General features: G+C 43.6%; 6 protein-coding genes across 10 annotated transcripts; 1 reads left to right on the top strand and 5 right to left on the bottom strand.

Moving 5' to 3' along the window:
• Positions 1-10,845: 10,845 nt before the first annotated feature.
• Positions 10,846-21,261, bottom strand: LOC138789024 (pancreatic alpha-amylase-like). Its single transcript, XM_069967530.1, has 10 exons — positions 21,057-21,261; positions 17,844-17,990; positions 17,261-17,458; positions 16,592-16,822; positions 13,132-13,265; positions 12,473-12,595; positions 12,291-12,390; positions 12,090-12,211; positions 11,777-11,902; positions 10,846-11,062 (listed from the first exon to the last, which is right to left on the bottom strand). The coding sequence occupies exons 1-10, from the start codon at positions 21,237-21,239 to the stop codon at positions 10,873-10,875; spliced, it is 1,554 nt and encodes a 517-aa protein (XP_069823631.1). The 5' UTR covers positions 21,240-21,261; the 3' UTR covers positions 10,846-10,872.
• Positions 21,262-23,166: 1,905 nt separating this feature from the next.
• On the bottom strand, positions 23,167-32,267 carry LOC138789025 (pancreatic alpha-amylase-like). Its single transcript, XM_069967531.1, has 10 exons — positions 32,076-32,267; positions 29,142-29,288; positions 27,546-27,743; positions 27,221-27,451; positions 26,030-26,163; positions 25,241-25,363; positions 25,038-25,137; positions 24,828-24,949; positions 24,337-24,462; positions 23,167-23,552 (listed from the first exon to the last, which is right to left on the bottom strand). Exons 1-10 carry the CDS (start codon positions 32,241-32,243, stop codon positions 23,363-23,365), a joined length of 1,539 nt encoding a protein of 512 aa, XP_069823632.1. The 5' UTR covers positions 32,244-32,267; the 3' UTR covers positions 23,167-23,362.
• A 4,012-nt stretch (positions 32,268-36,279) lies between these two features.
• Positions 36,280-59,064, bottom strand: LOC138789023 (pancreatic alpha-amylase-like). Its single transcript, XM_069967529.1, has 10 exons — positions 58,704-59,064; positions 55,569-55,715; positions 46,745-46,942; positions 45,634-45,864; positions 44,082-44,215; positions 43,892-44,014; positions 43,710-43,809; positions 42,233-42,354; positions 41,929-42,054; positions 36,280-38,806 (listed from the first exon to the last, which is right to left on the bottom strand). The coding sequence occupies exons 1-10, from the start codon at positions 58,872-58,874 to the stop codon at positions 38,617-38,619; spliced, it is 1,542 nt and encodes a 513-aa protein (XP_069823630.1). The 5' UTR covers positions 58,875-59,064; the 3' UTR covers positions 36,280-38,616.
• Positions 59,065-67,614: 8,550 nt separating this feature from the next.
• LOC138790077 (pancreatic alpha-amylase-like) lies at positions 67,615-81,280 on the bottom strand. Its single transcript, XM_069969012.1, has 10 exons — positions 81,105-81,280; positions 79,388-79,534; positions 78,182-78,373; positions 74,693-74,923; positions 73,447-73,580; positions 72,978-73,100; positions 72,791-72,890; positions 70,280-70,401; positions 69,999-70,124; positions 67,615-67,898 (listed from the first exon to the last, which is right to left on the bottom strand). The coding sequence occupies exons 1-10, from the start codon at positions 81,270-81,272 to the stop codon at positions 67,709-67,711; spliced, it is 1,533 nt and encodes a 510-aa protein (XP_069825113.1). The 5' UTR covers positions 81,273-81,280; the 3' UTR covers positions 67,615-67,708.
• An 8,400-nt stretch (positions 81,281-89,680) lies between these two features.
• LOC138790076 (pancreatic alpha-amylase-like) lies at positions 89,681-96,786 on the top strand. Its single transcript, XM_069969011.1, has 10 exons — positions 89,681-89,878; positions 90,001-90,147; positions 90,883-91,080; positions 91,395-91,625; positions 93,252-93,385; positions 93,479-93,601; positions 93,690-93,789; positions 94,325-94,446; positions 94,559-94,684; positions 96,552-96,786. Exons 1-10 carry the CDS (start codon positions 89,711-89,713, stop codon positions 96,739-96,741), a joined length of 1,539 nt encoding a protein of 512 aa, XP_069825112.1. The 5' UTR covers positions 89,681-89,710; the 3' UTR covers positions 96,742-96,786.
• A 1,188-nt stretch (positions 96,787-97,974) lies between these two features.
• Positions 97,975-120,031, bottom strand: RNPC3 (RNA binding region (RNP1, RRM) containing 3). 5 transcript variants are annotated; one of them, XM_069969005.1, is made up of 15 exons: positions 119,844-120,031; positions 119,702-119,749; positions 118,951-119,066; positions 118,300-118,383; positions 116,181-116,292; positions 111,858-111,926; positions 109,023-109,180; positions 107,778-107,900; positions 107,276-107,385; positions 106,555-106,719; positions 105,970-106,064; positions 105,823-105,881; positions 105,192-105,324; positions 103,647-103,713; positions 97,975-98,114 (listed from the first exon to the last, which is right to left on the bottom strand). In XM_069969005.1, the coding sequence occupies exons 1-14, from the start codon at positions 119,979-119,981 to the stop codon at positions 103,654-103,656; spliced, it is 1,470 nt and encodes a 489-aa protein (XP_069825106.1). In that variant the 5' UTR covers positions 119,982-120,031; the 3' UTR covers positions 97,975-98,114; positions 103,647-103,653. The 5 variants fall into 5 exon arrangements, with proteins under 5 accessions (XP_069825106.1, XP_069825110.1, XP_069825108.1 ...); XM_069969009.1 differs by having other exon boundaries at positions 118,300-118,380; XM_069969007.1 differs by having other exon boundaries at positions 97,983-98,071.
• Between the last annotated feature and the right edge of the window lie 6,709 nt (positions 120,032-126,740).

Raw genomic sequence — 126,740 nt, 5'->3', positions numbered from 1 at the left:
TACAGTGGCCCTGTCATTTCAATAAACTTTGACCCATATACTGTCTTTTATTCAAAATTTATTTAGCATGAAATATTTATTTTTCCTTTTTTCAGTTGTTTAAAAGAGAAGTCTGGCCCTGGCTAATATTTATTCTTAATTACCTCTCCCCACGCCTGCGATCGGCCATGTGACTGTCCCTGGGAAGCCCGCGAGTTGTGATGACATCACTATGATGCTCGGGGGAGAATGCCTGTCCCTGTTGATGGACAGCCCACTGAGCCAATCAGTGACGGGAGCAGCCAGTCTATCAGGAGAGGTTTTGTATGGGGATTTACTACTGCTCCGATGGGTACCCCGTAGAATTTTTATTTCTTGAAAATCCTTTGGTGTCAAAGTGATAAAGATTTGTATATATATATATATATATTGTGGACTCATATCGAGGCAGACCCTACACTGTATGTACACTATGGCCTCTCCATGGCGTATAATACGCCTATGCTCTGGGCATGCAAGATCCGTCTAATACCTACAAAAATAATTGCATCACCTGGGTGAGACAGGTGGAGAGCACGACCAAATAGAGGCAGCCACTCCCCCAACTGTTTTCTCCACCTGTCTCACCCAGGTGATGCAATTATTTTTGCAGGTATTAGACGGATCTTGCATGCCCAGAGCATAGGCGTATTATACGCCATGGAGAGGCCATAGTGTACATACAGTGTAGGGTCTGCCTCGATATCGAGTCCACCTTATCGTGGTGAGGCAGTTTACGCTGTTTGCAAATAGTAACCAAGAGACTCATTATATTTGTGGGAATTTTTTGGGCAGTTGGGGGGGCTGCTTTTAATTATTTTCATGTCTATGGTGGGTCTGTATCTTGCTATTGCGGTGAGCTGTTGCATTTTTCTGTGTTTTTGTGTATATATATATTGTATATATATATATATATATATATATATATATATATTCTTCCGGTACTTATCAGCTGCTGCATGTCCTGCAGGAAGTGGTGTATTCTCTCCAGTCTGACACAGTGCTCTCTGCTGCCACCTCTGTCCATGTCCGGAACTATCCAGAGCAGCAGCAAATCCATAGAGAAGACCTATCCTGCTCTCCAGACTGAAAGAATACACCACTTCCTGTAGGACATACAGCAGCTGATAAGTACTGGAAGACTTGATATTTTGTAATAGAAGTAAATTACAAATCACTGGCACTTTCTGGCACCAGTTTGATTATTATTATTATTATTATTATTTTTTTTTTTATTTATTTTTTTTTATTTTAATTTGGTGAACAGTGCTGTATACAGTACAGCAAAAAAAATACAGTAACTTATTTTCGTCTAATTATTAGTATTATTACATATGGCGCAGGGCCGTTCGGAGACATTTGGTATAGTCACCTGTCTAGTATATATAGAATTCCTAAGGATATAGCCATAGTATATTCCAGGAAGATGTTACCGACTCTTTCTAAGTCATTCGGCTTTGCAGGTTTCAGACTCCACTTTGGCCATAATTCATCATCGAGTACATTGGAGTCACAAGGTTAAGTAGCGTGTAAAATGTGGTGTTTTGGAAAGCCGCACATAAGTAAAACCAATCCAATTTTTCATAACTTGTTGAGTCTCCACACACTGTGCAATGCTCTGGGTATCATGATTTATAGATGTTGAAATATATAATATTAGCTATCAGAACAAGCCACTCTCTCCACTGCCAAAAGGTAATTTGAAAGGTTATAGTTAGTGTAATTGAATGTATTCTCGGTAGAACTGCAAATCTCTTGAAGTCTTAAGAAGACAAGCAAGCCGGCTCCTCTACTGACAGGCAGCTGGGCATACAAATAGTCTCCCCAGCCCGGCTATCTAGTTTAATTTTGAGGCTTCAGAGTTAAGAAATGTGGGAATAAGCCATGGCGAACGGAATATAGCGAAAGCTAACGAAAACCAGGAGCTCGCCTCGTACAGATGTTATTGGCGTATTCCAAGCAAACGTGGGTGGAAGGAATGAAGGAGAGGTTACATTGCAAAGATAATTAAAAATAAATATATATATATATATATATATATATATATATATACACTCTCTCATAATATACTTTATTAAAGGTCAGGGCTTTACTAACTGACCATAGCAAAATAAATAGCGCTAAGGCTACAATGTCACTTAACGGGGTACTCTGACATTTTTTTTTTTTTTCTTAAATTGAGAAAGTTATTTCGATTTGTTAAAAAAAAAATCTCGAGTCTTCCAGTACTTATCAGCTGCTGTATGTCCTGCAGGAAGTGGTGTATTCTTTCCAGTCTGACACAGTCCGTGTCAGTAACTGTCCAGAGCAGCAGCAAATCCCCATAGAAAACCTGTCCTGCTCTGGACAGTTCCTGACATGGACAGAGGTGGCAGCAGAGAGCACTGTGTCATAATGAAAAGAATACACCACTTCCTGTAGGACATACAGCAGCTGATACATACTGGAAGACTGGAGATTTTTCAATATAAGTAATTTATACTACACTTGATCTTAGCCGAAAGGCAGAGAAGCGATTATTTATAAATCTACATAACTTTCTGAAGTGACCTTCAAGGGACAAAATATACAAAAAAAAAATGAAAGAAAAATCTAATAGGTTTCTGCAAGACACATTAGAACTCTGCCAACTTTTTCTTGCAGTAACCAATTCCATTATTTTTCCTTTAATTTTTGTATATTTCATTTAAACATCACTTCAAGGGTCAAAATATACAAAAATTAGAAAAGAAAAGATAGGTTATTGGCGTGATGTCACAGCCTTTTACTAGACCTCTGCTGGAATACTATTAGTTGTGCTGCTCTTTGCACTCTCACACTATACCTCATTGTCAACATTGCAAGGGGTCCGTTTGTGACTTTCCTATGAGACCATTAGATACAGCGGCTCCCTCTGAAGTAGTCCTGACAATGTGCAGTCGGTTACAGTAACTCGTAGCCCATAGGCGGTGAGAACACAGGACTCTTTCATTCTCCTAAGTAAATACACACATTTGGCGGATGATCGGCCTTCTCCGGGAATTGGAGCGCAGAGCGGTTGTTTTGAAACCTTGACTGTTTTGTAACTCTGTTAGATGATTCACAAATCCAAGGACAGACCGGAGAGCGCAACCTGCTCGGTTTCACATTGCAGACTTTATGATACTTGGCCTATCTAGTACAAGAATAACCTGGCCAGTGGCTCTCCAGTTTGCATAACAACAACCACCATCATGTGCTGTTGTCAGTCCAGGATGTGAGTTGTAGTATTGCAACAGCTGGAGAGCCACAGATTGTGAAACAGTGGTGCAGTGCATTCGAGGAGACAGTAGTACAGCACATTAGAGGACAGTGGTACAGTACATTAGAGAGGACAGTGGTACAGTACATTAGAGGGGACAGTAGTACACTACATTAGAGAGGGCAGTGGTACAGTACATTAGAGAGGACAGTGGTACAGTACAATAGAGAGGACAGTGGTACAGTACATTAGAGAGGACAGTAGTACAGTACAATAGAGAGGACAGTGGTACAGTACATTAGAGAGGACAGTAGTACAGTACATTAGAGAGGACAGTGGTACAGTACATTAGAGGACAGTGGTACAGTACATTAGAGAGGACAGTGGTACAGTACATTAGAGGACAGTGGTACAGTACATTAGAGAGGACAGTGGTACAGTACAATAGAGGACAGTGGCACAGTACATTAGAGAGGACAGTGGTACAGTACAATAGAGGACAGTGGTACAGTACATAAGAGGGGACAGTGGTACAGTACATTAGATCACAGTGGTACAGTACATTAGAGGGGACAGTGGTACAGTACATTAGAGGGCAGTGGTACAGTACATAAGAGGGGACAGTGGTACAGTACATTAGAGGACAGTGGTACAGTACATTAGAGGACAGTGGTAGAGTACATAAGAGGGGACAGTGGTACAGTACATTAGAGGGGACAGTGGTACAGTACATTAGAGAGGACAGTGGTACAGTACATTAGAGGGCAGTGGTACAGTACATTAGAGGGGGCAGTGGTACAGTACATTAGAGGGAGCAGTGGTACAGTACATTAGAGAGGACAGTGGTACAGTACATTAGAGGGCAGTGGTACAGTACATTAGAGGGGGCAGTGGTACAGTACATTAGAGGGAGCAGTGGTACAGTACATTCGAGGAGACAGTAGTACAGCACATTAGAGGACAGCGGTACAGTACATTAGAGGACAGTGGTACAGTACATTAGAGGGGACAGTGGTAGAGTACATAAGAGGGGACAGTGGTACAGTATATTAGTAGACAGGGGTACAGTACATTAGAGAGGACAGTGGTGCAGTACATTAGAGGGCAGTGGTACAGTACATTAGAGGGGGCAGTGGTACAGTACATTAGAGGGAGCAGTGGTACAGTACATTCGAGGAGACAGTAGTACAGCACATTAGAGGACAGCGGTACAGTACATTAGAGGACAGTGGTACAGTACATTAGAGGGGACAGTGGTACAGTACATTACAGGACAGTGGTACAGTATATTAGTAGACAGGGGTACAGTACATTAGAGAGGACAGTGGTGCAGTACATTAGAGGACAGTGGTACAGTACATTAGAAGACAGTAGTACAGTACATTAGAGAGGAAAGTGGTACAGTACATTAGAGGACACTGGTACAGTACATTAGAAGACAGTAGTACAGTACATTAGAGAGGACAGTGGTGCAGTACATTAGAGGACAGTGGTACAGTACATTAGAAGACAGTAGTACAGTACATTAGAGAGGACAGTGGTACAGTACATTAGAGGACAGTGGTACAGTACATTAGAGAGGACAGTGGTACAGTACATTAGAGGACAGTGGTGCAGTACATTAGAGGGGACAGTGGTACAGTACATTAGAGGGGACAGGGGTACAGTACATTAGAAGACAGTAGTACAGTACATTAGAGGGGACAGTGGTAGAGTACATTAGAGGACAGTGGTACAGTACATTAGAGGACAGTGGTACAATACATTAGAGGACAGTGGTACAGTACATTAGAGGACAGTGTTACAATACATTAGAGGACAGTGGTACAGTACATTAGTGGACAGTGGTACAGTACATTAGAAGACAGTGTCACAGAACATTGGAGAGGACAGTGGTGCAGTACATTAGAGGGGACAGTGGTACAGTACATTAGAGGACAGTGGCACAGTACATTAGAGGACAGTGGTACAGTACATTACAGGACAGTGGTACAATACATTAGAAGACAGTGTCACAGTACATTAGAGAGGACAGTGGTACAGTACATTAGAGAGGACAGTGGTACAGTACATTAGAGGGGACAGTGGTACAATACATTAGAGGACAGTGGTACAGTACATTAGAGGACAATGGTACAGTACATTATAGGACAGTGGTACAGTACATTAGAGGGGACAGTGGTACAATACATTAGAGGACAGTGGTACAGTACATTAGAAGACAGTGTCACAGTACATTAGAGAGGACAGTGGTGCAGTACATTAGAGGACAGTGGTACAGTACATTAGAGGACAGTGGCACAGTACATTAGAGGGGACAGTGGTACAGTACATTAGAGGACAGTGGCACAGTACATTAGAGGACAGTGGTACAGTACATTAGAGGACAGTGGCACAGTACATTAGAGAGGACAGTGGTACAGTACATTAGTGGGGACAGTGGTACAGTACATTAGAGGACAGTGGCACAGTACATTAGAGGACAGTGGCACAGTACATTAGAGGGGACAGTGGCACAGTACATTAGAGGACAGTGGCACAGTACATTAGAGGACAGTGGTACAGTACATTAGAGGACAGTGGCACAGTACATTAGAGGACAGTGGCACAGTACATTAGAGGGGACAGTGGTACATTACATTAGAGGACAGTGGTACAGTACATTAGAGGACAATGGTACAGTACATTATAGGACAGTGGTACAGTACATTAGAGGGGACAGTGGTACAATACATTAGAGGACAGTGGTACAGTACATTAGAAGACAGTGTCACAGTACATTAGAGAGGACAGTGGTGCAGTACATTAGAGGACAGTGGTACAGTACATTAGAGGACAGTGGCACAGTACATTAGAGGGGACAGTGGTATAGTACATTAGAGGACAGTGGCACAGTACATTAGAGAGGACAGTGGTACAGGACATTAGAGAGGACAGTAGTACAGTACAATAGAGGACAGTGGTACAGTACATTAGAGAGGACAGTAGTACAGTACATTAGAGGACAGTGGTACAGTACATTAGAGGACAGTGGTACAGTACATTAGAGAGGACAGTGGTACAGTACATTAGTGGGGACAGTGGCACAGTACATTAGAGGACAGTGGTACAGTACATTAGAGGACAGTGGCACAGTACATTAGAGGACAGTGGCACAGTTCATTAGTGGACAGTGGTACAGTACATTAGAGGACAGTCGCACAGTACATTAGAGGACAGTGGCACAGTACATTAGAGGGGACAGTGGTACAGTACATTAGAGGACAGTGGCACAGTACATTAGAGGACAGTGGTACAGTACATTAGAGGACAGTGGTACAGTACATTAGAAGACAGTGGTATAGTACAATAGAGAGGACAGTGGTACAGTACATTAGAAGACAGTGTCACAGTACATTAGAGGGGACAGTGGTACAATACATTAGAGGACAGTGGCACAGTACATTAGAGGGGACAGTGGTACAGTACATTAGAGGACAGTGGCACAGTACATTAGAGGGGACAGTGGTACAATACATTAGAGGACAGTGGTACAGTACATTAGAGGACAGTGGTACAGTACATTAGAAAACAGTGTCACAGTATCATAGGGGGATGAAGTGCCACAGTACAATGAAAGGGGACAGCAGCACAGTACATTAAAGGACAGTGGTACAGTACATTACAGGACAGTGGCACAAAACATTAGAGGGGACAGTTGCACAATATATTATAGGACAGTGGCACAGTACATTAGAGGACAGTGGCACATTACAGAGGACAGTTGTACAGTACATTAGAGAGGACAGTGGCACAGTAAATTAGAGGACAGTGGTACAGTACATTAGAGGGGATAGTGTCACAGTACGTTGAATAATTGTGGCACAGTATTTTAGAGGACACCGTGGCACAGTACATTAGAGGGAACAGTGGCACAATACATTAGAGGGAACATTGATCTAGTACATTGGAGGGGACTGGGCACAGTACATTGGGGGACAGTGGCAAAGTTCATTTTTGGGTCATGTACGGCGGTCAGTGATCGACTACAGGGTATATGGGCGTATCATCTCTGCAGGAGAGAAAACACAGAGGGGGTGAGGAGGTGCTGCAGCCCTGAACACAGTGAAGACAAAACAGGTAACAATACCATATTTTTTATTTTATTTTTCTGATAATAAAGTTTATTTAACATTTTGAATAATCTTTACAGGAATTGTGGTAAGGTAAGTTAATACTTTATTATTTTACACTTAAAGCAAGGGCTGCACGGACATCGCTAACTAACGATGTCCGTGCAGCCTATGCTGCCCGATAGTCGGCCTGTGGAATCGCTAACAGATCGCCTACACTCCATTGTCCATTGTTTGATTATGATGATCATTTATAATAGTGGGAACATAGCCTAAAGCCCCTATTACACGGGGCGAACAGCGGGAGCAAGCGAGCACCAACCTGTCAGGTCAGCGCTGGCTTGCTCCTTTTTCCCCGCTCACTGCCGGCGCTATTACACTTGGCGACAGCGAGCAGGTAAGTGCGGGGGGGGGGGGGGGGGGGGCAGGGAACTGCGGAAGGGCATCGTCCGGACAGCCCATAGGAGATAGCAGTGGTCTGAAGCTGCCACTCCTATTACACACAGCTACAGCAGCGTTGCTATCCTAGTCTTTAGTGTTTCAACATGTTGAAAGACGTTGGAAGAAAGTGATTAGCCGACATCGTCCATGTTGGCTGTTCCTTGCCTTTTATTACAAGAAACGATTATTGGCCTTAATGGCTGATAATCGACTGATAATCGCTTTATGTAGTAGGGCCTTAATACTTAATATGTAGTAGGGCCTTAATACTACAGCGGTCCCGCACACATCAGTGTGTCAGGAACCGGAGGTAATGAGAGGTAGCTGCAATCATGCTAATTAACACCTTTAAGGTACTCAGTGACAGAACAAGCTTCTGTCACTGAGTGATCCGTGGATGCGGGAGTCCCAATTGCTTGTACCTACAGGCGGGGGTAAGTCACTTACCTTCGTCCTGTCGGTTCGGCAATGCATGTATAGAGTCTGCTCTCAGGCAGGCTCTATACATAGATCGCCGATAACACTGACCTATGTTATCCTATTGCATAGCATAGACCAGTACATGCAATCTAATGACTGCATGTTTTACAGTGAAAAAAAAAAGTGTCATAAAAAAGTTTTTAAAAGTAATAAAAAAAAACTTATAAACCCCCCTCCTAAAAAAAGTTTAAAATACCCCCTTGCCCATTATAAAAATTAAAATAAATAAATAAATAAACATATTACATATGGTAGCGGGAAAAAAAAACACACATCAGGATTGCTGATTTTAATGAATTATATATAAGAAAAAAATTTATAAAAAGCGATCAAAATTTTTCTGTTACACCAATATGATATTATTGAAAACTAGAGATCATGGCGCAAAAAAAATGACACCCCCAACCAGCCCTGTAGGTGGAAAAATAAAAGCGCTCTGGCTCTTAGAGGCGGGGAGGAACATTGCATTATTTTGACCCGGACTTTTGTGCATCAAAGGGCTCTGTCTTGAAGGGGTTAACAATCATTATTAGTGACCATCCATATTACTAGATTACCTTCTTTCCCCGCTCCCCCCCCCCCCCTTTTTTTATTTTAAAGTTTAACTTTGGATGAGATGGCAGCTTGAATTTGAAAACAGCAGCAAATCCATAAAAACAAAAGAGAAATCCAACCGTCATCAACGAAGAGTTCTTGGAACGTTTGTAAAGTCGCTGGATACCTCAGAGGAATCAAGCTTCCATGGCCGGTATGGAACATACTGTGCATTCAGTCATAGCTAAGGTGTTTCAGCACTCGCAGAATTTTCTGACAGTGCCAAAGAGAAAGCCGTGATAAAAAGAATGACACAACATCTCAGCTACAATCAGGTGAAGACATAAAAAAAAAAAAAGAGGGTGAAAAGCATCTCCAAATGTCTCCAAATTCATGCTACAAATGCCACCAATCCACTGTTGGTAACTACTGACTTGGGTTTAGGGACTATGCATTGGATAACTTTGTGATTTGTATAACTTTTGCATCATTTTTTTTTTCTTCTCAAAAGTCACAAGTATTTTACATTTTGCATATTAAAAGGGTTTTCAAAGCTTATAAATATGCAGAAAAGCACCTACAGTATATGTGTCTGAATACTCACCAAATGATGGCGGTATAGCTGAGAAGTAATTATGTTTTATTTTTAATATCTTGACTATTTCTGTGCAGCTCTGTTGTTTTTATGCCACCAGTGCTTACCTGTGTACTGCATTGCCAGTGTAAAGGTTTAAGGTAGTGCTGTAATCATTCTCTATCTTCACAGACAATGAAGATCTGCTTCGCTGTTGACAGATACTGTCTAATTTGCTGCCCAGCATGTATAACATGATCACTAGATATGAGAGAACCAAATTTTACGAACCTAGCAAACTTTTCAAAAGTTCGGGTTTATGCAAACAAAACGCAGACTTTGCGTAAAGTTTTGCCAAATCTGTCAAAACGCACATTTGAAAAATTTGCTCATCTCTAATGATCTCTCTAGAGACAGATAAAGAGTTGGAGGCTGGGGTGAGTATGACAGAGGACATAGTAGTAAGAGAAAAGGCATTTGAGGTGTGACCTTCTTGAAGTAGAATAGGAAGCTGAGGGCACTCACCGATCAGTTGCAATGTGTTTTATTCCAAAATGCAGTTAAAATTTCAGTGATGCATATCACTCTTTAGCAGACACCAGACCATTTCACAGTACACACATCGACATGATGGCCATTTCACGCGCATGTGCGCTTTATCAGATGAAGCGCGCATGCGCGTGAAATGGCCATCATGCCGGTGTCTGTACTGTGAAGTGGTCTGGCGTCTGCTTAAGAGTGATATTTATTACTGAAATTTTAATTGCCTTTTGGAATAAAGCACATTGCAAATGATCGGTGAGTGCCCTCAGCTTCCTATTCTACTTGTTGTTTAGATAAAAAGACTTTGCTGTGAGGAGCACCTCTGCTGCAACACTGCATAGTCCACACTATTTGTCCAGCTGATTGCACGCAAGCCCACGAAGGGAGAAGTGTCGGTGACCTCTTGAACAACTTTGTGAATATACCACTAGGTACAACACTTTGTGGTTTCTTACATGAATAGACTGGCGCTGGTTCCCACGCACAAGGCTGATTTATTCCCTAGCACCGGTCGGGCATGAAGCACTGGGGGGCTGGCCTGCCGGCCCCCAGTGTGACAATCTACCCTTCCCTCTGTGACGCAGCTCCATTGATTGAAATAGAGCCGCGTCACAGAGGGGAGAGGATTTCTTCACATTGGGGTCCGGTAGGCCAGCCCCCAGTGCTTAATGTCGGGTCGGTGCTTGGGAAAAAAGGACTGCGGCCATGGCATACCCCCACCGGCGCCAGTCTATTCGTATAAAAAGAACCCACAAAGGGATATTTAAAGCGGTACATTCACTTTAAATTAATAAACACTAGAAGCATTGTATGTGACTATAAGTGAAATTGGTGGGAATAGTGTAAAGCAATGTACTGAAAACATCAGCTATGTAAATGTTACCACAATTTTCTCCATTGAGGTCGCTTCTCAACACATGATATAGAAGATCTATTATTTTATTGTAAAATTACAATTTGGCATCAATATGAATGGCAGCGAAGGGATCTTCATCGTTGTTGCTGATCTGGAAGCGACCATAGCCATAGCCGTCTACATTGATCTGTCTACCGGTGCAGCGACCGCCCTCTTTTTGTCCAGAGATCACATCACAATAGGATCCAGATGGGAGACCGGTGTACAAAGTGAGATCCATGTTCCTAAGATGGACAAGATAAGTTAATGTGGAAAGTATGTATTATATGTTATATTAATATAGTATTCGGCCATGTTTCCACTGCGTAAGTTCCGTGATTACTACGGTACTTACGTAGTTCTGCACCTGAGGGAATCCCGGCTGGAGTGTATACACACAGTATACACTCTGGCCGGGATCCCTAGGGGCGCCACAAGAAACCGAGATGTCAGTTTTCTGTGGCCGCTATTCATACCAGCCGCAGAAAAGCCTGTCAGTTCATTCAATGGAGCATGCGGCTCCGGCCGCACGCCCCATTGTGTGCAGTGTGGAATTCTGAGGCAGGGCCGCCCTCATGCGCCCGCATCCAATTTCAGTAGCGGTAAAGATCATCCGGCCGGTACTGCAGTACCGGCTGGGATGATCTTTCCTGACATGGCCGGGTCACAGAACGTCCGGTCTCTTACAGAGTGGGAACATAGCTTTAGGCTGTGTTCATGGTCATAATTTTCAGGTCAAAATACAGCCGTATTTTCAAAATAATAATGAACTTCATTGGGAAATTGTCCGACGGTGTACACACAGTATAAAATAACAGCTGTAATTGATAATGACCATCCTAATAATCAACATGTATGTGTATGAACACAGCCTTAGAGGGGATTGATACTTTCACCTAAAAGAAAGTTTTTGACCATTTTGAATTACATTTCATGTAGAAGTGAATAAGACTCTTTACCAGTCATCATTGTTAAAGACGATGAATCCTCGATCTCCACGACCAAATGCAACTTGGTTGCTTCCATTGTCCCACCAATTGGAGAAGGGCTGTCCATCTACCACGTTACGGAAAATGACCATGTTCCTGGATAGAGAGTGATCAGAATCCTTATACTAAGCAAGATGTGGATATAATGTCTTCTTTATATAACTACATTATAATAGTCGTTACTTTAAACAATTTTTTTATGCTATTCCATATACACAATATTGCCATAAGATTTTGTAAGCAAAAAACATAAGATTGATGAAAACAACACAACACGAGTTACTTAATCTGGCGCCATCTGTGCTCACAGACCCAGCCATCCCCGCAGGTGGTATCAGGATTGATAGGGACAGGCTTTGTGGTACCATCAGAGTAGCTTGGTGGTCCGATCCAGTCATTGACATCCTATGGTAGAAGCCGTTTTTAAGTATTTTCTGAATGGGCCAATTTGGTCCTACATATAGCGCGCCGCGAGTAATCTTACCTTGCCATCGACCCAGTACCTATCCCAACTGAAACTAGACATGACCCGGGTAAATCCATAAGGATGAGCCAACATGAAGCCAATTCCCATCTTGTAGAGACTGTAGAGCCAGAAAGTGGGTATTAATAAATATTATTATTGTATATATTATTATATTTTTGTTTTATTAGCTTTTAAAGTACCGAGAGTCATAGAAGGTGAGGATAGAGGCTCCGCCCGCACCGTGTCCTCTCTGGTTATCGTGGTTGTCTACAAAGACCAAGGCTCTATCATTGGGCATGAAACCCCATCCTTCTCCCCAGTTCCTAGAGGGAAGATTTGGATATAATATTGTATTAAAATTATAACTTTTCAAATCAAATGTTTTATGCTCAAACAATTATATACAGTACCTATATCTATACTATCTATATTGTTAAAGGGGTAGTTCACCCAAAAATTATTTCAAATGAACCGGTGCCAGAAAGTGCCAGAGATTTGTAATTTACTTCTATTAAAAAAAAATGTCAAGTTTTCAGTACTTATCAGCTGCTATGTGTCCTGCAGGAAGTGGTATTCTATCAGTCTGGAGAGCAGGAGAGGTTTTCTATGGTGATTTTCTACTTCTCTGGTCAGTTTCTGACATGAACAGAGGTGGCAGCAGAGAGCACCGTGTCAGACTGTAGAAAATACACCACTTCCTGCAGGACATACAGCAGCTGATAAGTACTGGAAGACTGGAGATTTTTTTTTATAGAAGTAAATTACAAATCTCTGGCACTTTCTGGCATCAGTTGATTTAAAAGATTTTTTTGGGGGGTGAACTACCCCTTTAATTAATTCCGTTAATGTTACAACTTACTTCAAATAGGCCATCTTCTCGCCATTCCACTTACGGATAACTGTTCCCAGCTTGGCTCCATACTTAAATTCGGTGACTCTTCCAATTCCATAGTATTCACTGGTAGAAATACCTTCACCTCCAAGATCAATGACCTAAACCATAAGGATTTGATCGGCAAATTGAAATATTTGTACGTTTTAAGGCTTCCAAAAAGTAATAATAGTTAATGATATTAAGTGCAAAACAAAGTTTTGTTTTTTCTATTTTTCATTTTCAATTTTTTTTTTTGTTATTACATGTAAACTCAATCATGTATACAGTGTTGCATTTATAGTACATGGAAAACCTGTTATTGGGTCTAACGTTTTTACTAACATCATAACAAAATAGGGAAAAAATGGAGATAAAAGCTAGATAAACAGATAACTAATACAGATAAAATAAGTTCTTGTATATGAAAGTTTGAAAGTACAGCTGGAAGCTGTATATCCCTTTATATGTTGAGAAGAGGAGCTTCTTCAGGGTTTTGTACAGTACACAATGTTACGGGAAAAGAACCACCCTAATCCAGTGTGCCGTATGCCGGGATAGTTTGTGCAGTGTTGTTGCAGCTCTGAGGGTGTCGGGTCACTTGAGCACTTGTCACAATGGCCAGGAGTGGAGTTGTAACCCACCCCCGGACAAACAGGCACTGCACTCGTGGTTTGGAGAACCCAAGTGTAGATAGGTGTTTGGGTGCTGGTGCCAATATCATAGACTAGAGTCCAACGACTTAACCAGAATAACTTGGTTTTCTTGTAGGAACTTTGGTGCAATACAGTATAATAAGCTTTTGGTAACTGCAGGTGCAGGCAGGAGGTTGTAAGAGGCCTTATGCCCTATAGTGTCCAGTTACCCATCCTGGTAGGATAGCACGATAGTCCCTGCGCTGGGCTGAGCAGACTTTTCAAGACTTCTTAGAATAGCCATGCATTGCAGTAGGATACATAGGCTTTAACTGTAGCTTTGTCCTCCTAAGGTCAGTACCTAGCTTCAGGTGACTGCCTTGTGTAGAAGGTATTCCTGGCGTGGACAAGGTTTGCCTCAGAGGATGTCCTTCCTCTTGAGGGGTCTAGGACTGCATGCTAGCAGTAGTTAACAGCAGGAAATCTCTCTCTGTCTGTTTCTTGCTTTCTCCAAAACTCCTGACTAGAAAGACTAAGACCAAGAGCCTCCCACCAGGAACTATCTCCTTTTTATAGGGTTTCCTTAGCTAGTGTAGAATTGGTCGGGCTGTGTCTGCAGGAGAGGTGATAGGGTAAAAAAAGAGGGAAACAGACCTGCACCTGCGACAGGAGAAGAACAAACCTGTGACATAAAACCAGTTAACCTAATACTTCCTTCAGCTGTGTTTCACATAATATATACAAAGAATACAACAGTGACACCTAGTGGGGAAAAACAAACAACGCACCCACTCCATCTCACTGTGAGAACCTGAGTGAGTGACTTTGCCCAGGTGCATATGAAACTTAGCGGCACACCTGTGCCGGGAAACTAAAAGTGTCCAAAGGAACAGCTAAGCCTGGCATCGGTGAGAGCAGCGTAGAACATATACTACCATATCCTGCAGTAGAGAAGAGCCACTAGACAGCCAATCAGTGCGTGCACATCAATAATACAGGGGCTTTACCAGTGAAATGCCAAATATTATCAGCATTTTCACATATCACATTGTTCTCATATCCTTCACCAGACATTTGAAAATTTTAATTTTATGTTTTTTATTTTAAATAATATCTGGTAACAACTGGTTAAAAATCAATTTAAAAAAGTGCTTAGTTATTGACAGCCAAGATTGCCCGATTATTAAAATTTGGTCATAAATCTGCCTATTTTTCTTTTTATCAAAATTAGAAAATTTTTTGTATATATAATTGTTTTAAATTGTAAATGACAGAGGCAGTAGAAAAGAAACTGATGTAAACATTTCTAGCTACTGTGTAGAAAGGAAATGCAAAATAGCTCTCACACCTCTTGAGCAAAGAGATGTCTCTTCAAGTCACGTCTCGCTCAGTCAGTCAAGGAGCCTTAGAACATTGACTGGGGATTTTATGCCAAACAATCTCTCCAAAAGGAAAGATTTCCCAACTGAAGACATCTGTTTCAGTGTTTTTGCCCCTCCTCAGCGCAGAGCAGGGTGTTGGCTGGCTAGTGATAAGTCTATCGACTTGGGTCAAAGGGGTAGTGACTCTCATTAAGGAGAGCTCATCGTAAAGACGTGTGGAGACTTACAGACCATTGCTGCTCCACTAAGAATTCTGGGAAGAAAGGAAATGCAAAATAGCTCTCTTACCTCTTGAGAGCTTGAAGGGACATCTATTTGCTCAAGAGGTGTGAGGGCTATTTTGCATTTCCTTTCTTCCCAGAATTTTCAGTGGAGCAGCAATGGTCTGTAAGTTTCCACATGTCTTTATGACGAGTTCCCCTTAAGGAGAGTCACTACCGCTTTTAGCTACTGTGTAGTAATGTTTTTTTACAAGGAGAACGCCAGCAAAAATCTGGTTTCAGAAATAGGTTACAATTAGGTTTGCAATTTACTTCTATTTAGAAATCTCCAGTCTTTCAGTACTTTTCAGCTGCCGTATGTCCTGCAGGAAGTGGTGTATTCTTTCCAGTCTGACACAGTGTTCTCTGCTGTCACCTCTGTCCATGTCAGGAACTGTCCAGATCAGTAGCAAATCCCCATAGAAAACTCCTCCTGCTCTGGACAGTTCCTGACATGGACAGAGGTGGCAGCAGAGAGCACTGTGTCAGACTGGAAAGAATACACCCCTTCCTGCAGGGTACACAGCAGCTGATAAGTATGAGAAGACTTGAGATTTTTAAGTAGACGTAAATTACAGATTTATATAATTTTCTGAAACCAGTTGATTAGAAAGGAAAATACTTTTGCTAGTTAACCCCTTTAATGATATTATGAGTAGAGCTATGTTCACACAATGTTTTTCATCGGCCATTATTTAAAACTATAAATCCCCATAGTTATTTTGAGTATGAAATTTCAATGATGGCCACTGGTACATTTTTCAAGTTAAGGTTCGCCATGGCCACCTTTTCACACCCTTTTGGGTGTGGCTATTTTAAAGTCCCAGTCGATATAGTGGAAATTACGGTGAAAGGATGGTGAAAAAATCTGTGTGTCAACAACGTAAAATAACGGCCACTGTTTGCTCAAAAACGCACACAAATTAATGACACAAACATAAATTTTGATGAGCACCGCGAATGACGGACGTTACTTTATTCATTGTATGAACCAACAACCTTTGTTTCCATAGACTTCAATGGAAATAACTAATGTATGAAAACAGAGGCCGTTATTTTCGATTCAAATTTACTGCGTGTGAACATGGCCATATATTATCTTGTTTCTACTAGAAACTGAAAGTTGAAGGGTAACATTTGGTAAAATTCATCTGTGGCGTGAAGACATTACCTCCTGGAAGATAAAGGGTCTGGCTCCACTCGGAAACCATTGGGTGTTGAGATTGTGCAGTTGGTCGGTGATAACCTTGAGGTCTCCGGGCCACATGTGTTTGGCAGCATCAAATCGAAAGCCGGCTACACCAATATCGATCATAGTGTTCAAAAATTCGGCAACCTTTCCACGGACGTAGTCCTTCTCCAAGGCAAGATCCAGAAGACTAACAAGACGGCAATCTCTGACCTAGGAAGGAAATTATACACAGTATTATCGGCTGGTTTAGGATGCCCATACACTTCAAAAGCTGATGGTTGAGTGCCGACATCTTTTCTTCTCAACAATCCATGTAAATGCAAAGTCGGTCAAATACAAGATACCTCTAGCAGTGGCTTACTTCTAGGTAGAGAGAAAAGATAAGACATGGAAATTCCAAATGGTCGATATCTTCATCGGTATGGGAATAGTTCGGAGACTTCTATACACATAGGATAGTCAGCTGGTCTTGTCGAAATCAACAAGTTTGGCTAACTTTTCTTTAATGTGTATGGAGAACCTAATGTGCATATTTGATTGTTTTTCCAGACTCTCCAGCGGTAATTATATACCGAACCGTCAGACTCAAGCATGCTTATCTCTAGTTTTATATATACACTTGGGATCAGGTAAGTAAGTATGCAGTACCTGGTAAGCATCACTATAGTTTTCAATTTCTCCACTTCCAGTTCTGCATTTGCCGTCATTAAAATCCCAAGCAGAATAGGGCACAGCAGGAAAATTTCTTGCTCCAGCGTCGAAATGGCTGCCACAAGACGAATGGGTACCAGAACCACCTCCAGCACCACACATGTGATTGATGACAGCATCCACGTAGATATATACCTAAAAACAAGGAGTGAGAAGACAATACTTTTTTACGAAATACTATCAAAAGCAAAGGGGATGAAAGGTATAGCCAAAAAGACATCCATCATAATTTATACCAGGCATGAGGAACCTTCGTCCATCCAGCTGTTGCAAAACTACAATTCCCATCATGCCTGGACAACCAAAGCTTTAGCTTTGGCTGTCCAGGCATGATGGGAATTGTAGTTTCGCAACAGTTGGAGGGCCAAAGTTTCCCCATCCTTAATTTATACTCTAGATGGGGAGAAGTTTCTAGGGTTGAGCCCAATTAGTTATATGTAAGATGCCGGGAAAATGGTACTGTAATATTACACGTTGATCATCGTATGGCCTTTGGCTACTGCTCCATACTCCTACTTACCCCAACATTGTTACACCTGGTCACCATGTCTCGGAATTGTTGTTCGTTACCAGAGCGAGAGCAGAGCCTGTAGCTTATGGGCTGGTATCTCTCCCACCATGGTCTCCATGGACTGGTAACAGTGATGTGCTCATTTGGTGGAGAAACCTACAAAATGCACAAACAAACATATAAACCGTAAATTTCACTGAGATTTCTGCCGTCCAAAACAAAGTTATGTTTGTAATGCAAATGATAAAAAAAAGTCACACATTTTTGCACAATGCTCAAATTTTTGGTCCCCAAACATGAGAACCTCAAATTTTACACAAATAGCAATTGCCTAAAAATGTACACTATGGGGACATTTATGGTCTTAAAGGGCTACAAAAACATGGCCACTTTCTTTCAGAGACAACACGACTCTTGTCTCCACTTCAGGTGCGTTTTGCAATTAAGCTCCATTCACTTCAAAGGAACTGACCAGCAAAACCCCGCCCAAGCTAGAGACAAGAGTGGGGCTGTCTCTGGGAGAAAGTGGCCATGATTTTGTAGCGCTGGATAACCCCTTTAAATAAAGCCTTCCCCCTTTTTCCTGGCGCACATCTCTTAGTAAACCCAGCCAGCAACAAATCTACATCTGATTCCAGCAGGTGTAGATTTGTATCATGATTTACCTGGTCGGCACCGCCATGAAGATCCCAGGACCACAGTCCCTTTTCAAAATGCAGCCTGGTTCTCGTGCTTGGCGCAGTTTTGTTTTTGTTCACCGACCCGGCTCTATGCACTAGAGGTGAGCCTGGCACCCCCAGTGTGGTATCCCCTCCCCTCTGTGACGTGCCTCCATTAAAATCAATAGGGCTGTGTCACCGAGGGGAGGGGATATGGTCACTCTGAGGGTGCCTCCAGTGTACAGAGCCGAGCTGGTGCACAAGAACAAGAGGGCACCAAGCACGGGAACTAGGTGGCGATTTGAAAAATTTACCTCGCCACCTGATAATGTAAAAAATAAAAAGCCTTCCCTGGTACATTTGCTTTAAAGGGAACCAATCAGCCCAATTGGGCTGATTTGGTTCCCGGGGGCACTGTATAAAGCTCCTGTGCAGCTCGTGGCATGTATTGGCGTGGCTGGAGTAGCAGCTTTAGGCTACATTCACACATTTTTTGTTCTGTCCCACCATTGCGGACAGAACATAGAACCAATGGTTACTTGCAACTCCAGCATACCGGAAAACTATGCCTGGTACAATTGTTTGTCTAGTGTGGTTACACCCAATAGACCACCAAGGTGGTATCTGACTACTTTATGACCACCTAATTCAGTCAAGTATAATATTGATAATGTTTACATAAAGTATAATGGTTATTTTGTAATTTCCAGTTTTTTTGTATTTAACAACAGTATGGTGGTGTCATACAGTCATGATACGCTATCTAGTGTGTTATCTAGTTACTGTATGCTTGGATGTGTACAGGTTTTATCTATTCATAGTATGGTAATATTACCCAGACACTGCATGATGTGTGCTATTTAGTCAAGGTATGGGATATCATCAAGTTACTATATGTTAGTATTATTTAGTGGCAGTATGGCGGCATTATTATCCAGTCACAGTATGGTGGTGCTATCCAGACATGGTACTGTATGTGGGTTTTTAGTCATGGTATAGTGGTGTTATTCAGTGACAGTACTGTGGTGTTATTCAGTGACAGTACTGTGGTGTTATTCAGTCACGGTATAGTGGTGTTATCCAGTCACGGTATGGTGGTGTTATTCAGTCACGGTATAGTGGTGTTATCCAGTCACGGTGTGGTGGTGTTATCCAGTCACGGTATGGTGGTGTTATCCAGTCACGGTATGGTGGTGTTATCCAGTCTAGGTATAGTGGTGTTATCCAGTCACTGTATGGTGGTGTTATCCAGTCATGGTATGGTGGTGTTATCCAGTCTAGGTATAGTGGTGTTATCCAGTCACGGTATGGTGGTGTTATCCATTACGGTATAGTGGTGTTATCCAGTCACGGTATGGTGGTGTTATCCAGTCACGGTATGGTGGTGTTATCCAGTCACGGTATGGTGGTGTTATCCAGTCACGGTATGGTGGTCTTATCCAGTCATGGTATGGTGGTGTTATCCAGTCATGGTATGGTGGTGTTATCCAGTCACGGTATGGTGGTGTTATTCAGTCACGGTATGGTGGTGTTATCCAGTCACGGTATGGTGGTGTTATCCAGTCACGGTATGGTGGTCTTATCCAGTCATGGTATGGTGGTGTTATCCAGTCACGGTATGGTGGTGTTATTCAGTCACGGTATGGTGGTGTTATCCAGTCACGGTATGGTGGTGTTATCCAGTCATGGTATGGTGGTGTTATCCAGTCTAGGTATAGTGGTGTTATCCAGTCACGGTATGGTAGTGTTTTCCAGTCACGGTATGGTGGTGTTATCCAGTCACAGTATGGTGCTGTTATCCAGTCATGGTATGGTAGTATGATTCAGTGATAGTATTGGGGTGTTATCCAGTTACAGTATGGTAGTGTTTTCCAGTCATGTTATGATGGTGTTATCCAGTTATGATATTGGGATATTATCCAGTCACAGTATGTCATGTTATGGTGATGTTATCCCTTCATGCTACAGGAGTATTATTTAGTCATGGTATTGGGGTTTTATCTGGTCACAGTATGGCAGTGATATCCAGTCATGCTATGGGGGTATTATTCAGTAATGTTATAGTGGTGTTAGCCAGTTACAGTATGGTGGTGTTATCCAGTCATGGTATTGGGGCACTATCCAGTCACAGTACAGTGGTGATATCCATTCATGCTACAGGAGTATTATTCAGTCATAGTATGGTAGTGATATCCAGTCATGTTATGGTGGTGATATCCAGTCATGTTATAGTAGTATGATTCAGTCATAGTATTGGGGTGTTATCCAGTCATGTTATTGGGGTATTATCATGTCATGTTATGGTGGTGATATCCATTACAGGAATACATTCAGGAATTATTATTTAGTCACAGTATGGTGGTGATATTCAGTCACTCTATTTTATAAAAAGTTGTACATATGGCTTTTAGCATAGTGCTGCCAATACGGCAATCCATCAGTCTGCAGTCCTGCTTTAACAACATGTTACATTTCACATTATGAGGAAACTGTGAGAAAGATCTGAAATCTCCTACAATATAACATTTTACACTGATCCATATTACAAGTGTCATTTACCTACCTGGACTCCTCCAAATCCATTGGGTCCCAAGTACCGTTCACACTCTGCCGCAATGTCATCCCATCTCCACTCAAATAAGTGGACGATCGTTGTCCGTCCTGACCTGGTGTTGGGATTGTACTGAGCTGAGCATAGCCCCAGGGCCACCAACAGAAGAAGGAGCTTCATCCTGCCTGCTACCATTCGTGACAACGGCAATCCTCCATTTAGCTCTTTTTTATACCGCAAGTTACGTAACTTTTTTTTTTATCCCTAAATGACCACCTGGGACTCTTCTCTTTGATATATGAAGCCAGCTGACCGTGTTCTGGAAATTCTCACGAGTCAAGATGTTTTATCAAATTTGTAGCATAGCCATATCACCTGAACACGATTAACAGAATACACTGAAACAAAAACAACTTAAAGGAAACAAGGGTAACAAAAAAGAAAAGAAAAAAAAGCCCATTCTCTTCCGGTTCTGTGGCATGGGACCAGGACGGACTCTTAATGTAAGTCTATGGCCATGTCTTGGTTTCATAGATATAGGCCATAATTAAAGGGATATTTAAAGGAGAATTTGTTATGGCATACAGTAGTATCCTGTCTGTGATGATAGTGAGGAGACTGCTGAGAAGTGATGTCTACAGAACAGGAGGGGTTAACTTCTTAAAGTAAATCTGTTAGTAGATTTATGCTGCCCGAAAATGAACAAGTTATACTCATCACTGACAAGTTATATTAAAGAGGAACTGAGCCATGGACAAGGGAAGTGTCTAGGAGGCGGTCTCTCTGGTCTTTCCCCACCCATTTCATCTTGATTGACAGATAGCTCTAAAGAATCTAGAAATTCTCTTGAGCAAAGCTGTTTACATTTGCATAATTTTTATTGCGTTCCTATAATATTTTACATGAATGGTCTTTGTTCTGTGTCCTTATTGAGGAGTTGAGCTACTGTCACAGTTTTCCTTCACAGTGACTAACACGGCTGTAAATAAAGCATGTGCTAAAAGATGAAGCCAACCTTACAGGATGTTATTTTAGTTTGTTGTGTTGTGTGGGCAGCGACGCGTTTCATGCCTTAATCATTAACACTCCTGATATTGGCTCAATAGTCAAGGTTACTGACAGATTTCTGGATTCACTGGAAAAAGTTTATTTTTGGCAAATTAGTTAAATAACTCCAGATAAGGATCCATGTATAAGGGTATGTGTTATACTGAGGCTTTTTGGATTTCTTACATGCCTTTACATATATTAAAGGGAACCTGCCACCATAACAATGTTATCTTATCTATCACCAACATGTTATAGAGCAAGAAGAGCTCAGCAGATTGATATATAACTTAGTGGAAAAAGATTTGGTGTAACTTGTAACTTCTTGATTAATCCCTTAACAACGGATGATGTATATTTATGTCATCGCGCTAGTAGGGGAGTTCAGAGGGGAGCCCCCTCTCTGAACCGCTGCAATCCTGACTGTTATCTGCACCTCGGGACCGCGGCTATTACTGAGTGCGGCCAACTAATTAGGACCGTTAATTGCAGCTGTCAAACAGGACAACTGCATTTAAATGTCCTCTATAGGCCTCTCCCTGGGGTCTAGTTGATAGATCCCCCACGCACACACGATGCGACCAACCCAGGATTTAGCATCGGAATGATGCTGTTCCCGCCTCGGTATTCTATTGATCTGGACTGCTGCAGACCAGACCAATGGAGCACCGATCGAGCACAGATTGATCAGTGCTGTTTAATGCATAATCTATGAGAGATCAGTGTAGTTATATCAGAAATCCCCTCCCCTAATAAAAGTTTGAATCACCCCACATATTTGGTACCGCCGCGTGCGTAATCGCCTGAACTATTAAATGATCACATTCCTGATCACGCACAGTAAACGGAGTAAGCGCAAAAAAAAATTCCAAAGTGCAAAATTGTGCATTTCTAGTTGCATCAAATCTAGAAAAATTGTAAGAAAGAAAAAGCGATCAAAAAGTTTCATATATGCAAACAAGCGTTATAAGGATGGGAATAGAGCAATTTTAAGGAACCTTTATTTTCTTTAAAAGGATTTAATTTAAAAGACGTCAAATAAAAAATGTTAAAGAAAAAAAAGTGCTGCCTCCTCTATTATATATTTATTGCTTTATTGGAGGATGAAAATATAAACAACAATGCAGAGTGAGAAGACCTCCGACTCCACACGGCGTGAATCAATGTTCTAAAGAGCGTTATTTATCTTATTATAGACACACGTTTCTCCAGGACATGGAGGTCACTTCACGACATGAGAAGTAGAAGGTTTTTTGTTTTTGTTTTAAAGATTACAATTTGGCATCAACATGAATGGCTGCGAAGGGATCTTCATCGTTGTTGCTGATCTGGAAGCGACCATATCCATTGCCGTCTATGTTGATCTGTCTACCAGTGCAGCGACCGCCATCTTTTTGTCCAGAGATCACATCACAATAGGATCCCGATGGAAGCCCAGTGTACAGTGTGACATCCATGTGCCTGAAATGGACAGAATTAGTTAACATGTGAAGTATGTAATTCTTATTGGATATTCTTATCAGGTTCTTAGGTTTCTTTGCACTTATTATTTTTAATATTCTATATATTTCATAATTGAAAGAAGATTATCAGCGGCTTCGTATATTTGATGCATATATTGATACACTGGGGGTGTTCCTTGGCCCTTTAGTGCACCACCCTTCTGCCCGTCCACCACTTCATATGTCCTCCTTCTTATTCATATTCATATCTTAAAATATGCATAAGTAGTAGTGACGTCCCTCTGTTCTCTCCAGATCTCGTGCATGCCGAGCATCAGCCCCATGTATAGCACTGGGCTGCTGTGCAACATCTGGAGAGAGCAGAGAGACGTCACCACTAGAGATGAGCGAACCTGGAGCATGCTCGAGTCCATCCGAACCCGATCGTTCGGCATTTGATTAGTAGTGGTTGCTAAAGTTGCATAAAGCCCTAAGGCTATCTAAAAAACATGGATATAGTCATTGGCTGTATCCATGTTTTCCAGACAACCTTGGAGCTTTATCCAACTTTATCCAGCTAATCAAATGCCGAACGATCGGGTTCGGATGGACACGAGCATGCTTGAGGTTCGCTCATCTCTAGTCATCACTTATGCATAGGATATACGATATACAAGGTGGTGGATGGGCAGGAAAGGTGGTAAAATTCATGTTATCAAACAGCATTGACTTTTGAACTTACTGAAATGTTGTGCACCATACGTGACAATGTAAAAGGCTGTAAAGGCAAATAAGACTCTTACCAGTCATCGTTGTTAAAGACAATGAATCCTCTGTTTCCACGGCCAAAGGCGACTTGGTTGCTTCCATTGTCCCACCAGTTGGAGAAGGGCTGTCCATCTACCACGTTACGGAAAATCACCATGTTTCTAGATAAAGATCAAAATACTTAGACTGAGAAAGGTCTTGAAATAGTGGCGCCTTTTCTGCTGTACAATAACTTAAAAGGGTCATCTCAAGGAAACAAAAAGAATAATCTATCTATAGTATAGTTAATAACTAACTGATCAGTCCCCTCATCAATGACAAATACTCCCAAGTGAATGGAGTGGTGAGGCACATGCTTGATTTCCAATCCATTCACTCTTTATGGGACTTCTAAAGATAGCTTAATGCTGCACTATGGTTGTCAACCACCCCTGACTCGGCGGGAGAGGGCATTGTGATTGGGACTTTAAAGAGAAGGAAGGTGCCTTTACACGTTCCATAACTATCTACCTTTTTTACAACTCACCTAATCTGGCGCCATCTGTGCTCACAGACCCAGTCATTACCACAAGTGGAATCGGCATTGATAGTGACAGACTTTGTGGAACCATCAGAATTGCTTGGTGGCCCAATCCAGTCATTGGTATCCTATGAACATAGTAGCAATATAGAGTTGTATTCTAATTAGGGTTAGCCAGAGCGTACACATAGTGTACCACAAGTTATGATCTCTTACTTTGCCGTTGACCCAGTTTCTTGGCCATCTAAAACTAGACATGACACGGGTGAATCCATAGGGATGAGCCAACATGAAGCCAACTCCCATCTTGTAGATACTGTGGATCCAGAATAAAATGATATATATATTATTTATAATAATTAGTAAAAATATTTATTTTCTTGCTTTGTTCTATTTTTTTTATTTTTATAAAACATTACCGAGCGTCAAAGAAGGTGAGAATAGAGGCTCCGCCTGCACCGTGTCCTCTCTGGTTATCGTGGTTGTCTACAAAGACCAAGGCTCTATCATTGGGCATGAAGCCCCATCCTTCTCCCCAGTTCCTATAGAAAAAATGGTCATGATTAGAGATGAGCAAATTTAGAGTACAATCGAAGCGAATCGGTTCATTAGCTCGGCAATCGGCTTATCAGCCTGCTCTTTTTGAAGTCCATGCCGCTCTGTGCCGCTCCACCCAAGGTGCCTGGAAAATCTGGATCGGGTACTTCCTGGGAAACTGACTTCAAAGGCCGATTGTTGATAAGCCGATTGCCAAGCTACAAATACTACCTTCAAAAGTTCAATTTAAAGGGGTTCTCTAGTGTTTGAAATGGCCCTTTCTTTCAAAGAAAACATGACTCTTATCTCCAGTTTGGGGGCAGGTTTTGCAACTTAGTTCTATTGAAGTGAATGGATCTTAATTGCAAACCTGGAGTCTAATTAAAAAAAAAATTCCATGAAAACCCCCTCACCTGTCCCCCAGCGCTCCATCTGTTATATCTACCTGTCCACGCTCCTGTGTTGTTCTTCTCATGGCATCCCAGTTCCCATTTAGCCAATTACAGAACAGAGCTGGGAAGAATGATGTCATGAAAAAAAGAAAGATATCACAGCTGCAACGTGGGGGGAACAGGTGATGTGAGTATGTGGACGTTTCTTGTTTTATGGCAAGAGGACTCATAGGTTGATGATTTATTACCCATTCTTTTTAGTGCTGCGTTGCTACTTACTTCAAATAAGACATCTTCTCTCCATTCCACTTACGGATAACCGCTCCCAGCTTGGCTCCATACTTAAATTCTGTGACTCTTCCAATTCCAAAGTATTGATTGGCTGAAATGGCTTCACCTCCAAGATCAATTACCTAAATCATAAGGAAATGAAGGGAGAGGTTTATATACTCTGAGAATAAACTCAGATTTCTAACATCTTTACCTTCTTCTCCACATCTGACATACATGAACATCTCGTAAACTGTTGTATGGATTAAGACCTAAGCCTGGTCCATACACATGCAGCTGGATGCTAGCTGACCTGAGGGAGATCAACCAGAACATTGCAGAGACACCATCACTTGTCTCGACATCAGTGTATTCTAGAACATTGCCTGCTGGGAAATCAAATATGCAAACGAACACTACATAGACTCCATCACATGTCTCCACATCAGTGAACTAGCCAGACCTTCCTCCAGGAAGGAACAACCAAGCCAAGGAATGTCTCCAATCAAGGAAACCACCCAAGCAAGGTATCCATCCACAGACAGCTGTTTCTGGGTATTTGCCCCTCATCAGTGTGGAGTAAGACTGTGGCTAGTGGGAGCCTAGTCCACACTGAACAGCTGTCTGTGGATGAATACCTTGCTTGGGTGGTTTCCTTGATTGGAGACATTCCTTGGCCTGGTTGTTCTTTCCCGGAGGAAGGTCTAGCTAGTTCATTAACGTCGAGACATGTAATGGTGTCTCTGCAGTGTTCTTTTGCACATTTGATTTCCCAGGGGGCAATGTTCTAGAATTCATTGACGTCGAGACACGTGATGGTGTCTCTGCAGTGTTTTGTCAACCAGCGTCCTTTTGCATGGACTTACTAGGCAATTAGCCACTAGCCAAAGCCCTACTCCACACTGATGAGGGGCAAATACCCCGAAACAACTGTCTGTGGATGGACACCTTGCTTGGGTGGTTTCCTTGATTGGAGACATTCCTTGGCTTGGTGTTTCTTCCCGGAGGTCTGGCTAGTTTACTGATGTCAAGACGTGATGGTGTCTCTGCAGTGTTCTTTTGCATACACATGCAGCTGACACCCACCATAAAAGATAACACTGATTCCAGCCTTTGAACCCTCTAGATGCCATGATCAATGAAGGTTGTGGCATCTAGGAGGTTGAATGTTTCATCATGTTTCAAGAAGAGAAACTTTACCTCCTGGAAGATAAAGGGTCTGGTTCCACCTGGAAACCATCTTGTGTTGAGATTGTTTAGTCGGTCAGTGATAGCCTTGAGGTCTCCGGGCCACATATGTTTAGCAGCATCAAATCTAAAGCCGGCTACACCAATGTTAATAAGATTGTTCAAGTATTCTGCAACCTTTCCTCGAACGTAGTCCTTCTCCAAGGCAAGATCCAGAAGACCAACAAGACGGCAGTCTCTGACCTAGGAGGGAGAAATTATATCAAGATAATTAAATATGGAACAAACAATTGTTTCTTATTATACTATCTATGAATGTAAGAATGAATATATATACCTGGTTGGCGTCACCATAGTTCTCAATTTCTCCACTACCAGTTCGGCACTTGCCGTCATTAAAGTCCCAGCTAGAATAAGGCACGGCAGGGAAATCTCTTGATCCAGCATTGAAGGAGCTGCCACACGTTGAATGAGTGCCGGAGCCTCCTCCAGAGCCACACATGTGATTGATGATGGCATCCACATAGATATATACCTAAGAACAGATCATTCAGAGATGGTATTGCATTATGGAAAAGGCTCTTGATTTATTTAAGCTGCTATCAAACATTAGTCTCTCAATCGTGTACAGTTTCAAGAGTTGCAGATATTGTAATATAACTAGAGATGAGTGAACCGGGTTCGGGTTCGAGTCCATCCGAACCCGAACGTTCGGCATTTGATTAGCTGCGGCTGCTGAACTTGGATAAAGCTCTAAGGTTGTCTGGAAAACATGGACACAGCCAATGACTATATCCATGTTTTCCACATAGCCTTAGGGCTTTATCCAACTTCAGCAGCCACCGCTAATCAAATGCCGTAAGTTCGGGTTCGGATGGACTCGAGCATGCTCCAGGTTCGCTCATCTCTAAATATAACATGATTTTTGTTTCTGTTTTCGTGTCTGGGGAAGTTGCAATGGAACTTTGTTAGCTGATCTTTAGCTCTGGGATCAGCTTATCTTGACTGCCAACCATGGATAGTGCAGAATTCCATTAGTTAGCCTCTCTTTAAAAATCCCCGATTTAGGCAGTTCTGTACGGATTATAGTGCAACCTCTGTTTGTTTGTTTGTTTCCGTGTGTCGAGTCGTCTCTACACTTCAATGCCTTTGTCTTTGGGTCCTAGGGCTTGCTTTTTGTTGAAAATACTCCAAATTTTTTTATATGGATATGTGCAGGGACAGGTGAGACTTAGGGCCCTATTTCACGGGACGATTATCGTTCAGATTATCGTTAAATCATTCGAAACTAAACTATAATTGTTTGTTTGAATAGCAGTTAACGATTAACGACCGAACGAGAAATCGTTGATCGTTTAATAAGACCTGGACCAATTTATATTGTTGCTCATTCGCAAATCGTTCGCATTGAATAAGATGTTGTTCGGTCGTTCGCAGTTGTGACGAACGCAATAGCGACAACAAGACGACTGCAAGAACAATCATAAGTAACGATTATTTTTCCATGTAAATGGGTAAACCATTTCAGGTCTTTCGCGAAAGCGGTCGTTTGGATTGTTTATCGTTAACCATTACGTGAACGATAATCGTCCCGTGGAATAGGGCCCTTAGTGGAGTCTGGTGTTAGGATAAAGTTCAGGGTAGAGGTCTGGGGAAAGATTAGGAACAATTCTGCTTAATTCCTGACTGCTATCACCATCATTTGTTTGTTGAGTTATTATTCTTGTTCTTGTTACCTTATTATGTGTTGTATGGTTTATTTTTGTGAGTATTTTGCTCCACTGTAAGTCCTGGGGGTATCAGAGTACTGGGGCTCTTATTTAGGACCCATAATTGGCAATTGCTAAAGGTGAAGACCAGTTCTGCCATGTAATGAAACATTGGTGTGAATCTATTGTATTGTCATTGGCTACTGCACCATATTCATACTTACCCCAACATTGTTACATCTGGTCACCATGTCTTTGAATTGTTGCTCATTACCAGAACGAGAGCAGAGCCTGTAGCTGATGGGCTGGTATCTCTCCCACCATGGTCTCCATGGATTGTTAACAATGATATTCTCATTTGGTGGAGAAATCTACAAAATGGAAAAAAAAAATATTAGATTTTGCAATCTGTTTGCAATCTGTTATTGTAGATTTATCTACCACATCTGCTGGAAGTTGGTTTCAAGCATCTACTACTCTTTTAGTAAAGTAATATTTTCTCATGTTGTTTCGGATTTTTCTCCCAGCTAACCTCAGACTGTGCCCTTGTTCTTGTGTTTAGTTTTTTTTTTTTTTAATTTCCCTCTTGAACCATATTTAATGTCCTTTAACATATTTTAAGGTTTCCATCGTTTCTCCTGTTCCCTAATTTCCTCCACACTATACAAATTTAGATCCTTAAAGGGGTACTCGGGTGAAAAAAAAAAAAGTTTTTAAATGCACTGGTGCCAGAAATTTATACAGATTTGTAAATAAATTCTATTTATAAATCTGAAGTCTGTATCTCCTGCAGAAAGTGGTGTTTTCTTTTCAGTCTGACACATTGCTCTCTGCTGCCACCTCTGTCCATGTCAGGAACTGTCCAGAGCCGGAGATGATTTTCTATGGGGATTTGCTATTGCTCTGGACAGTTCCTGACATGGACAGAGGTGGCAGCAGGGAGCACCAGATTACACCCCTTCCCGCAGGATATACAGCAGCTGACAAGTACTGGAAGTACTTTGACGACCGATGTAGTCGTGTGGGTGATCCAGAGCTCATAAATAGTCATGGATGGTGGGAAATCTTGCCAGCAATGATGCCTCCCAGGGATGACCCCTCTGTGGCGCTGCCAACTCCTATACACCAACGCTTCCAGGGAGGCATGATTGCCAGCAAGATTCCCCACCAGCTGTGACTACTTAGGAGCTCCGGACCACCCACATACCCAGATGAGTGAGTTTTTTTAAAGTATTTTTTGGGACATATAAGTCATGTTCATACTTATATGCCTGGAAACAGTGCTAGGATGCATATAGAAGCTTATTTATAGCTGTAACAGAGATTTTTGCATAATTGTTTCCCTTTAAAATTCCAGTGCAGGGGTAGGGGTTTCGTTGAGACCGGTGTATGTGTATACCAGTCCGATCTAAATCCTGGCCCCTTTGTCCAGTGCACCTCTCAATAAATATATAGATCAATCCCCCAATGTCTTCACTCATTGTGATACAATAGGGGTATTCTGCTCAAACATAAATTTTCATAAGTTGCTGTCCATGATGAGACTGACAATTCCTTCCATACTTGTTATTATCTATTCAATCTCCTTCCCCCAGTTCTAAACTGCTACTGCTTTCTGCTGAAGCAACAGAAAACTGTGTGTGAGCTGTTCTCTCTGTCTCCCCCTCCTCCTCCCTCCCTTCTGAGACGGCTGATATAAACAAGTCCCTATCTGCAACTTTGTAATGTGGGGAGGATTAACCACAGAGAGATCATCGACAACTTGACCACAGATTACCCTTCCCAGCGTTACAAAGCACTTACAAAGTAGCAGATACAGCCTGCCAGAGACTTGTTTACATCAGCCATCTGAGAAGGGAGGGGGAAATGGAGAGAAAAGCGTGAACACAGATTTTTTGTATCTTCAGCAGAAAGCAGCAGGATGGGAAGGAAACTGAAAAGGAATGTTTAGTCTCACTATGAGCTGCAAAATATCAAAAGTTATGTTTGATCGGAATACCCCTTTTCAGAATGTTCCAGGCCAATGACGAGTTTAGTCTTAGGACCTCCCTTTTCCATAGTGAAAAAGAAAGTTTGTTGAGAGAGGAGGGAGAGGATGTGCTGGCCGTGTGTGCTGCTCTTCAGCAAGGAGATTAGGCCTACCAACAGCTAACCCCGGGATTGCTTAGGGCTAAGATGGCTCCTGCAGAAAAGGAAATATCGTGGTTCTTTAAAGGTTACTCCTGGCTGGGTTTTTTTTTTAGTGTACGGCTGGGGAGGGGGTGGATATAGAAGCTGCCAGTCACCTCCCCAGTTCAAGGTCGGGTCTCGTATCCCCCGGCCCTGTTCTCCCGTCTGGCTGCCGCTTCCTGGTCTGGGCTGCGGCTTAAGACGTGACGTCTCTAGGCAGCTCAGCCATTCAGCAGTTGTAGCAGAGTCCTGCCTTGGCCGTTGAATGGCTGAGCTGCCTTGAGACGTCACGTCTCAAGCCACAGCTCAGACCAGGAAGTGGCGGCCAGACGGGAGTACGGGGCGGCGCGATCTGGAACCCAACGCTGGAACCGGGGAGGTAAGTGACCAGCGGCTTCTATATCCACCCCCTCCCCGGCCGTACACTGAAAAGAACCACAGCCCGGAGTACCTCTTTAACCTCACCCTAAGTCCTTAGCAGAGAGAGAAAAAGAAAGGTTAGCTTTCTATGGTCTATGGTCAGGCGGATTCCACCATCCGCCCACAATTGACATGCCAATTCTTTAGGCGGGCGGCGGACTCTGCCCGAGCACAGAATGGAGTCTATGGCACTGGCGGAGATGGGAGTGAGCAGCAGAATCTGCAGGAACTTTGCGTGGATTCCTCAGTGTGCACGCACCCTCAATTCTTTGGGCGGATGATGGAATCTGCCTGACCATAGAATGGAGTCTGTGTTACAGAAGGAGATGCGTGCAGGAGCGTGCGGGGGCAAGTGGAGGAATCTGCAAGAACTTCTACTCGCTGATTCCTCAATGTGAACGCACCCTAAAGGGCGATCACATGACCCAACTGTCATAAATAAAGTAATTACACGTATAGAATATTCCCGTTCAAAAGTCCAAAACTATTTTGACATAGTAGAACATAGCAGGAGCGAGTAATATAACATTTATATTAAAAAATTCATGTTACAGGTGTGGTCTACCTACCTGGACTCCTCCGAATCCATTGGGTCCCAAGTATTGTTCACACTCTGCCGCAATGTCATCCCATCTCCACTCGAATAAGTGGACGATCGATGTCCGTCCTGATCTGGTGTTGGGATTGTACTGAGCTGAGCATAGCCCGAGGGCCACCAACAGAAGAAGGAGCTTCATCCTGGCCTAATACTGTGACACCAAGAATTCTCGCTTTAGCTCTTTTATACTGGGAGTTATGTAATGCTCTGTGTTCCTAAGTGACCACATGTGACTTTTTTTCTTGTGATATATGAAGCCAGGTGGTGACATTTTGGAAATTCTCACAAGTCAACATGTTTTATCATATTTGGAGTATGTTTATATCACCTGACCAAGATAAAATGAACATAGAGAAACAAGGACAACCTAAAGGATAACATAATATCAAAGTACAATGGAAACACAGGCTTAACTTACTTTAACTAGCTTACTGTATCTCGGGGTCCAAGGCATTGTCTGGCCAGGACCCTTTCTGTGCTATGTCCAGGGAGCGAGTAAGTAAAAAAAAATACGGTACACTTACCTCCCTGGCACCAATTCTGCCACCCGTACTTGGCTGCTCCAGTCCCCGTTGTGCGGACATCTGTTTTCCTTGACGTAGTTGGGACCTTTATGTCCCCGAACCCGGAGGCAGGCACACAATGAGGACCAGAGCGGCCAAGTAAGGGTGGCAGCGCAGAAGACAGGAAGGTAAGTAAACCTTATTTTTTGTTTACTTACCCCCTCCCCAGGCAAAGGCAAAAAAAGGTTCTGGCCACGCAACCCCTTTAAAGCGAATGAACCACTTCAAGCAACAAGTAAATATTTTTGCACCAATGTCTCCTCTCCTGGGTGACGTGCATCTTCTGTATTCTTGTCTCGCCTTCTGTATGACCCAGTAGCAGTATCGATACGGACAGCTCATAGGGTAGATCTGGCGCAGAGCCAGCCCAGACTTCATACAGAAGGTGGTACAGAGAGAATACGGAAGATGCGTGTCACCCAGGGGAGGTGGCATCAGTATAAGACTACAAGAAAGGGGGCTTATTAATTTTTAAAGTTTAATACACAATGCAATGCAATACAAAAATAATTGGCAGATAAAAAACAAAAAAATAACAAAATAATACATACATATATACAAACATACAAGGCAGACAGTTATAAATGAAAAGGCATAAACAGAATAATGTGGAGCGTGATATGGATCCCCCAAAGACTGACACAGATCCCTGTTTGTGCAGGGATTTTAAGCACAATTTTTCCCTCTAAAATTTTGACCGATGATGTCACTGAGAGGAGGCCGGTCACATGGTAATGAGGGGCACTAATCTTTTTGTGGATTTACCCTGTGGTATAGCGATCCTACACAATCCCCAGTTTAGAAGATAGGGACCGCCTATAAATATGACATACCTGTCAATCATCCGGGCATATCCCAACCAATCATTTGATACCAAACACAGCTGCATACGGTCCACGTTATCAGACAATATCTAACATCACCTGGTTGCTGTGGGCATATCACCGTGATTTCGACATATGAATGGAGGTAAGTTTCTCCAACCATAAATACCGAGTTTGGTAGCTCCAACTATAAATAATGATGAGGTTTCCTTTAAATAGAATATTTTCACTTTGAACTTTCTCTGTTCTGTCTTAATCTATTCATAGTGGGCTCAGAAATGTGGGTGAGGGTCAGAGGTGGGAATCTTTGTCCCTAGTGTAGGTGCGAATAGTATCTCTGTGTCACACAGTGTTACCAGGATTTGGGAGTTAGGTCTAACACCTTGGCAGAGGACAAATGTTTCTCCTGCAAGGGTTAGAAATAGGTCAATAGTAAAGCCCTTTGCCACTAGGCTGCCTGTAATATCACACCTCCCCCCTTTCCAAAGTGGCAGAATTAAAGTGTCATTGTCATTACAAAAAACTTATGGAGAAAAGTCAAAATTTTTCATTGTTCGGGATCTGAGTGTTCAGACCTGTACCGATCAGGAGAACTAGCACAGAGAGGACACAAATAGAGATGAGCGAACCTCGAGCATGCTATGGGGAAAACATGGATATAGTCATTGGCTGTATCTATGTTTTCCAGACAACCTTAGAGTTTTATCCAAGTTCAGCAGCCACCGCTTATCAAATGGCAAACCTTCAGGTTCGGATCGACTCGAGCATGCTCGAGGTTCGCTCATCTCTAGACACAACTGCAGCACGTCCACTCTCCGCTCTGAGTTAGAAAAAAAAAACAGGCTCCATATAGCTCCATTATGAGTCTGACTCTTCTTTCTAATTCAGAGCGGAGAGTGGACATACTGCAGCGCGTCTTCTCCCCGTTCCTTCTCAGACCCGGACCAATCAAAACTTTTGGCATGTCTCTATGACACTGACCTCCAAGAATTGACATGTCCATTCTTTAAGCGGAGAGTGGCGGAGGCGCGCGACCCGTCCCATTGACTCACTTAGGCAGGCATCGGGGAGTTCCACTGTGGAATTCCACCTGATTTGCTCAGTGTGAACATACTGTACCCTTAAAATCATAATTTATTCTGTTATTTTTTTTATGTATAGTGACTATGTGTGTTAGCAACATCTATTTTGTAGGGTTTATTTTGCTTATACACAGTAATCCTGTTAAAGGGGTATTCCGGGCTGGGGTCCTTTTTTTGGGTATGGCCAGGGAAGGGGTGGAAACAGAGGCCGCTGGTCACTTACCTCCCCGGTTCCAGCAGCGGGTCCTGAATCACACCGCTCCGTTCTTCCGTCCCGCGGCCGCTTCCTGGTCTGAGCTGCGGCTTGAGACGTGACATCTCAAGGCAGCCGAGGCGGGACCCTGCTATGACCACTGAATGTCTGAGCTGCCTTGAGATGTTACGTCTCAAGCCACAGCTTAAACCAGGAAGAGGCCATGGGACGGAAGAACGGGGCGGTGCTATCCAGGACCCAGCGCTGGAACCTGGGAGGTAAGTGATCAACGGTTTCTATTTCCACCCCTTTCCCGGCCATACCCTTAAAAAAAAAAACGAGCTCGGAGTACCCCTTTATTTAATGCTGCTGACAGAGTCCTGTAAGGGCCTCTACATAGAATAGATCCATTGGTGTGACCCAGGACAACCCATATTTAGAGGAGAAGGCCCATTGAAGTATCAAACGACAGGCAAGGGGGTCCAGGAACATAGCAAACAAGTTATGCTTAGCAGTCCCTGTACCCCATAGCTCTTCCTTATTGATATCCGACAGCCGCCGGTGTCCTGCAGCTCCTCCAGCTAGGACATCAGCCGGGTGGCTGATGGATTGCCCGCTTAACCAAACAGTGACTGGGGCGGGACACTGCTGTAGTCACTGACTAGCTGAGCAAGCAATACATCAGCTGGTCTGTAATGTTGCAGTTGGAGGAGCCGAGGCCATGACGTACACAGAACCCTGATGAAAATGAGTTGCAATGGCTGTTGGAGAGACCTGAGAGTGGCGCAATGGGTGCAACATTGTTTATTCTCCTTTAACAGGACAAAGGAGGCTGGAAAGCACTGGTGTGGAGTTCTGGTGTGGAGCACTAGTGTGGAGTTCTGCTGTGAAGCACTGATGTGGAGTTCTGCTGTGAAGCACTGATGTGGAGTTCTGCTGTGGAGCACTAGTGTGGAGTTCTGCTGTTGAGCACTAGTGTGGAGTTCTGCTGTGGAGCACTGGTGTGGAGTTCTGCTGTGGAGCACTGGTGTGGAGTTTTGTTGTGAAGAACTAATGTGGAGTTCTGCTGTGGAGCACTAGTGTTGAGTTCTGCTGTGGAGCACTGGTGTGGAGTTCTGTTGTGGAGCACTAGTGTGGAGTTCTGTTGTGGAGCACTAGTGTTGAGTTCTGCTGTAGAGCACTAGTGTGGAGTTCTGCTGTTGAGCACTAGTGTGGAGTTCTGCTGTGGGGCACTGGTGTGGAGTTCTACTGTGGAGCACTGGTGTGGAGTTCTGTTGTGGAGCACTGGTGTGGAGTTCTGCTGTGGAGCACTGGTGTGGAGTTTTGTTGTGAAGCACTAATGTGGAGTTCTGCTGTGGAGCACTAGTGTTGAGTTCTGCTGTGGAGCACTAGTGTGGAGTTCTGTTGTGAAGCACTAGTGTTGAGTTCTGCTGTGGAGCACTAGTGTGGAGTTCTGCTGAGGAGCACTGGTGTGGAGTTCTGCTGTGGAGCACTGGTGTGGAGTTCTGCTGTGGAGCACTGATGTAGCATCTCCATCACTGTTACCTGTTCCAATAAAAAAAAGTAAAATCGGACATAATTTTTGTTACATATTCTTTACTTATAAAAATGTTTAATTAGTGAAAACAAGATAACAATGTCTTATATAAAGTCAATGTGTTATATAAAGTCTCACAGGCAGACACCCAGGTAAAAGCAAAATAAATACACCTGTCATTTAAGGATAAGCTGTCATGTGTGCAAGAAGGATAGAGCTATTTCTGGGCATTATATAACTTCTCTGTTATATAACCAGTTTCCCTCTCTCCAGGTTCCATATCTTATTACCAGTTGTCCTTGAGCTAGTGAGTAGAGTCTAGTTGCTATAATATCACTGTATATACAGAAGAGATGATCCTGCTTTATCTGTATGTCTTTAGAACACCCTCAGAAAGAGCAGCCGAATAGAAGACATTATAGAACAGTACTGAGCAGAGTAAGATGAATCAGCTCCATCTACATAGATTTTTATGAGAAGCTTTAACCTGGTATGTGAGTGTGCTGATCCAGGGAGGTGTGCAATTTTGGAGAATCATTGATAAGTTTAGAAGGGTCTGGGGAGGAGGAAAGAAGCCTGATATGTGGAAAAGGGGCATTTTTCTCTGATAAGATATCTTACGCACAACTCTAGCACTCTTGTGCTATTAAAGCAAGGTTTGCTGAACGTGTGTGGTATCCCATCACGGGTGTTGCTAGTTTGGACACCCCTCGCAAAAGCCTGTACTACAAGTAAATGTGGTAATGAAGTTGTACCTAAGTTTAACCACTAGATGTCACTATTATTTAGATATGCACTTGGATATGGCACAGCTGTCGTGAACAAAGGGTTATTGGTTGTTTGTCTGCGCACCAATCTGCGCACCAATAAGAGCTTCTTTTCTTTTCTCCACCTGTCCCTATTCTCCTTTTTTCAATTTGCACTTTCTTCTCCACCACTCACAGGACAAATCCTGTAGGAAGTAGTCACATGTGTAGAGGAAGTACACGCCTACACTTAGTCAGTCCAGTGTAGTCTAATCTAGTGTGTGGTGGTGGACAGACATATGGGAAACACAGAGACTGTTTTCTTCTCTAAAGCTACCCGTATTCTAACTATGCAGTGCTAAGCCACTCAGGACAGTACAAGTCAGAGATCACCCCAACCCACGCTGTGAACATCTCTAACAGTGCAGGACAGTATCCTGACCCAAGAGGAACTGATCGGGATAGAACAAAGTTGCTACAAGCCTACGTACTCTATCCCGCAGAGCTGGTATAACCAGGTAATTTGGCCACCCTGCTCAACTCAGGTAACAAGGTCTGGTGCTTGTGTCACCCTAGGAGGACGGGTCACCTGACACTGTAGGGCAACAGGTGGTACAGCAACAACAAAGGTCGAAACACGGACACGAGTAGTCTTCTAAGTATTCTTCAGTATTCTACTTCTTCTTCCGGCAGAGCACACTTCTACCATGGGTTGAGACTCTCAGCACAAACTCCTCTCTACTACTCTGAACTCTCAACACAAACTCCTCTCTACTGCTCTAAATCCACTCTATTACTCAGCACAGTCAGCTTAAGTCAGCACAGCTCTTCTGCTCCAAAAGCTCTTAACGCAGATTGTGTCTAGTCAAGTCAGAAGTCTATTATCTGCTACTGTACAAAGTAAAGAATATTTTATTTATGGTAACAGGACTCAGTGATTATTGTTTCAGCACCTACACAGTAGTTACACCATCCTTGGGTCATCTCCCCTTTCTGTGGGTGGCGGTACTGATAGTCCTGGTGGGTCGCAACTCCACTCCGGACCACCGTGATAAGTACCCAAGGGACCCCCTCACAGCCCGGCAGGTCACCGACCACAGGGGAAAGGATATAGCTCGCCACCAGAAAATAAAAGCAGATGTGCCACCATACCTGTGTGACCAATTAGTACTGGCATCACAACAGTATACCATCTGTCTGAGCTATATTCAAACCAACCACCACAGCAGTGGCATCACACAACAAATACCATCTGGCAAGTGACCGGTCGAGAAGACAAAAAAAAAAGGGGGATGGGGGAACATGGGAAAGGGAATTGATGGAGGGTGCACAGTAAGTAGATGGAATTAGTCAGGCAGATTGTGTGTTCTCTCCCTGATCCAGTGGAACCAGGCTGTATCGATCCTGACTTGTGCACTGGGCAATGTTGATGTGAGGTCCTCCATCCTCCTTACAGTTCATACTGTAGAATGATCAGACAAGCAATAAAGTGGTGCGTGTTAGTCCTCTTGTCCTCCCTTTCCGTATCAGGAAGGTCTTCTTCATCTGTATCAGACGGGGTATAGTTTTACAGTTTAGCATTGATATGAATGGCAATAAAGGGGTCTTCAGCTGAACTGCTGATAGTGAAGTGAGCGGAGCCATCGCTGCTCACATTGATCTTGGTACCAGTACAGCAAGCACCTTCCTTCTGACCAGAGATGACATCACAGTAGGTGCCGGCTGGAAGTCCAGTCTTCAAGGTGACATCCATGTCCCTGAAAGAATAGGGGGAATATATGGTGCAAATTTGTCAAAATGGGCCATGTAGCATAATAGATGAATGGGTAGACCTACCCAAAAAAATCTTACGTTTTCCAGTACTTATCAGCTGCTGTATGTCATGCAGAAAGTGGTGTATTCTTTCCAGTTTTACACAGTGCTCTCTGCTGCCATCTCTGTTAATGTCAGGAACTGTCCAGAGCAGTAGAGGTTTTCTATGGGGATTTGCTGCTGATGTTGCTGACATGGACAGAGGTGGCAGAAGAGAGCACTGTGTCAGACTGTAGAAAATAGACCCCTTCCAGCAGGGCATACAGCAGCTGATATGTACTAGAAGACTAGATATTGTTTAATAGAAATAAACTACGGATCTACATAACATTCTGACACCAGCTGAAGTGGCATGGAAGCAAAAAAAGTCACTCCACAGTGAAGGTGCCCATACATATTATAATCATTTCATAGCAGGGGGGTCAAACTAACGGCTCCCAGCTGTTGCAAAACTACAATTCCCATCATGCCCGGACAGCTAAAGCTTTAGCCATGTTCCCCCACCTCCTAACCAAAAATTTTCCCCTGCTCCAGACTTCTCCTTTAACCCATCCTTGCAAATGGACATTTATGTATGTTTAGGAACCCACCACAGCTGCTGGGACCCGAGCCACACTCGGATCCCAGCAGTTAACCCTATAGATGCTGTGGACAGTGGGATCACAGCATTTATAGGGAGAAATTTCCCTCTGTTCACCATCAGGTAAGCGCACTTAATTCCCCTATAATCCATTTTTCCCCAATGCAAATAAATGTAAAAAAAAAAAAAAAAAACTACACATATTTGGCATCACCAGGTGCATAATGATGCTGGCAATAAATTATCACATGAATTAACCCACATAGTGACCACAAAAATTTTGAAAAATGCAAATTTTGCCATTGTTTCATGAAATGGGGACATTTTTCCCAAGAAAATTGTAATGCTATCGGCCAAAATGCACAATCAAACTAAAGTACAATATGTCCAGTAAAGTACAATAATAAAAAATAAAAAAATAAAAACTTAGAACCTCTAGGATTAGTTAGAACACCATAGAGCGATACCAAATAAAGTGAGACAGGTCAGGTTTGAAAAGTGAGCTCCCCTTAAGGGGTAGTTCACCAAAAAAATTATGCTGTATGTTTTACAGAAAGTGGTATTTTCTTTTCAGTGTGACACACTGCTCTCTGCTGCCACCTCTGTCCATATCAGGAACTGTCCAAAGCAGCAGCAAATCCTCATAGAAAACCTCTCCTGCTCTTCAGACTTGAAAGAATACCACTTCCTGCAGGACATACAGCAGCTGCTAAGTACTGGAAGACTTGAGATCTTTTTTTAATAGAAAAAAATTTGAAAATCACTGGCACCGGTTTATTTAAAAGAAAAAGAATAATTGGTGAACTACCCCTTAAGGTCATTTTTGGTCCGGTCCTAAAAGGGTTAAAGGAGAAGTCCCGCAAATTTTTTTATTAGAGTATTGTATTGCCCCCCAAAAGTTATACAAATCCCCAATATACACTTATTACGGGAAATGCTTATAAAGATAACATGGTGATTTCACTTCCTGGATAACATGGTGATGTCACTTCCTGGATAACATGGTGATGTCACTTCCAGGATAACATGGTGATTTCACTTCCTGGATAACATGGTGATGTCACTTCCAGGATAACATGGTGATGTCACTTCCTGGATAACATGGTAATGTCACTTCCAGGATAACAGGGTGATGTCACTTCCTGGATAACATGGTGATGTCACTTCCAGGATAACATGGTGATGTCACTTCCTGGATAACATGGTAATGTCACTTCCAGGATAACAGGGTGATGTCACTTCCTGGATAACATGGTGATGTCACTCCCTGGATAACATGGTGATCTCCCTTCCTGGATAACATGGTGATGCCACTTCCTGGATAACATGGTGATGTCACTTCCAGGATAACATGGTGATGTCCCTTCCTGGATAACATGGTGATGTCACGACCCGACTCCCAGAGCTGTGCGGGCTGTGGCTGCTGGAGAGGATGATGGCAGGGGGACACTGAGGGACACAGGGCACTGGAGGGACACTGAGCATCCCTCTGCCATCATCCTCTCCAACAGCCACAGCCAGCATAGCTCTGGGAGTCGGGTCATGACATCACCATTTTATCCAGGAAGTGACATCACCATTTTATCCAGGAAGTGACATCACCATTTTATCCAGGAAGTGACATCACCATTTTATCCAGGAAGTGACATCACCATGTTATCCAGGAAGTGACATCACTATGTTAACCAGGAAGTGACATCACTTTCTTATTCAGAAAGTGACATCACTATTTTATTCAGGAAGTGACATCACCATGTTATCCAGGAATTGACATTACCATGTTATCCAGGAAGTGACATCATCATGTTATTCAGGAAGTGACATCACCATGTTATCCAGGAAATGATATCATCATGTTATTCAGGAAGTGACATCACCATGTTATCCAGGAAGTGACATCACTATGTTAACCAGGAAGTGACATCACTTTCTTATTCAGAAAGTGACATCACTATTTTATTCAGGAAGTGACATCACCATGTTATCCAGGAATTGACATTACCATGTTATCCAGGAAGTGACATCATCATGTTATTCAGGAAGTGACATCACCATGTTATCCAGGAAATGATATCATCATGTTATTCAGGAAGTGACATCACCATGTTATCCAGGAAGTAACATCACCATGTTATCCAGGAAGTGAAGCCTTCATGCAGTTGTAAGTGCAGGCAAAAAAGAACTTTATAAGCATTTCCCGTAATAAGTGTATATTGGTGATTTAAATAACTTTGAGGGGCAATACAATACTTTCATAAAAATTTTCACTGGACTTTAAGGTGGCAATACACCTTCAATAACTGATCCACCCTATACACAGGAACTTTCTTTAGGGAGGGGAAAGGTAAGCCAGAGCCAGAGAGCTCTGACTGCCGCTCATCTCTCACAGAACAAAGGGGTCGGGCATTGATTTTCCATACGGACGAAAAATACAAAAAACAGAAGGTGTAAGGGGACCTTTTAGTTTTTTTGACAAATTTTACTTACCCATTGTCATTATTAAACACAATGAAACCCGCATTTCCACGCCCAAATGCCGCCTGATTTTCCCCATTGTCCCACCAGTTAGTAAGAGCCTGACCATTGACTACATTCCGGAAGATGACCATGTTCCTACAAAATGAAAAATTTAAGTTACGTTAATATCATGGAGCACACAGATACACGGACACCTCTCTTTTTACATCTGAGGTCAAAAATTTACTAAAATAAATATATTAAAAATTCTAAGAATAAAGTATTTGGTTTGTCTTCCATTCCTGGAGCCATCAGTATAGAGGATATAACTCACTTTATCTGTCTCCATCTGTGCTCACAAACCCAGCCATTGCCACACGTGGTGTCCTCATTGATGGTGACTGCCTTAGTGGAGCCGTTACTGTAGCTTGGTGGTCCCTCCCAGTCGTTTATATCCTGTAAGGAGGCAGGACGTAAAATCATAGACCAGTGACTAGAGATGAGCCATTGGAGCTGGTACAAATTTTTTAAAAAATTCATTAAAATACATTTTTGGGATTAGGATGATTTGACGAAACCAAAGTCTCTATTGGTGACAGATGCTTTTCTTCTGGCCAATCTATTTTAAATAATAGAAGTGATGGGGCAGGATTATACAATCAGGGGGTTTGTGTTAGACATATACGACCCTCGATGTAAACCATTCGCACCCCCTGACTGTATAACCTAGACTGTCACCTGATTACTTCACCAAAAAAATCTTCCAAGTTAACTTGTTCCAGAGATTAGTAATTTACTTCTATTTAAAAAATCTCAAGTCTTCCAGTACTAATCAGCTGCTGTATGTCCTGCAGGAAGTGGTGTATTCTTTCCATTCTGACACGTTGATCTCTGCTGCCACCTCTGTCCATGTCAGGAACTGTCCAGAGCAGCAGCAAATCTCCATAGAAAATCTCTCCTGCTCTGGACAGTTCCTGACATGGACAGAGGTGGCAGCAGAGAGCACTGTGTCAGACTGGAAATAATGCACCACTTCCTGCAGGACATACAGCAGTTGATAAGTTGATAAGTTTCCTCTTTGTATTTTTTTTCCCGGTTTGATGTTTTAATTGGGAGAGGAGTGTGTGTGTGTATATATATATATATATATATATATATATATATATATATATATATATATATATATAATTTTTTTTTCCACCTTTATGGGAAACTATCTATCAATCCTGCACTATTGCATAGAATTGACTAGTGAAATTGTCCCTCTGCTAGTAGAGTCATATACTTAAAACCTATCCTATGTACAAGGAATGCATATTTGATAATGGAAAAACTCCATACTTTGAATTTTTGACTTGAAAAGGACTTGAATTTTTTTCCCCTTTACAATTCACTTTAGGAAAGTTATAAAACCACAAGTAATTACAGCAATCACTACTCCCTGTACTGAGGCTGCTGCACAGAGCTATTGTGTCGGGCAGCCTCCGCCTGGGTACTGTGTATAAGAATATACAGTATATTAGGGGAACAGGACCCTGCTCTGCATAGCATTGTGCGTCGGCGCTAGATCAGAACGGGGGAATCGGGAGCTTAGATAATAAACGTTGGTGGCAGCAGTGGGGCCCATGGTGCCCCTTACTGCTGCCAGTCAATGGAACTTAAATGGTAGCTGCGGATCCGGTAAGTGTGAACGTACCCTTAAAGTTTTAATACCAAGTAACATAACTATATTAGAACAATGTATTGGAAAAAAATTACGTATAAATATATATCATTTTATAAATAAAATTAAAGAAAAAATTATTTCTTACCTTTCCATTTACAATGTATCTAGGCCAGCTAAAACTTGACATGACCCGGGTAAAGCCATACGGATGGGCCAGCATGAAGGCCACGGCCATTTTGTACAAGCTGTAATGATTATTAATGTTATGGTTATTTATTAGGACCGGAGTTACTCTGATAAAGTCTTGTGACAGATATCATTCCTTACCGAGCATCAAAGAAGGTGAGGATAGAAGCTCCGCCGGCACCGTGACCTCTCTGGTTATCGTGGTTGTCGACAAAAACTACGGCTCTGTCGGTCGGCATGAAACCCCATCCTTCTCCCCAGTTTCTGTATGATAGAACAGTAGTCAGTACAGCGTCCATTACTACCGTACACTACTCGCCTCGTAACTTACCTCAGATAGGCCATCTTCTCATTGTCCCATTTACGGATTACTTTTCCAAGTTTGGCTCCGTATTTAAATTCCGTTATCCTTCCAATGTCAAAGTACTCCTTGGCCGATATTCCTTCTCCACCCAGATCTATCACCTAATAGACAAGTATTTGTGATAGACACAATAGACTGAACCGCTCAGTGACCTTTATAGAGGTCATTTGCAATGTTTCACAGTGGGGCCTGCATTCCTGAGCTTGTGTCACTAGGTGCCCACAGACAGCAAAAAAGGTGAAAGGTTATACCCCTGAACGCAGGTACTGTTATCATCGCCACACACACAAGGTGGTAAGAGCCCCTCCAGTTGAATACCTAAGGGTCTGGATGGGTCCACCTTCCCTCAAGTAGCCCACTGCCACTGAAGCCAAGCCTATATCCACCAGCAAGAAGCAGTGAAGGGTATCCAAGACTATATCCAAAGTATATCTCAAGTCATCCAACAAAAGGGATCTCAGTCAGCAAAGTTGTATTATCTGCATCGCAACTTGATTCAGGACGGACTATTAAAAAATACTACTACAGTAATGTATTGCCCTTGTTTTCTGATGTACTCCCTTTAAAGTGTGCTTGTCACCCCCCACCGGCTGGGGGTGTGTGACTGCATCACTATCGTTCAGATTATCGTTAAAACGTTCGAATCTAAACGATAATCGTTTGGTTGAAATGCAGTTAACGATTAACGACCGAATCGTTGATCGCTTTATAAGACCTGGACCAATTTTTAGCGTTGCTCGTTCGCAAATAGTTCGCATTGAATAAGACATCTTTCGGTCGTTCGCAGTAGATACGAACGCAATACCGAAGAAAAAACGATCCCAAATCCGATCATAAATAACGATTATCGTTCCATGGAAATGCAATAGCGATCGTTTGAGATCGTTAACGATTATGCAAACGATAATCGTCCGGTGGAATAGGGCCCTAAGTGTTTGTTCCGCCTATAGTGTGTAAAGCATTGCTTAAAGATCAGAGCTTGTGAAACATCCGTTATTAAGCCATGTTCCCACTGTGCAAGTTTCGTAATAATCACGGCCGTTGTAACAATGGATGTGATTACTATGGAACTCACATAGTGGTACCTTCTAAGGAATTCCGAGCGAAGTGTACACACATAGCATACACTCCGGCTGGGATCCCTAGCGGCGCTGCAAGAAACTGACATACCAGTTTTCTGCGGCCGCTATTCAATGAAAAGCAGCCGCAGAAAACTCTGTCAGTGCACACTATGTGCAGTGGGGAATTCTGATGCGGGCGCGCACGGATGCGCCTGCATCTGAATTCAGCGGCGGTAAAGATCATCTTTTCTGACTGCGGCCGTTCCATGACCCGGCCGGGTCACGGAACGGCCGGTCTCTTACACAGTGGGAACATAGCCTAACTAGTAACTTAACTACTCCAACCTCTTTTATCCTATACACAAAATGGAAGTTTAAGGGGTATGCCAGCTAATTTTTTTTATCTTCATCTATCTCCACTTCCTTTGACAACCTTGGCAACTAAAACATATTTTTACCTCTTGGAAAATAAAAGGTCGAGACCCCTCGGGGAACCATTTAGTGTTGAGGTTGTGGAGTTTGGTGACAATGGCCTGAATATCCCCCGGCCACATGTGTTTCGCGGCATCGAGTCTAAAGCCGGCCACACCGATATCAATCAGCTTGTTCATGTAGTCGGCAATCTTCTCACGGATATAGCCTTTTTCTAATGCCAAATCCAGAAGACTCACTAGACGACAATCTCTGACCTGTGTAGAGCAAGGGAGGGAAACAAAGTCACGCCATGTCTTGCAGTTTTTGGTATCGTCTAAAACAGTTACTTTACAGTGTTAGGCTATGTTCACACAGCGTAATGAATTTGGGAAACTGGTGGTGGTAATTGCAAACAATGGAGGTGCAATAAAGGAGAAGTCGGGGGAAGGGGGCGCGGGGTCAAAAATCATTATGGGGGGGGGGGGGGGTGATGGTGCAAAAATCATTTTGGGCAGGGGGTGGGGGGGAAAAGCTTACCTGTTCTCGTGCAAGCATTGCCACACAACCCCACCAGGTGTCATCTTCTCCCTGGTTTCGGGTACGTCAAGACCTAGCTGGTGGGAATTAGCCTGCTCAGCCAATCAGGGACTGCAGCAGTGTCCCATCCCAGTCACTGACTGGCTGAGTGGGGCATCCATCAGCCAGGTCGTGATGTAGCTGGAGGGAAGCTTAGAAGACGTCCGGCATGGGTACAGGAGCGGGAAGCGGTTCTGCGTAGGGGTCGAGACACGGTTATGCCTAGTGGTCGGGACACGGTTCTGCCTAGGGGTCGAGACACGGTTCTGCGTAGAGGTCGGGACAAGTGAATATGACCATTTTTATTTTCTCACCCCTGCCCGTAATGATTTTTGGCCCACATGCTGGACTTCTCCTTTAAGTATGGCCGTTGTTTACTGCGCCTGTACAAAATAGTGACCATGTCTATTCTCTATGACCTTAGTAATGGTGAGATGATTTTCATTCACACCCATCTGGCCAACAGATTCTATGGATGGAAAATAACGTTCCTACGGCTGGAGGAACACGTAATACAGTGGCCGTTGTTTGACACTGTGTAAACATAGCTTTTTTGTTCCACTGTGTTCAGTATTCCACCTGATCTGCATCTCGATAGTCCTCGATATTCCCACTGCCAGTTTTACACTTTTTATCGTTAAAGTCATGAAAGGAATACGGCACAGCGGAGAAGTTCCTGTTGTCCGAGTCATAGTAACTACCGCATGTGGACGACGTCCCTTTCCCAACTCCTGATCCACACATGTGGTTAATGACAGCGTCTACATAAATATGAACCTGCAATACAGCAAGAAAGGAAATCATCAAAAATACGGACATACCTTCCTCCTCGGCGCCCCGTGCACAATAGGGGGCTAACAACAGGTTAGAGTCATCTATAAAGTGCTGATAGTTCACCTTTAATAAAGTTATATTACTTTGTAATATAATTTTATGAAAAAATGTACATACTGACAACAGGGCACCTCTGCTGCCACCAATGTTTGTGTTGGGAACTGCAGCGTTCCCAGTCTCCAGCTTCTGTACTAACACTGCTGAATAACTTCTTATATACAGTACACAGGGGGCAGAAAAGAGTCCGCCCAACTGTATACAAGAATAAACAATACGGGGGGGGGGGGGGGGGTAGACTACTTAAGTGAAACTGTTGCCCCTAGCAACCAATCAGATTTCAGCTTTCATTTTTCAAGGAGTCTGTGAGGAATGAAAGGTGAAATCTGATTGGTTGCTAGGGGCAACAGAGCCAGTTTCACTTTACACCAACCTCCCCCAATATATTACAAAATATTACTTTATTTAAGCAATTTATCAGCAAGAAAAGAAAACGTCAGTGTCTGGAGAACCCCTTTAATTTTAAAGTGACTCTCAGATGACAGTCGGGAGTTATACAGTCAGAGGGTGCAATTGGTTTATATTGAAGATCGTATTTGTCTAACACCCCCTCCCCCCCCCCCCCCCCCCAATTGTATAATCCTGCCTCTTCACTCTTATTATTAACATCATTAAGATCACGCCCACCTGACTATTAAATGAATCATGAGTAGTGATAAGCAAACCTCCCGATGTTCGGTTCTGATCCCAAACATTCACGAACAAATAACAAACGTGCCGAAGAAGCGTACGTTTCGGTGCATACAGATTATCAGGTGCAAAGCGTAAAATACATAATAGCGGAGCAGTTATGAGGTGTGTAGCATTAGCATATCTTTTATTCACCCATGGGTATATATGCAATGACGTGCATACATGTACAGTTATACGCAATAGGCGCAAGGAATGCAAGGCCACAGTGTACAGGCAGCTCAGCAAGTCAAGACATCCCAGCGAGCCTCGCCTTTTGGCTTCGGAGAACTCAAATACATTGGTGAAGATAATAGACAGGATGGACTATGATGGACGATGATGGACGCCTGGTCACTACAGGGTTAATAAATAAATCCTTATAGTGCTAAAACACTGGATTCTTTCCCCCTCCCTACACTGACAATTTCACAACCTTCTCCGCCCTACTCGGTCAGCTCTCCCTCCCTACACTGACTAACTACCACTGTGACTATTGCTGCCTAACTAAATTCAGATGCTGTCCCTGCTCGTGTCACTCTCCCTACTGAACAGCACAGGAATCAGAAAACACTGTGAGAAAATTCTCTTCAGCATCGTGTGTTTATCGCTTGTACATAATGTGTGTAATCACGCTAATCGTACAGACAATCACAGTAATGCCAGTAGTGAACATGGCTACTACATTACCTGATGACCCCAATCTTTCTCAACACGTTCATTGGCTCTTTCAAATTGTTTGAAGGAAACTTACAAACTTGCGTACATTGCGAGATAAATGTTCACATGTTCGAAAATGATCATTTTAACCATTCCGATCATCGAACAAATTGTGTGTGATCGACGACCACGAACAATTAGCACCATGTTCATACGAACTTTTACGAACATGTCCGCTCATCACTAATTGTGTGCCAAATTATAAACTTACATATCTCACGAATGGAAGGGAGTATGAAGAAACTGTAAAAAGGTGTGGGGTCGGGGCACCCTCAGCCAGTAACGTCTCATGTTGAGCCGGCTACATGTCCTCTCAAGCATTACTGTTTTTTCTAAAATCTCATGACGTGTTACACTGAGGTATCAAAAGTTTTTATTGGTCGGAGTTTCAGTTCTGAGCCTCTTGTGGTATCTATATATAGTGAGAGAGTGAAGCGCGTTGTCGAATGCTTCTCCTTTCTATATCCACAGATGGTACAGAAGGGAGAAGGTCTCTCTGCACCCCATTAAATTTCAACTTTTTGAAAGTAAAAGGTAAGCTTTTTTTCTGGACATCTCCTTAGAGGGCAGCTGTGGAGCAGTCCATGGATATGTGGGAAAGGTTAGGTATAAATGACGTTCTATGTACACTGGCTCTCTTGGATCTAAGCAAACAGTGTGGCCAGTGTATCAGCAGTCACAATTACAAAGTCTTCAGTGTACTTCTATCCATGTGCAGGTATAAGAGAATCAATATAGTACATATATTGTACAATATAGTACATATAGTATTGTAATATGTGTTTGAGATTATACTATATGGAGGATGTGAGTTTTTTTCTGCATTCATGAGAAACACTGTCCCCAGTAGCGGATTATAATAGGTCCGTTTTGGGTAGTAGTCCGGGGCCCTGAGCTCCTGGGGGGCCCATGGCCACCCAAAAAGACTTATACTTTTAGTGGTGTATTGTCTTCTGGCTACAGTTTTGCTATAATTTTCAAAAAATTGCTGCTTTTTACCGAAATTTTGCACAAAAGAGGTCATTATGACATTATCTATCCTATACTATGAACACCACGCTAGTGCTGCCGTAATTACAGTAGTGTGTGTGTGTGTGTGGGGGGGGGGGGGGCAGGCTTGGTGAACACCCCGGGGCCTATGGTGAAGTTAATCTGCCCCTGACTGTCCCCATTATGAAATCAGGTTAGTCATTTACCTAGAGGATCTGTAAATCATTGCTGATCACTGTGCCAAAATCAAAGGGATTTTCCTGTATGTTTAGTGTAATGGAAGAGATGATATAGCTGCTACAATCTGGTCATTCCAGTGACTTCTCAGCTATAATATACACCAGCTGCATATGGAGCAGGCTCAGCTATAATATACACCAGCTGCATATGGAGCAGGCTCAGCTATAATATACACCAGCTGCATATGGAGCAGGCTCAGCTATAATATACACCAGCTGCATATGGAGCAGGCTCAGCTATAATATACACCAGCTGCATATGGAGCAGGCTCAGCTATAATATATACCAGCTGCATATGGAGCAGGCTCAGCTATAATATATACCAGCTGCATATGGAGCAGGCTCAGCTATAATATACACCAGCTGCATATGGAGCAGGCTCAGCTATAATATACACCAGCTGCATATGGAGCAGGCTCAGCTATAATATACACCAGCTGCATATGGAGCAGGCTCAGCTATAATATATACCAGCTGCATATGGAGCAGGCTCAGCTATAATATACACCAGCTGCATATGGAGCAGGCTCAGCTATAATATATACCAGCTGCATATGGAGCAGACTCAGGTATAATATATACCAGCTGCATATGGAGCAGGCTCAGCTATACTATATACCAGCTGCATATGGAGCAGGCTCAGCTATAATATATACCAGCTGCATATGGAGCAGGCTCAGCTATAATATATACCAGCTGCATATGGAGCAGACTCAGGTATAATATATACCAGCTGCATATGGAGCAGACTCAGGTATAATATGTACCAGCTGCATATGGAGCAGGCTCAGCTATAATATATACCAGCTGCATATGGAGCAGGCTCAGCTTTAATATATACCAGCTGCATATGGAGCAGGCTCAGCTATAATATATACCAGCTGCATATGGAGCAGGCTCAACTATAATATGTACCAGCTGCATATGGAGCAGGCTCAACTATAATATATACCAGCTGCATATGGAGCAGGCTCAGCTATAATATACACCAGCTGCATATGGAGCAGGCTCAGCTATAATATATACCAGCTGCATATGGAGCAGGCTCAACTATAATATATACCAGCTGCATATGGAGCAGGCTCAGCTATAATATACACCAGCTGCATATGGAGCAGGCTCAGCTATAATATATACCAGCTGCATATGGAGCAGACTCAGGTATAATATATACCAGCTGCATATGGAGCAGGCTCAGCTATACTATATACCAGCTGCATATGGAGCAGGCTCAGCTATAATATATACCAGCTGCATATGGAGCAGGCTCAGCTATAATATATACCAGCTGCATATGGAGCAGACTCAGGTATAATATATACCAGCTGCATATGGAGCAGACTCAGGTATAATATGTACCAGCTGCATATGGAGCAGGCTCAGCTATAATATATACCAGCTGCATATGGAGCAGGCTCAGCTTTAATATATACCAGCTGCATATGGAGCAGGCTCAGCTATAATATATACCAGCTGCATATGGAGCAGGCTCAACTATAATATGTACCAGCTGCATATGGAGCAGGCTTAGCTATAATATATACCAGCTGCATATGGAGCAGGCTCAGCTATATTATATACCAGCTGCATATGGAGCAGGCTCAGCTATAATATATACCAGCTGCATATGGAGCAGGCTCAGCTATAATATATACCAGCTGCATATGGAGCAGGCTCAGCTATAATATATACCAGCTGCATATGGAGCAGGCTCAACTATAATATATGCCAGCTGCATATGGAGCAGGCTCAGCTATAATATATACCAGCTGCATATGGAGCAGGCTCAGCTATAATATATACCAGCTGCATATGGAGCAGGCTTAGCTATAATATATACCAGCTGCATATGGAGCAGTCTCAGCTATATTATATACCAGCTGCATATGGAGCAGGCTCAGCTATAATATATACCAGCTGCATATGGAGCAGGCTCAGCTATAATATATACCAGCTGCATATAGAGCAGGCTTAGCTATAATACTGTATATACCAGCTGCATATGGAACAGACTCAGCTATTATACTATATATACCAGCTGCATATGGAGCAGGCTCAGTTATAATACTGTATATACCAGCTGCATATGGAGCAGGCTCAGCTATAATATAAATACACCAGCTGCATATGGAGCAGGCTCAGCTATAATACTGTATATACCAGCTGCATATGGAGCAGGCTCAGCTATAATATATACCAGCTGCATATGGAGCAGACTCAGCTACAATACTGTATATACCAGCTGTATATGGAGCAGGCTCAGCTATAATACTGTATATACCAGCTGCATATGGAGCAGGCTCAGCTATAATACTGTATATACCAGCTGCATATGGAGCAGGCTCATCTATAATATATACCAGCTGCATATGAAGCAGGCTCAGCTATAATACCGTGTATACCAGCTGCATATGGAGCAGGCTCAGCTATAATACTGTATATACCAGCCGTATATGGAGTAGGCCCAGCTATAATACTGCATATACCAGCTGCATATGGAGCAGGCTCAGCTATAATATATACCAGCTGCATATGGAGCAGGCTCAGCTATAATAATGTATATACCAGCTGTATATGGAGTAGGCCCAGCTATAATACTGCATATACCAGCTGCATATGGAGCAGGCTCAGCTATAATACTGTATATACCAGCTGCATATGGAGCAGGCTCAGCTATAATACCATACCTCCCAACTGTCCCGGATTCCGCGGGACAGTCACGTTTTCGGGGTGCTGTCCCGCGGTCCTGGAACGGCCCCCCGTGTCCCGCATTAAATGTGGCCCCAGCGAAAAAAACAATAAACCAGTAACTCACCTGTCCGCCGGTCCCAGCAGCTCCTCTCCCGGCAGAGCGCGCACTTCCCTCATCCTCCGGGGCGGGCAGCAGGGTATACAGATGCAGTGTCCCAGAACAGCCATTCTCATGCTCATACTTTTATTATAACCAGTTCTGTTCTGGAAAGCTATGGTCCACTGCAAACTGCGTGTATTGTGTCACCCCTGCAGTATTCAGGTCTGCCATTTCAGTCATTTATTGCATGTGTATTCAGGTATCAGTGTCTAATGGTATTATGTCGCCTCCTAGTGTTCAAGGATGGTACTTCTCATGTATCTTCCTCTGCATATGCCTAATGGTGTGATGATGCAATGGCTGGATGTCACGTGACTGCGCCCTGCTTCCATGGTAACACCAGTGGTCATCGAGCTTTTGGCTGGGGTTACCATGTGACTTCCTGTGCTACCTCAGTCTTGTCCTCCACCTTCAGGAGACAAGTTGTGTTTTTGTCCTCTCTCCCTGCTAAGAGAGAGGCCTGCGTGTGCTCTGCTGCTCCAGTCCACTGGCTGTGTTCCTGTCTCAAGTCTCAAGATTCTCATCTGGGTGTCGATTCTTCAGTCATTCTTCAGCTCCTCTCATCATCATCTTCTCAAATCATCAACAGCAAGTATTTTATTCAAGTCTCATTCCACCCAGCATCTCAGCTTCAGTTTCACTACTATTCCCATCATTCAGCACGCTACTCTCACAGCCTATTGCAGTATCACCCATTACTCTGCTTTGTTCAAGATTGCCTTATTCCCGGTTGCAACCGGAGAGACTGTTGCCACTAGTTACCACCGTTACAATAAACATACAACTACCGTTGTTTCTGAACCTTGGCATTGGTGTGATCATTGGTGCCCTGACTAAGGACAACGAAGAATCGCACGCCCAGTATTCCCGCATGGTCAGGAGCCCGGTTTCCAGCTGTATCACCCTCGTGCCTACACCGTGACCACATTATCTTACAGCTGCCCCGGTTCCTGCACCCTCACAACCATCTACACTACAGAGTGGCCCCCACGGGTCAGGGTGCTGCACAGACACTGACTGTACCGGAAGTGACCTGCAGCCCCTGTCATGAATCACTTCCGGCACAGTCAGTGTCTGTAAACCCCGCTGCCCACCCCGGAGGATGACGGGAGTGCGCACTCTGCCGGGAGAGGAGCTGCTGGGACCGGCGGACAGGTGAGTTACTGGTTTATTGTTTTTTTTTCGCTGGGGCCACACTAATGGGAGGATTGGCTACTCTGTGGGGGCATTGGCTACTATGAGGGGCATATATGGGGGCATTGGCTACTATATGGGGGCATTGGCTACTATGTGGGGCACTATAATGGGGGATTGGCTACTATGGAGGGCATTGGCTACTATGTGGGGCATAGGCTACTATGTGGGGCACTATATGGGGATTGGCTTCTATGCGGGCACTATATGGGGGCATTGGCTACTATGTGGGGCATATTTGGGGGCATTGGCTACTATGTGGGTACTATATGGGGGATTGGCTACTATGTGGGGCATATATGGGGGCATTGGCTACTATGTGGGCACTGTATGGGGGCATTGACTACTATGTGGGGCACTCTATGGGGGATTGGCTACTATGTGGGGCATATATGGGGGCATTGGCTACTATGTGGGCCCTATATGGGGCATTGGCTACTATGTGGGGCACTCTATGGGGATTGGCTACTATGTGGGGCACTCTATGGGGGATTGGCTACTATGTGGGGCACTATATGGAGGGATTGGCTACTATGTGGGGCACTATATGGGGATTGGCTACTATGTGGGGCACTATATGGGGGCATTGGATACTATGTGGGGCACTATATGGGGGCATAGGCTACTATGTGGGGCTCTATATGGGGCATTGGATACTATGTGGGGCACTATGTGGGGGATTGGATACTATGTGGGGCACTATGTGAGGGATTGGATACTATATAGGGCATTTTTGGGGGGATTGGATACTGTATAGGGCACTATTCAGTCAGCAGCATGTGGTGACTGTAGGGGAGTGGCTATGGAGGGTTGCTATGGGGGCGTGGCTATGGAGGGTTGCTATGGGGTGTGGCTATGGAGTGCCGCTATGGGGGCGTGGCTATGGGGACCGCGGCGCACATGTCCCTCTTTGCTCTTTGCAAAAGTTGGGAGGTATGTAATACTGCATATACCAGCTGTATATGGAGTAGGCCCAGCTATAATACTGCATATACCAGCTGCATATGGAGCAGGCTCAGCTATAATACTGTATATACCAGCTGCATATGGAGCAGGCTCAGCTATATTACTGTATATACCAGCTGCATATGGGGCAGGTGCAGCTATAACATACACTAGCTGTATATGGAGCAGGCACAGCTTCTAAACCTGCTCCATACACTCCCTATTGACTCCCACTGTACAAATATGGCAGATATCTGGAAAATGTTAACTTTTCAACTTAGTCTACTAGTAAATTATTATTATTATTATTTTTATTTTTTTTTTACAACCGTGCCACCCCCTGAAGGATGCGCAATGGGCAATGGACTTCTGGCTAGTGGCAAATGAAATTTTGTTCTTACTGTGTTACTGTAGATTCTATTGTGCAGTATATGGTTTATCATTTACTATATAGGGGGTATAGCACAGAAGCAGCCTACGTATCAACAAACTGAGCAGAGATCTATATTACAAAAGAGGAAATAAACTATAAATTATTCACCGATATATTAAATATCTTATGTTATGGACGCTGCAATGGAGCTCGCTCTTCTCATGTTATCTCTCTAGAATTATTGTAATATATAGAATCCTGCCAGAAGTTCTTTTGCTGAACTGAATAAGCAACGGCCATCTGCCAACATGTTAGCGGACAGTGTTTTAAATTAAATTCCCATGCATACAAGAATATTTCCTTCATTTTCATATAGAATCTAAGATATAAGTATTCCCAAAAATAGACTCTCTCTCTCTCTCTCTCTCTCTCTCTCTCTCTCTCTCTCTCTCTATATATATATATATATATATATATATATATATATATATATATATATATATATATATATATATATAGTGTTTACATACCCCAACACTGTTACATCTGGTGACCATGTCCCTGAATTGTTGTTCATCCCCGGAGCGGGTGCAAATCTTATAGCTGATTGGCTGGTAACGCTCCCACCACGGCCTGTTGGGATTGGTGATGATCACATTCTCATTAGGAGGGGAAATCTACAGAAGAAGCAAGAGTAAAGTAAAGGAGATGATCTGCAATACCAGGTACTGCCACTAGTGGGTGTATGGAGCTGCTCCCTGCAGGAAGTGCAGAGGCTGCAGTGATCACATGACTAACTTTAATTAGTCTATACAGCAGCTGTACAACTGTAAGACTTGTACAATAGGGAAAATAAATGGTTATTAAAATTGGAAACCTGTATGACAAGTTTAGTCTCTTATACATGCAGGACATGTTGGCACATATATCCAGTGTAATGGGATGATAGAAATCTTACCATGCTAAAACTGGCAAGATAGATAGATAGATAGATAGATAGATAGATAGATAGATAGATAGATAGATAGATAGATAGATAAATAGATAGATAGATAGATAGATAGATAGATAGATAGATAGGAGATAGATAGAGAGAGAGAGAGAGAGAGAGAGAGATAGATAGATAGATAGATAGATAGATAGATAGATAGATAGATAGATAGATAGATACATAGATAGATAGATAGATAGATAGATAGATAGATAGATAGATAGGAGATAGATAGATAGATAGATAGATAGATAGATAAATAGGAGATAGATAGATAATAGATAGATAGATAGATAGATAGATAGATAGATAGATAGATAGGAGATAGATAGGAGATGATAGATAGATGGATAGATAGATAGATAGATAGATAGATAGATAGATAGATAGATAGATAATAGATAAAAGATAGATAGATAGATAGATAGATAGATAGATAGGAGATAGATAGATAGAAGATAGATAGATAGATAGATAGATAGATAGATAGATAGATAGATAGATAGGAGATAGATAGGAGATAGATAGATAGATAGATAGATAGATAGAAGATAGATAGATAGATAGGAGATAGATAGATAGATAGATAGATAGATAGATAGGAGATAGATAGATAGGAGATAGATAGATAGATAGATAGATAGATAGATAGATAGATAGATAGAAGATAGATAGATAGATAGATAGATAGATAGGAGATAGATAGAAGATAGATAGATAGATAGATAGATAGATAGATAGATAGATACTCAAAAGATGAGAGCAGCACAACTTGTAATAGCTGGTGCCAGCGGGTCGGACCGTAGACCTGGGTCCACTTAGTATATATGTAGATAAACCAGCAGCACTCTGTTCTTTGTAGTTCAAAACAAGGTGTCTTTATTCCATATAAGCACTTATATGGAATAAAGACACCTTGTTTTGAACTACAAAGAACAGAGTGCTGCTGGTTTATCTACATAGATAGATAGATAGATAGATAGATAGATAGATAGATAGATAGCCGTGTACCAGAGCCTGCAGAGGGAATACAGACTGGCCCCATGTCTGGAGGAGTTTCCCAACCCCAGAGACCGGAAAACCCTTAGCCGCTACAGACTGAGCGCCCACAACCTGGCCATTGAAACTGGGCGGCACCGACAGAGCTACATCCCCAGGGAGAGCCGACTGTGCCAGCAGTGCGACCAGGAGGCCGTGGAGGATGAGGCCCACTTCCTGCTACACTGCTCCAAATACTCAGCAGTGAGGGACACTCACTATAGGAGACTCTCCAAACTCCTCCCAGGCTTCTCCACCATGGAGGAGGAAGAGAAACTACCCATCCTGCTGGGGGAAGAAGAGACCACAGCGACTATAGTGGCACAATACGTCACTGCCTGCCATAGACTGAGAGGAGCGTGATGCATCATGGACTCCAATACCCCAACCCCGATAGGTCATGGACTCCGATACCCCGACCCTGAATGTATCCCCCCCCCCCCACCATGATACATCATGAACCCCTGTACACCGACCCCGGGTGAATCCCATTTCCTCAACCCCCTATTCTCCCCATGCTTTGGCAATGCTAATGTGTAACTTGGACCTGCCAATAAAGCTTTTTTGATTTGATTTGATTTGATTTGATAGATAGATAGAAGATAGATAGGAGATAGATAGATAGATAGATAGATAGATAGATAGATAGATAGATAGATAGGAGATAGATAGGAGATAGATAGATAGATAGATAGATAGATAGATAGATAGATAATAGATAGATAGATAGATAGATAGATAGATAGATAGGAGATAGATGGATAGATAGGAGATAGATAGATAGATAGATAGATAGATAGATAGATAGATAGATAGATAGATAGGAGATAGATAGATAGATAGGAGATAGATAGATAGGAGATAGGAGATAGATAGATAGATAGGTAGATAGATAGATAGATAGATAGATAGATAGATAGATAGATAGATAGATAGATAGGAGATAGATGGATAGATAGGAGATAGATAGATAGATAGATAGATAGATAGATAGATAGATAGATAGATAGATAGATAGGAGATAGATAGATAGGAGATAGATAGATAGATAGGTAGATAGATAGATAGATAGATAGATAGATAGATAGATAGGAGATAGATAGGAGATAAATAGATAGATAGATAGATAGATAGATAGATAGATAGATAGATAGATAGATAGGAGATAGATAGGAGATAGATAGATAGAAGATAGATAGAAGATAGATAGATAGATAGATAGATAGATAGATAGATAGATAGGTAGATAGATAGATAGATAGATAGATAGATAGGAGATAGATAGATAGATAGATAGATAGATAGATAGATAGATAGATAGGAGATAGATAGGAGATAGATAGATAGATAGGAGATAGATAGATAGATAGATAGATAGATAGATAGAAGATAGATAGATAGATAGATAGATAGATAGATAGATAGAAGATAGATAGATAGATAGATAGATAGATAGATAGATAGAAGATAGATAGATAGATAGATAGAAGATAGATAGATAGATAGATAGATAGAAGATAGATAGATAGATAGATAGATAGATAGATAGATAGATAGATAGATAGGAGATAGATAGATAGATAGATAGATAGATAGATAGATAGATAGATAGGAGATAGATAGAGGGCACAATTACCTGGACTCCTCCAAACCCATTTGGCCCCAGATATCTCTCACATTCCTCAGCAATGTCCTCCCAGCGCCATTCAAACAGATGGACAATGGACGTTCTCCCACAGGCCACATTGGGACTGAACTGTCCTGCACAGAGCCCGAGTAGCGGCACCATAAGCAGTAGCGTCGTCATAGTGTCCTGTGCCCCAGCACCGTGTCCTCCGCCTATATATAGCAGCAGCAGTGACTGTGATGTAAGAGGCGGCCGGGCTGCTCCCCTGCTGATCTCTGGACTGTGTGCACACAGGATGGAGGATAATGGAGAATCGTACAGACACTGTTCTATCGTTACCAGCCAGCCACGTCTTCTCCATCAGCTGCAGCTGCGGGTCTTCAGGGATTGGAGCTGTACCCTGCAGAAAGTGCTGAGGCTGCACCCATCACATGAGCAACTTTAATAAGCAGGTTGACTAGGGGGGGGGGCACTTCCCAATATTTGAAAAGTTAAGACTTGTACAATAAGAAACATAAATGGTTATTAAGGTTGGAAACCTGTGTGACACGTTTAGTCTCTTATACGCGCATGACATGTTGGCACATATATCCAGTGTAAGGGTATATTCACACTGAGCAAATTTGGTGGAATTCGGCCTGTGGGAGAACGTCCATTTTCCCTCTGAATGGCGCTGGGAGGACGTTGCTGAGGAATGTGTGAGATATCTGGGGGAAAATGGGTTTGGAAGAGTCCAGGTAATTCTGTGCATGATCTATCTATCTATCTATCTATCTATCTATCTCCTATCTATCTATCTATTATCTATCTCCTATCTATCTATCTATCTATCTATCTATCTCCTATCTATCTATCTATCTATCTATCTATCTATTATCTATCTATCTCCTATCTATCTATCTATTATCTATCTCCTATCTATCTATCTATCTATCTATCTATCTCCTATCTATCTATCTATCTATCTATCTATCTATCTCCTATCTATCTATCTATCTATCTATCTATCTATCTCCTATCTATCTATCTATCTACCTATCTATCTCCTATCTATCTATCTATCTATCTATCTATCTATCTCCTATCTATCTCCTATCTATCTATCTATCTATCTATCTATCTATCTATCTATCTCCTATCTATCTATCTATCTATCTATCTATTATCTATCTATCTATCTATCTATCTATCTATCTATCTCCTATCTATCTATCTATCTATCTATCTATCTATCTATTATCTATCTATCTATCTATCTATCTATCTATCTATCTCCTATCTATCTATCTCCTATCTATCTATCTATCTATCTATCTCCTATCTATCTATCTCCTATCTATCTATCTATCTATCTATCTATCTATCTATCTATCTATCTATCTCCTATCTATCTTCTATCTATCTATCTATCTATCTATCTATCTATCTATCTATCTATCTATCATCTATCTATCTATCTATCTATCTACAGTCCAAGAATCCCGCGGCACAACCAAATGTGATAAAAAATACAAAAAGGTGTTTATTCCATATCAGGTAGAAAATACATGCAACGTTTCAATCTCATCACGAGATCTTTCTCAAGCATCTATCTATCTATCTATCTATCTATCTATCTATCTATCTATCTATCATCTATCTATCATCTATATATTTATCTATCTATCTATCTATCTATCTATCTATCTATCTATCTCCTATCTATCTATCTCCTATCTATCTATCTATCTATCTATCTATCTATCTATCTATCTAATCAATCAATCATACATTGGTTAAATATTGAAGGCCATTAGATTAGAATGTTATCATTCTCCACAGACTGGATGGGGCCTTCAACATTCTTGCATTTTATGGTTCCTTCCAAACTCTGTCTGATGTGTAGATTGGAGCAGGATAATAGGTCAGAAAGTAGATTTGATGGACATCACACTCCTGTCTGATGAGCAGGATGTGGGGGCATTTGGTGGAGGTAACTTCAAAGATCACTCTTGTTTTCCCTGGTGGGTTTTATTGTTTAGATAACTCATCTCTGAACAATAGGCCGACCATGGAACCTTCCCTCCAAAATCTTCAAAGGAAGGAAATCTGCATAATTGCCGACACACAATAGTATCAGACCAATCACATTGTATGTTTAGGCATGAAAACCAGATTATCCTGCTCCTGTCCAATCAAATGTTCTTCAATGTTAACCAATGAGGCAAAAATGGTATAAGTACTGGGTGTGAAAATCCATAGAGGTATGTATGAATGAATGGAGGTAACGCTTCTGGGTATTGTGGTACATTCATTCATAACCCTATTACGTCAGAGCTAAAACCGCTTGCTGTCACTCTGGGACTGAATCTGAATAAAGGCTTCATCTCTGGAAAAGAATCAAAGTTGGGCTGGATTCTTACCTGGCGGTGGTAAAGAAGATTCTACGTACATGGGAGTACATGGGAGTGAGGAGTGGCATGGGCCATGACATATCGTTGCTATATTTGTCATTTGTCTTTCAACATGTTGAAAAACAAACGACAGCAACGATCAACCGACATCGTTCATGTTGGCTCATCGTTGCCTTCTATTACATAGGACGATTATCGGCTGATATCGTCTGAATACGGCTGACAGTCGTTCTGTGTAAGTAGTACGAATTCCCTGTGCTTTACCTTGTCCTCAGTGGAGCTGATACTACTATGGGAAGACTTGAGATTTTTAAATAGAAGTAAACTACAAATCTATATAACTTTCTGACACCAGTTGATTTGAAAGAAAATAATTTCTCGCTGGACAACCGCTTTAAATATACTTTAAAAAAAATTTCCATTGACTTTAATGCGGTTCGATATTCGATTGAATAGTTTAGTACCGCCGTCTACTCGAATCGAATTTCAAACTTTCAAATATTTCACTACTTGCTCATCTCTAGTAACCATCTCTAACTAACTCCCTCTTGTCATGGCAATTTTTTAATTTATTACTTGCATTTTTTCCTTCTCCCTCTCTAAGATCTATAATGTTTTTGTCTTATTTATTTATTTTCTATTGGTAACCTTTATTATGATGTGTATATATATATATATATATATATATATATACTAGAAAATGTACCCGGCGCTGCCCGGGTATAAAGTGTCAGTGTGTTAATTAGATTTGTTCTAAGGTGCCCAGGAGACCAAGCTAAAGGTATTGTTTCATCTGAGTTAATCAGTGGAATTAGTGTATACTTGTAGTGCATAGTTGGAGGGGTTCTGTATACCCACAATGTATAGTTTTTAGGGGTCTCGCATATCTGTAGTGCATAGTTGGGGGGGCTGTATACCTATAGTGTATAGTTGGGGGGGTCCTGTATACCTGTAGTGTGTAGTTGGGGGACTGTATACCTGCAGTGTACAGTTGGTGAAGGTCCTGTATACCTGTACTGTATAGTTTTGGGGTCCTGTATACCTGTAGTATATAGTTGGTGCTGTATACCTGTAATGTATAGTTGGTGGAGGTCTTGTATACCTGTAGTTTACAGTTTAAGGGTCCTGGATACCTGTAGTGTATAGTTTGGGGTCCTGTATGCCTGTAGTATATAGTTGGTGGAGGTCTTGTATACCTGTAGTATAGAGTTGGTGTAGGTCCTGTATACCTGTACTGTATAGTTTTGAGGTCCTGTATGCCTGTAGTGTATAGTTTGGGGTCCTATATACCTGTAGTATATAGTTGGTGGAGTTCCTGTATACCTGTAGTGTATAGTTTTGGGGTCCTGTATACCTGTAGTGTATATGTTGGGGTCCTGTATACCTGTAGTATATAGTTGGTGGAGGTCCTGTATACCTGAAGTATTTAGTTGGTGGAGGTCCTGTATACCTGTAGTGTATAGTTTTGGGGTCCTGTATACCTGTAGTGTAAAGTTTGTGGTCCTTTATACCTGTAGTATATAGTTGGTGGAGGTCCCGTGCACTTGTAGTGTATAGTTTTGGGGTCCTGTATACCTGTAGTGTCCTGTATACCTGCAGGGTTGTATTTACCATTAGGCACCCATGGTCTGGTGCGTAGGGTAGCACCTTGCAGAGGGGCAGTACCCTCCCGTTCAGACTTGCCAGAAAATCTTTGGTCAGGTCTTGTATAGCGGTGTTATCCAGTCACAGTGTGGCGGTATTGGTCAGGTCTGGTATGGCAGTGTTATTCAGTCACAGTGCGTCAGTATTGGTCAGGTCTGGTGTGGCGGTGTTCTCCAGTCACAGTGTGGTGGTATTGGTCAGGTCTGGTATAGTGGTGTTATCCAGTCACAGCATGGCGGCATTGGTCAGGTGTGGTATGACAGTGTTATCTAGTTACAGTATGGCGGTATTGGTCAGGTCTGGTATAGCAGTTTTTCCAGTCATAGTATGGTGGTATTGGTCAGGTGTGTTATGACAGTGTTATCCCGTCACAGTATGGTGGTGTTGGTCAGGTCTGGTATAGCGGTGTTATCCAGTCACAGTATGGTGGTATTGGTCAGGTCTGATATGATGGTGTTACCCAGTCACAGTTTGGTGGTATTGGTCAGGTCTGGTATGGCAGTGTTATCCAGCACAGTATGGCGGTATTGGTCAGGTCTGGTGTGGCAGTGTTACCCAGTCACAGTTTGCTATACCTGTAGTGCCCTGTATATACATGTACTGTATAGATGGAGTAGGGGGCCCTGTATATACATGCACTGTATAGATGGAGTAGGGGGTCCTGTATATACATGTACAGTATAGATGGAGTATGGGGTCCTGTATATACATGTACTGTATAGATGGAGTAGGGGGTCCTGTATATACATGTACTGTATAGATGGAGTAGGGGGTCCTGTATATACATGTCCTGTATAGATGGAGTAGGGGGTCCTGTATATACATGTCCTGTATAGATGGAGTAGGGGGCCCTGTATATACATGTACTGTATAGATGAAGTAGGAGGTCCTGTATATACATGTACTGTATGGATGGAGTAGGGGGTCCTGTATATACATATACTGTATAGTTGGAGTAGGGGGTCCTGTATATACATGTCCTGTGTAGATTGAGTAGGGGGTCCTGTATATACATGTACTGTATAAATGGAGTAGGAGGTCCTGTATACATGTACTGTATGGATGGAGTAGGGGGTCCTGTATACATGTACTGTATAGATGGAGTAGGGGGTCCTGTATATACATGTACTGTGTAGATGGAGTAGGGGGTCCTGTATATACATGTACTGTATAGATGGAGTAGGGGGTCCTGTATATACATGTACTGTATAGATGGAGTAGGGGGTCCTGTATATACATGTACTGTATAGATGGAGTAGGGGGTCCTGTATATACATGTACTGTATAGATGGAGTAGGGGGCCCTGTATATACATGTACTGTATAGATGGAGTAGGGGCTCCTGTATATACATGTCCTGTATAGATGGAGTAGGGGGTCCTGTATATACATGTCCTGTATAGATGGAGTAGGGGGCCCTGTATATACATGTCCTGTATAGATGGAGTAGGGGGTCCTGTATATACATGTACTGTATGGATGGAGTAGGGGGTCCTGTATATACATGTACTGTATAGATGGAGTAGGGGCTCCTGTATATACATGTACTGTATAGATGGAGTAGGGGGCCCTGTATATACATGTACTGTATAGATGGAGTAGGGGGCCCTGTATATACATGTACTGTATAGATGGAGTAGGGGGTCCTGGATACATGTACTGTATAGATGGAGTAGGGGGTCCTGTATATACATGTACTGTATAGATGGAGTAGGGGGTCCTGTATACATGTCCTGTATAGATGGAGTAGGGGGCCCTGTATATACATGTACTGTATAGATGGAGTAGGGGGCCCTGTATATACATGTCCTGTATAGATGGAGTAGGGGGTCCTGTATACATGTACTGTATAGATGGAGTAGGGGGCCCTGTATATACATGTACTGTATAGATGGAGTAGGGGGCCCTGTATATACATGTACTGTATAGATGGAGTAGGGGGCCCTGTATATACATGTACTGTATAGATGGAGTAGGGGGTCCTGTATATACATGTGCTGTATAGATAGAGTAGGGGGCCCTGTATACATGTACTGTATAGATGGAGTAGGGGGTCCTGTATATACATGTACTGTATAGATGGAGTATGGGGTCTACCAGTTATTACTGTGGATGTTGTGAGGCAGCTTCCCTAGCAACCATTGCTCCCTGTGATAATGAAAGCAGTAATCCTATTGGTTGCTAAGGCTCCAACTGCTGTCTCTGCTGCAGCTAATTATATCACCTGTGTGTGCAGTGAGGAGATTTTCCCATTCATCTCTATGGGGCGCCTCTCTTCCTCCTCCCCCTCCCCTCCTGTACATCTGGTGGGGACGGGACCTTCGCAATAACCTTTCCGGGCAGCCAATGTATCTGTGGGCCAAATTTGGGGTCAAACGGTTCAGGCGTTTGGAAGTCTATTTGGGACAGACAGACAGACAGACTTTGATTTTTATTATATATATATATTTATATTTATTTATTTTTTTTGCTTCTCTCAGTCCAGCCCTGTTGGTTAAGGGAAGCATCAGACCAAAGCATCTTGTGATCACTGCGTGTGGCAGAGACACAGCAGTAAAGTTAAAGGGGAACCCCAGCGAAAATATTTTTCATTCAAAACAACTGGTTTCTGTGCCGGCAAATAAAAGCAAAAGCAAAAAAAAAAGTATGTAAAAATTTCAAATTTTATCACTTTTTATTGTTCACCATCACAAAAATGTATGTATACTTATATAAAAAGTCACATAAAACCGAATCATCACAGTGGAGTCTTTGTGCAGTTATGGGAAATTAGCTTTTTTTGTGGGTTCTTTACTGCCTCATGTGTATAGAAAGCTATTATGTGCTGTATTCATTGGATATAATCTGTACTGTGTGTACTGCATATACTCTACTATCAGGCAATGTCTTTTTTTTCCACGAAAAAGGATTTACATGTCACATGCACAGCAGGGACAAAACGTACGGCATGGAGGCTTCTGGTCACCAGGGGGAGCTCAATACAGCACACTTGTACAGCATAGCAGGGACAGCATACAGTATGGTGGCTTCCGGCCACCAGGGGGAGCTCACACCAGCACACTCATACAAAACAGCAGAGACAGAGTATGGTATGGTAGCTTCCAGCCACCAGGGGGAGCTCACCATAGCACACTCGTACAGCACAGCAGGGACAGTGTACAGTATGGCTGCAGATGACGGGATAACGGCAGACTGTTTGCAGCTCTACATCTTGCGGTAGGGGACAACGGGGATAGTGATAGGCAACAGGCCTCGATGTCTTAGCTGCACATTTCAAGTGACGGCTGCAGAAGGGAAAATCGTGGTTGGCAGCAGGTGACGGTCTTCATGTCCAGCATGCAGCTGCTCTGCAATGGATGGTGAAGGTAGGGGACAATGGCCGCAGGCTAAAAAGAATCCCAGCTGCATGCCCTGGGGTTCTGTTTGGCGACCATCCTTCCAAACAAAAACTTTCCTAGACCATGCTTTTGGGCCTTATATTTAGCAATTTAGCAAAACCTGTACTAGGTCTTATTTTCGGGAAACAGGGTATATGTACTGCATATACTCTACTTTATATACTGGATATAATCTGTACTGTATATACTGCATATACTCTGTACTGTATGTACGGGATATACTCTACTTTATATACTGGATATAATCTGTACTGTATGTATTGCATATACTCTGTTGTTTATGTACCGTATATACTGCATTTACTCTACTGTATATACTCTGTACTGTATGTACCATATATATACTCTGTACTGTATATACTGTATATCCTGCATATACTCTGTACTGTATATCCTGCATATACTCTGCACTGTATATCCTGCATTTACTCTGTACTGTATATCCTGCATATACTCTGTACTGTATATCCTGCATATACTCTGTACTGCATATACTGCATATACTCTGTACTGTATATACTGCATATACTCTGTACTGTATGTACGGGATATACTCTATACTGTATGCACTGTATACACTCTGTACTGTATGCACTGTATACACTCTGTACTGTATGTACCATACGTAAATACTCTGTACTGTATATCCTGCATATACTCTGTACTGTATGCACTGTATACACTCTATACTGTATGCACTGTATACACTCTGTACTGTATGCACGGGATATACTCTATACAGTATGCACGGGATATACTCTATACTGTATGCACGGGGTATACTCTATACTGTATGCACGGGATATACTCTATACTGTATGCACTGTATACACTCTGTACTGTATGCACGGGATATACTCTATACTGTATGCACGGGATATACTCTATACTGTATGCACGGGATATACTCTATACTGAAATGTACGGGGTATACTCTATACTGTATGCACGGGATATACTCTATACTGTATGCACGGGATATACTCTATACTGTATGCACGGGATATACTCTATACTGTATGCACGGGATATACTCTATACTGAAATGTACGGGGTATACTCTATACTGTATGCGCGGGATATACTCTATACTGAAATGTACGGGGTATACTCTATACTGTATGCACGGGATATACTCTATACTGTATGCACGGGATATACTCTATACTGTATGCACGGGATATACTCTATACTGTATGCACGGGATATACTCTATACTGTATGCACGGGATATACTCTATACTGTATGCACGGGGTATACTCTATACTGTATGCACGGGATATACTCTATACTGTATGCACGGGGTATACTCTATACTGTATGCACGGGATATACTCTATACTGTATGCACGGGGTATACTCTATACTGTATGAACGGGATATACTCTATACTGTATGCACTGTATACACTCTGTACTGTATGCACGGGATATACTCTATACTGTATGCACGGGATATACTCTATACTGTATGCACGGGGTATACTTTATACTGTTGCATATTTTAATATTCTCCCAATTTCAGACAAGAAAGTAAAGATTCTACAGTGCTCTTCCCATCATTATGTAACTACAACTGTCTATAACTTGGCACCGACATGGATGGCAACAAACGGGTCTTCAGCTAAATTGCTGATCCGAAAACTAGCTGAACCGTTGTCGCTCACGTTGATCTCAATGCCAGTACAACGCGTTTCTTCTTTTTGCCCTGAGATGACATCACAGTAGGTGCCAGCGGGAAGCCCTGTGTTCAAGGTGACATCCATACCCCTAAAAAACAATATGCCGCAGGTTATATAGGACTTTATAATAACTTGACTATTGACTATTATAAACCGAACCTTTAATTAACTCTTTTTCAGCCAGGCCATTCTTCTAGGAGGTCCCTACAGTGTTGAGTGTGTGGGACATTAGTGGAGCATCCCAAGGTTAAATAGATGACAGTGACAGATAACACTGACATTGTGCATATATGGTATCTGTTCAATGGATATGTTTTTTACAGGATCCTGTTGGATGGAAGCCTTTGGCTATGTTTGGCATGTACACACTAAAACATAGGGTGAAAACACAACGAGCCTCATTTACTAACAATGCGTCACCTTTAAGCTGTTATGCTGTCGTTTGCCTGTACTATATAAGGCTATGTTCACACACAGTATGTCGCTCAGTATTGTGGTCTTCATATTGCAACCAAAACCAGGAGTGGATTGAAAACACAAAAAGGCTATGGTCACACACAATGTTGAAATTTAGTGGATGGCCGCAATTTAATGGCAAATAATTAGCGTTATTTTAAAACCTCGGCCGTTGTTGTGAAATTAAGGCCATTATTTGTCATAAAATGATGGCCATCCACTAAATTTCAACGCTGTGTGAACATAGCCTTTATGTGTTTTCAATCCACTCCTGGTTTTGGTTGCAATATGAGGACCAAAATACTGAGCAAAAATACTGTGTGTAAACCCATCCTAAGGCCATGTTCACACCTGGTATAACACCGGCCGGGTCACAGAATGGCCAGTGTTACTGAAGATCATCCTGGCCAGTACTGCAGTACCGGCCAGATGATCTTCATTTCTGCTGAATTCGGATGCGGGTATGCGGCTAGAGCCGCACGCTCCATTGTTTGAACTGACAGGTTCTCTGTGGCTACTATTTAATGAATAGCGGCCACAGAAAACTGACAAGTCAGTCTTTCGTGTGGCCGGATGAAATCCTGGCCTGAGCATATATTAAGATATACGCTCTGGACGGAATTCCATTCATTCAAATACAATGTATGTTTAGCATAAATCACAGCCGTTGTTGAAAATTGCAACAACGGCCGTAATTTATATAAACATATGTTGTGTACAGCCAAGGCCAGGAATGGATTTGAAGAGAGGAGATATCTCAGTCTTTTATGACCTGTTCTCTGTTCATAGTCTGTTTCTGGCTTTGGCTGAAAAATTCTGTCAGATAATCTGTTGGTGTAATAGAGCCCTTAGTAAATTTGTTGGTTGTTGCAGGTTGTAAAGTGAATGTACCATCAGTTCCTGAGCGCCATCCAGACCTGAAGCACTGGGGGCAGGCCTGCTTCCCCCCAGTTTGGCGATATCCCCTCCCCTTTATAACACAGCTCCATTGATTCGGGGTGGCGGGCCTGCCCCCAGTGCTCTGGGTCAGGATGGCGCTCGGGAAAAAAAACAACGCCGAGTGCAGGAATTGGGCAGCATCCCTGCACCAGCGCCGATCAATTATTATTAAAAAAAAAAAGAAGCAATGTTTAATGTACCTGATGGTACAATATATTAAGTGGCCCTATAAGTCAATGTATTGACAAGGGAAAAACGAAGCCAAGGTATCCATCCACATACAGCTGTTTCGAAGTGTTGCCCCTCATCAGTGTGGACCAGGATTCTGGCTAGGTGGGAGTAATGCCTAGTAGAGCCATACGGGAAACATAGGATTTCACTGTATTGGATGCTTTAACTAGCAGCCGACAGTGTTATCTTTGGCTGGTCTCCCTGAGATCAGTGATCTGTCTCTCTTATGGCTCTACTAGGCATTGCTCCCACCTAGCCAGAATCCTGCTACACACTGATGAGGGGCAACACCCTGAAACAGCTGTATGTGGATGGATACCTAGCCTTGGTTTTTCCCTTGTCATAACATTGACTTATAGGGCTACCTAATATGGTGGTTTTGGTGGTTTCCCTACAGGAGCCACCCCCTTGGCTGGGTCCTTCCCGGAGGGATATCTGGCTAGTCCTGTGTTTCAAGACGCTTAAGGCTCCACAGGTTCTTTTTTGCATATTCCAATAGCAGTGGACGTATTAAAGAAGCACACTGGAGGGAGGGAAAAAACAGATGGCAGTAATCACTTACGCTTCTTCATTATTAAAGACAATGAACCCTTTGTCTCCCCGTCCAAAAGCAATTTGGTTTCCTCCATTGTCCCACCAGTTAGTCAAAGGTTGAAAATTCACCGTATTACGGAAAATAACCATATTCCTTTAAAATAAATAAATAAATAATTAATTAAATAGAAATCATTGCATGCCATATTATAGAGCACAGATATCTGTCTCGTGTATCATAGACGTGTAAGCTAAAGGCGTCTATAGGGCACACTACCAAGCGTGTAAAGTTAGCATGTAATTACTCACTTAATCTGCCGCCACCTGTGCTCACAGACCCAATCGTCGCCACACGTGGAGTCTGCATTTATAGGCACATGTTTGATTGATCCATCAGGATTCATTGGTGGTCCTATCCAGTTATAGATATCCTACAGACAAGACGATAGGACCGGTAAGCTAGGAGAAGTAGTGAAGTATTGCAATATTTTCTCAACTGAGAGCAAAGGTGTAAGGTAGCAGTAGGCTCCTGGATGTTATAGGCAAGACGAGGAATCAGGTTGTTGACTTGCAGTAAGGTGGAAGTAGCAGGGCAACTAATGCAAGAGGTCTTTCATTTAAAGGGAACCAATCAGCTTAATCGGGCTGATATGGTTTCCTGAAACCCCGGTATACAGCTCCTGCAGCAGCTGCGGCTGTAGCAGGAGCTGTATACCCGTAAAAAAGCACTTTAATCCCCCGGGCGCGTGACAGGCAGCAGTGGGGAGGTAGTCATCTGGGCACTCCGAGGGATGATTGACAAGCAGAGAGACCTGTAACGGACCTCTCTGCCTGTCATTCATCCCCTGCGCTGACAGGCAGAACTCGGCGACCAGACACGGGCGGGGAACTCGGCGACCAGACTCGCTGTCACACTCCCGGGGGATTGAAGTGCTTTTTTTCGGGTATACAGCGGCACGTACCGACCACGGCTGCTGCAGGAGCTATATACAGCGGTTCAGGGAACCATATAAGCCCGATTGGGCTTATTGGTTCCCTTTAATTTAAAGTGGGCCAGTCATAAAAAACAAAACAAAAAAAAAAGATATGATTGGACAGGGAGTCACTACTGAGATCCTCATCAATCAGGAGAACAAGGGGGAGCAGCATGTGCTAGTGCCCTTCACTTTCCCGCCATCATTCATCCCTGTGTAGGCGGCTCCATAGAGTTATAAAGGAGCGGCCTGGATGGAGATTATTGTGAGGCAGGGAGAAAAATGCTCAACCATGCGTCTTCCCTCCTGGCTTGTTCTCCTGATTGTGGGAGTCTCAGCAGTAAGGATCCTATTAGCCCGATCATAAACGGAAAATTAGCGCCAATCTTCTAGATCGGAGCTCGTTTACTGAGCAATTGGACAGGCCAACTATCGGGCAGCAAGGGCAGCACGGACATCATTAGCAATGTCCATGCAGCCCTTGCCTTTAGTATAAAATAATAAAGTAATAACTCACCTTACCACGTTCCCAGGTGTCCTTAGGCCTTCTCCGATGTCCTCAGAGACCTTCCCGATGACGGCAGCTCTGGCTTCTCTGCACTGACAGGCCGCCAGACACTCAGCCAATCACAGGCTGTCTCGGCCAGTGATTGGCTGAGCGGCTGGCGGCCTGTCTTGGCCTGTGATTGGTTGAGCGGCTGGCGGCCTGTTAGTGTAGAGAAGGCAGAGCTGCAGACATCAGGAAGGTCTCTGAGGACATCGGAGAAGGCCCAAGGACACCTGGGAACGTGGTAAGGTGAGTTACTATTTTATCATTTTATACTACAATCATCAGCCATCAGCCACGCGTAGCTATTCAATGATCGTTTCTTCGGCTGATCATTCTCTCTATTACACGGTACAATAAACGTTCGGCCAACTATCGCTCCTTGTAATAGGGTCCTAAGACTCCAAACTTTACACAGGCATAGTGACATGTCAACTGTGTTTTTTTTTGTTTTTGTTTTTTACATTGCCCATTATATTATCAACTTCTTGTCTAGTTTATGGCTGGACAATTAATATCTGACCAGATTCCATTCCCTCCAATGGGGAAATTATTTTAATTTTACCACCATGATTTTAAAGGCCATAAAATTAAGCAAGGTGTCACTTTTTTTTCAACTGTATTTTGTCACATAACCTGGGATATATTTCAGTCCATAAACGACCACAAAAACACCCTATTTAAAAAAAAAAAAAAGCTTTTATTTAAAGAAAAATTACGTTTTTAAGACCTAAAGTATAACTTTAAAAAATCTTATGCCTGTAACTTTAAAATTAATAGGCTCCAGCACCAAGAATGCTCAATCCTTCTGTCTCCTAACATCTGCCAATAGGGGGGAGTCAGGAAGCCAATATAAGATTGTTGGCCTTTTCTGCCGAAGAAAATAGGTTCAACCAACAAGTCACCCTGCTCCCTTCACTCTTACTAGCCTCCCCGTCCCCTTTCTCACATATACACAGTTCTTTTTCTCCTCCTCCTCTGCATACTCTGTAGGACCTGTGGTGACATCATAGTCACATGTCTAAGGTCCAGCAGAGTCTACAACATTGCTGAATGGCCTCCCGCCTGCATTTTGGCCCTGATTTGTGCAAAATATTAGCAGGTAGACCATTCAGCACAGAAAGTATATGAGAGGATGAGAGGTTTAAATGGCCATTGGCCCTGGGTGGCCGTCCAAAATGAACATAATATGAGCCATCTCTTCAGCCACCATATGTCTAATGTGTATGACTAGCTTTGTAGGTGCGCCAAGGCAAACTAACATTAAATTACATAAGGGAAATAAGAAAAACGGTCTACCTCTCCATCCACAAAAGTTCTTGGCCAACTATAACTGGACATGACACGGGTAAGTCCATAGGGATGCGCCAACATAAATCCGACTGCCATTTTGTAGGACCTGCAAATATTAAAATAACAAATGTAATCACCGTTATGTATTCAAACAATAGGTAAGAAGACGTATCTGGCTCAAGTTTATTCCTACCGGGCCTCGAAGAAGGTGAGGATAGATGATCCTCCAGCCCCATGTCCCCTCTGGTTATCATGGTTGTCAGTGAACGCTAAGGCTCTATAATGAGGGATAAGGCCCCATTCTTCTCCCCAGTTTCTAGAAGATAAATCATTGTTACGTAAATTTCCTAGGTACTAGAGATGAGCGAACTTAACCTGCCGAACCCAGATTCGTTTTGAACTTTTAAAAAAATTCTGTTCGCTACCGAACCGAACTTCAGAGGGCTTCGGCAACATGGCGGCACTCGGCCTTTAGAAACTGCATTAAAACAGCTAAAAACCTGCAGGCGTTTAGGTTTATTAATTCGACTTGTTAAAGTTCAGTTCAGCACGAACACAAAATTTACATGAAACTTCGGCGAACCTGCCAAACCGAACTTTTGAAAAGTTCGCCCATCTCCACTCGGTACTATATTATTTTAGGGTATATATTTGAGCCTTACTTCAGATCGGCCATCTTCTTCCCCTCCAGTTTTCGGATGACAGCTCCCAGGTCGACTCCGTACTTAAACTCTGTTACAAATCCGACATCCAAATACTGATCTGCTGAGACCTTTTCCCCACCCAGATCGATGACCTGTCGGAGAAACGAGTATGGCGTTGCTACAGTCTATAGGTTGTAGGGTTTCACTGTGCACTAGAAATACAAGTTGCTAGCACTGTATAATGTATGTGTCAATGTAAGAAATCAAAGGAGGAACATTTAAAGGGATTTTCAAGTCTTCAAAAGTGATAGACTATCTTTAGGATAAGGCTGGCCATACTGACCATACACATGGAGTAAGCCACTTATCTCCCCATACCCAGCCATACAAATTAAATGGTCAACAGATCCCGCCAAGACACTTACTTAAAGAGATTCTGTCAGTAGGTTAATGCCGTCCTATCTAAGGGTAACATAAACTAGTGACAGAGAAGCTGAACAGAATGATGTATTACTTATATTGTTCTGTGCAGCTGATCCAGAGATATCCTCCTGAATAACATGGACAATAAGTAGTCCTCTACATTATGTGCATGAGCTCAGTAGTCCTGGATATTCATGAGAAGCAGAAAACTCCGCCCTCCAGCTGCTGATTGGTAGTTATCTATCTATGATGTGTATAGGCAGCCACTGTCAATCAGCTGGTAAGTTTCCTACCTTCATCTTCAGTGCAATTTCAAGATATTAGTAGTTCATTACATAGGCTAGTCTGGCGTTTTGGTGCACTGGGGGCAGGGCTACAAGCCTCAGTGTACTGATCCAGCCCACTTGGCCTGCCCCTTCTAATGAATAGAGAAGAGCATAGCCCCAATATTTTTTAGAAGGGGTGGAGTGGCCGCAGCAGATGACTGTAGCCCCCTTCCCTCCAGTGCACCAAGACACCTCATTAGCATATAAAATTAAATACTAAAAACGGTGCTGAGGATCAAGGTAAGTAAATTATCTTCATACTCAGTGCCCTGTGCGCTATACGGACATCTTAGCAGGTTAAATACTTGTTACCTGCTGATAATTTCAAGCCCCATGGACATAGACACAATGGCCTGGAGCTGACCCTATTCACTTTTATGGCAGATGTTACTAGGCATGCTCTGTGACCAGTGCATATGTCATTCCACACGGGGAAAGAGGCTGGGGTTAGATATTGGGTATTGTCTTTTTGATTGATTGACATTATTGATTGACGTTATTTTATAAGAACTTACCTCTTGGTAAATGAAAGGTCTGGCCCCGCTCGGAAACCACTGAGTGTTCAGGTTATGTAATTGTTGAGAAATAGCCTTTAAATCTCCCGGCCACATGTGCTTAGAGGCATCATATCTGAAACCAGCAACACCAATATCGATGAGGTGGTTCATATATTCAGCAATCTTCCCGCGCACATAGTCCTTGCCTGTTGCCAGATCCAGGAGATTTTCAAGACGGCAATCTCTGACCTTTAGATATATATAAAAGAAAAAAAAAAAAATGAAAAGCTGAACTCCTAAACCATAACGGGCTCATATATTTGTGATAATACAATCTATTCATTCATTTACTGCATAGTTATTTAAAGGGGTATTCCACTCCTTACCTCCTGGAGACTAAAAATTAATTCCAAATTTGTTATTATGTTTTTAGTCTCCTTCCCCCAGTTATGAGCTGCTGCTTTCTGCTGAAGACACAGAAAACTGTGTGTGAGCTGTTCTCTCCCTGTCCACTGTGTTCCCTACTCCTTTCCGAGACGGCTCATGTAAACAGCAACCCTGGCCGACTGTATCTGCACTCTGTAATGACGGGAGGTCAAGCTGCTGGTGACCTCACTGTGATTAACCCTCCCAGCATTACAGAGTGCAGAGACAGCCTAACAAGGACTATGTTTACATGAGCCATGCCAGATAGTAGGAAGGGGTTCAGAGCTAAGACAGAGTGAACAGCTCACGTGCAGTTTTATGTTTCTTCAGCAGAAAGTAGCAGCTCAGAACTTGGGGAAGAAGACTGAAAAGATAATAAGTATAGGACAAATTATTAGTCTTCAGGAGGGAAGGGTGATTCAACATGTATTTTACCGAGCGGAGTACCCCTTTATTAGCACACTCTACTACTGCACTGCAACATTTGTTGTTCCTCAAGTTGTTACGATTAAAACGATATATAACATGTATAACTTATATTGTATCTGATGGCCTGTAAAAAATTCAAACCATTGTTAACAAATATACGTCACTTAAAACCGCTCCTTTGGTCTATGGGGCTGTGTGAGGTGTCAGTTTTTGCGCCATGACATGTTCTTTCTATCGATACCTTGATTGCGCATATGCGACTTTTTGATCGCTTTTTATTACAATTTTTCTGGATTTGATGCGACCAAAAATGCGCAATTTTGCACTTTGGGATTTTTTTGCTCTTACGCCGTTTACCGTGCGAGATCAGGAATGTGATTAATTAATAGTTTGGGCGATTACGCACGCGGCGATAGCAAACATGTTTATTTATTTATTTATTTGTTTACTTTTATTTAAAACCTGGGAAAAGGGGGGTGATTCAGACTTTTATTAGGGGAGGGGGCTTTTTACTATTAACAACACTTTTTTTTTTTTTTTTACACTTATACTAGAAGCCCCTCTGGGGGACTTCTAGTATATACACTGTGATCTCTCATTGAGATCTCTGCAGCATAGATATGCTGCAGAGATCCATGAGATCGGCACTCGTTTGCTTTCGGCTGCTGCAGCCGGAAACAAACGAGTGCCGAGCCGAGGACGGCGCCATCTTGGACGCGTCCCCGGCCGGCATCAGTATCAGAGATCGCTCCTGCGGGACAACGTCCCGGAGGAGCGATCTCCCCACTATACCACCACCGATCATATGTAGCCGGTAATCGGAGGCAGCTGTAATCTTTGACAGCTGCCTCCGATTACCTGATTAGCGGGCACGGCGTTCGGACCGTGCCCGCTAATAGCCGCGATCCCGAGCTACATGAGGCACCCGGGATCGTGGCGGTTCAGAGCGCGGCCGCCGCGCGGCCCCGCTCTGAACGCGGGGAGGCGGCCCTGGACGTAAGGGTACGTCCAGGGTTGCCTAAGGGTCGCCAAAGGGAATGTGTCACCTAAATTTTCTGCTACTGATCAGCATCAGATATAAAAACTTGTTCTTTATTCTAATCTGTTTTTATTTTTTGACAGTAATTTATTTGATTTAACTTTTTGTACATTGTTATAGAGGCGGCCATCTTGTTTGAGCTGTTCTTAACAGCATTTAGTGACATGTTTTACAGCAAGACTCATGGACATAGACGTCAATAGACAGACTCTGTCCCCTTGAGATGAATGTGAAACATTACTGATCAAGCTGGCGCTGTGATCTTTGAAGAGATCATTCTACAGGGAGCTGCTATTGTCACCTCTATCTACTGGTGTCACATGACGCTGCAATGCTGTTCAGATCACTTTACAGCAGCCCCCTCTTATCACCGCAGACAAAACAAGAAGTCTGAGCTTAGTTTTAGCCCCAGTGGTGAGAATGAAAACTGCAAGATCTCAGGATTATTTTATCATATAGATAGAAAAATGGAAAATTAGAAAATAATCACCAAAAATTCTTCTAAAATATGTTTAACATAAAAAAAAAATATTTATACAATAAATCATTTTCTGATGACACATTCCCTTTAAGTCCCCGCACTCAGACTCTAACCGATCCTGAGAATGGGGCAAAGTTGTACCTGGAATAATTGGCAAGCACCATACCTACCCCAACCCGTGCTCCATTCCTTTTCTATGGGGCAGTCAAACATCTTTGAGAGCTGGATGAATGGAGCACTGGCCGTGCACACCATTCGTTCTGGGGAGAGGGGGGGGGGGGGGTTCTATCTACGGATGGATTACCTACATAGGGAATAATCCCATAAACAAAGACACAATGCACTGACATTTGCCCTATTCACTTTGAGGCTATGTTCACACAACATATTTTTTTTATGAAAACAATGGCCGTCATAGAGAAATGTGTTGCATTGAAGTTGATGCGGCCGTGGAAATAATTGACATGTTAAATATTTACGTCAGTTGTGCATTGATTTCAATGCAATTTTCAATTGAACAACAGATGTTGTTTATGAGTGGCAAACAACGGCCGTTCAGTAGGTGATGCAGTGATTGTCCTAAAAAACTACTTTTAAACTTGCAGTCCTGTGTCGAATTGGTGTGGCTTAGAGTACCTATTCCCTAGGATTGCAACGTCCATCCGTCCCTCCTCCCTGCCCTCTTCACCATTAGCCATACCCCTAGAACAATTTCTGCTATTCATCACCTGTGTGAACACTGCACATGTGCTGGATCGTTAAGGCACCTGTGCAGTGTTCAGACAGGTGAGGAATAGGAAAAATCCTACCCAGGGGCATTGCTAATGATGAGGAGGGTGGGGAGGAGGGACAGAGAGTCGGTGCAGGCCTTGGGCACAGACAATCTAGGCCACGCCAATTTGACACAGGGCTGCAAGTCTAAAAGTTGTTTTTTAGGACAATGACTGCATCACCTGCCGAACGGACCCCAGAACAGATCTTGGATTAAAAGCAGCTATCTGATGGTACAAGTGGTTTGGGGGGGGTCAGATTGTGGGTACAGAGTCGCTTTAAGGGGGAGTTTTCTAAATACACTCTGTGACCACCTCCCATGGAAACGGACCCTTTCTATCTTTTGAGCTGAGTACTGTACCTCCTTCTCGTCTTCATAGTTCTCGATTGCACCATGTTCATTCTTACACTTTCCATCATTGAAGTCCCGATAAGAGTACGGCACAGCTGGGAAGTCTTTGGTTTCGGCATTGTATGGGCTGCCACATGTGGTTTCTTTCCCATAACCTGAGCCGCACATATGGTTTATAACGGCATCGGCGTACACAAAGACCTGCAACATACAGCGGTTACTATTAAAGGAGTAGTCCGAGCAAACCAATTTTTTTTAGCAAGTGCCGGAAAGGGAGAGGATAAAAGAAATAACATGCTCCCCGCATACCGCCGCTCTCGTCCCTGGGTCCCCGGCCGCTTCCTGGTCTGAGCCAGGGCGTGGCGTGTGAGGTCCGTTCAGCCAGTTAACGGCCATAGCGAGGTCATGACCCAGGTCCCAGCTTAGACCAGGAAGCGGCCGTGGACCCAGGGACCAGATCGGTGGTATGCAGCAAGCAGCGCTGGAGCGGGGGAGGTAAGAGCATGTTATTTCTTTTACCCTCCCTCTCCCCAGAACTATTTTCAGGCAAGATTACTATCTAAACAGACTAATTTATAGCATTTAAAGGGGTTGTTCACTTATTATTTTTTCTTTCAAATCAACTTGGGTCAAAAAGATATATAGATTTGTGATTTGATTCTATTAAAAACTGACACATTGCTCTCTGCTGCCACCTCTGTCCATGTCAGGAACTGTCCAGAGCAGGAGCAAATTCCGATAAAAAAAAAAAATCGCTCCAGCTCTCCAGACTGGAAAGAATACACCACTTCCTGCAGGACATACAGCACCTGATAAGTACTGGAAGACTGGAGATTTTTTAATAGAAGTAAATTACAAATCTCTGGCTTTCCTGGTAATATCTTGGGAATATAATGTTGCAGCACCAAAAAAAAGAATGCTCATTATTGGTAACATTAGATTAAAGGGGTACTCCGGTATCAGAAAACAGTATTTAAATAAAACTATCACCTCTATATATATATATATATATATATATATATATATATATATATATATATATATATGTAACTTATTAATATAGTGTTATCATTGATGCTTTTGCCTACAATATCCCTGACAGGGAGTCATGTAGTTCTTTAATATTCAGTGTGGTATTGTCTTTATGTCTTTATCCTGAGACAACACACGATAATGATCATTTTGTGCAGATCAAAGAAACGAGAAGGCTCATACCCCAACATTGTTACATCTGGTCACCATGTCCCGGAATTGTTGTTCATCCCCGGAGCGGGTGCAGATCTTATAGCTGATTGGCTGGTAACGCTCCCACCATGGTCTGGATGGGTCAGTGATGACGACATTCTCATTAGGAGGGGAAATCTGGAATAAAATAGGGTTGCTGATTACTTCCACTAAATAGTATATAGACAAGTCAGTCACATAGGTCCATACTTGTCTCTTGCTGAGTGAATGGCTTTTATATGATTATTTCCCATATCCCATAAATAAGATATAAGTGTAAAATCAAGGCCCAGTAAACTGACCAACATGACCTCCATAATCTTAAGAGTAGGGCCACCATATCATCACACCAGCAGGGGGCAGTGTGTCCTCTACATATCATCCTATTAGCAGGAGGGAGTGTGTCCTCTACATAATCACACCAGCAGGAGGCAGCGTGTCCTCCCCATATTATCATATTAGCCTGGGGCAGTGTGTCCTCCCCATATTATCATATTAGCCTGGGGCAGTGTGTCCTCCCCACATCATCACACCAACAGGGGGCAGTGTGTCCTCCTCACATCACCACACCAGCAGCGGGTAGTGTATCCCCCACATAATCACACCAGCAGGGGCAATGTGTCCTCCTCACATCATCACACCAACAGGGGGCAGTGTGTCCTCCTCACATCACCACACCAGCAGCGGGTAGTGTATCCCCCACATAATCACACCAGCAGGGGCAATGTGTCCTCCCCACATCATCACACCAACAGGGGGCAGTGTGTCCTCCACACATCATCACACCAGCAGGAGGCAGTGTGTCCTCCTCACATCATCACACCAACAGGGGACAGTATGTCCTCCACACATCATCACACCAGCAGGGAGGAGTGTATCCCCACATATTATCACATCAACAGAGGGCAGTGTGTCCTCCACATCATTACACCAACAGAGGGCAGTGTCCTTCCCCCCACTCATTACATCAAAAGAGGGCAGTCCCCACACACACAAATCGTCACACAAGCAAAGGGCAGCATGTCCTTCCCACATCATTACACTAGCGGGGGGGGGGGGGGGGGGGGGGGGGGGGGGGGGGGTTTGGGGGGCTTTGTGTGTCCTCCCCATATCATCACACCAGCGGGAGGCAGTGTATCTTACCCACATCATCACACCAGCAGGGGTCAGTGTGTCCTCCACATATCATTACACTAACAGAGGGCAGTGTGTCCTCCCCACATCATCACACCAGCAGGGGTCAGTGCGTCCTCCACATATCATTACACTAACAGAGGGCAGTGTGTCCTCCCCACATCATCACACCAGCAGGGGGCAGTGTATCCTCCACATCATCACCCCCTCACATCATCATACCAGCAGGGGGCAATGTAATAATAATAATAATAATAATAATAATTATTATTATTATTATTATTATTATTATTATTATTATTATTATGTTATCAACTAACAGTGGCTGAGTTGAGAAAAGATAAAAGATTGTGCAAGTTATTATTTAAGTGTCTCATATAGCCTCATCCTAATACTACTGTATTCATATACAGACATAGTTACAGACCCAGGTCCATCAAATCCAAGCGTATACCTGAGTATTGAAGGGCTAAGAGACTCTCCTTCCCATCCAAAACCTAAATAGATGGGCCATGTCTTTCTTCTGTAGGTCTTATGTACAGATGAGGATCCACAGATATAAAGGGTTTCATACCTGGACACCTGCGAAGCCATTGGGTCCGAGATATCGCTCACATTCTTCCGCAATGTCGTCCCATCGCCATTCAAACAAGTGAACGATAGTGGTTCTTCCCTCCTTGAAGTTGGCGTTGAACTGAGCGGCACAGGCGGTGACCAGCAGCGGGAGTATCAGCAGCTTCATCTTGTGCCGTCCTGTGAGCTCTGACTCGTCTTCTGCTTAGTTATATAGCTGCAAATACTGTAATTGCTGATCCTTGTCTAGGCAGCACCCCGCTGGATGGCGGACAGGGCGTTTATGTTCTCCTAGTATCTTCTTAAATATCTGAACGTGACATGTAAATAGTGTATGTAATAAGACTAATGAAGAAAGAGATATTCATGCAGAGATAGAGTAGGTTTGTGCAAGTTTTCTGAAGATTTAGGGCAGATTTGTCTATTATGTAAAAGCATTTAAAGGGGTATTCCACTCAAACATAAGCTTTGATATGTTGCTGCCCAGTGTGAGACTAACAATTCGCTCCATACTTATTATGATATATTCAGTCTCCTTCCCCCAGTTCTCAGCTGCTGCTTTCTGCTGCAGACACAAAAATCTGTGTGAGAGCTTTCCTCTGTCCCCCTCTTCCTGAGACAGCTGATGTAAACAAGTCCCTGGCAGGCTGAATCTGCAACAGTGTAGCTTATTTGTAATGCTGGGAGGGTTAATCACAGTGAGTTCATTATCAACTTGACCTCAAAATAACCCACCCAGCATTACAAATCAGCTATAATGTTGCAGATACAGCTTGCCAGGGGCTTGTTTACATCAGCTGTCTCAGAAGGGAGAGGGAAAGAGGGGGAGACAGAGAGAAAAGCGCACACACAGATTTTTGTGCTTCAGCAGAAAGCAGCAGCTGAGAACTTGGGGAAGGAGACTGAGTGGATAATAACAAATATGGAAGGAATTGTTAGTCTCACCATGGGCAGCAACTAGAGATGAGCGGACTTTTTGGATTTCTGGTTTGTGAGAACCAGAACAATCGGCGTCGGATTCCCGCTGTCTGCTCGCTCCGTGCAGCGGGTGGATACCTTCTAAGTAACGCCTGGCTGTGGCTGTATCCCAGTTTTCCAGGCGTTCCACCCGCTGCACGGAATTCCGCTAGTTTTGCTCAGTGGGAACGGGGCCTTACAGAGCTCAACAAACTGTGTGGCTGAGCTGTATGAACGATCCCTGGATGACTCCTGTGACCTTTAAATACATAAAATTTGACCATTTACACCAGGAATTGGGAACCTTCGGCCCTCCAGCTGTTGCAAAACTACAATTCCCATCATGCCTGGACAGCCAAAGCTGATTTACACAACGATTTTATGGGTTACACAGAAGATGACAGCAGCCAATGGATAAGTGTTTGCTCATTCGTTTGCTGATCGCTGGCCCCTTTATGCTGGGGTTACACGGAACGATAATTCGCCCAATCGAACGATTAACGATTTTGAAGCAACGAATTTATTTTTATAACGATCAGCATTTAGACGGAGAAAAATCATTAGAAGATTCGTAAGAAAAATCGTTATTGCGATCGTTTTTAATATCGTTTAAGCCCATCTTTCACATAGGGTGAATCTTTGAAAGACTTTTTACACGAAGCGATCTGCGAATATTTAGCGATCAACGGACGGCGATTTGAGAACATTATAAAAGATCAAAATGAATGATTTTTCGCTCATCGTCTGTGTTGACACCGAACGATTATCACTCAAATGCGTTATAGCGAAAATTCGAACGGTAATCGTTCCATGTAAACGCAGCATTATGCTGCGTTTACACGAAACGGTAATTGGCCCGATCGTATGATTAACGATGTCGGAGTAACAATTTTTTTTTAAATGGTCAGCGTTTAGATGGTACGATATATCGTACGGAAAATTCGTTTTGCGATCACTTAAGCCTATCTCGCTCATAGGAAAAATCGGTGAACGACTGTTTACACGGAACGATATGCAAATTTTTTTAGAACATGTTGTAAGATCAAAATGAACGATTTCTCGTTCGATCGTTTGCAGCGTTTACTACGTTCGAATTCAATCGTTATCGTGCGAATTCGCGTGTAAACGCAGCATTACACAGGCTGATAATTGTCAATGAGCACAGGGGCCTTAGCACAGTATTGCAGACAGCCTATACTAACATATTCAGTCTCACTATCACATATCCCTAGCCTATATCCTCTCATCTGCCCTGCCCTAGCAGATAAGCGGTAATGTACTTGGGGCACACCTATGACACCAAATGGCTACAGATGTATCAGATCTTTATTTTAGTTTTATATCTCTATATTTTAGTTTTATTTTATATTTGTTAACGAAGAATAAAACCAATGACTGTGTGACCAATATATATATAACATCTATAAAAGCAGAAATAACAATGGATTCTAGTTGGTTTCATAAGGTTTGTTACGTCTCCCATCTTCCAACCTGTCCACCTGGAATCATAATTTGATTTTTTTTTTAAAAGGATTCAACTTCATAATTATTTTCCTAAGATTAACGTATATACGCTCGATCTAGAACACCAGAGCCAGAGGCTTAAAGGGGTTATCCAGCGCTACAAAAACATGGCCACTTTCTTCCAGAGACAGCACCGCTCTGGTCTCCAGTTTGGATGCAGGTTATGTAACTCAGTTTTATTGAAGTGAATGGAACTTAATTGCAAATCACATCTGAACTGGAGACCAGTGTGATGCTGTCTCTGGAAGAAAGCGGCCATGTTTTTGTAGCACTGGATAACTCCTATAACCCTGTATGGACTGGGCCAATTTTGATATCATCACTCATCGCTTCAGGCTGGGTCCTGCCTGCTCCCCTGGGAGGAGTACCTAGTCCAGTCCTTTCTACAATAGTTACAGTATACATTGCCCACGTGTCCACTCAATCAGTAATCCCAGCTGAAAGTCCAACAGTTGCAAAAATCACACCAGTATATACTGCGCAATTCATTATTTACTGGAAAAAAAATCAGCTTTGCATACAAAAGGTAACATATTCACCCAATAGTGCAATAGTCCTTGCTTTAGGATGCAATCCCAGTGACCTCTGCTGTCTAGTCTTTCACAAGCTTCCAAAAGGGTCGCTCATGGAGGGTGTCAGCACCGGGAAACTTTATAACTTAGAAAAAGGTGGCCCTAAACCAGTATAAACCAGTCTGAGTTTGGCCTCAGGCCACTGAATATATCTGATAGCCAAGGAGAAGGTTCTGCTTCCTTTCCGAAGAGATGGGTGAAGTCTTCGAGAAGCGTTATGCAGGTTCCAGTATGCCGCCTCTGACAGCCAACTCCGGCACTTCCAAAAATCATGGGAACAAAGTCATGATTGTTCCAGTCTATGCTGCGAGGATATGTTCTACTTTCTTTAACTTTTTTCTTCAAGCCTAACTAATGATGAGATAGGAAATGGATTTCTGATTTATCAGAGTTCAACCTTTAGGGTGCGTTCACACGTACAGGATCCGCAGCAGATTGGGTGGTGCAGATTTGATGCTGTGTTCAGTCATTTAGATGAAATCTGCTGCGAATCTTCTGCAGAAAAACCGCTGCGGATCCGGTACGTGTGAACATACCCTTAAGGCCTTATTCACATGTTCAGCGTTTTCCCGATCCAAATTAAAGGCGTGTGGTGTCCCGCCACGGTTGTTGTATATGCACCCCAGTAAGTCGTTCACTCAGGTTAAAGAAGTGGGAAATGAAGTGCCTTGTTTTCCCCACTAGGTGTCAGCACTGTCTTTGTGTACACAGCTGAAGAGTAATAGGTTAACGGTTTTGTGTCATGTGTTTCTTTGCTAAAAAGTCGCAGGGGCTCTTTCTTTGTGCCTTATCCTGTCTAGTCTCTCTCTCTCTCACCCCCACTCAGCCCCACCACTCACAGGAGGGTTTAGATATAGCCCCTGTAGAAGCAGTTAACCTGGTGGAGGAAGTGCATTCAGTCTCTAGTCAGTTTCCAAAGAGAGAGGACACACAGAGACACAGTTCCTGTGGAAGTTAATCCAGAGCCTGGCTTTGGCCAGGACCCCTGACAGGGACAGAGATGGTAACAGAGACTTTCTGTTAGCAAGCAACCGCTACAGTTATCCAGGGCTAAGCTAACCTTAAGGGAGAGAAGCCACCTAGGATCGCAATAGCCCACTCAAGGAACCTCTCAAAAACGTGCAGGGCAGACTCCTGATACAAGAGGAGCTGACCCCAGTATGACAAAGCTACCAGAATAGGTCACAGAATAGGTCCTACTGTGCAGCGCAAGACAACCGGGTAATCTTGGAAGTCTGCTACACCCAGATAACTGATGACTGGGGCTCGTGCTACCCACCTAGGACGGGATCTATGCAACTAGGGGGCAGAAGGTGGTTAGACTATAGTCTATAAGTGAGTACGAGTATCACTTATCTTCTCCTTATCTACACCTTAGTTCCAGCAGAGCACAGACTCTACACTAGGCACGGCTCCTCTGGCAACTCCTCTCCTCTTCCTTCTCTTCACAATAGCACATACTTCTCAAAGTACTGGTCTTATTCTACTATCAGCACCCACGTTTGACAAGATTTACACTATCTGTATTGAGTGTACTGTTCACCTGCAACGTTATTCAGTAAAGTGTTCTATTTTTGTACAAAAAGCACGGGACTCTGTGTTATCTGCTTGCACCTGCACCCACACACACACCACTGTCTACCTTGGGTTATATTTCCCCTCTCGGTGGGTGGCGTTACCGACATCCTAGGTGGGTCTATAACCACACCAGGTTGCCTAGTGACTGGTTTGCTTTGATTTGATCCACGATTGGCAAAGACGTCACTGATGTGACATCTGTGACGGCTGTAAAAAACAAACAAACACGGATCCCATAAATGTCTATTGGCTAATGGATCAAAGCGCGGATATAGAGAAAGGCTCCTCGGTGTCCTTCTAGCTTTTGCCTGCTCTTCACAGCTGCCGTCAGCACTTCTGGGCCAGTCTCCAAAACGACAGGCCGCTCAGCCAATTACTGGCAAAAGCAGGACAGCGCCACAGCCAGTGATTGGCTGAGCCCGGCCCAGAAGTACCAGCAGCGGCTGCAAGAAACTCGAAGAAGCTAGGAGAACACCGGGAAGCCTGGACAGGTAAGTATAATGTTTATTATTTTCTTTTCATATTCCTCAGGTATCGATGCTCTGCTGGCGGATGATGATTTTTTAAGCTAGTTTAAATGACAATGATCAGCTGATGATAATTTCTTTGGCTGATCATTGTCTTTACTACACTGGGCGATAATCTGCTGAATTTGCCTGATTTGGCAAATTATCACTTCGTGTAAAAGGGCCTTACAGTAAAGAATCCGCATCTGAGCTGATCATGAAACCTTCTTTCCTCTAGACGTAGAGGATGCCCCCGTTATGGTTACAGACCTAGGAGTAAAAAGATCACTGCAAAGATCTCTGTACTGTCCATTCATATATTTGTACATTGTAATCAGATCGTCCCTAAGACCCCTAAACTAAATAATCCCAATCTTGATAACCTGTCTCTCGCCCCTCTCTGCACCCGTTCCAGTTCAGCTGTGTCCTTCTTATATACAGGTGCCCGCTGCTGTACACAGTATATACCATGTGTGGTCTGACCAGTGATTTATAAAGATGCAAAACTATGTTCTCATATTTAGAATGGGATGTATCCCATTATTTTATTAGCCTTGGCAGCTGCTGCCTGGCACTGATCACTAAAGTTGAGTTTACTGTCCACCGATAGCACAAGTCCTTTTTCAGAATCGGTTTTACCCAGTGTTTTATTATTTAGCACATAACTGTACTTATTATTTTTATGGCTCAGATGCATAACCTTATATTTATCCACATTAAACTTCATTTGCCATTCCTCTGCCCAAGCCTCCAGCTTCTCCAAATCCCTCTGTAATATGATATTATCCTCCTCTGTGGTGATTACTTTAACCAGTTAAGTGTCATCTGCAAAAATGGAGATTATACTCTGTAGCCCCTCAACAAGATCAATAATAAAAATATTAAAAAGAAGTGGACCCACCACTGACCCCTGTGGTACCCCACTAGTAACTTTGACCCAATCAGAGTATGTTTCAATCCATCAATGACCACCCTCTGTTTACTATCACTAAACCAGTTATTCATCCATTTACATATATCACAATACTATATTAAAAGACAGGACAATGTGGCATAAATGAGGACTCGTCCTTAGTGAGTACCTGGGCCTAGCCGATAAAAGAAGGAACACCCTGTTAATAATAAACCCCTAGCAAAACTTTCCAGAGACATAATAACGTTACGTAACTTGGAATATTTACATTGGAACCCGACAAAGATCAAGAAAATAAACAAGAAAAAACAGTAACAGTACGAACAGTTAAAAGAAAAATACTCCAAAATGCTGTATGTGAATTCAGGTTAAAGCTCCAAACTGATAGAGTTTTAGCCATTGTTGTAAGTCATAAAAAAGGTTACCCCTACAAATCATTGCAAATCCCAGATGTATCCCAGGCTGTGTACACACACTAGGGGAGAGACTCAAAAACAATGGGGGAGATTAATCAAACATGGTGTAAAGTGAAACTGTCTCAGTTGCCCCTAGCAACCAATCAGATTCCACCTTTCATTCCTCACAGACTCTTTGGAAAATGAAAGGTGGAATCTGATTGGTTGCTAGGGGCAACTGAGCCAGTTTCACTTTACACCATGTTTGATAAATCTCCCTCTAAGGGTAAAACTGCTGACACTGTTAGATAGTTTTTAGGGTAAAGGAGACACAAGGTAGCTGTCATATATCCAGCTATGCATCATTACTTCGAAATCGTTAATCGTGCGATCAGGCGAATTATCGCTCCGTGTAAACGCAGCATTACTTGGAGCGATAATTGGCCTGGTTTGGCAGATTATCACTCCGTGTAATGGGGCCCTAAGGCTACATTCACACGTTCCGTGTTCCACACGGAATACAGACTTGGAATGCCTGTAACGGACTTCTCCCCCGCCCAGGCAGCATCTGTCATAAGATGCTGGGAGCGGGGGAACTGTACAGATATGCGCCGCGCTGTAATGACAGAGCCGCACACGGAACATGTAAATGTAGCCTTAGGGTGTCTTTACACAGACAGATTTATCTGACAGAGAACAGGTCATAAATAGAGATGAGCGAACCTAGAGCATGCTCGAGTCGATCCGAACCCGATCGTTCGGCATTTGATTAGCGGTGGCTGCTGAAGTTGGATAAAGCCCTAAGGCTATGTGAAAATCATGGATATAGTCATTGGCTGTATTCATGTTTTCCAGACAACCTTAGAGCTTTATCCAAGTTCAGCAGCCACCGCTAATCATATGCTGAACGTTCGATTCGGATCGACTCGAACCCGAACCTGGTTCGCTCATCTCTAGTCATAAAGGAAAGACTGAGATTTCTCCTATTTTTAAATACTTTCCTGTCTTTGGCTTCAAAAATCTGTCAGATAAACCTCTCTGTTTAAAAGCACCCTAAGGGTCCTATTCCACGGGCCGATGGGGGGGCTGATCAATAATGTAAACGAGCGCCGATTTGCTAGATAGGCGCTCGTTTACTGGGCCTATTCCACGGCCCGATAATCGTTTAGCGAGGGCTGCAGGGACATCCTTACCGATGTCCTTGGAACTCTTGTTTAAACACCATACATTACCTAAGCATGTTGCAGGGCTTCTCCTGCGCTCCTTCTTCCTCCCAATCCCGCGCGCAGCAGCAGCTTCAGAGCGGCCTGTCTGAGCTGACAGACCGCTCAGCCAATCACTGCCCGCGGCGGTCCTGGCAGCTCAGAAAGGCAGCTCCGAAGCTGCTGCTGTGAGCGGGATCGGGAGAAGGAGAGCAGGAGAAGCCCTGCAGCATGGTTAGGTAAAGTATGGTGTTTGTGGAATCGTCAGTCACCCGTCGCGCATCGCTATTCCACATAGTGATACGCAGTGGGTGCCCAATGATTTTAGGTTTGCTTCTATATAATTAATCAGCCGATGACACGATCATCGGCTGATCATTATCGCTTTGTGGAATAGAGACAATCGGCCGAATCGGGACGATTCGGATGATTATCGCTCTGTGGAATGGCCCCCTTAGTCTTGGAGGCAGGAAGACAAAAGATCGGGGGACAAGACAGTGGCATACCGGAATCACAGAGAAGAGGGGACTGGGGCTTGGTAAGTATAAATTTTCTTCTATATATTTTTTATATTATGTATACATAACTGTCTATTCTATACATTCTACTGTATGATCTGATGCTGTGTTCAGTTATTTAAATGAAATCTGCTGCAGAAAACCAGCTGCAGATCCTGTAGGTGTGAACACACCATAAATCTGTTTTCTGCTGCGTTCACATAGATTGCAGTCAATTAAAAAAACATTATATAACTGAACCCAAAAACCTAACCCTGAAAATAGTTACTTAATAGACATAAAAAACGACAGTAAACTCCCCAAGGTCGCCTGGTCCCACTTATATAATAGTGAGAATTTTTCTTGTGCGTTCACCTGCCGTCCCTGGGTATACCGCTTCCCATACGTAACTCAACAGTATAAAAAGGGAGAAAACAGATCGTAAGTTACAACAGAACTCAAGATGAAGCTCCTTCTTCTTCTTCTGGTGTCTGGGCTCTGCTCTGCCCAGTACAACTCCAACTTCAGATCCGACAGAACCACTATGGTCCACCTGTTCGAATGGCGGTGGGCAGATATTGCTGCCGAATGTGAGAGGTATCTGGGGCCCAATGGTTTTGCAGGCATTCAGGTAATAATAATAATAATAATAATAATAATAATAAAAAAAAAAGTCTAAGCTTCCCCCTGATAACATAGTAACTAGATGATTCTAAATTGGTTTATTGATATATTTGTTTTTATATATTATAGGTCTCTCCTCCCAATGAGAACTTGATTATCACCAGCCCCAACAGACCCTGGTGGGAACGATACCAACCAATCAGCTACAAGCTCTGTTCCCGTTCTGGCAATGAGCAGCAGTTCAGGGACATGGTCACCAGATGTAACAACGTTGGGGTAAGAGCTTCGGAACACTTTCCATTGGTTACTATTACAGATGAACGAAACTACAGTGTATTCGGGATCACCAAACCCCCAACGCTTGGTATTGGGCTCCTGCTGGATGGAGAAGATGATGCTGCCCTAGGACTGCGGGGAAAACATGGAAACAGCCATAGGCCATATCCATGTTTTTTAGGCAGCCTAGTGGCTACATCTATGTTCTCCAGCCACCGGTAATCAAATGCTGGGCATTGGGGGATTGCTTTGATCATCTCTAATTCTCCTATAACGCATGGAGGATCCTTTAAAAAGATTTTGGGTGAGATTTATCCAACATGGTGTAAAGTGAAACTGGCTCAGTTGCCCCTAGCAACCAATCAGATTTCTACTTTCATTTTCCAAAGTGTCTATGAGGAATGAAAGATGGAATCTGATTGGTTGCTAGGGGGAAATGAGCCAGTTGGCGTTTATGTGGCCGGCAGCCGCCCACCTCCGCATGTTGCCATGCGCGGCCAGCTGATGTAAATTTTTAGCAAGTTTAAATTACAACGATCAGAAGATGGTCGGATCATCAGGGGCTGATGATGCTGAAAAAAATGATAAAAGGTTATACTTACCTACTCACTCCCGTTGTCCTGCTGGTTTTTCACCCATGAGCAGCCATTACCTTGTGTCGAGACTGGCAGCAGAAAGCAGTGATCAGAGTGGGTCATATTTTGTGAAATTATACAACTTTTTTTATATTTGTAGGTGTACATCTATGTGGACGCCATCATCAACCATATGTGTGGAGCTGCTGGAGGCTCCGGCACACGTTCCACATGCGGAAGCTCCTACAATACTGGAAGCAAAGATTTCCCTGGTGTGCCATATTCTTATCTGGATTTCAATGATGGCAAGTGCAGGACTGGAAGCGGTAACATCGAAAACTATAGCGATGCCTACCAGGTAAAATAATGACTTAAAATAAAAAAAAATAATGAACACGTAGACTTGAAGGGGTTATCCAACAGTAAAAAAAAAAAAAAAAAAGTTTATGTGTGGTATTGCAGTTCTATTGAAGTGAATGGAGCGCAGTTGCAGTACCACATGCGACCTGAGGACAGGTGTGGTACAGTTTTTGGAAGAAAGCAGACTTTTTTTAATGTTGGATACTACTATATATATATAAATATATATATATATATATATATATATATATATATATAATGAGAATATATTTTATTGAAACCCTCTGAAATCCCATATGTTCTCATCTGCAGGTGAGAGACTGCCGTCTTGTGAGCCTCCTGGACCTGGCACTGGAGAAGGACTATGTGCGTGGGAAGATTGCCGACTATCTGAATAACCTCATCAGCATTGGTGTGGCCGGCTTCAGGTTGGATGCAGCCAAACACATGTGGCCCGGGGATATCAAGGCAATAATTAGCAGACTCAACAACCTGAACACCAAGTGGTTCCCCAGTGGAGCTCGTCCCCTCATCTTCCAAGAGGTAAGAAATAGAGAAGAGCATGACCAATGCACAAGAAATGGCTGTCCTGTCCTGTCTTCTCACTGTGCCCTTTCTCTCCCTGCCCCATGCATGTACATGGGGAGGGTGAGAGCGGCAGCAGCCAGCACTAGTCCAGAAATATAGAGCAGCAGCCAGCACTAGTCCAGGAGTATAGAGCAGCAGACAGCACTAGTCCAGCAATATAGAGCAGCAGCAGCCAGCACTAATCCAGCAGTATAGAGCAGCAGCAGCAGCCAGCACAAGTCCAGCAGTATAGAGCAGCAGCAGCAGCCAGCACAAGTTCAGCAGTATAGAGCAGCAGCAGCAGCCAGCACAAGTCCAGCAGTATAGAGCAGCAGCAGCAGCCAGCACAAGTCCAGCAGTATAGAGCAGCAGCAGCCAGCACTAGTCCAGCAGTATAGAGCAGCAGCAGCCAGCACTAGTCCAGCAGTATAGAGCAGCAGCAGCAGCCAGCACTAGTCCAGCAGTATACAGCAGCAGCCAGCACTAGTCCAGCAGTATAGAGCAGCAGCAGCAGCCAGCACTAGTCCAGCAGTATACAGCAGCAGCCAGCACTAGTCCAGCAGTATACAGCAGCAGCCAGCACTAGTCCAGCAGTATAGAGCAGCAGCAGCAGCTAGCACTAGTCCAGCAGTATAGAGCAGCAGCCAGCACTAGTCCAGCAGTATAGAGCAGCAGCCAGCACTAGTCCAGCAGTATAGAGCAGCAGCCAGCACTAGTCCAGCAGTATAGAGCAGCAGCAGCAGCCAGCACTAGTCCAGCAGTATAGAGCAGCAGCAGCAGCCAGCACTAGTCCAGCAGTACACAGTAGATGGTTAGCCAGTCCTACCACAACAGACAGGTTTAGTGTCATTTGTCTAATGTTTACGGGCAAGAAATACAGATGCTTCTGCTGACTGAAATAAAGTCAAAGCCATCCCAAAAAAGATTTTGTACTCAGATATTTGTATTTTAAAGCGACTCTGTACCCACAATCTGTCCCCCCCAAAACCGCTTGTATCTTCGGATAGCTGCTTTTAATCCAAGATCTGTCCTGGGGTCTCTTCGGCAGGTGATGCAGTTATTGTTTTAAAAACGACTTTTAATCCTGCAGTGCTGTGTCCAACGGCCAGGGCTTACATTAGTATATGCATTAGGCTGGCACACCCTCTCTGTCCCTCCTCCCCGCCCTCCTCATCATTAGGAATGCTCCAGGCAGATTGCTTCCTATTCCCCACCTGTGTGTATAATGAACATGGGCTGGATCGTTAATACACCTGTGCAAAGCTCAAACAGCAGTAAATGTTCCTGGATTATTCCTAATGCTGAGGAGGGCGGGGAGGAGGGAAGGAGAGGCTGTGCCAGCCTAATGCATATACAAATGTAAGCCCCGGCCGTTAGACACAGTGCTGCCGGATTAAAAGTTGTTTTTAGGAGAATAACTGCATCACCTGCCGAACAGACCGCAGGACAGGTCTCGGATTAAAAGCAGCTATCCGAAGGTACAAGTGGTTTGGGGGGGGGGGGGGGAGGCAGATTGTGGGTACAGAGTTGCTTTAAATAGTTTTATTGAAATGATGCAATTTGGGAACTATGGCATTGGCATGGTGTCCATGTGTCTGACAGGTGATTGATCTGGGTGGAGAAGCTATTTCATCTAGTGAGTACTTTGGAAACGGACGGGTGACAGAATTCAAGTATGGAGCCAAACTTGGAAATTTAATCCGCAAGTGGAATGGAGAGAAGATATCCTATATGAGGTAAATCCAGGGCAACTATTCATGCTCTAATATATATTTATATTATATACTGTATATAGAATTATACCCATCTCTCATGTATCTGTTATCTAGGAACTGGGGAGAAGGATGGGGCTTTATGCCCAATGATAGAGCCTTGGTCTTTGTAGACAACCACGATAACCAGAGAGGACACGGAGCCGGTGGAGCCTCTATCCTCACCTTCTTTGATGCTCGGTAAGACTTTGGTCAGGCCAAGTATAACAATCCTCTGTATAGCAATATTATGTGAACGTAAAACTGTTCCTACTTGTAAAATTTGCAGCCTTTACAAAATGGGAGTCGGCTTCATGTTGGCTCATCCCTACGGACTGGCCCGTGTGATGTCCAGTTATCGTTGGACAAGAAACATTGTTAACGGACAAGTAAGCAAAATATTCCTCTAAATATAATTTCTATGTTCCTTTCAACATTTTAAGGGGTACTCCAAAGCTTTTTTTTTTTTTTTTTTTTTTTTTTAAATCAACTGGTGTCAGAAAGTTATAGTTTTGTAAATTACTTCTATTTAAAAATCTTCAGTCTTCTAGTACTTAGCAGCTACTGTATGTCCTGCAGGAAGTGGTGTATTCTTTCCAGTCTGACACAGTGCTCTCTGCTGCCACCTATGGCCATGTCAGGAACTGTCCAGAGCAGAAGCAAATCCCCATAGAAAACCTCTCCTGCTCTGGACAGTTCCTGACATGGACAGAGGTGGCAGCAGAGAGCACATTGTCAGACTGGAAAGAATACATCACTTCCTGCAGGACATACAGCAGCTGATAAGTACTGGAAGACTTGCCATTTTTTAAATAGAAGTAATTTACAAATCTATAAAATAATCAGATCAGTTGAGTTGAAAACAATTGTCTTTAACTCAGATTATCCCTTTAATACAAAAATGTCGTAATCCCTTCTCTATAGGACTCCAACGACTGGATTGGACCACCAGCCAACTCCGATGGATCCACCAAGGCAGTTACCATTAATGCCGACTCCACCTGCGGCAATGGCTGGGTTTGTGAGCATAGATGGCGCCAGATTAAGTGAGTAGTGATATCCGACTGTTACATCGGGGACAGCATAGCATCATATCTATTCCACTACCCCTTGTATTTGCCAGATATATGGTTCTCAAAACATTTTTTTCCTGTACAGGAACATGGTTATTTTCCGTAATACAGTTAATGGACAAGGTCTGGTGAACTGGTGGGACAATGGCGGACACCAAGTTGCTTTCGGTCGTGGAAACAGAGGATTCATCGTCTTCAATAACGAGGGCTAGTAAGTGTTTCACTAATGCTCAGACTTCTGCATCTTCCTCTCTGCAGCACGTGTGTTCCCAGGCACGCCTCTTCCCATCTCTTCATAGATTTGTCATCTAATTACTCAGCTGCTACAAGTCGTAGAGAGTAAACGATAGTCACTAATATTTAGATTTTTTAAAAATTATTTATTTTAGAGTGGATGACACTTTAGGAGGAAGTGGGGAGAAGGAAAATGCATGATAATAGCAGATGGAAGCATTTTTCTCTGATAAGATATATTATAAATGTAATTTTACTCGCTTGTACATACTAATATCCTATGCAACGTTTGATGATACATTAATTCAAATAGGCACTATCACACAACAATCCACAATAAACTTCTTTGTCGTCCTTATTTTCTTAAAGGGAACAAATCCTACCCCCCCCCCACTATACATTCATTCCTATATTATGGCCCCCAGCACTGTTTCCAGGTACATACGTAAACACTACGAGTATTACTTATACGGCCCAAAAACAGTTTGTAATTCCTACCTATGTGGGCGGCACTTCGCTGGCAAAAACACTTCCCTGGCGTGTTGGCCTCTAGGAGCCTGCAGCGTCACAGAGGGGCTATCCCTGAGCACAAACACCCCCAGGGAAGGGTGATTGCCACCGTTTTTTTTCCCGCCAGTAGAGTGCCACCCACGTGCCTACATACAAAGAACGTTTTCGGGCCATATAAGCAGCGCTCATATCATTTACATATACGCCTGGAAACAGAGCTGGAGGCCATGTTGGAGAGTACTTATAGCTGCAGAGAGGAGTTTATGATGATTGGTTCCCTTTAAGGAGACTAAACACCTACCATGGCTCGAGCATATGATTAAGTCCGATCATGCGGCATTTGATTACCGGTAGGTTAAAAAGTTGGATGCAGCTCTAGGGAGTCAGGGAAAATATGGATACAACCATAGACCATATCCATGTTTTCCTGGACTCACTAGGGCTGCAGCCAACTTCGTCAGCCACCGGTAATCAAATGCTGAGCGATTAGACTCGAGCATGCTTGTGTTGCGCTCATTTCTAGTCGAGAGCCATCTCTACTTGCCTCTCCATGTCATATAAAGCCACAGCCAGACAGCTCTGGTGCCAGCTTCTTTCTCTGAAAACAAGAGAGCAGGCAGTGAAAAAACCCATCACCCTCCGACCCTCCTCTTCACGGACTTCCTCTGGTGGTGGAAAATTAGGAGACCCCTATAAACTTATTAGGCTGAGTTCACACTACGTTTTTGCAATCCGTTTTTTCATCCATTTTTTGCAAAACACTGATGAAAAACGAATGCATTTATGTGTATCCCTTTTGATCCGTTTTTTCCATTGACTTCATTAAAAAAAAAAAAAACTTTTTTTTTAACGTACACAAAAATGAGGTCGACTACGTTTTTGTGTACGTAAAAAAAAAAAAAACTGATCCAATTTGATCCCTTTTTTTTTTTTTTTTTTAATGGTAGTCAATTGATAAAGGGATGCACACAAATGCATCTGTTTTTCATCAGTGTTTTGCAAAAAACGGATGAAAAAAAACGTAGTGTGAACCCAGCCTTGCTTAAAACTTTCCATAGAACCCAAACACTTCTCAACAATCGCTGGTATCTTATCGAGGATGCCGAGCAGCACAATCTGCTAGCGGGATCCTCTATAGACGGCGTACACTGGTCCTGATGGGGTGCCTGTTAAGAATATTGTTCCATGAGCACATATAGGAGTAGGTATCCACTCACTGGGTGTGGTATAAGTATACACATGTAAAAGCTGTCGGACAATGTTCATCCATTTTGGTGACACGTCTATAATTAAAAAGGCAAAAACTCTTATCTTTACCCTGTTTACACTTTCAGCAACATGGATGTCACCTTGAACACTGGACTTCCTGCCGGCACCTACTGTGATGTCATCTCTGGTCAGAAGGAAGGCACCCGCTGTACCGGCATCCAGATCAGCGTGGCCAGCAATGGCTCCGCTCGCTTCACTATCAGCAGCTCCGCTGAAGACCCATTCGTTGCCATCCATGTCAATGCCAAGCTGTAATAACTTGCATAACAACTAAGCAAAATAAAGCAGCTGAAGAAGTCACCCGGCTCTACCATTTTTCCCTAATTAAAGGGGTTATCCAGCCCTACAAAAACATGGCCACTTTTCCCCCTCCCTTTGTCTCCAGTTCAGGTGCAGTTTGCAATTAAGCTTCATTTACTTCAATGGAACTGAGTTTCAAAACCCCACCCAAACTGGAGACGAGAGAGGGAAAGTGGCCATGTTTTTGTAGCGCTGAATAACCCCTTTAATATAGATGATTTAACCCCTTACAATCCTCTGAATATAAAAGCAAGAGCTTTAACAACTGGATTCACTTGTGGTTTTACCTTCAAAAAATTGCAAAAAGTGCACGTGTTTCCCGCCTGGGTTCTCCCAGTAAAAATATTACCAACCATAATGGGTAAACAAATTATTTTCTTAGGACAGTGACAAAAACTTTTGATAGTCAAACACTTTGGGAAAGGGGGGGGGTGATGTATAAGACCAGCAGTTCACAGACTTAAAGGAGAACTCTGGCGTATTTTTTTTTTCAATTCAACTGGTGTCAGGAATTTGTATAATTTGCAATTTACTTCTATTTAAAAATATGATGTTTGACAGTACTTATCAGCTGCTGTGTGTCTTGCGGGAAGTCATGAATTCTTTCCAGCTTGACAGTGCTCTTTGCTGCCACCTCTGTCCATGTCAGGAACTGTTTAGATCAGTAGCAAATCCCCATAGAAAACTCCTCCTGCTCTGGACAGTTTCTGACAGAGGTGGCAGCAGAAAGCACTGTGTCAGACTGGAAAGAATACACCACTTTCTGCAAAGCATACAGCAGCTGATAAGTAATGGAAGCATTTACATTTTTAAATAGAGGTAAAATTACAAATCTTTATCACTTTCTGACACCAGTTGATTTGAAAGAAGAAAGTTTTTGCTTGAGTACCCCAATAATAAACGCCCAAAAGTGCACACTTACAGTTTCTCAAGAGATGCACCCGTGTTGATAAATTCGGGCAGGCTTCAGCAGCTCTAGGGTTAAACATTGACTATATCTATAGGTGGCACTTGAGAGGAATGGGACCAGGGGCAGTGCCAGCCTAATACTGCTCTACTCAGTCATGGTTAAGACACGGTTAATCAGTATATTCTCATCACCGACCCATAACCTAACCGTTCACTAGTGAATGGAAAATTAATTAGAAAACAAATCATCTTTTTGTAAAATAAAATTTATTTACACAGTAAACAAAACAGAATATAAAACTGAATAGAGAATATTTCTCACTGTTGTAGCGAAGGTCCAGAGTCCTCAAGCCGCACCGCTCCAAGATCATCTCACCTGGATTATGGGAGAGACGTTAGCTGTGAGATCAGGGTCTGGCCTGTAAAATCAACACAAGTTATTAACTAAACTATCACACAGATGGTATACATATAATTATGTCCATCCCACATACAAGACCCCCGGTCACTCTTACATGGCCAATATGTCTACTTGTGCACACATGGCCCAAGAAGTGGTAGTGAGGCAGAAATCCCTATGTAATAATAAAGCAGGAAGCTATAAACTACCATAGAAAATGGCATAGTAAGAAACATTGGGAATTCATGGGAATACCAAGGTGACGCCTGCTGCCAGAATCAGCCGGTCTTCCTCTTTGGACAGGCGCCATTGTACGCCGATTCCGCCCAGGTGCAGTGACACAACCGGCCTTCTCCTGCATGGGATCAGCGCGCAATGGTGCATGTCCAAAAGAAGAGGACAAGGTGATTCAGGCAGTGGGCGGCACCATGGTATGCGGGAGGGGGCGGTGACAGGAAGAAGAGGTGGGGAAGGGCCGTGCGCGTCACTACCACAGGACGAGGCTGAAAGGACACGCCACAGAGGCGGAGCAGTCCCGGCTACGTCACTGCAATGGCGCCGGGGGGGGGGGGGGGGGGGGGGGGGGTTGTCAGGAAAGCAAAACCAGCATTTATACACATACCAGCAGAAAGGACTTCTTATCAGCTACAGGAAGGTATAAGTAGTTGGGGGGGGGACAAAGTGGGTACAAATTCGCTTTAAGGGGACCATATCAGAATTAGCTTAGCTACAGCTGGTACCTGCTGGTGACAGTGCGAGCAGAGGAGCTGCAACATCACAATAACATGGCAGAAGCAGCCGCCTGCTCCCTAAGATGTTCTATTACATAATGGTTGGGGGAGGGCACAAGACCCAAATATTCCAGACTAGTTTCCTATACAAATGGCACATATGACAGCATAGAGAAGAAAGTGAAAGACATCACTGTTTATACACTCCATCTAGGCGCCTGTCATTCTCCAGAAACAGCGCCCCACCTGTCTGAGCTCTGGTACTTCAAACCACAGTAGTAAGTAAATGTAGAAGTGTGGTGACTGACCAAGCCTCTTTTTTATTTTGGACATCCCCTTTAATTATATATTTACATGGGACAGATATATATAAAGGATGGAAATCGGGGTGCCTGCAGATTCACTTAAAATTTTTAGTATGCAGAAACATTGTGAGATAAGGGCATGTTCACACATGCAGGTCTGATAGCTTAAAAAACAAATAAATAAATAAAAATGGGGGAGATTTATCAAACATGGTGTAAAGTGAAACCGGCTCAGTTGCCCCTAGCAACCAATCAGATTCCTCACAGACTCTTTAGAAAATGAAAGATGGAATCTGATTGGTTGCTAGGGGCAACTGGGCCAGTTTCACTTTACACCATGTTTGATAAATCTCCCCCTATACATCTATTTCAAAGGAGAACTCCAGCAAAAATGAAAAATTTACTGTTGGTGTGTGTTATAACCACCCATCCAAGTGCCCCCGCAGTGCTGTCTCATCACTCACGGACCCCCGCCACCCTCCTGCAGCTCCACCTCTGCAGTCACTGATTGGCTGAGCGGGGAGGCCCAGAGCAATGATCGTTGATCTTAACTTCTGTATTATGTCCCCCCCCTCCCCCTTCCCTGCCAGCGGTGGGTTTTTCATTATCATCGGAGTTCTCCTTAAATATTTTAATAATTACAAAGTAATATAACTTTATTATAGCAAAGTATTAGCAAAGAATAACAATTTCTTTCAAGTCTCTTAAGTAGCCCTTTAAATACAGTTCAGGCTCTGTTGCTGGCTGGGGCTTAAAGTGATCTTTTGTAAAGGATACAACAGGAAAGGATACACGTTTTCATGTCAAACAGCAGTTACTCGGCCATCTTTAAGGAGAAGAACAGTAACTGTTTTCAGTGCATGATCTGTGCTCCTGAGAGAAGACATTACATGCTAGAATGTTTTTTTTTTTACAGCTGCAGAAGTTGCAGTAAAATATTCAAGGACCATTGTCTCCTATACTATATGCTGCAGCTATGTGTGCTCCCGCTTAGTAGCTTTCTTAGAACCCATGTAGATCTGGAAATCTATCCAGATTTGTTGATAAAAAAATCTGGATAGATTTTCCTGACGTGTACATGGGGCCTATTATGTCAAGACACCCAACAAAGTTTTTTGGAAGGGTGCAAATGCCGGAAAATAGGTCAGGAAATTATAAGTCCTGTCCTATTTAGTCCGGACTTGTGACATGAATGCCACGTAGAACCCTATGAATGCATCCAGAATTCCAGAAAGCTCAGTGCACATCTGATAACTGGCCAGAATTCCTGATGCACAGCTAGCAAACCTGGGCTAGCATCAGCAGCCGGGTGCGGTGCCTGGCTACTTAATGGTATGCACTCAGAAACTGGAGCGTAAAGAGTTAAATGTGGCACTGTATTTAACAGGGCAAGGAGTCATTGGCAGAATTATTCCTCTGGCCACAGGAGGCCGCTTTCTACCCCCCATCGCTGCAGTGCGTGAGTTATGTCAACAGTGTAGGAAGAGGACAAGCTGGAAGAGAGCACCGCAGCAGGAGGTAAGTATGGCTTTTTCTTTTAACTTTAGTTCTTACTGTCAGGAGATACTGATTTGTTTCCTAAAGCAATTCCTGATCATGGATGTCTGCATGGGGGCCTTATTAGAAACACATACAATTTTAAAGCGATGATGTACGCTGCTAACCTCCCACCAAACAGGTACCGAAGTACCTTCAAAATGGCTGCTGGTGGCTTAGATTGGCTAAAATAAAATAAAAAATTATAGCAAAGGTTAATGGAGGTGCGGCCTAGGGTTGTCCGTGCTGTATGCCTGTTACACCTCTCCTTTCTTCTCCCCTCTTCTTCTCTGTGTCATGTCACTGGCACATACTAGATGACAAACTACTTGGCGAGGCGTGACACAGAGGTGTAAGAGGGAAAGATGGAGAGGCATAGCAGGCCTAGGCAGGGCCGATTCTAGCTTTTCTGCCGCCTGAGGCGAGAAATGACAAAGAGCCCCCCCCCCCCCCCCGGGCAATATGGACAAAAAATAAAATCTCGATCTTAATTTTGAGACAATTCTCGATTTAAATCTCGATTTTCTATTTTTATGTTAAATAAGCAGAAAAAATACACCAAGACACAGATGAAGCAGTACTAGCAGCTGTACTTGAATGAGCTGAAAAATTGCATTTCAGCATTATATCCCTGTTCCCCCACATTCCCCCTACAAGATTATCATGCCCCCTGACCTCCTCACATTCCCTGTAATATCACCATGCCCATAGTGCCCCTCACATTCCCTCTACAAGAACTCCAGCACTCCCAGGTCCCCCCATTCAACATGATTAATGCCTCAGCTGAGTCTCCTATCCTGTGACCTGACAGCAGTCTAAACTACAGGGACCTCAGAGCAATAGTCAGGGAGAGAAGATCCAGGACAGGCCCAGTGCAGCACTATAGATAACCTCTGACCTCTGACATCAGGAGCCAGAGAAGAGCCATAAAACGGGCTGCTCTGTTAACTCTTTCAGTACTGCAGAATGTAGAGTATTACTGTGCATCACTTCCATTCTGCAATACAGAAAGAGTTAACAGCAGAGCAGAACATTACTTTTATGCCTCTTCTCCTGCTCTTGCACTGTGCTGAGGTCAACTCGGAGGTCGGCAGTGCAGAGAAGACATAATATAGCGTCCCTGCTGCTGTTAACTTTTTCTTTTCTACAGTGTGTAAGTGATGCAGAGTATAATAACTCTGCATTATTGAAAGGGTTAACAGCAGGAGACACTATATCTATGTCTTATGTGATGTGAATACCTGTGAATACGAGGCTTCCAGTGCCTCCTCAGCGCTTCTCATGAGGCAACTGACAGGAAACATGTCTGAGCACTGAGCCGTAACTAGTTGTAATGATAAGGACACAGGACGCTGATGCCGCCCCCCTCAAGGGCTGTGTTATCTGCCGCCTGAGGCAAACACTTCACCTCGCCTCATGGCAGACACGGCCCTGGGCCTAGGGCACAGACAACCCGCACTTATTGAGTCAGCTGCTGTACAATAAAAATAACTTTTTCTTTAGCCAAGCCACCGGCTGCAATTTGGAAAAGATGACTGGGAAGGAGAATGACGCTACCTGTGGTTTCGGGGGTTTAATAGCGCACAGTTTCGTTTTAAGGGCCCTGTGTAATAGGGACATGATCAGCCAGGGGACAAAGAAATGAAGTCCCCGACAGATTCTCCCTGGAGCCTCCCCTTCTATGGTTCTCTATTATACAGACATGAGGAGTCCCAGCTGAAAGAACAGGCTAGGAGGCAGACACTAATCTAGACGCTTTCTCCTTTCAAAAGAAATATGTTCCCTATTTGACTAATTCCTTGTCTTTGCGATATTTGTATTCCTTGATGACTGCACAGACCACCATGATGGACATCTTTCCTGCATTAATCGTTCTGCTGGGATCCAGGTGCAGGCTGTCCCCACTCTTGGACGTAGATACTAAAATTTAACTTTTATTCGTGCATATTAAAATATTTTGGTGAGCATAGCAGGACCTACGCGTTTCGCGCTACTGCGCTTAATCATGGTCTAGTTACAAATGAATCTTGTGGCGAATAAAAACAGGTGACCAACCAATGAAAGGATCCCTACGTCATGGATCATGTGCCTGAGTGGCACAGGTGTAGCATGAGTGCTGCTCCCTCCCATTACATGTATTTGGAAAAATGCTAGGTTATCTATGGGGTGGGAGTACATGCTGGAAAACCAAAAAATGTTTCTTTTAAAATTATAAATAATGATACAACAGGTCATTTTTGTAATTGAGACCTTTGGGGTATCTGGTGTTTAAGCGAAAGATCATTTCTGCTTCTTTATGTAAGACTTGCTTATGCCAGTCACCTCCTCTCAATGGTTTATTAACCCTTATTATGGCATATGTGCTGAAGGTGCTGACATCCCCTCCATGTTCCTCTATAAAATGCTTTGCTGCCCCTGATGCATTGGTTCTGTGTTGTTTCCTGATGCTAGTGAGATGTTCGCTGATACGTTGTTTGTATTTCCTTATTGTGCATCCCACATAGAATAAGTTACAGGTAGTACAGCCTATAATGTAGATGACATGGTCACTGTTGCAATTTAAATAGTTTCTAATCTCATAAGTTTTTAATCCTGAGCTGTCACTGAAAGTTTTTTTGTTGTGGGTAACAAACTTGCATATGGGGCAACGTGTGTCTCCGCATCTGAAGCAGCCCGTAATCCTACGGCTGGTATGCAATGGCTCTGAAACCAACATGCTAGGTGATAGCAAGTCTCCAAGTGATTTGCCTCTGCGCGGCACACATCTGAAACCCTGATCCAAGATCTCGGACACCACACCACTTCCTCTCAGCTATACCTTGCATGCGGCGTCTGGCCAACGCCTTGAAGATCGAGCACCCTCCTCTGCTAAATCCTGCCTGCTGTCATCCCACCTGCTTCATGGTGAGCTGTATCTCCTCTTTTTATATTTTTCATGTTTGCTGCAAATGTCCCCACTCTATCCCCTGTATAACTTACCTGGCTGCTATCGCTTGCTCTTGCTTTTATCGGTGTTAGGCTTAGGACGAGCAGATCGTGCAAATTGCTGATAGTGACTTAAGGTAAATGACGATACAGAAGTGGACAACCTAAGGGTCCATTTACACAGAAAGATATCTGACAGTTTATCTGCCAAAGATTTGAAGCCAAAAGCAGGAATGGATTTGGAAAGCGGAGAAATCTCAGGCTTTCCTTTATGACCTGATCTCTGCTTATAGTCTGTTTCTGGCTTTGGCTTCAAATCTTTGGCAGATAATGTGTCAGATAATCTGTGTAAATGGACCCTTACACCCCGACCATAAACACAAAAACTAAATGGATAAATATAACACCGGGCTACTTAGAGCTATCACTGTATACAATGTGTATTCTATTACACAGTATGTACTCTGGAGGAAAAAAAAAGTTCCCTGAGGAAGATAACAAAACGTACGTAGGGACGTCTCTCTCTGGTGTTCTGGCAGCATGGGTGAGTGCAATAGAATCAGAAGATAATAACAGCTGATTGTATACCTCTTGCAAATTGTATGTAAGCATATGGGAGACTAGGAGATCTTTTAGTCCCTAGATACATATATACCCCTGTGTGACATATTGAGGCAGAGGACTAGAAATAAAAGAGATCATCATAGCTGCACCTTCCATGATGTATATCTGCTGACACCAGTTTTTTATGGTATTATACTTTTTATTGTGGTCATTTTTAAACTTTTTTCTAATGAGAAATATTCTGTATTTGGTACCAATGTATACATAATAAAAATCATATATATTTTTTTTAAAAACTAAAACCCAGTGTTTGTCTGTATAAATTTTAGTGTGGGTTGTTTTTTCGATAAGGTGACATCTGGTGGTGCAGGGTGGTACTGCAGCCTGAGTTGTGAGATTACCCCGTTCCCCTTATCTCAAACCTTGTGTGTAATTACTTAGAGCTATCACTGTAAACAATGTGTATTCTATTACACAGTATGTACTCTGGAGGAAAAAAAATTAAATCAACTGGTGTCAGAAAGTTATACAGATTTGTAATTTACTTCTATTTACAAATCTCCAGTCTACCAGTAATTATCAGCTGCTGTATGTCCTGCAGGAAGTGGTGTACTCTTTCCAGACTGACACAGTGCTCTCTGCTGCCACCTCTGTCCATGTCAGGAACTGTCCAGAGCAGGAGCAAATCATCATAGAAAACCATCTCCTGTTCTGGACAGTTCCTGACGTGGACAGAGGTGGCAGCAGAGAGCACTGTGTCAGACTGGAAAGAGTACAACACTTCCTGCAGGACATACAGCTGCTGATAAGTACTGGAAGACTGGAGATTTTTTTTTTTTTTCAAATAGAAGTAAATTACAACAACTCTGTAACTTTCTGACATCAGTTGATTTGAAAAAATTAATTAAATAAATAAAAACATGACGGTAGACCGGTAGATCCCAAAAGCCAAAAATAGATGCCATGAGTAAATCTCAGCCCCCCACGAAAGCTGCAACAAAATCTCTAAAATATAAATAACTCATAAAAGGATACAATGACCATTGGTTTGTCAAAAAGTAAATATCCATGGGTGTGTTTCAAGGCCTTGGCGGCTACATCTTCACTGGGAAAGCCTATGAAAGCCTGTCCCTTCATCCGACCTTCTGTCATCAGGCGAATGTCAAACCTGCAACAATCAGACCAGAGACTCAGTTGTGAGTTACAGGATTATAGATGGGTCTTTGGTTCTGCTCATATACATAGATCTTCCAAGGCTCTTTGCACAAGTTGGGACATTAACTTACAGGGTAACTACTTATAGGTGGCAGCAGCTATCCTGCACCTTCTACAGCCAATGTGCATGTATTCCCATGTGTCATTTCTTGCTCCCTGCACCAATGTTTTAACTCATTAATGCAATAACCCCTGTCCTCAGGTTGTGCGTGGTACTACAATTCAGTTCCATTCAGTTTAAATTGAACTGAGCTGCAGAATTATACCCGAAATGAGAACAAGGCTGGTGCCGTTTCTGGAAGAAAGCGACTTTGTGGAAGCCACTTTATCAGAACAAGTACTTGAATAAGTCGTACACACACACAATATACGGCTCAGACGTTTCTTTTCTTCAGTGATATACAGATATATAGACTGTATACAGACACCATCACTGACCGCTGCAACTTACATGTTCTTTTCAGTGTCAGATGAGAAGTCAATGAATTTCCCAAATATAAACTTCAGATCCTGTAGAGTTAAAAAAAAATTAAATAAAATCACTTTCAAAAGATGAAGAATCGACAGCTCAGCGCAAGGATCACAGTCGTCGCCGTACCTTCTCTGTAACCTGCTTCGATAAGTTCTTCACGTACAGTCGGCAGTTCGGCTCTCCGGCCTCGTAGTTCTTAAATACGGAAAGTCTTCGCATTTCTAAAAAGACAAACATCCCATTAGAATTTTTTGGAATTATCGTAAGTGACGTCACCTGATTCCTCTATAGGAATCCACAAAGAACCCTTTTCTATATTTCTATTTCCCATTATAGGTGCTGTCATGTTGAGATAACCTCTTTGATAGGCTGGCTATCACATACCTGGTATTGCCACATCCTTAAAGGGGTTATGCAAGCTTAGAAAAACATGGCCCCTTTCTTCCAGAAAAAGCACCTCTCATGTCCTCAGTTTGGCTGTGGGGGTTTGCAGCTCCGTTTCATTGAAGTGGATGGAGGTGAATTGTAATTCCACACACAACTTGAGGACAGGGGTGGTGCTGATTCTGGAAAAAAAGTAGCTGTGCTTTTTCTAATGCTGGATAAGCCCTTTAACAATGTAAATTTTAAACATATTAAACCTGCACAGTGAACTCTGGGGTGAAAAAAAGCGCAAACATTTCTATTTTCTTTTGTTCAATGCATACTTACCTTCTTTAGAAAGCCTTCCTTTCTCCAGCTCTCGCCTAGAAATAAATTCCTTTGGCAAATCATCATCCTCTTCCTCGTTCTCCTCTTCATCCTTGAGCTCAGTGACTGGATAGATTTTACCAAATCCATCAGGTGCCATTGTGGCCTCCATACCTACGTCGGAATCTGTAGAAAACAAAAACTCCTGTTAGGCCGGGTTCACACGTAACGTATCCACAGCAGATTTCACACTAGGAGTGCGCAGCGAAATGCGCTGTGGTTACCTTTCCATTCACTTCAATGGGATTACATACTCACAGCGGGATTGTCATCCTGTTGCGAGTTTGTCAAAGTCAGCGCTCTTAGTGCCCCGTGGCCTTGGTACATTCTTTACCGGGTCCCTGCTCCGGCTTGCTTCAGGGGCTCCCGACAAGAGGCGCTGGAAGCCCCCAAAGCAAGCCGAAGCATGGGGGCACGAAAATTAACACCTCAATGGTACTATAGGAGGGGATGCATATGGCTGAGCAGGTACTTTCCATCGGGATGTGACATTGCAGAAAGCTGGAGAAAATTGGAGACCGGTGGCGGTCAGGGAGAGGGTAATACTGCGCTGTCGAGGCACAGGGACAGGTAAGTATGGATTGATTATGACCTCCCCACTTCCTGCTAACAGACTTTTAGATTTGGCTGGAGCTCCCCTTTAAGAAGCACTTTAATGTCTGACATCCTCCAACTCTCTCACCATCCATAGCTGCAGGTATATCAGCGGGAATATGAAGCTCCATCTTCTTCAGCCCGATTACACACGGCTGCTCAAACACTTCAGATGGCAGTAAGGGAGCGTGTGAATGGCTGGAATTAAAATGGACAATAAAGTTTTATCAAACTTAGTAACTTCCTTAATGACATGCCCTGGATTCTGTTGCAGGCAATATCTACTTGAGATGGGCGAGCCCTGAGCATGCTTAAGTTCATCCAAACCCTAGCCTGCTATATTTGAATACTGGTGGTTGAAGATATGGATACAGCCATAGGATGTATCCAACAGGACTCCCTAAGGCTGCAGCCAACTTCTTCAGCCATCAGTATTCATGACAGGTGGGTGCTCGCTGTTCCTAAATATTGGCCCTAAGCATGCTTGAGGGTCACTCATCTCTGATACCCACACATTACAACGTTTGCGTAATTCAGTCCTATTATTTTTCATGTTTACTCTGTCCGTTCCTCCACCATGCGTCCCTCACCTGTGCGGTACGGCAGGGACCGGTATCAGGTCCTTTATCTTTGGCTTTTTCCGTGGACGAGGTTGTTTTTTAATTTTCGGTCTTTTCGGCAGCTTGCCCGCCAACTCTTTTAGACGTGCAACCCTAAGAAAAGACACACATTTACCAAGATATAACACTAGGGTCACAGGCCAAGGAATCACAGACTGGTGATAGGGCTGGGAATAAAACCCAGGAAGAAGGGGAAGGAGGTGTAAAAGAAAACTGAAGCTGGGCGCTTTTTTTTTTTTTTTTTTTTTTTTTTTTGTATTAATTCTGGCTTTAAAGGGGTTGTTCACCTTTTTTTTCCTTTTAAATCAACTGGTGCCAAAAAAGTTTTATAGATTTGTAATTTACTTCTATTAAACCTCCAGTCTTTCAGTACTTATCAGCTGCTGTATGTCCTGCAGGAAGTGGTGTATTTTTTCCACTCTGACAGTGCTCTCTGCTGCCACCTCTGTCCATGTCAGGAACTGTCCAGAGCAGGAGAGGTTTTCTATGAGGATTTGCTCCTGCTCTGGACAGTTCCTGACATGGACAGAGGTGGCAGCAGAGAGCACTGTGTCAGACTGGAAATAATGCACCTCTTTCTGCAGGACATACAGCAGCTGATAAATACTGGTAGACTGGAGATTTGTAAATAGAAGTAAATTACAAATCTGTATAACTTTCTGACACCAGTTGATTTAATTTTTTTTTCCTCTAGAGTACATACTGTGTAATAGAATACACATTGGATACAGTGATAGCCCTAAGTAGCCCGGTGTTATATTTATCCATTTAGTTTGTGTGTTTATGGTCGGGGTGTAAGGGTCCATTTACACAGATTATCTGACAGATTATGGGGATTTGCTGCTGCTCTGGACAGTTCCTGACATGGACAGAGGTGGCAGCAGAGAGCACTGTGTCAGTCTGGAAATAATGCACCTCTTTCTGCAGGACATACAGCAGCTGATAAATACTGGAAGACTTGAGATTTTTTAATAGAAGTAAATTACAAATCTCTGGCACTTGCTGGAACTAGTTGATTTGAAAAAAAAAGGGAACTACCTCTTTAAAGTAACCATGGTGAGTCTTTGGCCAGCCAGCTGTTGCAAAAAAACCAGCTGTCCAGGCACGATAGGAATTGTAGTTTTGCAACAACTGGTGGATCGAAGGTTCCCCATCCCTTCCTTAAAGTAACACTTGAATGGGGTATGATAGGATGTATAGAATTTCTGAACCCACCTCTCTTTTTCCTCCTCATCAGCACTTTCATACTCTGACTCTTCTCTGCTGGACACGTCCATATCGTAGTCATCATCCAGCTCGGGCAGCGGAGGGTTCTCAGGGAGGTCAGGAGGCACCGGAGGGTACAGGGTCGGTATAGCCAAATAGTCGGCGTACTGCATCAAAGACATCACAGTAAAGGTTTGAGGCTTAGATGGTGTATGTGAGTGTCAGCACACCCCACCAATAACATCATCTGTATAGGGGCAGTGCAGCTATTCTCTTCGTAGTCACAGGAAACAAAGCACAACCATACTACATTTACACGTCAAAGCCATATGGTGCCAAACGCATCTAGCAAAAAACATTTATACTTCTGCCAATGAATATGAGCGCTAAACTGATCCCTCTTTATTGGAATTAGAGGAGATTGGCTTGCTTAGCAAAGTTCTTACTCAAACGGGCGCACTTCTGCTGGGCCATAAAAAAATTTATTTGATTCGTTAGGGTCGGACTGTTCAGACACTGCATTTTTGCAATCCATTTTTTTTATCCGTTTTATGCAAAAAAAAAAAATGGATGAAAAATCATGCATTTTGATCCGCTTTTCCATTGAGCTCTATAATTAAAAAAAAAAAGATCAATGCATCAAAACGCATCCTCTCTCGTACGGAAAAATGTGGCCAACCATGTTTTTGTGTACACTAAAGAAAAACGGTTGCGTTTTGATCTGTTTTTTTTTATCTTTTTACACTGGAAGTCAATGGAAAAACAGATAAAAAATACACACAAAAGTATCCTTTTTTTCATCTGCTTCTTGCACAAAATCGATGAAAAAAAAAAAAAAAGATTGCAAAAACGCAGTGTGAACTCAGCCTACATGGTGCACGCCAAGCCAAGATATAGGACCATCTCGAATCCAGAATTGCCGTGCACTACTCTGCACACTCATTTTAAAGGAGAAGTCCGGCGAAAGTTATTTTTTTATATGTTATTACTTATGGAAAGTTATACAATTTTCTAATGTACATTAATTATGGGAAATGCTCATACACTAAATTAAGGGAAATAGCAGTATATCAGGAAGTGTTAGAATTATCTCTGAAGCAGTGACGTCACGACCAACGGTGTAATTCCTATGGAGTGTCCAGCAGGGGGCGCTCTATATATAGAAGTCAATGAGTACCATTGACTTCTATATATAGTGCGCCCCTGCTGGACACTCCATAGGAATTACAGTGTATGTAATGTAATGTAATGCACTGTACTGTACTGTTGTGACTTTATGAATACATTTATGGAATAATTTGGGGAGCAAGTGTCCTTGCTCCCCAAAGTATCCCATAAATGTATTCAATGAATACATTTGCAGGGCACCGAGCAGGGAGGGAGAGAGGTGCCATCTACCTCCCGCCTCCCTCCCTGCTCGGTGCTGGGAACATATACAAAGTACTACTCCCCCATTATCTGCAGATAATGGGGGAGTAGTACCTGTGCTATCCCTATCACCGCCCGCGCCGCCGCCGCTCACACAGGGGCTGCTATTCATCGCGCCGCTGATTCCCCGCCGCCCGCGACGCTCCTAACTACCCGCCCGCTCGCTCGCCCGCCCCGTTCCTGGCCGCCGCTCTCTGCTCATGCCGGCCGCGTCAGCCCACCCCCACCCCGGCCGGGAGCACGGCGCTTCGTGGTGTCCCCGGCCGGGGTGGGGGCGGGCTGACGCGGCCGGCATGAGCAGAGAGCGGCGGCCAGGAACGGGGCGGGCGAGCGAGCGGGCAGTTAGGAGCGGCGCGGGCGGCGGGGAATCAGCGGCGGGGGGCATGAATAGCAGCCCCTGTGTGAGCGGCGGCGGCGTGGGCGGTGATAGGGATAGCACAGGTACTACTCCCCCATTATCTGCAGATAATGGGGGAGTAGTACTTTGTATATGTTCCCAGCACCGAGCAGGGAGGGAGGGGGGAGGTAGATGGCACCTCTCTCCCTCCCTGCTCGGTGCCCTGCAAATGTATTCATCATTGAATACATTTATGGGATACTTTGGGGAGCAAGGACACTTGCTCCCCAAAGTATTCCATAAATGTATACATAAAGTCACAACAGTACAGTGCATTACATTACATACACTGTAATTCCTATGGAGTGTCCAGCAGGGGCGCACTATATATAGAAGTCAATGGTACTCATTGATTTCTATATATAGAGCGCCCCCTGCTGGACACTCCATAGGAATTACACCGTTGGTCGTGACGTCACTGCTTCAGAGATAATTCTAACACTTCCTGATACACTAAATTAAGGGAAATAGCAGTATATGAGCATTTCCCATAATTAATGTACATTAGAAAATTGTATAACTTTCCATAAGTAATAACATATAAAAAAATAATTTTCGCCGGACTTCTCCTTTAAGAGTCTGACTGCTCAGTCTCTGACTGAACAAAACAGGCTGATGTGTCTATAGGATGTGCCAAAACTTCCTTAAAGCTGGAGACTGGATAACCATGGTTACTTCCATGCCAGATAACTACACTGCATGGAACTGCAACAAATCCCAATGTTACAGATTCCTGCACAGGAGCACAAAAAAGAACTGGGGTCAAACCCATAATCATAGCCAGAGCAACGTCAACTGCAGCCACCGATTCCATCAGGACCTGTCGGCTCTCTTACTATAGGGGTGTCTCTGCCGGGAGATGTCAGGGGAAAAGAATCGGACATGTTGAATTTCAGCACCTGATCATCTATTGACCCATGTGTGCACAGAGGGCGAGAGAGAATTGCTGACTGATCGAGCACTCATCCGGCCGATACTGATGTGGTGAACGTGTACCAGCTTATAACACCTATACTCACCAAGGGAGGCTGCGCAGTAGGAGGACCAAACGGAGCCGGCAAATTCATCTTATTCATTAAATGTAACACCTAAAGGAACAAAAACGGTAGAATTATAAAGGTTGTTATCAAGTCTTCTTCTTCATGTAGTTCATAGTTATATACTAGGAAATGTACCCGGCGCTGCCGGGGTATAAGGTGTGAGTGTGGTAATTAGATTTGTTCTAAGGTGCCCAGGAGGCAAATCTATGTCTTTGGGTTTTTTTTTGTTTAAGGGGAAATCGCCAGTAGCCCTTCATACCCGACAGTGCTGCACTGTTTAGGTAAATTTTCAGCTTATGCACATTAAAAATAAACTAAAAACTTTAAACATCCTAAATACCTAATAGCCAAACTGAGATGTCATGTGATCAGACTGTATACAGAGCCTGGTTATCTACAACATTGGCAGTGTTATATACAGAGCCTGGTTATCTACAACATTGGCAGTGTTATATACAGAGCCTGGTTATCTACAACATTGGCAGTGTTATATACAGAGCCTGGTTATCTACAACATTGGCAGTGTTATATACAGAGCCTGGTTATCTACAACATTGGCAGTGTTATATACAGAGCCTGGTTATCTACAACATTGGCAGTGTTATATACAGAGCCTGGTTATCTACAACATTGGCAGTGTTATATACAGAGCCTGGTTATCTACAACATTGGCAGTGTTATATACATAGCCTGGTTATGTACAACATTGGCAGTATTATATACAGAGCCTGGTTATCTACAACATTGGCAGTGTTATATACAGAGCCTGGTTATCTACAAAATTGGCAGTATTATATACAGCTTGGTTATATACAACATTGGCAGTGTTATTCTGAGCCTGGTTATATACAACATGCAGTGTTATACAGAGCCTGGTTATATAAAACATTGGCAGTGTTATACAGAGCCTGGTTACATACAACATTGGCAGTGCTATTGCCAGGTGCATAGACAAAGATTTTTACCTGGTACAACTCTGGAGTAGCAACATACAATTGTCCATGCGGAAAACATGCAAAATCCAGATTTATGCCGCCACCTGCAGTGATCGGCCTTGGGCCTTGCTTACTGTCATTGCAAATGGTGCTTAACAGGAAACTGCAATCTTCTAAAAGGTATTGTTTCATCTGAGTTAATCAGTGGAATTAGTGTATACCTGTATACCTGCATAGTTGGAGGGGTTCTGTATACCTAAAGCGTATAGTTTTTAGGGGTCCCGTATATCTGTAGTGTATAGTTGGGGGGGGGGGTCTGTATACCTGTAGTGTATAGTTGAGGGAGGTCCTGTATACCTGCAGTGTATAGCTGGTGACGGTCCTGTATATCTGTACTGTATAGTTCGGGGGTCCTGTATACCTGTAGTATATAGTTGGTGAAGGTGCTGTATACCTGTAATGTATAGTTGGAGGAGGTCTTGCATACCTGTAGTATATAGTTTGAGGATCCTGGATACCTGTAGTGTATAGTTGGTGGAGGTCTTGTATACCTATACTATATAGTTCGGGGGTCCTGTATACCTGTAGTGTACAGTTTGAGGGTCCTGTATACTTGTAGTATATAGTTGGTGGAGGTCCTGTGCACCTGTAGTATATAGTTTTGGGGTCCTGTATACCTGTAGTATCCTGTATACCTGCAGGGTCATATTTACCATTAGGCACCCATGGTCTGGTGCCTAGGGCAGCACCTTGCAGAGGGGCAGTACCAGGGAGCAGGGTGAAGGAAACAACTTTATTATTTTCTATTTTTCTAGTCTCAGACCTCCCGTTCAAAAAGACACCAGATTTTCTGGCAACTCTGAGGAAGGGTATGGCGGTATTGGTCAGGTCTGCTATGGCGGTTATCCAGTCACGGTATGGCGGTATTGGTCAGGTCTGGTATGGCGGTGTTATCCAGTCACGGTATGGCGGTATTGGTCAGGTCTGGTATGGCGGTGTTATCCAGTCACGGTATGGCGGTATTGGTCAGGTCTGGTATGGCGGTGTTATCCAGTCACGGTATGGCGGTATTGGTCAGGTCTGGTATGGCAGGGTTATCCAGTCACAGTATGGCGGTATTGGTCAGGTCTGGTATGGCAGTGTTATCCAGTCACAGTGTGTCGGTATTGGTCAGGTCTGGTAGGCAGTGTTATCCAGTCACAGTGTGTCAGTATTGGTGAGGTCTGGTATAGCAGTGTTATCCAGTCACAGTATGGCGGTATTGGTCAGGTCTGGCAGTGTTATTCAGTCACAGTGAGGCCGTATTGGTCATGTCTGCTATGGCGGTATTGGTCAGGTCTGGTATGGCAGTGTTATCCAGTCACAGTGTGGCCGTATTGGTCATGTCTGGTATGGCAGTGTTATCCAGTCACAGTGTGGCGGTATTGGTCAGGTCTGGTGTGGCAGTGTTATCCAGTCACAGTATGGCGGTATTGGCCAGGTCTGTTATGGCGGTGTTATCCAGTCACAGTATGGCGGTATTGGTCAGGTCTTGTATGGCAGTGTTATCCAGTCACAGTATGGCGGTATTGGTCAGGTCTTGTATGGCAGTGTTATCCAGTCACAGTGTGGCGATATGGTGGTGTTAAATGTGACCACTGGAGCTATTACCTACCTATCCTGATGCTAATTGGTGAGTGAGGGTGGGGTGTCCTCAGGTTTAGTGCTTAGGACAGCAGCAGCTGGTAATACAGCCATGTGTATATATGCTGTATAGTTGGGAGTAGGGGGTCCTGTATACATGTACTGTATAGTTGGAGTAGGGGGTCTACCAGTTATTTCTGTGGATGTTGTGAGGCAGCTGCCCTAGCAACCATTGCTCCCTGTGAAAATTAACCCCTTAAGGTCAAAGCCTATTTTCGTTTTTGCGCTTTTGCTTATTCCATTTTAAGTTTAAAAGTCCATAGCGCTTGCATTTTTTCACCTAGAGACGTGTATGAGCGCTTATTTTTTGCGAAACCAATTGTACTTTGCAATGACAGGCATTATTTTTCCATAACATATGCTGCGAAACCGGAAAAAAATCATTTGCGCTGTCAAATTGAAAAAAAAACGAATTTGTTTTGATTTCGGGGAGTTTTGCATTTACGCCGTCCGTCCTATGGTAAAACTGACTTGTTATGCACGTTCCTCAAGTCGTTACGATTACAACGATATATAACATGTATAACTTATATTGTATCTGATGGCCTGTAAAAAATTCAAGCCATTGTTAACAAATATACGTTCCTTAAAATCGCTCCATTCCCAGGCTTATAGCGCTTTTATCCTTTGGTCTATGGGGCTGTGTGAGGTGTCAGTTTTTGCGCCATGATGTGTTCTTTCTATCGGTACCTTGGTTGCGCATATAGGACTTTTTGATCGTTTTTTATTACATTTTTTCTGGATTTGATGCGACCAAAAATGTGCAATTTTGCACTTTGGAATTTTTTTGCGCTGACGCCGTTTACCGTGCGAGATCAGGAATGTGATTAATTAATAGTTCGGGCGATTACGCACGCGGCGATACTAAATATGTTTATTTATTTATTTATTTATTAATATTTATAAAATAGGAAAAGGGGGGTGATTTGGACTTTTATTAGGGGAGGGGATTTTTTATTAATAAAAACACTTTTTTACTTTTTTTTTTTACTGTAACTAGAAGCCCCCCTGGGGGACTTGTATATAGACAGCACTGATCTCTCAGAGATCAATGCTGTGTATATACACAGCAAAGATCGATTAGATCGGTCATAGATTACTATGGCCTGCTGCAGGCCATAGCAATCTATTGCCGAGCCGGGATCAGCGTCATTCCGACGCTGAGGCCCGGCACGGGCAGAACGGATCTCCCCCCCGCGATCGCATCGCGGGGGGGAGATCCGACCCACTAGACACCAGGGATGTGTTTACCTGAGCCTCTAAGTGCAGCTGTCAGGTTTGACAGCTGCATTTAGAGGCTTAATTAGCCGGCGCGGCAACGGGACCCGCGCCGGCTAATAGAGGCACTGCCCGGCTGCACGTGTCAGCCGGGATCAGCGCCGTTCAGAGCGGGGTCCCGGAGGGACCCCGCTCTGAACACCCCGAGCGGCACCATGATGTATCAGATACGTCATGGGTCGCTAAGGGGTTAAAGTAGTAATCTATTGGTTGCTAAGGCTCCCAACTGCCATTTCTTCTGGGCAGAGCTGCAGCTAATTATATCACCTGTGTGTGCAGTGTGGAGATTTTCCCATTCTATGGGGCGTTCTAGACTTTCCCCGCTCCCAGCATCCTATTGGTAGATGATGCCATGCAGGCCCCTTTAATAAATAGGCCTAAAGTGCTGAAGAAATAGAACACTCACTTGTACATAGAACTTGGGGACGCTCGCCAAGGCATTTGCAATGTTGGCCAATACGGTGCTTGTAGGAGGAGGGTACAGGTACTTGAGAGTGGATCTTATTGGAAATACAAGTCTGAAAATGAAAAGGTGAGACTGTAGATCAGCGATGGAACATAGAGAAGAAGAAAAATACTATCTTCACTCAAGTAAAAAGAAGAAATCAACTGGAGCCAGAAAGTGCCAGAGATTTGTAATTTACTTCTATTAAATAATCTCCAGTCCCCAGTACTTATCAGCTGCTGTATGTCCTGCAGGAAGTGGTGTATTCTTTCCAGTCTGACACAGTGCTCTCTGCTGCCACCTCTGTCCATGTCAGGAATTGTCCAGAGCAGGAGAGGTTTTCTATAGGGATTTGCTGCTGCTCTGGAAAGTTCCTGACATTGACAAAGGTGGCAGCAGAGAGCACTATGTCAGAGTGGAGAGAATACACCACTTCCTGCAGGACATACAGCAGCTGATAAGTACTGGATGACTTGTAAAGTAATTTACAAATCTATATAACTTTCTGACACCAGGTGATTTGAAAAAAAAAATGTTGCCAGAGGTCCCCTTCAATAGTAATATAAGGGTTCGCATTTCTCCATCATCTGACATATTTGTGCAGGATCAATAAACGCTGCACGCACCCAGCTTGAGGGCAAATATGGCAGATGATACATAAGATGGGACACCGTAGGGCTGGGCGATTAATCAAATTAATTTGATTTTCACAAAAAATCATTGCGGGTGTGGGACAGTGTGGGGCGGCCGGCGTGATACAGTGTCGGGCCGGCCGAACAGTCCAGAGGGGGTGGTGTGCCGCCGGGGGGCAGTCCCGAGAGATGTGGCACAGGTGGCCTCCAGAAGCTGCTGACCTGCCCCCGCCCCTTACACACAGCATCCCGCTCCTCGGTCTCTGGAGGAGGCAGCAGGGACTGCAAGGTGATGGCTGCAGGATAGGATCCCACTGTACAGCTCCAGTAATCACCCTATCCTGCAGTCCCTGCTGCCTCCTCCAGAGACCGGGGACCTCTGTGTGTGGCCGGGAGGGGAACCTGTGTGCTAGGGTTAAAGGAGGAGGGCTATATGCACTCCTGCCCCAGTCCCCCTCTGTCCCCCTCAGTCTGCCCCAGTCACAGGGGGAGCACTGTTACACTGGGAAGCAATACAGTTGTTGCCTCAAACTTATTGAAATGGTATCTGACGCTGCGAGAAACAAAATTCAGTTTATTTGGCAAAAAAATAAATAAATCAAGATTTACATCGAAAATAGCCCCAACAATTTTTTAAAAATTGAGATTTTATTTTCTTGCCATATCGCCCAGCCTTAGGACACCAGATGCAACAGATTAAGGGTCCTATTCCACGGGCGCAGATCGGCGCTCGTTTACTAGGCGTATTCCACGGCCTGATGATCGTTTAGCGAGATCTGCAGGGACATAGTTACTGATGTCCTTGCAGCATACATTACCTAGCAGCCTGACTGAGCTGTCAGAACACTCAGCCAATCACTGGCCGCGGCGGTTTTGGCCATTGATTGGCTGAGCGGTCTGACAGCTCAGTCAGGCTGCATCGAAGCTGATGCTGCCCCGCTGGAGCCGGGGAGGAAGACGGAGCGGAGGAGAAGCCCTGCTAGGTAATGTATGCTGCTTCTCAAATCGTCGGTCGCCCGCAGTGCACTACTATTCCACATAGCCATGTACGGTCGGTGCCCGATGATTTTAGGTTTGGGCCTGAATAAACGATCAGCCGATGACACAATCATCGGCTGATCGTTTTCTCTATTCCACCGAGCGATAATCGGCCGAATCGGGCCGATTTGGCCGATTATCGCTCCGTGGAATAGGTTCCTAAGCCTGGGGCTGCTCTTTGTTGCAGGAAGTTATATATTCTCTATGGAAGATTTCAGAAGTGGATATAGCCTAAGTCCATGGTATCCGTATCTACATACCAGCAGATTGAGGTCTCCTCTAGAATCATCCCTTCAAGGGCAGGGGTATCACGGGGGCAGCCATCAGAAATATGTACAACGCCAATCTGCCAACCACCTGGTAGGGGGCTAACACTACATTTATACATGTATCCACTTATAGTCACATACCCGTGATTTGGTGCGATTCCTCTCTCAATGGACACCTGGTCTGGAAGTTTGGGGTCTTTACTTTCATCCACCTGCTCTCCACTGCTAATAAAATAAGAAACAATATTACATGTAAAAGTCATCCAGTCAGATTGTGCAACAATGCAAAAAAAAAAAACTTAAAGGGGAGATTCCAAGAATTAAAAAAAAAAAAGTCCTGGGTAAGAAAAAGCACAACTACATTCTTGCAAAAACAGCGCCACCCCTGTCCTTAGGTTGTGCGCAGTATTACAATTCAGCTCCATTCACGTCAATTAAATTGAGCTGCAATACCGCACACAACCTGAGGACAAGAGTGGTGCTGTTTCTGAAAGATAGTGGCCATGTTTTTCTAAGCCTGGTGAACTCCTGTAATGGCAGATGCTTAGAATAAGTCACCAATATAAGATTGCTGAGGGTGCGATTTCGGGCACATGGCACTGATCTGCTAACTGAGCTGAGCTGATCATTGTTCATCGGCCAAAGCTCTGAGCTTTTCTTAGGGTGCCTTTACACAGAGAGATTTATCTGCCAGATTTTTGAAGCCAAAGCCAGGAACAGATTATAAACAGAGCAGAGTGGTCTGCTGAGTTTATTCCCTATGAATACAGTGACTGCAGAAGGGACACAAACCTCTTCTTCTTCTCGGAATAGGCCGGCTGGTCGGGAAGGTGGACACAATCCTCCTTGGCATATTCTACTATCAGGGTGTGACCCAGCACTTTGAGCTGATGAAGCACAGAAAGAGCCTGGAAGAGCGGAGATACAAGGGTTAACACCTAATACTCGGTTTACCAGAGACAACCGACAGAGGACATGCCGGGCTCCCAAACATAGCAGGTGCATGTACGAAAAAAAGTGTGGATGATTTATGTCTTAAAATTATACAGATCTGCAAACTACTTCTAATTAAGAATTTCAAGTCGTCCAGTACTTATCAGCTGCTGTATGTCCTGCAGGAAGTGGTATATTCTTTCTGACACAGTGCTCTCTGCTGCCACCTCTGTCCATAGCAGGAACTGTGCAGAGCAGGAGAGGTTTTCTATGGGGATTTGCTGCTGCTCTGGACAGTTCCTGACATGGACAGAGGTGGCAGCAGAGAGCACTGTGTCAGACTGGAAAGAATACGCCACTTCCTGCAGGACATACAGCAGCTGATAAGTACTGGAAGACTGCAGGTTGTTTTTTTTTAGAAGTAAATCACAAGACTGTATAACTGACCTACAATGACATCTCTGGGATGGCAGCTCAATACTGTAGCTATATACCCCAGCCAGGAGATAGGTATACCACTTTAAAGGGTTTAGATGCAGTGACAGCGCCCCCTCCCTGCAGACAGGAGAGGTGCTGGTCACGTGTTCTCTTCCCCCCAATCAGCACTCACCTTAGCTGCCGCATATTTATTGGGATAAGTTGCAAAAGCCGCATTTTTCTGAAAGAGAAACATTACAGATTACAACCCCCATCATGGACCCTGCCGCAGACATTAACCCTTCCCTGCCCAGTCAGTCTCTATGTCTCGTTACCAGGCTCCCGCGGGTTCTCCCGTAGCACAGCCTGACGCTTTCCGCCCCGCTCTTCTCCAGCAGCACTCTCTGCTCCTCCGGGGTTAGCTCGGCGGGAAGATGCCGGATCAGCAGCGTCTTACAACCCACAGGCTCCATTCTTCCATCACTTCCGCCAGAAGGCGACAATCCCGCGAGATTTCGTGCACTTCCGCCAACCAGGTGCGCAATGACGTTATAGCTTGACAGCGCCATCTGTCGGATGGTGTACAGCGGAGATGGCTAAGCTGTGTATCACCAGCTATTGCGAAACTACAACTCCCGGCATGCCTGGGTAGTCTTTTGGATGGGCGGGATTGCCGGGAGCTGTAGTTCGCAGCAGTTGGTGACGCAAAGCGTCGAGGATCAAACGGGCCTTCCAGCTGTTGCAAAACTACAATTCCCATCATGCCTGGGCAGCCAAAGCTAACGCTTTGGCTGCCCAGGCATGATGGGAATTGTAGTTCTTCAACAACTGGAGGGCCACAAGTTTGACATCCCTCTAATAAAGGATTAATTTGAGGAACTGTTCATGTCTGTAGATGTTGTACCTGTGTTTGTATATGGTCTTCTTATAAAAACTGTTGCTGACAGGAATTGGGCAGTTGTCATAGTAACAAAACCCAATGTAATTCTGTTTGCCAATGAAGATTAAACCTTTTAATCCAGGATTCGAAAACATATCAGCTTCCTTCCAAACACAGCGCCACAGCTGCCTTAAGGTTGTGTGCGGTATTACAGACACATTGAGTGGCGCTATGTTTTACTGATCATAGATACCCCCTTTAAGACGGGGAAATAATCTTTTCACCCAAGCACAAGCTGGTCCTATTGTTTCTTCTCTCTCCTTACGCCATCTTGGCTTGAGAGGCAAACCTTGTAGCTTATATGCCAGGTACACGGAAGGATCACGGCAACAGCAACAGCTGGCGACTGAAGGCAACAACTCTATACCATACATACTGATTTCTCCTCCCCACAGCAGAAGGCAACATTGGCCGGTCATGGGTAAACATGGTGACTTGAGTGTCCATGATGACCCTAAGCCATTTGGCTGTTCCTGAAGCCATAGTATCAAGAGTGTCAAGACTGGATGAACCATGGACGGACGTCCGACTAAAGATCATACAGTAACAGTCCATTACTGGTCTATCCTAGAGGCCAATGTAGGCTTATTTGGTATCTCAACAACAATGGACCAACTGAACCAGCAATACAAGTGAGACAAGTTTCCACTATAAGGGCGGATTCACACTACGGAATTCTCGCGGAAAATGTCCGCGGAATTCCGTCAGCTGTCTGGGCGCCTTTCCGCCGTCCCCATAGACACCATTCTATGGGCCGGCGTATTCAGCTATACGCTGAAAGAAGTGTCATGTCACTTCTTTTAGCGGATCGCGTAATACGCCGGCCCATAGAATGGTGTCTATAGAGCCGGCCTCAAAGCGCGTGCTCGTGCGGGCGGACAGCTGACGGAATTCCGCGGACATTGTCCGCGAGAATTCCGTAGTGTGAACCCGCCCTAACCGTGTGGCTTACCTTGTGCTGTTTGAGGTTCAATAGTTGAAGACCACCAAGGATGCCCCTGATGACCCCACGTCACAGCAGACAACTCCTCACTTTGACCAAGGAAAGATGTCAATGGACCTTGGACAAATGTCAAAAGGTTTTCTGAAGGGAAGAGCCTCGATTCCTGGTGTAAACAGCAAGAAGCCATACACCTGCATGCAGGGCCGTTTTAATACATTGGTGGGCCCAGTGGACAGCCCTCAAGAGTGCCCCCCCCCCCCCCAACCCAGCGTTATCAGAATTGGAGCTCCACACACAGTATAATGCCCTGAATGCCCCCACACTGTATTAGGAGCCCCAATACATACAGTAGTTACCTTATAACCTTATAAAGATATCACCAATGATACCATTACATAATACCACCACACCATGACCACTATCACTACAGACCCTATAACAGTTACATCCATTTACTCACAGGGGGCGTCTTCTCTGATCAGAGTCTTTCACCTTTTCTTTCACTCCTTCCAGCCTGGGCCACCTTTAAGTCTTCCCCCGGCTGTGAATCTTCTCTTCAGAATCTGCCAGAGAAACATTTTAGGCTCCAACACATACAGTAGTAAGGTCCCCTGTACCCCTATACAGTAGTCACCCCCCTCTGTACCCCTATACAGTAGTCACCCCCCTCTGTGCCCCTATATAGTAGTTACACCCCTCTGTGCCCCTATATAGTAGTTACACCCCTCTGTGCCCCTATATAGTAGTTACACCCCTCTGTGCTCCTATATAGTAGTTACACCCCTCTGTGCCCCTATATAATAGTTACACCCCTCTGTACCTCTATATAGTAGTTACCCCCCTAAGTACCCCTATATAGTAGTTACCCCCTTCTGTGCCCCTATTTAGTAGTTACACCCCTCTGTGCTCCCACTTAATAATTAGGTATGCTCTGTGCCCCAATATAGTAGTAAGGTCCCTATTTAGTCCTATAAGCCCCTCTGTACAGCCCTAATGTTAGTATAGACCCGTGTTCTGCCCCCAGTAGTATAGAAAGCTGTGTGCTGCCCCCAGTAGTATAGAAAGCTGTGTGCTGCCCCCAGTAGTATATAGAGCTGTGTGCTGCCCCCAGTAGTATATAGAGCTGTGTGCTACCCCAGTAGTATATAGACCCCATTGTACTGCCCCCAGTAGTATATAGACCACTAGGTGCTGCCCCCAGTAGTATATAGACCCCTTGTGTGCTGCCCCTAGTACTATAGACCACTAGGTGCTGCCCCCATTAGTATATAGCCCCCTCTGTGCATCCCCCAGTAGTATATAGACCCCTTATGCACTGCCCCCAGTAGTATATAGACCACTAGGTGCTGCCCCCAGCAGTATATAGACCCCTTGTGTGCTGCCCCTAGTACTATAGACCACTAGGTGCTGCTCCAGTTAATATATAGCCCCCTCTGTGCTCCCCCAGTTATATATACCCGCCACTGTGCATCCCCCAGTAGTATATATACCCCCCCGTGCTCCCCCAAGTAGTATATAGTCCCCTTGTGCACCCCACAGTAGTATATATATCCCCTGTGCTCCCCCAAGTAGTATATAGTCCCCCTGTGCACCCCACAGTAGTATATATCCCCTGTGCTCCCCCAAGTAGTATATAGTCCCCCTGTGCACTCCACAGTAGTATATATCCCCTGTGCTCCCCCAAGTAGTATATAGTCCCCTTGTGCACCCCACAGTAGTATATATATCCCCTGTGCTCCCCCAAGTAGTATATAGTCCCCCTGTGCACTCCACAGTAGTATATATCCCCTGTGCTCCCCCAAGTAGTATATAGTCCCCCTGTGCACCCCACAGTAGTATATATCCCCTGTGCTCCCCCAAGTAGTATATAGTCCCCTTGTGCACCCCACAGTAGTATATATATCCCCTGTGCTCCCCCAAGTAGTATATAGTCCCCCTGTGCACCCCACAGTAGTATATATCCCCTGTGCTCCCCCAAGTAGTATATAGTCCCCCTGTGCACCCCACAGTAGCATTAATATCCCCTGTGCGCCCCTATATAGCCCCCTGTGTGCTCCCTGACTTTTATATACCCCCCTGTGCACCCCCTTTTATATAATCCCCCTGTGCACCCCTGTTATATATATCCCCTGTGTGGCCCCAGTTATATATATACCCCCTGTGTGCCCCCCCCCAGTTATATATATACCCCCTGTGTGCCCCCAGTTATATATATATCCCCTGTGTGCCCCCAGTTATATATATATATATATATATATATATATATATATATATACCCCCTGTGTGCTCCCCAAGTTATATATACCCCCTTGTACATAATCCCCCTGTGCACCCCCCAGTTATATATATATATATATATATATCCCCTGTGTGCCCCCAGTTTTATATATATATATATATATATATATATATATATACACCCCCTGTGTGCCATCCAAGTTATATATACCCCCTTTCTATAATCCCCCTGTGCACCCCCCAGTTATATATATACTCCCCCTGTGTGCCCCCAGTTATATATATATACACCCCTGTGTACCCCCAGTTATATATATACCCCCTGTGTGCCCCCAGATATATATATATACCCCCTGTGTACCCCCAGTTATATATATACCCCCTGTATGCCCCCAGATATATATATATACCCCCTGTGTGCCCCCAGATATACATATACCCCCTGTGTGCCCCCAGATATACATATACCCCCTGTGTGCCCCCAGATATATATATACCCCCTGTGTGCCCCCAGATATACATATACTCCTGTGTGCCCCCAGATATACATATACCCCCTGTGTGCCCCCAGATATATATATATATATATATATATATATATATATATATATATATATATACACTCACCGGCCACTTTATTAGGTACACCATGCTAGTAACGGGTTGGACCCCCTTTTGCCTTCAGAACTGCCTCAATTCTTCGTGGCATGGATTCAACAAGGTGCTGGAAGCTTTCCTCAGAGATTTTGGTCCATATTGACATGATGGCATCACACAGTTGCCGCAGATTTGTCGGCTGCACATCCATGATGCGAATCTCCCGTTCCTCCACATCCCAAAGATGCTCTATTGGATTGAGATCTGGTGACTGTGGAGGCCATTGGAGTACAGTGAACTCATTGTCATGTTCAAGAAACCAGTCTGAGATGATTCTAGCTTTATGACATGGCGCATTATCCTGCTGAAAGTAGCCATCAGATGTTGGGTACATTGTGGTCATAAAGGGATGGACATGGTCAGCAACAATACTCAGGTAGGCTGTGGCGTTGCAACGATGCTCAATTGGTACCAAGGGGCCCAAAGAGTGCCAAGAAAATATTCCCCACACCATGACACCACCACCACCAGCCTGAACCGTTGATACAAGGCAGGATGGATCCATGCTTTCATGTTGTTGACGCCAAATTCTGACCCTACCATCCGAATGTCGCAGCAGAAATCGAGACTCATCAGACCAGGCAACGTTTTTCCAATCTTCTACTGTCCAATTTCGATGAGCTTGTGCAAATTGTAGCCTCAGTTTCCTGTTCTTAGCTGAAAGGAGTGGTACCCGGTGTGGTCTTCTGCTGCTGTAGCCCATCTGCCTCAAAGTTGGAGGTACTGTGCGTTCAGAGATGCTCTTCTGCCTACCTTGGTTGTAACGGTTGGCTATTTGAATCACTGTTGCCTTTCTATCAGCTCAAACCAGTCTGCCCATTCTCCTCTGACCTCTGGCATCAACAAGGCATTTCCGCCCACAGAACTGCCGCTCACTGGATGTTTTTTCTTTTTCGGACCATTTTCTGTAAACCCTAGAGATGGTTGTGCGTGAAAATCCCAGCAGATCAGCAGTTTCTGAAATACTCAGACCAGCCCTTCTGGCACCAACAACCATGCCACATTCAAAGGCACTCAAATCACCTTTCTTCCCCATACTGATGCTCGGTTTGAACTGCAGGAGATTGTCTTGACCATGTCTACATGCCTATGTGATTGGCTGATTAGAAATTAAGTGGTAACGTGCAGTTGGACAGGTGTACCTAATAAAGTGGCCGGTGAGTGTATATACCCCCTGTGTGCCCCCAGTTATATATATACCCCCTGTGTGCCCCCAAATATATATACCCCCCTGTGCACCCCCTTTTATATAATCCCCTGTCACTGTGCGCTCCCCCAGTTTAAATATATCTCCTGTGTGGCCCCCCAATTATATATACCCCCCTGTGCACCCCATCTCCTCCCCCCCAGTAGTATATAGGCCCCCCCTGTGTGCTGCCCCCTGTTATATAGCCCCCCTTTGTGCTCCCCCCTCCCATATAGCAAGTAACAAAAAAAACAAACACTTTATACTCACCTGGGTCCGCGCGTTCCTCTTCTCTTCACCTCACCCTGATGGCCGCAGGCAGTGCTTTACCTGCGGTCACAAGAGGCCGCTCTCCCCTCTCGCGGTGTCGGCGCTGAGTGACGTCACTCAGCGCCGATACCACTGCGGGAAAGCGGCCTCTTGTGACTGCAGGCAAAGCACTGCCTGCGGTCACAAGGATGACTGACAGGGAGGGAGCCAATAGCTCCCAACCTGTCAGTGCCGCTGCTGCTGCCTGTACCTATGAGCACTCGTTTGAGCGCTCATAGCTACAGTACAGAGCGCCGCAGGGGGGGGCCCTGCAGGGGGCGCCATGGATGAGTAACCTTACCCATCCCGATGGCGCCCTCCTGGCAGGCTGGTGGCCGGAGCCCTGTGTGACCGCAATGGTCGCACAGAGCAAAGGCCGGCCTGCTCAGGGTGGGCCCCTTTAACCAGTGGGCCCGGTGCACGTGCACCATGTGCCCTCTGGTTAAAGCGGCCCTGCCTGCATGCCTCATTGGGTTCAACAGACTGGTTGTGGCTGAGTCATAGTCTGAGGAACATTTTTTCTGCCATACCCAAGGGCCATTGGTCATCATTGGTCACCACGAATGGTGAAAACTATAGGAACCTGTTAGCTGATCATCTGCACCCACATCTTCCTTGAAGACAATGCCATCTTGAACAGGACAATGCTCTGTAATATTCGCCTCAGATCACTAAGGAGTCAATGGACGAACCCAATAATAAATTGTCCACACTCCTTACCCCCCAAACATACGGGGTGGTAACCCCATAAAACATGATTAGTGTATGCTGGAATGGGCTGTAAAATCTTCTCCCACCCTATAAAAAATGTCCACCAACTGATAGAGCTGCGGCACCCGGCATGGCTTTGGTTGAGCAGAGAAGATGGGCACCACCTTGTGGAATCTGTTCCTCAATGTGTAAAAACAGTGATTGCACAAAGAAGGTGGACCAACCCATTATTGTGTGGGGGTGCCTAA

This window comes from Dendropsophus ebraccatus, chromosome 4 (genome assembly GCF_027789765.1).
Source record: "Dendropsophus ebraccatus isolate aDenEbr1 chromosome 4, aDenEbr1.pat, whole genome shotgun sequence".
NCBI classification, from domain to species: domain Eukaryota; kingdom Metazoa; phylum Chordata; class Amphibia; order Anura; family Hylidae; genus Dendropsophus; species Dendropsophus ebraccatus.
Note: the sequence above shows the minus strand (reverse complement) of the source record. Positions and strands in the feature narration are given on the sequence as shown.

Coding starts and splice junctions, on each gene's coding strand:
- LOC138789024 (XM_069967530.1), bottom strand. CDS start 21,239: ATGGTAGCAGGCAGGATGAAGCTCCTTCTTCTGTTGGTGGCCCTGGGG. Junction 17,459..17,843: donor CCAGGTGTAACAATGTTGGG/GTAAGTAGGAGT, acceptor CCTTGTTTTTAG/GTATATATCTACGTGGATGC. Junction 13,266..16,591: donor GACCCTTTATCTTCCAGGAG/GTAATGTCTTCA, acceptor CTTATGGTTTAG/GTCATTGATCTTGGAGGTGA.
- LOC138789025 (XM_069967531.1), bottom strand. CDS start 32,243: ATGAAGCTCCTTCTTCTGTTGGTGGCCCTCGGGCTATGCTCAGCTCAG. Junction 27,744..29,141: donor CCAGATGTAACAATGTTGGG/GTAAGTATGAAT, acceptor ATCTGTTCTTAG/GTATATATCTATGTGGATGC. Junction 27,452..27,545: donor ACTATGGTGACGCCAACCAG/GTATATATATTC, acceptor TCTCCCTCCTAG/GTCAGAGACTGCCGTCTTGT.
- LOC138789023 (XM_069967529.1), bottom strand. CDS start 58,874: ATGACGACGCTACTGCTTATGGTGCCGCTACTCGGGCTCTGTGCAGGA. Junction 55,716..58,703: donor ATGGGTTTGGAGGAGTCCAG/GTAATTGTGCCC, acceptor CTTCTTCTGTAG/ATTTCCCCTCCTAATGAGAA. Junction 45,865..46,744: donor ACTATCGAGATGCAGATCAG/GTGGAATACTGA, acceptor TGCTCTACACAG/GTCAGAGATTGTCGTCTAGT.
- LOC138790077 (XM_069969012.1), bottom strand. CDS start 81,272: ATGAAGCTGCTGATACTCCCGCTGCTGGTCACCGCCTGTGCCGCTCAG. Junction 79,535..81,104: donor ATGGCTTCGCAGGTGTCCAG/GTATGAAACCCT, acceptor ATTTTATTCCAG/ATTTCCCCTCCTAATGAGAA. Junction 67,899..69,998: donor GTCTTTAATAATGAAGAAGC/GTAAGTGATTAC, acceptor ATTGTTTTTTAG/GGGTATGGATGTCACCTTGA.
- LOC138790076 (XM_069969011.1), top strand. CDS start 89,711: ATGAAGCTCCTTCTTCTTCTTCTGGTGTCTGGGCTCTGCTCTGCCCAG. Junction 91,081..91,394: donor ACTATAGCGATGCCTACCAG/GTAAAATAATGA, acceptor TCTCATCTGCAG/GTGAGAGACTGCCGTCTTGT. Junction 93,602..93,689: donor CTCACCTTCTTTGATGCTCG/GTAAGACTTTGG, acceptor TAAAATTTGCAG/CCTTTACAAAATGGGAGTCG.
- RNPC3 (XM_069969005.1), bottom strand. CDS start 119,981: ATGGAGCCTGTGGGTTGTAAGACGCTGCTGATCCGGCATCTTCCCGCC. Junction 119,750..119,843: donor GGAGAACCCGCGGGAGCCTG/GTAACGAGACAT, acceptor TTTCTCTTTCAG/AAAAATGCGGCTTTTGCAAC. Junction 105,882..105,969: donor CGAAGCAGGTTACAGAGAAG/GTACGGCGACGA, acceptor TTAACTCTACAG/GATCTGAAGTTTATATTTGG.